The following is a 121722-nucleotide window of genomic DNA, read 5'->3' on the forward strand; positions in this document are numbered from 1 at the left end:
AGCATGGGGCGTGCTGGAAACAGCATCTCAGGCCTCCGCCAGCCCTGCCAGGCCAGAACCTGCACTGTCCCAAGCTCACAGGTGACTCGCAGGCACTTCCAACCTGACAAGCATCGATCTCGCTGCTCAGAGGCGACCTCGCCATTCTTCCCGATATGATCAGGGAGTCGTTGAAACCATCTTAAAAAACGGCCGACTATCTGCAAAGGCTACATACTCTGGGATTCCAACTATCTAACAGTCTGGCTTTAGGGGGAGGGATGAGTAGGAGGAGCCTAGGGAATGATTTTTAGGGCAGTGAAAACATTCTGTATGATACTGTGACAGTCAACATATGTCATTATATGTGTCAAAACTCAGAGAGCGTGCAGCACAGCGACCCCTAATGTAAACTATGGACTTTGATTCATCAAAAGACACAGATGCAAGTGCTCTGTGCTCCAGTAAACTTCTTAGCAAATTACTAAGTGACTAATCCTAGGGGAATGTGGAATTGGGCGCTAATTCTATAGATCGAATTTCTGCGCTCATATATGCATCTCACACTTTTCGTTTAAATATGAATTTAATGAAACAGAACAATATAACTGGATGTGTGAATAATGCTGGGAAATGGCCTCATGTTTCAAAAAGCCACCTCCAGCCAGAACAGCATATGCGACACGAGTGCGACCACTTGGCCTTATAAAGGCATTCACGCTTTCTGTTTAAATAGCAGCTGGGAGTGTCTAGAAATCTCGAGGTCAGGAATGGGAGTGGGGAGGATTTGGGCTGTGGACAGACCCTGCTCAGCACCAAGTCCCAGACAATACAACCACGGGCAAATACACAAATCGACATGAACTCGAGGTTGGTAAAAATGCTACAGGTACATACAAAGGTGGACCGTCCTTAATAGATTCAGTTTCTGTAAGTCTGGTCACAAACCCGGCTCCAAAATCATGTCAGAGAAGACAGCAGGTGCCGGCTTCAGAAGCAGCTGGGAACAAGGGTGGTCACGGCCCCTCTGCAGGCTCCGTGCTCTCTCCTGGGTGCTCCCAGGTCCCCCCGGCGCCCAGGCGCGGCTTCAGTCCCCACGCGATGCTAGGTCTTCTTGTCTGCCGGGGCCCCGGACGCCGTCTTCTTCGCTGTGGTGGAGTTCGACTGACTTTTGCCCTTCGTGGCGCTTGGCTTCTTCTGTTTCTGGTGGTTGTTCTGAAGCGATTTCAGCCCCAGCATTTTACAATACTTGTTACACTGGTGCAGCGCTTTGAACTGATCGATGAAGGCCATGGAACAATTGCCTTTAAATCCTTTGTACCTGTGAGTTTGGGTGGGAGGAAACATAATTTTTGAAAACTGACACTTCACCAGTTTTAAAAGAGTCTTTAAAGGAGAAAACTCAGAGAGCGTGCAGCACAGCGACCCCTAATGTAAACTATGGACTTTGATTCATCAAAAGATGAATCATGGAGATATATTTACTCCTACTTTAGGCACGGATGGCCAAATGGTTGACACAAGTATTGTTGGAGAAAACAAGCCCCGTGGAATTAAGTAAAGGCAACGTGCCGTTGGTTGAGGCCTGTGATAAATGCGAGTTGTCTTCTTAAGCTCACGTGCGTGTCCGTGGGGCCCTCCTGACCCTCTCCACGCCAACGTGGCTCTCCAGCCCCTTCCCTGCGTGCACTTCTCACCTTCCCTGCACACACTGTGCTCTCTCCCCGGCACTACTTCATGCCCCAAATGCCTGTCCAGGGAAGGTTTTCCAATAAAGGCCTAGGGAACAAACGCATGGATACCAGCCCCAGCCTCAGAGCGACCGCCCTTTGGCCCAGGGGGCTCCAGCCACATTTCTCAACTTCTTTTTCTTGGTCTAATTTTGGGCTCTCAACCTGGCATTGCATGCAATATTGGACTCCCCTCCCCTCCCTATCTCAGGTGTGTGTTTGTCAGTGTCTACAGAATTAAGAGTTTTTTCCTTTCTCAGTTGGGTCCCCGTCTCAGCCTGGCTTCTGTTTTGACCTCCGTCCTCTCACACTCACCGCCATTGTCATGGCCTAGGAAGAAAACAGGGCAGCGTCCTTTGTGTTTCTAGATCAAGTAACCTGGAGCTCCCTTACGCCAAGCTCTGGTGTAACACTGAGCAGCGGGATAGACACGTTCCTGCCTGTGGCCCACCTGTCACCCGCAGGATCGGAGGAGACCACAGGTGTGAAGTATCCTGACAGCTCTCCAGCATGATCCCCCCTGAGGACACTCGCCATTTGTTCTTGTTGGATGGACATAACGGCTTGAATAGTGTTCCCTCCAAAAGGCATGTCATTCCCAGAACCTCAGAATGTGGTCTTATTTGGAAATAGAGACATTGCAAGTGTAATTAAGATGAGGTCATACTAGAGAAGAGGGGGTCCTTAATCCCACACTGCTGGTGGCTACGAAAGAGGAGGAGGAGAGAGAGATATGCGGGCAGAAGGCCTCCTGACGAAGGAGGCAGCGATTGGAGCGATGCGTCCACAAGCCAAGGACACCCGGGAGTGGCAGCAACGTCCGGAAACCGGGAAAAGGCTTGGAGCGCAGTCTCCCTCACAACCTCCAGAAGGAACCAGCCCTGCTCACACGTGGCCGACGCCTCGATTCTGGACTTCTGACCCCCAGAGCGGTCAGGTGATACATTTCCGTTGTTGTAAGCCCCCAGCTTGTGGGCATTTGTTAGGGCAACCCTAAGAATCTAATGCAATGGAACAAGCAACCTTGCACTTGAGAACTTTTTCACACATTTCCATTTTTAAGAAACATTCACTCTGTGGGATTTGACTAACTGGATCTCTTTGTCCTTAACCTCAATTCAGCGTAATTTTCTAGCCCCTTACTTGATGTTAATCTACACGTCCTCATTCTGGAGGTGGAACAATAAATCTATTCCACTGAGCATCACCCAGTGGAATCTTTTCTTAAATAGCTGTTCTGTTGGACGGGGGAGGGGCTCTTGTTAAAGGCGGGTTTGCATTGGGCAGGTCTGGGGCGGGGTCTGAGCTTCTGCCTGCTTAAGGGGGTCTGATGCCACTGGGAGCAGAAGGAAGCAGACCACAGTGTGAATGACCTCAGACCATCCCCATCTGAACTGGGAACATCTTTATACTGAAATTGGGGCAGAGGTATGTCTTTTCTTCTTGCAATGTGTGTTACACAACATCGTAAAATCGCACTGTAACGTTCACTTGGGGGGAGCTAGAAAGCAATTTCCACAGTCCCCTCCCCCTTCCCTCACTCGACACAGATTTCTTCAATACAGGCACGCCTCGCTTTACTGCGCTTCACAGGTGCTGCGTTTTTTGCAAATTAAGGCAAGACCTTCCACCAGCAGAAAGGTGGTGACTGGCTGGATGGCGGTGGTCTGGCTCCAGGCCCACAGCATCGCCGAGGTAAGCCTGGACTCCCCACGGGCTGAAACTGTGCGAGGCCGATTTCTTGCTTAAAAACCACCCCCTCTTTCTTTCCTCTCGTCTTGATAATGGATGAGCCTTTCAGACTCGGACAAAAATCGCCAGTTGACAGCGTGGCTGGCTTCTCTCTTGGCTTATCACGTGCAATTCAGTTTCTAAACACACCTGGAGGGGGCGGTGGGCGGGGAGGGACAGAGAAAAGCTGCAGGAACTTCCAGCTCTGGTTGTGCTCCAGAAATCAAAGTTCTTGTCTGGCTTCATAAAGGGCTTGTTTAAAGAAAACTAGGTGATGCCAGGAAAACCCACATTTGCATAACCCTTGGAGATGCAAGCCAGAAGCTATCGATCACCCACGTTTTCATTTGATATCCTTTCTAAAGAAATTTTTAATTTATAGGGAATGGCTACAAGGACATGGAATTGAAATAAACCCCTCGTGCAGTGTGCGTGTGTGTGCATGTGCATGCGTGTGCACGCATGTGAGGTGTGTGTAAGATAAAGCCTGGGCTTGACTGAACGTGGAAGTTTATTTTAATCTTTCCTCCTCTGCATGGCTTGCAGGACTAGAGCTGGCCACATTGATGCCAGTAGAGCCTGCCTTCTCGAGGCCACTGTCCTCAGCATGCGTCTGCCTTGGTATTTGGTCTTTATCACCTCATGTTTGGCCCTCCGTGGGGAACAAGCCATTTGTGGGCCGTCAGGGTTCGCCGAATTTGGTTTCCACGCATCCTTCCGCCTCATCACCTCGTAGTCCTCTCTTCCAAAGGTAGACAGGCGCGATGCTGGCTGGGGCCACACTGCAGGGCGTCCTTTGTGGCTCTTCAGACCCGTCCTGTTTTCGTCCAGTGCCTACTGACTGGGAAGAAGGGCACATCTCTTTGTTTTACTTCCATCAGCAGCATGAAATGGCCGTTTGGAGCCAAAAGAGGGCAAAAGTGTTGGCTCTGCTGCCCTCTGGTGGTTGAATCGCAGTCTCGCACTCTCTCCAGAAACCGCAGCTGGCTGGGGAGGGGCGTGTGCTGGCAGGACCCACTGTGACTGGTGCAGGTCGCTCCCTGCAGGAGTCGGTTTGCGCTGGTTTGGGTTTGGCTCGGTTAAAATTCCAAATCCTCAGTGACAGAATTAGGCATTTTCCCTTCTCCCCTTCAGCGAGCTTTAAATAGCTGCGCAATTTCAAACCAGAAATCTGTTCAATAGTATCTTGTTGGGTCTGCCTAGAAAATGGATTCTTAGATGGCGAAACAATCCTATTTGTCAAACTTTGCAACTTGACGTGTTGTACTCAACATTGCCGTAAGATTATGGGTACTGAGGTACCGGCGATGCGTATGCAGACATATTCATACTGCTGGCTCCCAGGAGAAATATGACATACTTCTGTTTAAGGGTCAAGCTACCAGGTAAAGGTGCATTAAAATGAATGTCATAACAGTTCCCTATTTTATTTTATGAGATGATAAGTAACTGTTTACCTTCAAAATAGTACACACCCTCTAACGTCAGAGAACAAGATGGGTGGCATTGACGGAAGTGTCAGCAGCCATGGGGATTGAGACACAGGGGATCTTTTCTTTAAATGACCCAATGGCTCTACTTCCTGCAAAAAGGTCCTGACTGCTGCTGGCCAAAAGAGGGCAGGCCCTACATTTAAGAGCATATTTTTATTTTTAAATAACTCAGAATATTTATTATTATTATTATTATTATTACTATTATTACTATTATAATTAAAGTAAGTCAGATTTGCCTCCTGATTGCTTCTCCCGCCCATGCCTCGTGATCTTCCTAATGCAGTTAAAAAACCTTATGTCCTGCCGCCTCCAGGGAGCACTGCTTCTCAGGACTGCACCCATGCCCCAGGCAACTCTCCCTTCTGGTGCGGGTGCGCAGAGCATGGGAGGGTGTTTGCTAAGAATTAAGAGAATGTGCTTCATCGATGCCGTGTCATCTGTCTTCTCTCCTGCTCTCTCCCCCCATCTCCATGGCGTCCCCCCAGACCTCTCTCTCTGTCTGCCTGTCTGTAAGCTGCCTTTGAAGCTGAGCCTTCCCCAAGCCTCCGCGTTCGTTGTTTGAGCTCCACTTGGCAGCTGTGGCTTCCCCTGGAGAGTTTCTTCAATTGAATCTTGCCTTGGAACGTGGAGGATCGGCCCTTTTCCTCAGGCACCTGACCTCCTGCAGGGCCTGCCTGTGGGCAGGCTGCCCCCTCCTCCGGCACCCCCTGCTCCTCACGTGGGAAGTAAGAAGGTTGGACGTGGTGGTTGGTTTCATCCCAGAGCAGAGGGCTTCCCAGGGGCTTCCAAGGAGATCTCCCAGCCACCCCTTTTACTACCATTGGAGGTTCCCCTTCTATCCGTGTTTTAAACTGGGCTTCTAAGGTGTGTTTCTTTGGGGGGAAACTGTGACTTAAAAGGAAAAGTTAAAGGAAACAATAAACAATAAAGCTCTCAGACTCTTCAGAATGCCCTTCCCTCCCACTCCTGCCCCTGCCCACGCCTTGGGAGGGAAGGCGGTAACACTTTACAGACAGCATTTTGCACTGGGCTCCAGCCATCAGTTCTTAATCTAATGGGTCTTGGGCAGCTGTCCCAGGCCGGACAAGTCACATTATAGCTGAGAACAAAACCAAGGGATTGGATTTCTTTTTAAATTAGGAGAAAAAGATGACCAGGGTTCCCAGAAGCTATTGAGATGCTTTTAAAAGATGTCTTAATCATGCTCTTCAGCTGTTTTTTTTTGTTGTTGTTGTTGTTTTTTTTTGAAGCTTCTTGGGCAAGTTTCTGCTTTGTTTTGGTAGAGAGTTGTTCTAAATAATAGTATGAAGTTCAACTACTCTGGTGTCATTGGCGGGGAGGCATGGCGGGGAAGGGAAACCGATGCTGATCAAGTACGCACTGAGCGTCGGGGACAAGATGTGGATCACGGTGGGAATCCTCGAGGCAGCCCCCTGGGTCACGGTTCTGTAGATCGGTGACTGCAAGACTGCAAGTCATGTGCCCACATCCATGCTGTTGCAAATGGTAAGAGTTCCTTCTTTTTTACAGTGGCATAGTATTCCTTTGTGTGGATGTACCACAGCTTTTAATCCACTCATCTGCTGATGGGCATTTAGGCTGTTTCCAAATCTTAATTATTATAAATTGTGCTGCTATGAACATAGGGGTGCATATGTCCTTTCTAATTGGCATTTCTGTTTTCTTGGGATGTATTTCGAGAAGTGGGATCACTGGGTCAAATGGCAGTTTCATTTTTAATTTTTTGAGGAAACTCCAAACTGTTTTCTACAGTGGCTGTACCAGTCTGCATTCCCATCAGCAGTGCATGAGGGTTCCTTTTTCTCCTTGCCAGCACTTGTTTGTTGGTTTGTTGATGATAGTCATTCTGACAGGTGTGAGATGGTACCTCATTGTCGTTTTGATTTTATCTTTTGGATGATTAGTGACTTTGAGCATGTTTTCATATGTTTCTTGGCCTTCTGTATGTCCTCTTTTGAAAAGTGTCCATTTAAGTGCTTTGCCCATTTTCTGATTGGGTTGTTTATCTTCCTTTTGTTAAGTTATATGAGTTCACTGTAAATTTTGGAGATTAAACCCTTATCGAAGATAACATTGGCAAATATGTTCTCCCATGCAGTGGGCTTTCTTGTTGTTTTGTTGATGGTTTCTTTTGCTGTGCAGAAGCTTTTTATTTTGATGTAGTCCCATTTGTTTATTTTCTCCTTAATTTCCATTGTCCTAGGAGCTGTATCAGTAAAGATATTGCTACAACATGTCTGATATTTTGCTGCCTATGGATTCTTCTAAGATTTTTATGGTTTCCCATTTTACGTTTAAGTCCCTTATCCATTTTGAGTTTATTTTTGTGTATGGTGTAAGTTAGTGGTCTAGTTTCTTTTTTTGCATGCATTGGCCTAATTTTCCCAACACCATTTACTGAAGAGACTGTCTTGACTCCATTGTATGCTCTTGTCTCCTTTGTCAAATATTAATTGAGCATAATGTCTTGTGTTGATTTCTGGGTTCTCTGTTTTGTTCCATTGGTCTATATGTCTGTTCTTGTGCCAGTACCAAGTAGTTTTGAGAACAGCGGCTTTGTAATACAGCTTGATATCTGGTATTGTGATCCTTCCAACTTTGTTCTTCTTTCTCAGGATTGCTCCAGCTGTTTGGGGTCTTTCTTTTTCCATATGAATTTTTGGAGAGTTTGTTCTAGGTCTTTGAAATATGCCATTGGTATTTTAATGGGGATTGCATTGAATCTATAGATTGCTTTGGGTATATGGACATTTTAATGATGTTGATTCTACCAATCCATGAACACAATATATTCTTCCATTTGTTTATGAATTCCTCTATCTCTTTTTTCAGTGTCCTATAGTTTTCTGAGTACATGTTTTTTACTTCCTTAGTTGTTTATTCCTAGGTATCTAATTTTTTTGTTGTTGCAATGATAAATGGGATTGTTTGTTTTAGTTTCTCTTTCTGTGAGTTCATTATCGGTGTATAAAAAAAGCCATAGATTTCTGGGTGTTAATTTTGTATCCTGCTACATTGCTGAATTCATTTATTAAGTCTAGTAGTTTTTTGATGGAGGCTTTAGGGTTTTCTATGTACAATATCATGTCATCTGCGAATAATGACAGTTTTATGTCTTCTTTTCCAATATGGATGCCTTTTATTTCTTCTTCTTGTCTGATTGCTATGGCTACCACTTCTAGTACTATGTCAAACAGAAGTGGTAAAAGTGGGCATTCCTGTCTTGTTCCTGTTCTTAGGGAAATGGTTTTAGTTTTTGCCCATTGAGTATGATGTTGGCTGTAGATATGTCATATAAGGCTTTTATTATGTTGAGGTATCACCATTGCTGTTTTTATCTCTCTCCCTCTCCCTTCCACTCTGAAATCAATAAAAATATATTTAAAAAAAAATAAATAAAAAATAAAACCAAATCAGACCCTCTGTGTGGTCAGTGAGAACCTATGGCTCAGACTTACTGATCTGGAGGTTAAAAGAAAGAGTGGTCCCCTGTCCACTTTCCCCCCAAACCCCTCTACTTTTCTTCATCCTTCATTAAGGTTGGAAATTAGTTTATCTGCGAAAGCATTGCTGATGCCCAGGAGCTGAAATGCCAGGGAGCTCAAGCGGAGAAGTCGTTACCAGCTTGGGAGAGAAAGCTCTATTCACCATAGGGTGTTATTGTCTATTTCTGATGCTTGGACATCTGGAGCCTCACTGGCCCTGGAGAGACTGCCCCTCCCTGTGGCTGGCCAATTCCTAGAGAGAATAAATGACTGGCCTTCTAGAATGCCTTTCATATGCAAACTAATCAATCCAAGCCCACCTCCTCCTCTATTGGGGTTTCACAGGCAGGGCCACTGTCTCCCCCAGGGCAGGTACCAGACAACTAGGGACAGCCCCACACCCCAGAGCTCACTGAGAATGTTCAAACTAGACAGCTGTAAGCCGCTCCTCGACTCCTTCCCACAGAAACCACAATAAGAGGTCTTGCCCACATTTTCCCCTGACTCCTGCCCCTTGACTGAGGCTGGTGTTTCGCCTCTGTACCTCCTCCCCGCCCCCCCCCGCCCCCCCCCCCCCCCCCCCGCCCGGTGGCATGGCCTGCCCCCTTCTCTGGGGACCTATGAGTAATGGAGCTGTGAGTAATAACTGCCTTTTCAATGGCAATCGTCTCCTGATCATACCTGAACAGTAATAACACTTACATTTTAAAACAGAAGCCATCCCTTCTGAAAGTCGTTTGCCCTCTACTTCCTCCTCCTTACAAATGGTCTTAGTTCCTGGGAACATCAGCAGTGGCCCAGGCAACAGCAGCTCCAACCCAGAACTCTTTTTTCACCAAGAACCACAAAGAGTCTGCCTTCTCGGTCATGGCCAAGGCAGCGAGCAGGCACAGTTTGCCAGAGATACCCCAGAGAACGGTGGCAGTGCCATCTGGGCACACTCCATGCAAGCAAAGGAAACCAAAAACATCGACAGCAAGCCAGGCAACCAGTCACAGCCCTTCCAGAGCCATATTCTCCTGTCACCATCACCAGGGGGCTGCCTGAAGGGCACTTGGGGGGAAATACATAAAAATATGCAAAATAAATACTGCCTGTGGTAGAATGCAGTATGTATATATTTCTACTTATGCTTCGAATAGTGAAGATAGTAAATGTAGAAAATGGAACATCATAGTGAAAAGGAATCCCAGGACTGCTGGCATTGCCCCAGGGCATTCCTTTGCAGAATTCTCATTTCTTTCAAAGATAGGACCCAGCTGTGTTTCCCTGGGAGGACACAGTCCATTCATGTTTTATGTAAGTGAAGAAATGAATTGAATTCGTCCCAAGAACATTTGTCACCACAGTCAGGACAAGAAATCTGCTTTGCCCACCTCGGTGGAACTGTCTGCACAGGAGGTGTTTGGAAGCCCAGAGTTTGGGATGGATAAGATGCACTCGATTTTTTTTTCTACTCACCCTTTAGCCAATGTTGCTATGCCAACGTCGGTTAACTTCATTCCTACACCTACAGGAAGGGCGAGCAAAGACAGAATTGGTATTACCCGGGCTGCTCTGAAAGGACAGGGAGGGAGTGACAGCCCTTTCCTGCATAAACACACACCGCCCCGGTCCCATCAGCAGGGGCCTCTCAGACATGCATCCAGCTGCATGTGACCGAGATCGGAAGGCAGGCCTCTGACGCAGCAGTTTCGGGGAGCCTGGTTCTCTAGGGCGGTGGCTAGGGGCACCTGTTCCAGCTCAGTGGACCTCTGCTTCAATCTCACCACTGCAGCCTAGCGACGAGCCTCTGATGGCAGCGCTACCCCTCCAGTCTGGCCCGACCAGTCTGGCCCGAGCCTGGTCCTGTGTGAGCCAGGCTGGGATGGTGTCTCCTCCACCACCAGCAGGCGACTGCTCACGGAGGAGGCTGGCAGCACAGATGCCGATCTGTGCTGTGGACAAAGGAACCTGCATCCTGCCAAAGCCAACCCTGAGGTTCGAGCTGATGGCAAACTTGTCAGCCCTGCCTTTCTGCAGGGCACCGGTGAGCTGACTTTGACACAGCACTTGGGGTGAGTCAGTGAGTGTTTTAAAAGCCCCTTTCACAGTTGACAATGAATCCATCTTGTTCTTTGAAAGCTGCTAACAACTAGAACGTATGTATAAATACTTCACATAGCTTTTATTACAGGATCTATTCTTTAAAAAAAAAGACACCAAACTGCAAAAGCCCTTTTCAGACACCTTTTTGTGTGGAACGTTGTAGTGAAAAATCACAGCTCTGAGTTGCACAGAGTCCAATTTTAAAAGCCATGTGGCCCTGGCCAGGTAGCTCAGTTGATTGCAGCGTTGTCCTGATAGGCCAGTGATGGCGAACCTATGTCATGCGTGTCAGAGGTGACACGTGAACTCATTTTTTTGGTTGATATTTCTGTGTTAAATGGCATTTAAATATATAAAATAAATATCAATAATATAAATCTTTGTTTTACTATGGTTGCAAATATCAAAAAATTTCTATATGTGACACGGCACCAGAGTTAAGTTAGGGTTTTACAAAATGCTGTCACGCCGAGCTCAAAAGGTTCGCCATTACTGTGATAGGCCAAGGTTGCAGGTTCGATCCCCCATCAGGGCACATACAAGAAACAACCAGTGAGTGCATAAAGAAGTGGAACGACAAATTAACCTTTCTCTCTCTCTCTCTCCCTCTCTCTCTCTAAAATTCAATAAATAAAATTTTTAAAGTCATTTGGCAGAAGGTCCTTGAACTTAAGAATTGCCTTTTCTTGCTTCTCACAGTTACTGTCACTTACAGTTTAGAAAAATATAATATGATTTTGGAAATCTCTCTCTCTCGTTTTAATACTTTGCCAGCAATTCGATCAAGGTTATGAAGGCCTCTGCAGGATAATTAAATTCTAGCATGCAGCTCTTAAACTGTGCTGGGGATAATAGTCATCTGCAGTTTGTCTCTGACGGAAGGAAAGGAGTCAGCAGCAATGCGAGTTCGTCCTCCAGAAGTTGAGTTCTTGGGCCTTGCGGGTGGCAGCTCCGTAGGGGCCCTAGGGGCCTCCCACTGTGCATATCCTGGGGCCAGATCCCAGACTCCACGTTCATGCCTCAATCCCATCAACAAGCAAATGCAAACTGGGCGGGGTTAGCTTTTAAGAGTCTCAGAAGGTAATGGTTGAGTTCGGGTTTGTTTGTTTATTTTGTGCTAATTCCAGTGCCTCAGTACATTTATAAAATATGGATACTGTTTAGAGAATGGGCTATCTTGTGCCATAAAGATGATGGCAATAAAAAAATAAAACTGTTCCTACCAGCAGCAGAGGGTAAATAAACGCCGTAGAAGCACCCCATTAAACCGCACACCTCATTTACCGGGAGAGGTGATAGCCACTAGGGCTGTCTACTGGCGCCTGGAAACGAAACAAGCTGTGCATGAAGCGCCGGGGTGTTGCTCTTCAGTAGAAGAACTGTATCTACTGCGAAATGAACTCTGAAGGAGAAGGGAGGGGGGCATCAATGATGGCACAGCAGCGACTAATGAGGATAGATGCTGTCTGCTGAGGCCGCATCTGTGAGTGTGTGGCTGGGAAGCCTCTGCAAGGCAGCGGGGATGGCTGCCTTCAATCTGCAGGTCAGCCCCATCTGCAAGACTGTAAGGTTGTACTTCCCAGTGTCCCTCAGGGCAGCCTTTGACACTTAGAAATCTCTTGCCAATTTGCAAATTTGTGAGTACTAACCCCAAGTGCAAAGAACTTGGGGTCTGGAGTCAGGAATTATGAGTTCAAGTCTTGGACCTCCCTGGTTATTAGCTGAGGGACAGCAGGCAATGAAATCACTGCCTCTGGGCCTCTTGTTTTCTCATCTGTAAAATGGGGATTACACGATCTTCTTTGCAGAGTTATTTCAAAGATTAAACAAAAATAATAGGAGAGAATGAGTGCATAAAAAACTAGTGGCATCCAAGGAAGGTCTGTAGTCTGTTACTCAGGTTGTGCCAATGTCAATCTCCTGGTTTCGATCCGCACCACAGTCATGTACGATGTTCGCCCTGGGCAAAGCTGGATGAAGGGTACATGGGACCTCTCTGGACATTTTTGCAATTTCTTGTGTCTATGGTTATTCCAAAAAAAATTTTTAAAAAGAAGGAAACACTTGCTTCACTAAGTGTTTTGCTCTCATTTAATCTTCACGGCAGCCCCATGTGAAAAGGACTGAGGCACAGAGGGGTGAGCAGTTTGCCCAAGGCGGACAGCCAGCAAGTGGAGGAGCAGGGGCAGGACCCAGGGGCAGCCTTGCTTTCCACCACCAGGATACAGACCTCAGGATCCTGTACAGAACCATGTCTGACATCGAGTGGGCATGCAATTATAGTTGGGATTTTTCTTAGCACGATTATTGGGAAAGCAAAGAAGAAATAGGAAACCCCTGTGGCAGGGCTCGGTGCCCACCCACTGCCCTCACACTAACCGCTTCCACGCACTGGCCCACCTCCGGTGCCACCACCAGCATTGCTTTGCCTGAGAACTTCCTCTGATCACAGGACCCTGCTTTGCTCATCGTGGCTTGCCCATGTGTGGGTGCAGCCTTCCGCTGGTAACTACAGGGGGTCACTCCCTGGGTGTGATGATTCTGACATGCGTGTTCTGCACAGGCTCCCAGAGTTCCCCCTGGGAGACGTGAATTTCAGGTGATCACCGTGGTAACTGCTTGCGTTCCCTTTCCCTGTCACACTTCACTTTCCTACCCGTGTATACCAGGATCCGCTCCTGGATAATTGCAGTAAAGGTTCAATCCTCATCCAACTCCTATGGGGTAAATTCTAAGCCCTTGGCATGTCCTGCCTGGTACTTTGGGCCGTGTGGTATCACTTGATCTCTGGAGAGGCTAGCGACTAAGGTCAATTTCATAGGCAGTCAGCCATGCCTACTCGATGGACCCCCAATAAAACCTTTGAGCACCAAGGCTCATGTGAACGTCCCTGGTTGGCACCATGGCTGGAGAAGTGAGCTCCGGCACATGGCTCCGCCAGGATAGGACAGCTGGGAGCTGCAGCCTGCCGGCCCATGCACCTCTTCCCTTTGCTGATCCGAGTCTGTGTCCTCTGGCTGTAATATACCGTAACCATGAGTATAACGGCTTTTCTGAGTTCTGTGGGTCCTTCCAGCAAATTAATGAATCTGACAATGGTCTCGGGGATCCCCAAACTGCCACTTGTCTCGGGGCTGCTTCTGTGGGAATCCAAAATATCACATCCCCACTTCATACCACAAATGCATTCCCAAAAATGTGTGTAGAAATGGAAGACATGCTGTAGCTTCATCGGGGGAGCTTGAAACCTAAAGTAACTATGAGAGACCCTTTCACCTAGTAAGAATGAATGATTACATCTGAATTTAACTTTTGGCACATCCGGATTTGCACATATACTTCTCAACCTGTGCCTGTTGAGGATAGAACAATAAAGGCTGGAGAAGCGAGCACCGGCACATGGTTCCACCAGGATAGGACAGCTGGGAGCTGCTGCCAATTGTTGGTTGCCTGTTGTAATGGGGAGGCATTATCGGCATGAATTATTAAAATGTGCTGTCTGACTCCATTTGGCTGGTCACTTCAGGCTCCTTTGTCCCACCTTGTTTCTGAGGAGATGTTAGTAACACCTTCTGCTGCTGAAGGGGCTAAAAGGCACCCAGCACACCTGTCCTTCTCCTTCCCTCCCCATCCCCAGCAGCACCCAGACCCACCACACCCCTGGGCCCGGATCATGCTGCTTCCTCACCCTGCATGTCAGTGACCAGGAGGCAGCCACCTGTTTTCTGGTACACCCAGTGCTGGAAGGTGCAGCACTTCTGACCCGCCTCTGAGTCTCTCCTCAGGAAGTTGATTTCCTTCCCATCCCTGATGGAATACTTCACAAATTCTCCAATCAGCTCCTCCTCCACTGTTGCATATGGGATGTTGTTCTCAGGCCGATGGATGAGAAAAATAGGAATGATCCTGGAAAGGATGAGAACATGGGCACACAGAATAAATGCCTGGGTTCCACTAGATTTAGATTAACTCCTCCCCCACCCCCCGCAATGATTATTCAATGAGTAAAAGGGTGAGTTTCTGTTTGTCATTTGTCCCTAGAGTTGGTCAGAAACTCCTCCTGGGATTGAGTTTAATTGCTCAGGTAGAAATGAATGTCTCACTATAGCCATATCTCAATGGCCCCATTGATCATATGATTAGAATCCATCTATCCATCCATCGTATATCCAGTCTTCCATCCTTCCTCTGACCTTCCTTCCTCCCTCCATCCCTTCTTCCCTCTCTCCCTTCCTTCTTTCCTTCCTTCCTTCCTTCCTTCCTTCCTTCCTTCCTTCCATCCTTCCAGTCCACAAGTCAACAAATACTCATTCAGTGGCTTCTAGGTGTCAGACATTCCCAGACTCTATTCCAGAAAACAGCGGCAAAGAAAACAGGCTCTGCTCTCATGGATCTTACGTTTAAATGGAGGAGACAGTAAGTAAATGCATGTTGCTATGTGCTAGGAGAAAAAACAAAGCAGTGGAGGTGAGCTAGGAGATCCAGGGGTGGGGGAGGAGCTGCTATTTTATTAGGGAGGTCAGAGAAGGCCTTGCTAATAAAGGACATGTGAGCAGAGATCTGCAGGAAGTGGGGGTGGAGGGGCATGAGGATATCCATGGAAAGAACCTTCCAGGTAGAAGGAACAACAAGTGGAAAAGGCTCTGGGGTGGGAGCATTCCTGATGTGTTCAAAGAATAGTGAGGAGCCAGCGTGGCTGCAGTGCAGTGAACAGGGAGGGAGGCTGTGGTAGATGAGGGAGGACCCCTTGGGGCGTCTGGTTGGCCATTTGAAAAACTCTGCTCTTTGTACCATTGAAGAGTTTTGGGCAGAGGAGTGACATGATCCTATGTTACAGGGATCACTGCCACTCTGTGTGAAATGGACTGTGTAAGGACAAGGGCAGAAACAGGGAGACCAGAGAGGAGGCTGTGCAGGAGTGATGACAGCTGGGATTGGAGAGAGATCAGATCCTGAATGCATCTTCCAGCACTAGTCCTTCTACTGTCACTCCATCCTGGATGATTATTTCATACCAGCTCCTCTCACCTCTAACCGCCTACAACTCCCCCCCCTCCCCGCCCCCCGCCCCAATCGCACTCTCAGCTGATGGCCTTACTTCCTGTTCCATTGTGAAACCTCAGTCAATAAGAACAGAACATCTGAAGTTGCCATCCCACGTATTCCCATTTCCCAAGGTCTGCGCCCTAATCCTCTGCTGCCCCGCCCCTTTTAGGCATGAGCCCTCTTGCTCCTGCATGAAGCATCTCCCCCTCTGGTGCCTAGATCCCAACCTCTCTCAAATGCTCAAGGATACTGTTCGACAGCATCACTCTCAATGGCATAGCAACATGCTGCAGAATCTCCACAGAGCATGTAGGCCCCACGGCCTACGACTACTGACTCAGAGCTTACATCAAAGCTCAAATCCATTTTGGATGCACTGTCTCCAGTCCCTCCCCTTCCATGTCTCTTGAACCCACTCTAAGAAGAAGCTTCCGACACGGGCCCCAGGAGCACCATGTTGCAGAGTCTAATGGTCACTTACTTGCCCTCATCTTATTTGCTCTCAGTGGCACTTGACTCACTTCTTTTTGAAACACCTTCCCATGCCTTCCAGAAACTCACTTCCTCTTGGTTTCCTCCTGCTTCCCCAGCTACTTCTTGTCTGTCTCCTTTGCTGGTTCCTCATTTCTTCCTAACCCTGAAATTCCAGCATGCCCCAACATAACCCTCCTCTCTTACCCATTACTTACTGCAGAAGAAACTATGTGGACAGTGGGGTTGACAAGCCGTTGCCTATGGGCCCAATCCAATCCACAAGCTAAGAATGAGTTTTACAGATGAACATTCCCCATCAATTTGGTCATAGGAAACACTAAGCCTGAACCCCAATTAAGCAAAATTTAATTAAAAAAATAATTTCATTCTTCTCACTATTAAACCTAAATATCAAAAATTATATTTAATTATTATTATATTTTAAAATTCATCAACAAGGATTTGTTACATAAGTATCTACATAATAGCCTATCTTCCCCTTTACAGGAAAAGTTTGCCTATCCCTGGTCTCAAGTTTTATCTTCTGTTTGTTAGTTACTATCCTCTTACTCTTGATTTACTCCCTCTGCCCCAAAGCCAAGAACATGTTTTCGTTTCCCCATCCTAAACAACCATCAACACTTTCCTTTGTAGGGACTTTGCCCTCCATATACTATCACCATTCACATGTTCACAAATTCTCCCATGGTAAGGAAGGATAGGGGGGTTGGATATTGAAACATCCCTATCCATCTTCAGAGCAGTGGATACCAAAATTTGCTTGAGTAAATAAATAGTCGGTGAGTGGATAAAAGCAATCAGCTTAATTTATCTCTGTAGAATTCCAGGAAGTGGGTACTATGTTCCTATAATCCTGATCACCCAATTCACTCTTTCTGGACACAGCACCATATTTTATTTTCTTCATAGGACTAGTCATTTTGTAATATTCATATGGTCTCTTATATTTGTTTATTGTTTAGACAATGTAATATTCATGAGAGTACATATCCTTTCTTTTCTACTTAACATGATAGATACATGTATTGCATTCATTCATCTCTCCATCCATCCATCCACACATACATTTATTTAAAGAATATCAAGTATCTTTCTGGAAGCCTCTGGTGACCCAGTGAAGAACAGGATCGCAACCTTAAGTGCCCTCACAGCTTACAGATAGTGACCAATTGAAATGCTTGTCCTCCTGGTCTTTCTCATCCTCTTGTCCCCTCAGGTTCCCCCCAAGTCCTCAATAAGCCAGGGGTGGAAATTCAAGAGAGGAAACACTTACTCTGGCACTTCTCCAAAGCCTTCCAGAGGCTGTGCTTCCGCAGCGTAGATCTTGGCATAGTGTCTGGCAGTATTTTGGACATAGCATTCCTATATCACCCAAACACATGGAAAATCCAAGCGATTAGAGGAAATTCAGACAGTTGCTTGGTAAAGCTAATCAGATTTCCTAATGTAGTCAGGCCAATGGATTCCCAAACCCACCCCCTGGTTGGGGGCACAGAAGCAACAATGATTGCAACTTAGAGCTGGCAGAGGAGCTCTGAGACCTGAAGGAATGATCCAGGTGAAGGTCACGTGGTCTCTGTGGCCAGGTGTCCCTGAGTTATAAAATTTATAAACTGCAAGGCTGAAGTCCATCCTTGAACTAAGAGGACTGGCCCCTTGGAAGGATGTCAGATAAACCTTGGGGCTTGCTGGTTGGTTTCCCATGAGCTCCCCCATCTGAGGTTCTTCTTCAGAGGTATAATTGGAGTTGTAAAAAGTGAACACCTTGACAAGATTATTGGCGTAGGAAAAGCATATTGGGTTGTGCTTTCCACTCCGTATGGCATTTCTGAGTGGGAGTCTGGGTTCTGGGGCATTTTCCATGACGGGGTGAGATGATCGCTAAGTTGGAAGGAATGCTCAGTGAAAGAAAAGAAGAAAGAAGGGTGGGTTTGGAGAATTAAATACTATTAGCAAAGTCCTATCCCCACAGAAGAGGGGCTGCCCTTCGTGAGCACCAAGTCCACATGACAGAGCCACATCTGAGAGAATCATGGATGGTTAGTGCTTGACAGCACCCAAAACATTGATCTAAGTCTAATCTAATCATTTTGAAGGTCAAACTTTTTAAAGGGCACCTAGTTTGTAGAAGTGCTAGACCCAGCACTACCAGAGGCTTGGCCAGTTGATGTCAAGAGTGAAATACATGGACCAAAGTGGGAGGGGGAGGCAAGGAGAGAAACCAACAGGAGCTCTGTGACTCTCAAGCATAGAGAGGAGGAGACTTAATTAGAGACTCGGGTCGCTCTCCCTTCATAGCTTATGGGCTGACATTAAACCAAACTTAGGAAGGCAGGAAACAGGAGAACCGATTCTGCCCTATCCTTCTAAATATATCCCACCTCCATCTAAAACAAAACACTCAGGAGCAACTTCTAATTTTAGCTCTTTTTGGGGATCCTTGTGTCCAGTACAGCATAGGACCCCCATTTCCATATCATCTTGTGTCCAAGTAGATTCAAGTCCTTAGGGAACTCATGGGGCTTCCCAGGAAATGACCTCAGCCCAGGTCAGAACTGGGGAGGTGCCTTCAAACATAGGCTGAGTCCCATCTAGCACGAGGCCAAGAAATACTCCTGGGAACTGAGACATGATTCCCAGCAGGCAGCCTTAATCCAGCAGTTCCCTTACACCACACCCCAAGGGAGCAAAACACCCTCTTGGAGACTCCCATCAATTCTGAGTCTGATTATTAGGGGTCCCTCTCACACCTAAGTGACATCATTAGGGCAGGCGGACCCACCTGGGCAGCGAGGTTGTAGTTCCTCTGGACGAGCTCATCGTTGTTTCTGGTCCCATAGGCAACGGCATTGTGCACCTTGAGCACGCAGGCGTGGCCGGGCTGGAAGACGGGCATGAGGCCCTGCATCACTTTGCTGCGGAAGGCTTTTCGGTGGACACCTTCTCCGAAGTGCAGCTCCTCTGTGGCGATCTGACCTCGCAGGCGGTCTCCAAAGTAGCTGTCCTGGAGGAAGTCTTCTCTGAAGATAAGTTGGCTGAATTCAATCTCTTCGCATCCTAAAACGTAGCTCAAATTTAGTCATCCACAACATCCTCCTCAATGCCCATCTCCCCATCATCTCAGCTTTGAGCTATGCCTCTGTTGGGAGTTAAGTGTGGTTCCCCTTCTAGGTTCTATTGGTCACACTTGTCATTGTCCCTCTGTGGTGTACAAGACGACGCTCCATCCAATTGAGCTACATAGGCCAGGACATCCCAGCTTAGCTTTACTAGTTTATTAATTAGTTTATTACTCTAATTAATAAACTTGTAAAATGTTATTTGTTTCTTTCTCTAGAGAATTAAATTAGTGAAATGTTTATTGAGAGATATCCCTCCAAATAAAAATAATGTGACAGTCATTTGAAGTGTCTTCATCAGAAAGTGCAAGGAGAGGGAGAGGACAAGTATGGCCCACAGCCCGATGAGTCACTGAAACTGGAACCGACAGTCTCAGGGAGAAGCTGGTGAAGGTGATGTCATTGGGGTCTGGACCAAAACCTGTGGTTGGAATCAAAGGGCTACAACAGGTGCGCTATTTCCACCAGGTGGCCAGCAGCTCATCCCCACTGGGGTCCATTCCTGGCTGGTACAGACCTTGAGAAATGAGTTTCTGCAAACCTAAAATATTGAGATCACAGCAATTATCTAGTGTGTAACAGCCAACCAATGTTGAGAAGCTGATGAAACAGCTTTCTTCTAAAGGTCATTCTGTTTTCCGAAAGATCAGAAGGAAGGGCATTCTCTTGTGGATTTTGACTCTTGGAGAGATAGGAGCTGAAGCAGAATTTAAAATTATACCACAAGTACAGCACATAGTAAAGATGGGTAGTTAGCATTAGAGTGGGTTTTCGAAGAGTTTGTATCGAAGTTTGCTATCTTGGATAAATATCACAATATTTTCTAGAGCATTTTGAAGTCGAGATCCCAGCTCCTTGCCTTTTATGTACTGAATATCACTGTATCTTGATTGTCTTTACTGTCTTGTTTTCACAAAGATTTCAGGTATTTGCTTTACAAATCAGCACATGAGGCAAATCTTTAAGATGTAAAATCAATTTAATGATCAGAGTTTCATTCCTATTTCTCCTAAGTGTGACCAAGGGTCCTGCATTGTCCCAAGAGCCGTGTAACATGGGGTGAGGGGGACTGAGAGGTGTGCTCAACCTGCTCCCCGAGAGATGACTACAGGCTCCAGTTCTCGTGATATCACACTGTCAGTTTAAAATTGGCCATGGTGAGAGTATTTACAGCACAGAAATTGGAAAACTATATATCTTAGGTTCCCCTGCCCCCGCTCCCGACAAGGCATGTTATTAACAATTTACCAGCACACTACTGGGTGGGGGTGGGCACGTGTGTGGGAATGGGCAATTTTCCCTAAAAGGAATTAGGGAAAATTACAACAAGCACGGGCTCCACCAAACTGTACTCAGTGGGTAGCCCAGGGGCAGTGTGAGTGTTCAGGAGAGCTGCTGGGCTGTGGCTACACCAGGTGTGCACAGGTGCCAAAGGAGAGCCCGACCACCATCTTTCATTCTCATTATGATGCAAATGAATGGAGTTTTCTCCTAGACACCTGGCTCCCTTTGGGAATCTGCTCAGCTAGTCAAAGTGAAAAGTAAATTAAAGCAACAAAACGTGTCACATAGTGACAGAGGCTGAACAACCCCATGCAGATGGCTGACCGCTAGTCTGATGCTTAAAGGGAAACGTCTAACCCAAACTCCCCCTCCACATGTTCCCAGCAACCACCCCCTACAATCTGATCTCTTGTCATAGATGATACACTTCTGGATATTCGTAACCCAGAGAACTTATCATTGGCCTTACAGCCAGGTTGAAATGGCTCATGAATTTTCATTCATTTTCTCAGTCATTCCTGAGTTCTCTCTTGCGTGGTTAGAAGGGTCCATAGGAATATGCCTCTACCATTGACTCCAGGAGCTACTTCATGCTTTATGGTGGGCCCGCTACCCTGACATCCCACTCAGATCAGCTTACCTGTAATGTCCCGGTGACTGGAAAGTTGTTTGAGAACTGGAAGAAGATACAGAACAGAATGCCTTCAGTACAAATGAACACTCTTAACTGGTAGATGCTAGCGGTTCTCATTTATTTGAACCCGAAAAGCTGGGGTTTACCTTCAGTGGTGAGGTTAAATTCAGCTGTCACTTTTCCATAACTGTTCTTGATGCAGCAGTAATAGAGGCCCTGGTCCTTCTGACTGGCTTGGACGATGGTCAAGGACACAATGGAGTTGTCTCCTGCACTGAAGTGGGGCACATTAACATTGGCACCTGTCATCACTCTGAGGTTGCATTTTCTGATACACTTAATGCAATAGAAACTAATGTTTCTCAGGCCTAATGATTTCAGCCTATGAGCTGGCTGAAGGACAAGATTGTGATATGCCATTTAAATCATTTATTCACCTGTAGGGGATGATCAGTACAACTTTGGTTTAACACTCTCACTCCCATATGCAATATTAATGCACAGAAACATATGGGGGTGGGCTATTATTAATAAAGCAAAGAACTAGAATTCTGAATTCTGGGAGCTCATCAGAACTTCAGATCAGAATTCACCTCAGTTATGTTACTAATCCATATGACTTGTGCTCGAAGGAAACCTGAAAACTTTAAACCCAAATATAAACCCCGATACAATAAGGGAGAAGAAAAACTCGTGAAGATGGTGAGGAGGAAGATAATAGCTAATGTGTATTGAGCACTTGGTATGTACCAGGTATTGTGCTAATCACTTAAAGGTCTATTTCATGTCATCTTCAGAACAGTCTAATGTTGGCTGGTAGATGGGCAGTTGGATGGACGGCTGGATGGCTGGATGGAAGGATGGAAGGAAGGTATTCACTAGGGAAGTACGCTATTTGAAAGAGCTCTCAGCCATGAGTCACTTATAAACAGCAAAGACCCCTCAAACGCAGCTACTTTTCTGCAACTGCATGGATTGTCTTTTCCGTTTGCTTCACCTTCTTCACTTTGTTTGACCTTTGTCAGGTTAATGGGAATTTGTGAAACAGAAAACAGCAAAATTCACAGACAAACAGAAGACAGCTCGTAAATCTTCAGGTCACAGAGCCTTAGACTAGGAGATAATTTGACGTAGTTCCCTAAATGTAATGATTCTAAAAACTAGAATTTAAAATTTTAATTAAAAAATTTTAAATTACACTTTTAAACATAATGAAAGGTTTCATGATTTCCTAAGGCCATGGAACTCCAATGGTAGAAGAGCCAGGGGAAGAACCCACCACCATTTTCCCTGTCCAGACACCTGTCTTCCATTACTTACATTTCTTGGATACTTTGGGTGTGGAATTTTTACTCCAATTTCCCTTTTTACTTCCTATAATGTATTATTTCATCATATTATTATTGTATTTTAGAACTATGCTGTGATATAAGCAGCAACTATGAAAAGTATCCAAGAACAAATACTGCACCTTCTCTGCACTTGGGCAATTGACTTTGAATCTTTTGTCCACCAGATGGTAGAATCTTCATGAATTTCTGCAAACTGGCAGCTTAATCTTACATCTCCAGAGTGGTCAGGAAACATCTCAGCTTGGATCTTTCTCAGTAATACTGGAGCTAGAAGTGAGAGATCGGCAGGTCAGCATTCTTATAACAGTTGCAAAGAGCTCTACAGTGAGCAAAAGACTTTCTCATCTCATCTCACTTAATTCTTACAACAATATCCAGAGACAAGGTTAATAGGTAGGACCCTCAATTTGTGGATGAGAAAACAGTGTCTGGGAGGAGATGTGGCTTGCCTAAACACTAAGAAAATGAATAAGTCAACCTAATTACTTTTCACTACTTAATGGTCCTTGAGTCAGGTCTGTAATGCACAGATGTGAAATATAACTTGAGAGGTATTTTTTTCAAATTCGCTCTAGCTATTAGAGCCTTCCTGGAGACATGCAAATTTAAACAACGGTGTGTTCCAGGGGACCCTTGGTCAAAGTGCCCAGCATAAGCAGAAAGCCTCCTTCCGGGGCGGGGGGAGGAGTAGGGAGAGGAGGATTTCGGATACCTAGTCTATAGGACCTGGTTCAAATAAAGATGCTTACTGGATGGTCCACATTAAAATCAGAGCTGGGGATTAGGGAGTAAAATAAAATCTGGATCATCCTAATAATTGTGGTTAAGCCCTCAGATGGCAACTCATAGCGATTTGCTGGAAAGTAACACATTCATCTTTCCTTTAATTACCGTTGTCTTTGCTGAAGATTTCTGTTATGTCTGATGTGAACGAAATAGGAGCAATAAGGAAATGATTCCCAGAGTTGAGACCTTTGAATATCATCTTTTAACATCAGGAATGAGATCTCAAGTGGGGCAGATGTGTAATTACTCATGGCAGCCACTGGGGGGCAGCATAACCATTAGATTAAAGAAGACAAGTATAGCTGACCCAGCCAGGTGGTGGCAATCCTTTGGTAAGCAGTAGGGTTGCTGGAAATGTGGTGTCTGTTGGTTGGAGACCAAGTTCCACAACTCCGCAGCTTTGTGATGTAAAATACATAATCCACAGCCAAGATGAAAGTCATCAATACTGTTGCTGTTTGCTCTGTTCCCACAAATTCTACTGCTGTGTAATACTCGATGCATTAAGGTTGCCTCCCATCTCTCCTTGATGCCAACAGACACTCGGATAACAGACACAGGGGGCATAGCTGCAGGCTGTTTCATATTTACAGGCTGTGCTGGGTATTCAGGCACACAGTCTCAAACTCTTGGTCCAGAGTCCTGACCAAGCCCACCTCATCTGGGACACATTTCCTCAAGGGCCCTTCCAACATCATGGCAGTTTTCACAGGTGATCTGTGGAGACCGAAAGGTTCCTAAGTTGCCAACCCCTCTGCCACCTGTTGTAAATTCTGAACGCAGAGGAAATTGGGGGACAGAAGAAAGGGCATAAAATGAGCAGTGGGATTACATGAGGGTCTTGGAGAGATGCAAAGCTGGCTTGGACAAGAGGCCTCAGGGCTTGGAAAGGAGCCCTGTCTGTGTGGAAGCAGCTAAGAGGAGCCCTGGGAGAGTAGTCGTCCAAAGTAAAAAGGTTACTCAGTTTGTTTAATTTCTTTCAGAATCATCCAAGTCATCCCCACCCCCAAGTCTACCTCACCAGGTCAGGGAGGGAGAGCACCACCCCTCCCCAAATGCTGTACCTCATCTTTGCCGCCCTTTGAGCTCGGGGAGGCTTGTGGCAGCTGAGAGAGATCAAAGTCCCCAACAGCATGTGGTTACTAGAATGTCCTTTTCCCTGTGGGTGACTTAAATAACCTGGACAAGCATTCCAAATAGATTGTTTCCATCTGGGGTAAACCCACTTTAGAGATCTTTGAAAATATCACTTCATTCTCTCAAAATGTGCTTAATAAAAACACATATACTAGCAACCTGGATGGATCCCTCCAAACTCATCAGAAGGTAGTTTTATATTTAATTCTCTCTGAAACAGGGCCAAGGGCCCATGAATCTGGATGGAGAACGACAAGCACCGCCTAGAAGTCTGAGGACTCAGCAGGGAAAGAGGGGAACCCCTCCCCTGAGCTGAGGGGGCCATAGGGCTCTGCTTCAGTCCACAGAGGACCTTGCCTGCTGCAATATCTCCTCTTCTGACTTCTGCCAGGTTGCAAAGGAAAGAAGAGTTCTGATGTAAAAGAGGCTAAAAGTCGGCTCATAGGATGAAATGTGGGGTTAAAGTGATTCCCCGGGCCAAGCAGAAGTCACAGAAGTTACAGGGGCTCTGAGCCTCCAGGGGTCTGGAACACATACCCTTGGGGCCTTTAGACTCAGAAAGTGAAGAGTGAGTTGGAAAGAAATTTTTAGACTCAAATTAGGAAGGAAACCCAATGTTCAATGAAGCCATTTTAAATGAAAATCAATGATGAAAGAAGACTCCCAAATTGTACCTAAATGTTTATTTCTGGAAATCCTGCTCAGCATGCGGTTTATTTAATTATACTAATTAGCTATACTGATTCATGCGTCAGCTTATCTTTTACACATATGTTTTAACGGGTAATTATACAAAAGGGTATCCTCATCACACTCCCTCCACTAAACATACGTACAGGCACCTATAGGCGAGGCTCTCCCCACAGATCCCCTGGGAACCTGTTAGAAATGCGATTTCTCGAGCCCATGCGTGGAATCAGAAACCCTGGGGTGGAGCCCTGCAGGTCATTCTGCAGCCACTCAAGTTTGAGAACCGGGGTCTATATGCCGAGCCATTTGGTCACAGCCATGGGGTCCCTGCCCCCTGGTCGAAACTCACCTGAACTACCAAGGACTCAGGAGGACCCAGGAATCTGACTTGGGGCCAACAAACCCAAACTTTAACAGGGATAGAGAGCAACGGAGCCTCACCTCTCCCTTCCCTTTTGCAAGGTGGCTTTTGGGGGTCTTTGTTCTCATCCGTGCGTGACACCGATGTTTCGAGTTTAGGAATCTTTTTAGGAAAGCTCCCGTTCTTTCTGGTGTTTTCCCTTTCTTCCAATCTCAGCCTCAGGGCAGCCACCTTGGACAGAATCTTCCTCTTCACTCCCTCAGCTAAATGTGCACTTCCTGTGATTTCTTGCTTCTTCTTGACTTCCTCCCAAGCAGGTACTGGGGACCTTCCCGTCTGGGCTGCCATGCCACGGGGCCTCCCCTCCCCTGACTTTCTCCCATGGCCCGGGGTGGGACCCAGGTGCCATGGGTCCTGCAGCGTGTTAGGAGCTGTCTCTGACGCACGTTCTCCCGAAACCAACGCCAAAGTCACGGCTGGCGAGCTGGATGCCCTTGTGGGTTTGGTTTCCCCGCGTTGGGGCGCCTCTATTTCAGGTTCCTCAATTTTGTGGCTTATTGAAAAGTCTGTTATGTTTCCTTCAGGGAGTGAAGTAAAAGGCAGCTGAGTAAGACCACTGGGAGAGGGCAAATGTTTCCCACACTCACTCTCTCTCGCTCCCTTCTCCTTTGAGTCAGAAAATGCATGTTGATGGTTTCTGGGCTCCACTAAATGGTTCTCAGGGACAGCATGAATTTGAGCTGCGGTGTTGTCTGTGTCAGCTCCAACAGAAGCCTGCGCCAGGACTGCAGGAGCACTGGAAAGAGGTGAAGTGGGGGAAGCAGCACCTGCCGCGTCCTTTTCACTTTGCTCGGCCTCCCCCAGGCTCCTCTCGCGGCCTTCTTGTGCCTGGCTTCCGCTGCATCCCCCTGGAACTGTCACCCCACCTTCACCAAGACATGGGGCTTGCAAAACGGCAGGCTGGACTTCGCCTTTGGCTTTGTCATGCTGACTGTGTTCAGCCTCCCCTCTCTCACCGGCGTCTTGGCTTCTATTGGTGCTATTTTCGCTCGGAATGGTTTCCCCACTTTGCTGGGGGCATGGACCTGGAGAGATGATGGGTTGGACTTCCACTCTCTGGCCCAAGCTTCCAGCATCCAATTGACTCTCCTCTCTGACAACCCCCAGGGTGGAGTCAGATAGCTCCTGGGTTTCCACCCTGGCCCACTCCACCACACTCATCTCATCAATGGGATCTACTGAGGACTCGAGGATTTCAGGGCGGGGCAGAAACTGTTTAAAGAAGGCAGGGGGGTCCACGCCGGGTTGGTTTTCCTCTTGGCTTTGACTCACGTTGCTAACATTTTCCTGCTGTCCCGTTTTGGAAGCCTCTGATGGCCCATCCGTGACACCTTCATCTACAGGGTCCACAGACGACCCCAGGAACCGGGGTTGGCTCAAGTACCGGGAAGAAAGGTAGCTCCATTGTGCACGCCTGGCTGGTTTTCTGCCTTCGTAGATCTCTCCGTGCTTAGCAAGGGCTGAGCCCGCCTCAGCCTGGGGACTGGCAGCCAATGCTACGGGTTCAGAGGGGTCCAGTTCAGGCCCAGCAGCACCTTCCTTTAGCGAGGCAGCCACAGCCCAGACCCCGACAGGTGTCTTGGCACCAGCTTCTGACTCCTCGCACTCAGAAGCTGTCAGTTGACTTGGTGGCCAGACCTCGGAGACAGGGGCCTCTACAGTCATAGTCTTAGGCTTATTGCCTGCTTCCCAATGTGCTGGTCCACTCTCTTTAGACCCCTCCAGGGGGCTCTGAGAGAGAGGCGGAGCACTACTCACAGCCTGACTGTCATCTTCCACGGCTGCTTTGGCCACCACAGACCCACTAGTCCCCAGGCCTGAGCTCTGACTTCTTTTCTCCATGGAGTTTGCTAATGACTGGTCCATGGGCAACAGGTCTGTCTCCCCTTGTGCAGCAGATGTCATAGGCCAACTTTCTTGGAAATTATCTTCAGAAAGGGAACCCTGGTGGGTCAGGCTCTCCAGCTGAGTCCTCTGTGTTTCACTTCCCTTTTCTTGGAAATGCTCTCCAAGGCTCCTATGGTCTGCTCTGTCCACGGTCTTGCTCTTATCTCCAGCCTGGTTCCCAATCTGAAAAGGGGAAGTGCTGCAGGAATCTCCCTCGGGGGGCGGGGGAGCACAGACATGGACCCCTGGTCCACTGGGAGCCATGCCAAGTTCTTTGGGAGATTCGGTGGTGGAGCCATTTAAAATATGACCCTGCTGTACACTGGAAGGAAGTTGAAAAATATTTCCTTCTGGTACCTGAGCTGAGCTCTCCTCAGGGCCATCTACATGGCTGTTCTCAGCAATGGATACAGGGAGGTATTTGGCTGAGTGGACTTTGGTGGCAATGGTACCAGCTGGTATGTTCCCATTCTCCCTGGTCACCTGAAGGCGCTCAGGAGTAGCAGTTAATGTTGTGGGCTTCTCCTGAGGAAAGGTCACAATTGAGCTGGGACTAGCTGGTGTGTCTGCGGTGTCCGAGGCACTGGTGCTGGAGATCTCATCACCTTCTTTGCACCACACCAAAGACTTTTCAGGAGATACAGGCTGTCTCTCCTCAAGCCCTCCCGAGATGCTGGGGCTCGGCCTCTCCTGCCCTGTGGAGGCCGGCGTGGAGGTGGAATGCTCCACCTTGGCCAGATGTTCCCCTGTGGATCCTTCACTGGCTTTCTGTGAAATGTCCCAGGCGAGGGCATCACTAGGTACAAGAAACACGACTGAGTCTTCACCCTTGTTGCTTTTATCTGTGGAGTGTGGAGGCTCAGAACCTTGTGTTTGAAGAACAACATCCAGTGTCTGGTCATCAGGAACACATAAATCAGGTATTTGGCTTTGACCCTCTGCCAGCTCTAAGTCCATGGAGCAAATTTCTTGGGGTGAATATTTATGAACTGGGGCTCTGGCAGGAGCATCCATGGTGTCACCTGTTCCTTGGTCGCCTGCTTCAAGACACTTCATCAAACACTCTGCTTCTCTGCCCCCTGGCCCACGGCACACAGCTTCCAGGGTGGGGGCAGTATCTGCAGGTGCAGGGGAAGCAACAGAGAGAGCCTGGGGCTCACTGCCCTCCCGAGGGAGATGTACTGACAGCTCACAGGGGGACATAGCTGCATGATTGGCTTCTGGGAGATTCAGCTCATGTCCTGGGTCTTCCCAGGAATGTCCAGGTGTGTTGTCTTCTCTGTTTTGGTTTTCTTCACGCTGTGGGCCTTGAGTACAGCTTTCTATCTCCAGGTATTGGGTCAATGATGCATTTTCCTCATCAGCCCCTCCTAAGTTGGGGAAAGCATCTGTTGTGGTCCCAGTAAATGCAGACTCCTCCCCAGCAGGCTCTGAGAAAGCTGGCATCGGGCTGAGAGAGAGTCTCTCCCTGTCTGGTTCCTGAGTTTGCACCTAGGAAGATGAAAAGTGATATTAATGGAATTGCTCCTGGGAGAGCCCACAATAGGGTATAACCACAGTCACAAGAGTGTTAATCCTTGAGGACTGTGATTATGGACACGAGGAGCAGCAGGAGTGACAGAAATCTGAATGTTAATCCCCAAACTCTCTCTAGCTATTAGATCCTTCCTGGAGAAATGCAAATTTAAACAACTGTATGTTCCAGGGGACCCTTGGTCAAATGCCTATCACAGGCAGAAAACTTCCTGACAATCATTAGTTAATGATTTTTTTCTCTCTCAGAAAAAAGAAGATGAAAATAAATTGAATGTTAACTAGTGTGTTCAAGTAAGTCCTAAGAGCTTGTGTGTACCTTTCCAGAAAGATAAATTTCACATGAGCATAACAAATGAAAACTGCAGTGTTTTTAAAGTAGCAATGAGCAATCTTCGTCCCCAGATATGAGGGTTAATGATGTTAATAAAGAACAGAGAGCCCATCCTTTGAGCCCACCTCTAATGAAGTAATAGGATTGTGATTGGCCATCAGCACTGCCAATCATTTCTGCCCAGGCAGGTTGTAAAATCTTGGAAAGTCTCCCTCACTTTATGCCTGCCACAAACCAAATTCACAAGAAATAGGGTGCCCAGGACTGCCTAGGTTTTTGTGAAGAGAAAGAGAGACAGAGAGAGAGAGTCAGAGAGGAAGGGAAAGAGGGAGGGAGGCAGGAGAGAAAAAAGAATGAATCAGTGAACCTATCTCACATTATGAGGAGGGAACCCAGTATGGGAGAGCCCACAATAGGGCTTTAAAAAGTGGCACTATTTTTTAAAAAAAGATTTTTATTGATTTCAGAGAAGAAGGGAGAGGGAGAGAGAGAAACATCAATGATGAAGGAGAATCATTGATCAGCTGCCTCCTGCATGCCCCACACTGGGAATTGAGCCCACAACCCATGCATGTGCCCGAGTCCAACTATAACCTCTTGGTTCATAAGTGACGCTCAACCACTGAGCCACGCCAACCAGGCCCATCATGGTACTATTTGAATGTTCTGTGATATTGGCTATTGTTCAAGGAAGCAGCAAATTCTTTGACTAAACTCTTGACTCTTAAAACGTTTAGCTCATCGAGTATTTCAATGCATATGAAAATTATGCCCAGCTAAGAAGAATGGAATTGCTACTAATTTTCAGCAAGAGTCCCTCCTTTGCCCCAGGACTCCTGCTCTGCAACAGTCCCATTCAAATAAGTAGGAACCAATGGCTGCATTCAAAGAGGGAAGGAGAAGTCTCCCCGGCACTAGACAAAGTGGAGCTGCAATGTTCCCATGCACGTGTGGCTCTAGAGTCCTGAGGTGTATGTCCATCAACACAGGTAAGACTCACAGCCAGTGGGACACAGGCTAGCAGTGTGACACACCTCCTTCCATACTGCCCTCGTGCTGCTGCTGCCAGCAGGGATTCACCTCTCATTTCCTCCTTAAAGCTACCCTGATGTTCATCCAACTCAGATTTTATTGGCATGAAAGTGCTAACTGAAGAAATTTAGTATAATTTCTTGGACTATTAACTCCATGAGTGTGCATCGATTCAGCAAGTGTTTATTTAATGCTCCAGTGTACTAGGGAGCATCCCAGGTGATGAGGGTACAACATGGGCAAAATGCCCATCTGCAGGATGTTCCCATTCTGTGTTGTATTCAAGGCCTGTCTCAGGGTTAGCATGAAGCAGATGTGACATGTTAGCACAGAGCAAGTGTCACATGCTAGCACTGAGCAGAGGTGACACGATTAGCACCGAGCAGGTGCTCTATAAGCGCTTGTTGAAAGAAGGAGGAAGGGAACAAGCCCTGTACCAGGTGAGATAGCTTTGCCCAACTTTACCCATTAAAACTCAACATTTGGAAGGTTTGGACTCATCCATTCCCAATTTGGGACAACTCTATTTTAAAGGAGACTCAACTGTATGCAGGGGCAGGTACTTGTCCACATCCTCATGTTGCTAAAAAGAAAAATGGATTGCTCTTTTTCTAGATCCTTTTTTTTCTTTCTCATTATATTAAAAGGGAAAACAAGAAAGATAATCTCTGGGAAATAAGAAGCAAAGTTTTTAAAGAGTACGAAGGAGTTAAAGGTGTACATGGTCTCATCTCTATATCTGCAACACACGTGTAGGATGTTCTTTTCGTTTGCTATTTTGGTTCAGATTTCTTATATGAACTATGACACAACTATACTGAACTATTAAGCACAGAAAGTGTGGGTGGCTTCCTGGTTGTGATTTGAGACATGCAAGGACACAGTCTAATCTAAACCACCATGGCGCTCTCTCTAGCCTTCCTCTCCTGCCTGAATCTCCACTACCTATGTCAGTCCTTTATTTTAAGATCTTGCCATCATTACTATATCAACAGTGCCAATAGACATTTATGGAGTAGCTGCTATGTATGAATTCTCTGCCAGGCCCTGGACAAATTCTTCCAAAGGGCTCAAGTTAAAAGACAGTATGTCACTTGCTGGGATCTTACCCACTCGTTACTGCCTGTTGCCATATCAACACAGTTACAGCCTGATGTGGGGAAGAGAGGGACACCTGGAAAGGGCAAAACACTGGACAAGTAGGCTTTGATTAGGGTGAGTTTGGTCATTGATATATATCATCTTAGCCATGGTATTGTGCCTGGATTTACAAAATAAGTCACTCAGCGACCTCCTGTTAAGGTTTACTTGCTCCTCCTCTCTTGCTTTTAAAATAAAATCCTATTTCCAAATAGCCTGGTGAAGTCCCACAGGTAAAAAGAAAAAAATATGGGGAATCCTTGACTGTGTAAATTCATTCACGTGGCAAACACTTACTGAGCACCTACTGGATATCAAGCTCTGTTCTTAGTACCGGGGAAGCATCAGTGAAAACATAACAAAGACTTCTAGCCTTTGGAAGATATGTTCAAGCCACAAACCATATCATTGGTTCACTGATAATAGGATATTCCATAAATTTAATTTGAACCAACCCAATGGGGTTTTCTCAAAAGTGGAGCTTTAACAGCCCAGTATATACCTGTCAAGGCTCACAGCTTCAGTTCCAAGCACAAGCTCCTTGGGGCTCATGCAGAGGCTGACTCATAGAGAAAGAGAAACCACTGACCTGCACCTTTCAAGCAATTCAAACCTTTCTTTAGAAGGAGACCTCTTAGTTAAGTCCTTCTGAAAGGACTCCAAGTGCTTCTCCTGCTGCTCAGCTGTTCTCATCAGGAGGTTTTGTTATGCAGGAAAATTGTTCTCATTCTGGTGAAAAGAAGGAGGGTTTGGGGCTCTGGCAGGAAGCCTAGTGTGATGGGTAGAGTGTGGACTTGGAGGACTGGCCACCTGGGTTCAGTTCTGTCCAATACTGTATGCATGACCCCAAGCAATCTCTCTGGCCTCTCTGACCCTCTGTCTCCTCTTCTAGGGCTAACCACATGCACATCAGCACCATCCTGTCAAGGGCCTGGGCATTTACTGACAGTAGTTTCCCTTGTACTCTGTGAAAATTAAGGCAAAAAGAAAACTGTGTGACCCTGACAAGCAGGGGAGTGTGCTTTGGGCTTTGCAAGGGCTTTCTCGTTTAATTGGTAACATAAATCTGAAATACTGCTGCTTTCATCTCTTCTTTAGGTGCATAGCCAGGGTCCAATCAAAAAACAGAAACCACACACTGGTTAAATAAGGGCAGTTGAATATAAAGGGTAGTTAACTTCAATGAAAGAATAACTGTAAGACATAGGGAACCCCTATGGGATTTCCTTGGTGAGGGACAGCACCAAAGAAGAGCAATGTGTAAGGGGCTCAACCCTAGTTGGAGAAGGTCCAAGCAGGCCACCGGATAGCAGAGAAGCTCCAGGCCACAGCGGGTCTGGAATTGCTGGGTGAACACTAGACCACCCTTCCTTGGGCAGGCGGGGAGCAGGCAGTCTCCCGGTCACTGGCAGGGGAGAGGCCAAGGCCTTCAGAGTGAGTGGGCTACATGCGGTGGGGTAGAGAGAGGGAGCGGCAGTCCTGGGTGTTTGGCGCCATGGGGGACTGTGTCTCGGTCCTGCAGGGGCCTCCAGAGAGAATTTGGATGTTGGTATTGGCAGGAGGCCTTCAGAGTGGGCAGGCCATGTCGAGCTCTCGATTCTGAGTAGAGGGCTACAGGAAGGTCACCACAAGGCCAAGGTAACAAGGTCACAGGTGGACCATGTTCTGGGCTCTATGGCTAGGACAGACCTATGGGATGGCCGCAAACCCATACCACTGATTCCCAGCAATGCTGAAAATGACAGGAATGGCCTTCCTCCTGCAGTGTCCGACCAGCACCCTCAGCTGAGCATGCTTCACATGGAGCTTATTTTAAGTGGCTTGGGTAACAGAATTCCATCACTGAGCATTGCTTATGGGTGCATTTGGGGCTGAGAAGCAGTAAATTGGAAACATGAGGTCACTGATGACCAGGGTTGGAAACTGCCCAGGGTCCCACAGTCAATGGCAGAACCAGGATTTACAGCCAAGTCTGTTGGCCATAAAGCCCTTTACAAACCCAGCTTTTCTAACACAAGAAGTTAAGAAAAACTCCACCAATGGTCCAGAAACTCCCCTCATTTAAACTCAGAACTTCTGAGGGTCAGAGACACTGGGTATCTATACTAACAAAAGGGAATATGCTAATTAAACCAGGAGACCTTCCGGGAGACCTTCCGGACATCCTTCCAGACAAAGCCAGGGTGGCGGGGCCGAGGCAGGAGACGGTTAGGGGCAATCAGGCCAGGAGGGGAGGGCAGTTGGGGATGATCAGGCTGGCAAGGGGGGTCAGCTGGGGGCAAGAAGGCTGGCAGGGGGGCAGTTAGGGGCGAGCAGTCCAGCAGGCAGAGTGATTAGGGGCGATCAGGCAGGCAGGCAGGTGAGTGGTTAGGAGCCAGTGGGCCTGGATTGTGAGAGGGATTCCCAGATTGGAGAGGGTGCAGGCCGGCCTGAGGAATGCCCCCCCCCCATCATGCATGAATTTTGTGCACCGGGCCACTAGTAAGAGTATAATCCTTATTACATGCAACGTGACAACATGTTTATTTGTTGGCTTCTAAGGGCAGGAACACTATGCTACTCATTTCTGAATTTCCAAAACCATGAGCATAGTAGGAGCTGGGTTATTTTTGCTGAATGAATAAGCATATGAATGAACACAAGCAGGGGGAAGCAAATTTAGTAACACTTCCCAACCTAGTTTTGAAAGCAGCATTAAGCTTGAAAACTTACACTCTGCTCACACAGCATTTTGCAACACCACCTCTATTCAACATGCCTCCCATTCTACAAACACATTGTGTTCATTTGTTGGCCTTTCCAAAAATTCTGCCTCCTAAGTGTGTCTGCCATGGATCCCATGGACAGGTGTGTTGCCCTGTTGTCCACTCTGTGATAGTCAGGGTTACACGCCTCTTCATTAATGAGAGTGTTCTGGATGCCAACAAAAGTGCATGCCACTAATTTGAGTCACTAACAATAGAAGGTGGTATGAGATGAGATCTGCCTTCTCAAATAGCTTATAATCCAGCTGAAGAGAGAAGGTGCACATGGAAAAGATAAATCAATCACAATTCTTGACAAGTGCAGTCTCAGGGAACTTCTCAACTGAGTAGAATGGACAGTAGATGTGGTAGGTGCTGTTGGTTGACTAACTCAACAACATCTCCAAGCCCCCTGCCCTTGCTGGCTCCAACTAAAGTAACTGGAAAACCGTACTCTCACAGCCCCCTACATAGCAAGATGGAGCCAAGGGGTCAGTTCTGGCCAGTGAATGTATGGGGAATTCCAAGGAGGGGCTTCTGGGGAAACTTTGCTTTGCTTCTGTAAGGCACAGATATGGGGAACACCTTGTCTACCTCCTGTCTTCTTCCTGCAATGAGGATACAATGCCTGATGCTGCAGCTGTCAGCTCCCACTCAGAAGGCAACTAGCAGGAGACTGAAGAGCTAACACACCATGGCTGTGGGGCAGAAAGAGAGAAAGAACGTGGGAGCCTGCAGGCGTCTTTGAGCCACTGGAATAATACTGAGACCCTCCAGACTTCTTGTGACGTGAACACCAAAGGTGCTTATATTTGAGGCCACAATCAGTTGGTTATTTTGTTGACTGCAGCTAACAGCAGTCCTAATTAACACCAGAGGACAGTATATTGCTGAAGGTGAGGGAAAAGGCATGTGAGGTTCACCCGGGAGCCCTTCTGGAGGTGCTGGGTGAATGGGGGTAGGGATTAATTTGAAGGACAGTATCACTAAGGGCAAAGGGCTGGTCAGTATGCCAAGGGATCAAAAGGGCCTGAGGCAAGATGAACTTGGAGTCCAGTGGGGGAGGGAGAATGGGGAAATGTGAGAAATTGGATCATCAAAGCCGAGGCCATGGTTCTAAAGGCAAGCACAGCCCCCCAGGGCCAGGAGGGTCAAGCGCTTAGCTCCTCACTCACTTCTGCTGGCCAGCAGCACCTCCACATGTCCTCCTATGGGACAACTTTTCTAAATCCTGGTACTTTTTAAAACTTCTTTCCTCCTTATCTGGACTAGATACAAATTGCATCATGTCCTTCAACAGTTGTCTACACATCATTAATTTCCCTCTGTGGTTCCAGGAATCTTGATCTGGGAACTTCCCCACTCCCTTACCTCCTGGGCTGCTGTAGCTTTGAGCACGGCTAACCTTTCCTAAATTTCTGCTGAGCTTTCACTATGGGCCCATGTCATTCGTCATTTGATAGATTGAATCCATACCACCTGGGCCTGCAGAAATGAAAACAGCTCGGTCCCCAGCCAAAGAAAGCTTCAAGGCAACCCAAAATATTTCAGGAACTTGAGTTTATTTTTAGGAGTTGCCAGGTTGCCCAGCAAGGACCTTTGCTTTAAAGACTTTGAATGTTGAAAGAACACATAATAAAGTGAAGGACACTCATCTAAGGTCCCCAATCCTGAAACCGGATCCTGAACCCCTGTCAGCTCATTTGACCAGCTCATCTTCATTCCATTCCCTCCTGGGAGACAAGAAATCTCTAGCCAGTTGCTGTTACAATCCTTTCCTGATTTCTTGAGAAAGACATGGAGTTTGTAAAAAGACCAGTTTGATCTCTTACTGGTAGTGGACAGGGTTTCCTTTCCCAGAGCTCAGGGCTCAGGGCATTCAGTGGAACCTGCCTGGTGACAGGCTGTGAGAGAAAGAGCACTGGACCATGAGCTTTATGTGGCCATTGCCTATCTCAGGTGATGTGGGCAAGTAGCAGAACTGTCCCCAACAGTAACAATCATTAAGCCCCACAGAAGTCTTAACACATGGCAGGCGCTGTTCTGTGCCGCACATACATCAATGCAGTTAATCTCTGTAAAATGGCATAGAATGGATGCCTTTGGGACTTTGTGTCATGTTAGGAAGCAATATACCAGCTCCTACCACACACAAGAGGGCCATGAGGTGATAAGCCCCCAAGTACATGGTCAGGAAAGCAGCTGTCTTCCTTTCCCGCAGGTGTCTATTTTCCTGCATTTGGGAGAGGAGAGGAGCCTTGATTTTCATATCTGCACTGGGAGATATGCAAATGTAAGAAAAATGGAGTTGGGAAGGCCAGGGACGTTTATTGAATCCCACCAGGCTTTTCTGGTCAGTCTTTGGTTTTTTGCTGTGTCTCAAAGAGTCTGGACTTGGATGAGGAGTGAAAAGAAAGGGGAGTGGGAGTGGAGAGGGTTGGGCCTCGGAAAATCCGGGTTTGGTCCTGGATGCGCTGTGACGTGGAAAGTGGCTTTGGATAAGTCATTGGATCTCTCTGGGGTTGCTTCTTGCACAGTAACGTGAGAGGGTGGAGAGTATCTCTTGGCTCCCATAGCTTTGGTGCTCTATGACCTGCTGCCATGTAAACAGCACAAACACTGAACTGGGCTTAAACCTCACCTTCCATTTGGAACTAGGTTTTCCTTTGACTCCTAAGGCTTCTAGGTCTAACTCTATAACTAGGGGAGTTGTTAGGGGAAGGGATACAGCACGTCACCATAGGTAGACCGATCCAGAATGAGGCAGTGGGGCCCCAGAGAGGGCTGGGGAAGAGACTGAGTTCTGGAGAGCAGGTTACCATGGGGCACGGCACTCCCTGGAGTTGGCTCTTGTCCTGCCTCTCTCACCTCTGCTTCTCTCTCCTCTCTGCAGTAAGTAGACTGCACTGTGTGCCCTCAAGCTGATCCCATGGAGTTCTGGAGCCTCACAGACCTAGTCCAAATCAATAAAATCATCACAGCCACAGAACAGATGACCAGTGGCCATTGGCCCCCAACTTTGCTAATCATTTGGGGGTTGACGAATGTTACGACTTCTTTTTCCCAGGAAATCTTGTTTTACCCACACAATTTTGTGCATAATTTCAGGGGTCTCCAGACCCCCTTGAGCCCACCAATCCCCATTTCAGAGCCCCAGGCCCACAGAATGAATCCCTGCTGTCGGTCGTGAGCAGGGGTGGGGGGAGTGGCATGGTATTCTTTAGTTCCCACAGCTCAAAACTCCTCTGCAGATTTCAGACTGGACAACAGGAGGGAAACTGAAATCTTAGTCAGGTTCTCGGACAGTGTTTTCAAATCAATATATCTCTTCACCTGTTTTTAGAATTTGTGAGCAAAATCAAAACCAAAGTAGTAGCAATTACCGTACTGCATTGACAATAATACCTTGTACGAAGCAAGTTCTTGTAAACTTTAGAAACAGGAAGTACTTGTCACAGTTACTACACTACAGCTTCGCCTATTCAGCGTGACTTCAAAGTGTACAGTAATGATGGCAATCAGCCCTTGGAAAACCTGAGTGTCAATATAGGCAGGTCACCTGTCTCAGATGGTCATTACCAAAAATGAGAAAGTGCAGACTTGGGGCTTGAAGAGCCCCTGACATGCCGTATGTCTCTTCTAGCACAGAGAAGGGCAGCTATATGTCCTGGGGTTTGGCTTCTGCTTAAGCAGAACTCTCCCCTCAACGCGTACAGGTCTACGCGGGTACAGTTACCAGCCGGCAGTAACAGTGACTCGATGAGATTCAGAGAAGGCTCATTCAGCAGAAGAAACAAAAGTTCCTGGAATAGTGAGATCCATGCAGGAAGGACTGGGCTAGTCTTGTTTAACCTGGAGCAAGGCACACAGTAGCTGCTCAGAAAATAGGTCAAATGAGTGAATATTCATCCAGTCTGTTCTTGGTCCAGTGTCAGCATCGACAAGAAGGCTTTGCCCCTTCCAAGTCTGGTTCTCATCTGATTCTCTGTCAGTTTGTCTGCTGAGACATTGACCTCCTACCTGAAACAATTGCCCGACTGTCCTGTGCTTTGGTTAATAAGAATTTTCTAGTAAACTTTAACTCTTCTAACTCACTAATAATTTGATGCTTGGTTGGCCTTGGTCTTCTTTAGATCTAAACGGAAGCCGCCTGTTTTCTTTTGAGCAGAGAGAGAAGCAGCTCTTGTTTCCATCATGAACAATTGAGGTTTTCAATATATACTACCCTTTAATACATGCTAAGACATCAGCATAGCTGTACCCGTGGGCACCAGGCACTGACAGTGGCGATGTCCCATTGACCATGGGCCCAGAGTTGTGCAATCACAAAGTGCAGCTGAAGGGTTAAGTTTCAGACACCTATACTTGAAAGATGCGGGATCAAAGGCAGGAAGTGGGGAGGAGCATGTGCAGAGGAGACTGGCAATTCAGGGACCTCTTTTGCTGGAGCCCTCAAAATCAACTTTCCCCTTATAGACGGAAGGAAAAAGAATGATTCACAAAGAAGCTTCTGGGAAGCTGAAGTTGTTGGGGAAATGCTTTGAGAACCGAGGAAAAAAAGAAAGTATCTGAGAGTCAATGCAGTGATTTGAGGTAGGAAAGCAAAAAACAAATAGAAACGCTGAGCTGACATACGCACTTATGATTTGGAAATTCACATACAGTACTGCTGGTACGCGTGAGTTAACACAATCTCTCTGTTCTTTCTCTGGAACTGAGCTTGTCTTTCTCATGAGCTCCCAGTCACAGGTAGGGGCTTGGAGAATAAGTTTTCTCTCGGACTGAGCCTCGGGTCCAATAACTCAAACAGTCCTTCAGGGAGTGTTCAGGCCCTTAGTTCTGCGCACCCTGACCCTGCTCCTCAGAAACTGGTGTCTGAGCTGCCTACCCTGGGAGATGGGTGGGGACTTGTCCCCGTGTCCCAAGAGGGAGGCAGAGAGAGATCTCCCGTCCTCACGGTTTCTTTGGCTTCTTCTAACACAATCCTAAAGTCAGGATGAGGTCAGGATGGTTGCCCCCCCCCCCCCCCCCCCCGGCCCTGACTCTATCTCTGTGAGCATTTTTGTCCCAGTGTCTTCAAGGGTTGGGTACCCTGTCTACACCCTCGCACGCTCCCGCTTTCTGACTGCGCAGATAAAATTCTAATAAGAGAGGAACTTAGAAACCTCCTCTCTCAATAAAGCCAGACTTTAAAACGCATTGTCCTGCTTAAAAAAAAAAAAAAAAAAAATACAAAAAAACATGCCTGTTTCTTTTCATCTGTTTGACTCCCTCAGCACAACCTACCAACCATCTGCACCTCACCCCAGGCCACCCCACTCCCCAGCGGCTTTGGAAGAAAACCCTGGAGGCAGAAACGGAAAAACAAACATTTTTTTCTGATCCCTCCCTGCACACACTACTGGCAACTGCGTTTGTTTCCTAGGGTCAAGGAAACAAATTACCACAAACTCTAACAGCACACATTTACTCTCTCAGCTCTAAAGGCCGAGAGTCTGAGATCAAGGTCCCAGGGCGGGCTCCCTCTGAGAGCCCCAGGGAAGAAGCAATCCTTCTTTGTCTTGTTCACCTCATCTTAACTAATGACCTCATCTTAACCAATTACAGCTGCAAGGACCCTAGATCCACATGAGGTTCCAGATGGACATAAATTGTTGGGGGGCGGGGGGAGGGGGGACATGATTCAACCCTCTATAGCAGCCCATTCTTCCCCAGCTGGCCCCGCTCCGCGTCGCTGGGTGGCGTGGGCTTCAGAAGAAGAGAGGGGCTTAGAATGGGATTCCAGCTGCAGTTCTAGGGATGCTGGTGCTCTTCTGGGACTGATGTTTGCTTCTGTGCTAAGCAGTCTGTCGGGAGAGTGGAATTCGGTACCCCCTGGGGCCTGTTCCGTGTCACCACCCTGCTCTTATGAAGCAGCATCCTGGAGCCCAGCCTCCAGACCTGAAGCAGCGTGGACCACTTCAGAATGTTCTTAAGGGACCTGCCCAGGCCGGAGCTGATGCCCCCCCCCCCACCCCCCACCCCCCCACCCCCCGCCTGCTGAAGGAAAGGCAGTGACTGGGGAGTTCCTTGTGTTTGTTGCCAGATTTCGAACCCGAACTAGAAATTTTAACGACAAAGGGGTAGACGGTTCTCGTAATGGTTAATTTCCACCCAACACCATCAGTTTGATAGTAAATGTGAAAGCACTTGTTTTTAAAACATCACTTGAAAAAAAAATGCCCAAAAATCTCAAGGCAGTATCAAAATACCTGTGCTGACTCAGAAAGATAATTTTTTGAGCATCAGCAGAAAGGGGAACTTGCAGAATTTGCCATCTTACCTCCTGCCCCAGCCCCACCCCCACCTCAGCTCTGCAAATTCGTGGCGGCCATGAATTGGAGGGGGTGGGAGAACACGGTTGTTCCTGTTTCTGTCTTGCCTATTTAGCTGTATTTAATTCAGTTTAACAAATAATAATGACAGGCAGTGGATCTGGGTGTTCACACATGAATCAAAGCCAGCTCTATCTCCACAAAGTTCCTGGAGTAACAGCCCAGCTGGGCAGACCAACAGCTATCACAGACAGTGAATGCCAGCAGAGAGGAATGAAACGCTAGAGGAGAAATTCATTCTCTTTCAGGGAGAGGAAGACCCTCCCAGTGAAAGATTCTGTCTTCTTGAAACATATTCTGTGTGTAAGGAGGTAGACAAGGTCAAAGAGGTCAGCAGATGCTCAAGAGAAGGTAGAGGAAACAGCACGCACAAAGGCACTGGGGCAGGCAAGTGCTCAGTTATCCAGAATGACTAGGATGTGGGGAGCCTGGAAGGGGAAGGGTGGGAGCAGGGAGATGGTGTGGAAAGGGGCTACGCCTAATGCCTGGCACAGAGCATTCAGATTGATTCCTGCAGTGAGAAGGTCCACCACAGTTTGACAGGGGCTGGGAAGGTGTTGTTTTAAACAAGGGAATGACATTCCCAGATGTAGGCTTCAGGAAGACTGTCTCAGTAGCCTTTGGACAGCGTCTTAGAAGAAGCCAGTGGGAAGCAATGTATTGCCATGGTCCAGATAAAATGATGACGCCTGGATGATAGTGGTGGCTGAAGGGATGTAGAGTGTTGACAGATGACTCATGTCCCTCAAAAAGATATGTTCAAATCCTAACCTGTGGCACCTGTGTGTGTGACCTAATCAAGTCCACCCTGGATTAGGTGGCTGGTGTCTTTATAAGAAGAGGGAAATCTGAATGCAGGGACACTCAGGGAAAACACCATGTGACCAGAGAGGCAGAAGTTGGAGAGATGAGGCTACCAGGATGGCCGGCAACCACAGAAGCTATGGGAGAGAGGCATGGAAAGGCTTTTTCCTCTGTGCCTCCAGACAACCAGCCCTGCCGACACCTTGATTTCAGATTTCTGCCCTTCAGAGCTGTGGGAGAATCCATCGCTGTTGTTTTAAGCTACCCAATGAGACAATTTGTTATGCCAGCCTTCAGAACCAATAGAGCAGTGATGGTGAACCTTTTGAGCTTGGCGTGTCAGCATTTTGAAAAATCCTAACTTAACTCTGGTGCCGTGTCACATATAGAAATTTTTTGATATTGGCAACCATATTAAAACAAAGACTTATATTTTTGATATTTATTTTATATATTTAAATGCCATTTAACAAAGAAAAATCAACCAAAAAAATGAGTTTGTGAGTCACCTCTGACACGCGTGTCATAGATTCGCCATCACTGCAATAGAGAGAGGACGCTCCTGACTCAGGAGACACCGTGGAGGAAGAATTGACAGGGTTTGGGGACTGGGGACAAGAGGACATAAGGACCATTCTCAGGTTTCCAGCTCGGGGAATTCCACTACAAGCTCCTTGAGGGGTTGAGACACCTGCTTGCTGTAATACTTGGTACACTCAGTAGATGCTTAATAAACACATGCTGGCTCAGCTGTCGTCTTTGGGCTGTAACAGAGCCACTGTAAACTTAGCTATTTGTGTCAAAGTTCTGGGGGGACCTGGGAGAAAGGTGAAGGCTGTGTGCCAGGGCTGCCAGGAGGGCCAGAGTGGGTTCAGAATCGTGGCAGTACACGTCTGCCGTTCCTGTGTCTGATTGCAGGCACCTGGGAGGAACGCTAGACATCATGATGGAGTGCAGTGTGGTGGGTGCCGAGGTTCATCTCTCTCTGTCACCACAGGCCACATCCTGAACTCTGTCCTCAGCCCCAATTATAAGACAAACAGCAACATCACTGAGTGCACCAGCTTGGAGGACGTGATGTGGGACCCTCTTCCTCCCCAGCAGCCTGCCAAGTGCCCCCACCTCCACTTCTCTTGAGGATCCTCAGAGGATCCTTCAAATCAATCACAGGCTAAGAGGCTTCTCCGCCCTCCCTTTCCTGGCAGTGTGGAGACTCCAGGGGTCTGGCCAGGGGTTAACTGGCCTGGACCACCCCCATTGGTGGACGGAACATCACCAGGTCAACATGCACAGTGCAGGCCTGCAGGGTGTGGCCTGAGCATGGGCCTTACCAAGGGGACAGGGACTTTGGAGCACACAGGGAGCTGGAGACCTGAACTGATCTGGGCCTTTTGCAGAGAAGATAGTCAAAATCTAGGAAGGAAGGTGACGCCAGAGGAGTCCAGGAGAAGCTGGCTGTTGCCTTCCCTCTGCTTCTTCCTATCCTTGTCCCTCTCCATGAAGGTAACTCAGAAGAGAAACTGGGGTGAAAGGGAGCAGCTGATGGGGCCACTCCTCTGTTTTGTATGGTTGGCTTTCTCCAAGTTCATATCCATCAGTGTCTTTTCAGGCCAATCCTCGGAGTTTCCGGGTCCTCTGAAAAGTGTAGCATGGTCACAGGGGTCGTGAGGCCAGGTCTGGACATGAATTAGCATGTCCAGTGGCTCCAACTTCCCACCTCCTTCCATCTTAGTTCTGCCCACTCCAACCCCAGGGGTGCTCTGGGGGGTAGAACTGCCATTCAGAAACTAGAGATGGGGACGTGGAGGGATCCTAAATGAGACACTCCTATTCCCTCACCTTGTTGTTGAAGGACTGTTACCAGCCCCCCACCCCAGTGCCTCTCCTGGGATTTCCTTCCTGTTCGCTCTGTAGTCAAGGAGATGGGGAGGTGGTTCTTCACTGCCTCAAGGGGCTGCATTCGACTCTCAGCTCACTGGCATCAAAGGCCTAAAATTCTGGGAGTTTAGAGGATTTTCAGAAGTTAGAAGGTTCCGAGGCCTGGCACCCTTCCTGGAGCAGCACCCCCTTTTATAGCACTTACCACTACAGATGTCCCAGGTAGGTCTGTTCACTGCCTGTCCCCCACGGCAAGGTGAGTGACCTGAGGGCAGGACTGTGCTTTGCTCGCTGTGATGTCCCTGGCACACAGAAATGGGTCTGACACATGGCGGGTGTTCAGTGAATATTTGTTGGATGAATGAAGAACATGGACATGGAAAGAGTATTTTGATCAGAGACTGACCTGCCCTGGGGAGAGGGATTTGCTGGCCTAAGAATGAAGGCAGGACAGAGGACCCGGAGTGTCTCTGCTCCCAGCTTCCAGGACAATGCTGATGCCAGGAAGTCAGCAAGAGCCTGGGGGACATGGCTGTGTGGCACCTGCAAGATGGGTCATCAGGCTCCTGGGGGACACAGAGCAGGAACCACTGGACCTGAGGCCATCTGGGCCAGGGTAACGGCCACCTCTCAGTGGTGACCTCTGTGACCTACAGCACCAGGACTGCACGTGAGGACCTACGAAGACTCAGGTGAATGTTTCCTGCAGTCTGCAAATGTTGCTCAAAACGGTGAGTTCTCGCCATGTTTCCTGCGCCCAAGTGTTGGACTGGCTTTGTCCCAGCTGCCTCTGTCTGTGAAGAGCCGGGATTTGTTGTGCATGAGCCTATGTCCCTTCTGTTAGTGATAGGAAGAGCAGTCAGAGGGGCAGTGTGAGGGCCATGTCATTACTGTACATGTGTGTGAAGCTAATGAATTTAGGAGGGACGGGTTTATTTTGGAGGGACAGGTGGAGATGTCCAAAGGTATTTTGAGCATAGCAGGAACATTCTGTTGCTTGCCTGGCCCTTGGCTGAGTTTCTTCCCTCAACTTCGAGTCATAATGCCCCGCAGGCTCTGGCCCAAACCTTCCTAATATCATCATCTATACTCACCTGGTTCCACCCAAACTGGACTTTGGTTTCTCTTAATATGTCCCCTGAGCCAATTAATTCTCCAATGTGGCCACTTAATGATGGCTAATTACATCGGAAGTTTATATGTTCAGTAAAAATGGGTTAGGTCAGAGCCTCTTCTGGTAAACTCTTCTTAGCAGTTAGATTGACTCACAGTGTGTATTTGGAAGTGATTAACCTACATTCCTTTAAAATGCATGTTAAAGTTCATATTTTCATGATCACGGCAATTAGTTTAAGTTAGCAAGATAGCACTAAAATGCGAATCACATCTGGGATCCACATGCTGAGTCCACCCAGTTTTTGGTTACCGTCATCGTTTCCTCCTCTCTGTTCGTGTGTCATGTCACAAAAGAGCAAAGATAAGCACCCATGGAATTCAGACCATGTCAAGTTGTCCAAAGGGAAGGAATTCTCACATAGGACTTTGAAAAGCCCCATTTTTACCAAGATTGTGTACTCATCAAATTATTACTACAGAAGCCACCAGTTCTGGAAAAGCCCTCACCAACCAGGGGGTAAGAATATCTTTTATCCTCTGGTGGGAAGCTGTAGACCAGCCTTGTTAGGTAGAGTCCCAGAGCATGGGAAGGAGATGGCTGGAGCCTTAGGGACCTTCGCAGTCTCAGCAGCGATGCTGAATGCCCATTTTGGAGGAAGTTATCTGATCCCCTTGCCCTGAGAACTGGTCTGATACTGGTCCAGCTGTTGGTTTATGGTTCTAACTAGCAAGGTCATGGACATATTTTTTAACTACTTATTTTTTTTAAAAAAACACAAAACCTTCATTTATTTGAGTAGATAATACACACACAAATAACACACACACACACACACAGTACAAAATTCACAAGGTACACAGTGAAAGGCAATAGAATGACAATTAAGTGTCCCTCCAACCCCAGCCACCCTCTCTGTCCCTTTCACCAGAGGCAGCCACAGTTATCAGAGTTTATTTTCGTTCTAAAGAGGGTCAAGGAACTCAGACCTAAAATGGAATTAGAAGTTAGGTAATGTCATGGTTGGGGCTCTAGGGCCTGAAGTCAGGCAGGCTGTTCAAAGCCAGGCCGCACCACCCCCTGACCGGAGCCCGGGCAGCAGCAGGACTTATCTCGCTGGGTTGTTGAGATAATTAAGCTCACGCACTGAAGTCATAGCACAGTCCCTGGCACACATCTCTACTCAATAACCAGAAGCTATTATTAGCTATTGGGCAATTGGGAGTGGTGCAGGAGAGTAGGAGGGTGGGGTGGGGCGAGTTGAATACTCCCGGGGAAAAAACCTATGCCTTTGTTACAGTGTGGTCCCTGGAAATCCCTGGGAGTTTGTTAGAAATACAGGTTCCTAGGCCCCACCCCAGACACGCTGAACCAGATGATCTGCTGAGCTCCCCAGTGATCTGCAGGCAAGGAGGAGTCTGAGGAGCACAATCCTGTAGGAGCCCAGGCTTTGACTCCTGGCTTCTGGGAAGATGGCCATGCTGTTCTTGAGCCCTTAGACATCTCAGATGAAAACCCATGACAAAAACCCTTTGAAGGGAAAAGCCATCCCCCACTCACTCCCCAGATGTCAATTTACATCTGATTTCCCCAGCCCAGTAACCTATGACCTCCAAGACCACTGGAATGTGTCCTGTTTTGTCCTGTAGCTTGACAGTAACCCGATAGATGGCTTGGGGGCAGGGTGGCATGTTGTTTTTAAAGTGATACAAGAGACACAGTGGAGCCTGCCCAACAAGCAGCAGGGCTGCCGGGATGCCAACTGGGACACTCAGGCCCTGGAAGTGGGGGGCTTAGTTAGAGCTTGTCTTTAGAAATAAGCGTTGCATGGGTGAGGGCTTGGAGGCTGAGGGGGCCCTACGGTGACCATTACTGCTGTTTGCCACTTGTTCCAAACCAGTAGACCTGGGTAAGGAATGTATGGCATACAGGAAGGAGCCCTTTCTTCTAAAATAGAATTACATACTCTAATGGTGAATGCATATCATTATATATTTGTCAAGACCCATAGAACGTACACCACCAAAAGTGAAACACGACTGTAGATTATGGACTCTGAGTAATGATGATGTGTCAGTGTAGGTTCATTGATTGTAAGAAATGGACCACTCTGGTAGGAGATGTGCTTTGTAAGTGGGGGTAGTTGTCATATAAAAAATCTGTCTATGTTCCACTCAATTTTTCTGTGAACCTAAAACTGCACTAGAACAGAAAGTCTATTTAAAAAAAAATAAAAGAGAGAGAGAATGAGAGAGAGAGAAAATGACATTTTTTTCACTGGATCAGCTGTAGAAGAGGGGAAAAACAAGGTTGAGGCCTTACAGCAGTATGTTTTTTAAAAATCACAATTGCAACAGAAATTACTAAGCTGGGCTGTCCAACCCAATAGCCATTAACCATATGAGGCTAGTGACTATCTGGTGCAACTAAGGAATTGAAATTGAAATTTTATTGAATTTTAATTAATTTACATGTAAATGAAAAATGGACATGTGTGATTCAGTGAGAGACTATTTTAAGTAGATTTGGAACAATTTGGGCATGTGAATCTACTCTTTCGACTGTTAATTTCATAAAATCGCAATACAGATCAAGCATTTCCAATGCAAAGTTAGCACCCAAACTGAGATATGCTGGCAGCCAAAAAAAAAGTAAAATATCTCATTAATATAGATTACACATTGAAATAATATTTTGGTTATGTTGAATATATTAATAAGATGTTTAAGTTTACTTTGCTTGTATTTTTAAACTTTTTTTAATGTGGCTTCTAAAACATTAAAATTACATATCTAGCTTACTCTTATATACTGCTGGTTAGAATGTAAAATGGTGCAGACTGGTACTTCCTCAAAAGGTTACATATAGAGTACCCAGCAATTCCACTCCTGGGTATCTACCCAAGAGAACTGAAAACATGTGTCCACACAAAAACTTGTACATGAATGTTTATACAGGCATTATCCATAGTAGCTACCAAATGGAAAGAGCCCAAATGCCCATCAACTGATGAATGGATAAAAATAGATGTGGTATCTCCATACAGTGTAATATTACCCAGCCATAAAAGGAATGAAGAACTGATAGATGCTCCAACATGGATGACCCTTGAAAATATTATGTTAAGCGAACAAAAGCAGAAAGACAAAAGCCACTTATTGTATGATTCCTTTTATATGAAACTAGAGGCCCAGTGCACGGATTTGTGCACTGGTGGGGTCCCTCAGCCTGGACTGTACCCTCTCGCAACCTGGGACCCCTCAGGGGGATGTCAGACTGCCGGTTTCTGCCCAATCCCCAATTAACCGGCAGTCCGACATCCCTCGAGGGATGTAGTAGTGCGCGAAGCGGCAGGAGGCCAAGGAGGAGCCCAAGCCCTAGCCGGGCGCCGTACCACTCCACTCATCCTGGCCCCACTGTGCCTGCTGCCACTGCTGCTAGGTAGCGCTGCTGTGGAGGCGGGAGAGGCTCACACCACCGCAGCTGCGCTTGCCAGCTCTGAGCCCAGCATCAGCACCAGCTGAGCAGCACTCCTGCTGTGGGATTGCACTGACCACCAGGGGGAAGCTCCTGCATTGAGCATCGGCCCCCTGGTGGTCAGTGAGCGACATAGTGACTGGTCAACCGGTCATTCAGTTGCTTAGGCTTTTATATATATAGATATCCAGAACAGGCATATCTACAGAGACAAAAATTAGGGTTTGCCAAAAGACAGGAAAAGAGCAAAATAGAAAGTCACTATTAATGAGTTTCTCTGGGGGATGATAAAAATATTCTGGATTTAAATAGTGGTGATGGTTGCATAACTTGTGAATATATACAAAATTACATATGTGGTTTGCATAAAATTCCTATTGGACAGAGCTGATTTGGTATAGAATTTAGCCACAGCTAATCAATATAGGGTGATTTTTGCTGCCCCCTCCCCTCAGGGGACATTTGGCAATGTCTGGAGATATTTTTGGTTGCCAGGATATTCTCTGAAAATTGAAAAGGAAGGAAGGAAGGAAGGAAGGAAGGAAGGAAGGAAGGAAGGAAGGAAGGAAGGAAGGAGAAAGGGAGGAAGTGAGTTGCTAAGTTTATGGTGTAATTATACATTTTTAATTAATTGCCTATTTGATTCCTTTGCCTATTTTTGATTAAGCTGTTCATCTTTTTGTACACTTTTTTCTTTACCTACTCATTACAAGTGTCTTTCTAAGTTTTTATTTGTCTTTAAATTCTATTGTGATGTCTTTTATGTGCAATATTCTTACATTATCTGATTTATCCATTTTCCCCCTTTATGTTTAAAAAGGCTTTCCTCCCCTTAAGATCCACATTTTCTTCCACTTTATTTGATATATATTTTGTTAGCTGATGTGAAATTAGGGGTTCAAGGGACTTTAGTGCCTAGGAAACAGAGATCTTCATGTTTCACCCCTTCAGCTTGCACTAAGCAAAGAAGCCCAAAGAGGAGGAGAAATTACTTAAGACATACCACTGTTTAATGGCAGAACTGGGACTAAATCAAGGATTCTTGGTCCCAGTTTGTTTTTCCTTTTTTTAAAAAATTAGTTTTTAATAATACTGGTAATAATCCAATAGTTTGCATTAAAAACATGATATCACTAAACACCCCTCTGAGTGCAAGATTCTTATTTCCCTCCCCAAAGTTAGTCACCATTATCATTTTGGTGTGGATTCTTCCAGACTTAAAAAAAGCAACTATATGTGTGTGTGTGTGTGGGGTGGGGGGGATGTATACACAAATAACATAAACTATTATGGGATGGATTTGGGGCATGAATGATATCATAGGGTACCATAGAGTATCATTCTGTAATATACCTTATTCACACTATACATAATGTTTCTCAATGGCTATCATTTAAACAGGCTACATTTTATTTAGCCATTTCCACATAAATGTTTCCTTAGACAAATAATTCTGCAGCACATATTATGGTACAAGTCTCCTTAGGCCCATAAACAAGATTCCTCAAGAGTAGATACTGAAAAATAAAACTACTACATAATGGGTAATGCTGTTTTTAATTTTAAGAGATAGCATCGTACTCTTGCTGGCAATCAATGTACCCATTTCTTCGTAATCTCAACAGCTTGATATTAGTCATCCTTGTTATGCATCTTCCTATATGTTTTTTAACCATTTGTATTCCCTCTTCTATGAACTTCACATTTATTTAATTTTACCTTTTTAAAATATATTTTTTTGACTTCAGAGAGGAAGGAAGAGGGAGAGATAGAAACATCAATGATGAGAGAGAATCATTGATTGGCTGCCTCCTGCACGCCCCCCACCTGGGCAGGTGCCCTTGACCGGAATCGAACCTGGGACCCTTCAGTCCGCAGGCAGACACTCCATCCACTGAGCCAAACTGGCCAGGCTAATTTTACCTTTTTTAAAATTCAGTTGTTAGGAGTGTTTTTCTTATCTATTTGTTTTTTTATATACTTTGGAAATTAATCTTTCTCTATTATATATTCTACCAATTTCTCCTGGTGTGTCAATTTCATTTACATTTTAATAATGTATATTTTTTGTTATATAGAAACTTTTAATTTTATGTAATCAAAATTATCCATTTTATTCTTTGCTTTATTTTGTTGTTGTTATTGTTGTTCTTTGGGTCCTAAGAAGAACTTATGGCTTTCAAGGTCATAAAAATAGTTTCCAATACTTTCTCCAGTAGCCTATAATTTTGTTTTGTTTTTTAATATTTAACTCAGAGACCCCTCTGGAGTTTATTTGGGATCCATTGTCAGGTACTGGTCTTGTTGTTTTTTCTCATATGGCTGACTGTGTCACCATTGAAAATTTTGTTTCTTCTCTAAAACTTGAGAGGCTATTTCTATCATAAGCCAATTTCCAATATATTCTTGGGTCTGATTCTGTACTCTCTACTCAGTTTGGTTTATCTACTTATCTATTTGGGGCTACTACCATACTGTTTTCATGACCATAGCTTTGTCATTTGTACTGATAGATGGTTAGTTAGCCAGTCCCACGTTTATTCTATCCCATTTCAGCAAAGAAAGTTCATTTTTAATCATAGCAAAAGGACCACTAAGGTATGTCTATGGCACTCAGCTCCCACCCGAGGTAGGGATGAGACATTTGCTACAGGGACTACCACCCACCCTAGCAGCCAAGTGACCCTCCTCTCCAGCCTCGACTGCTGCCACCCAAATTCCTGTCACTGAACTGCTCCTCAAAATAAAACTCAGCTGGACATGACACACCTGTTTTGGATTAGTTACAATAAATCAGGATCTGTATTTATTTCAGTTGCCGGGCAGGTGAAGAACAAGCCGCTAGGAAGCAGAGAAAAATCCAAATCATGAGGTTTTTTCCCTCTTTGGGCGAAGTGGTTATACTAGCCAAGCCCTAAACTTCCTGTTGTTTCCTAAACCCTGTGATCCTTTACAGGAATGCCTCAAATTGTAGTTTTCTCTCTAGGTCTCAGTCTTATTAAGCTAATGGTTTAAATTCTACTGCCCATGAGAATCACCTAGAGACCTTATTAAAAGTGCAGATTCAACACGTCTGAGGGAAATTTTAGAGATCTGTATTTTTAAACATGCACCTTAGTAGGTGATACAATGCAAATAAATCCAGGCCCTCACTTTTGATGCGTTGCCCTGAGGACTCAGAGCACCTGAGCAGAAGGAGACCTTTGTGCTCCGTGAGATCTCTGTGCTACAACACATGTGCTGTAATGACTTAGCCCTATGAGATGGGTGAATAGGGGGGTGGCCCTATGAGATGGGTGAATAGGGGGGTGGCCCTATGAGATGGGTGAATAGGGGGGTGGCCCCATGAGATGGATGAATAGGGGAATGGCCCTATGAGATGGGTCAATAGGGGAATGGCCCTATGACAGTGGTTCTCAACCTGTGGGTCGCAACCCCTTTGGGGGGTCAAATGACCCTTTCACAGGGGTCGCCTAAGACCATCGGAAAACACATATATAATTACATATTGTTTACAGTAGCGAAATTACAGTTACGAAGTAGCAACAAAAATAATTTTATGGTTGGGGGTCACCACAACATGAGGAACTGTATTAAAGGGTCGAGGCATTAGGAAGGTTGAGAACCACTGCCCTATGAGATGGATGAATAGGGGAATGGCCTTATGAGATGAGTTAATAGGGGAAAGATGTCAATATAATGCAGATGCTGCACTGGTTTATATGAGATTTTCCTAGGCCAGCCGTGGGCAAACTACGGCCCGCGGGCCGGATCCGGCCCGTTTGAAATGAATAAAACTAAAAAAAAAAAAAAGACTGTACCCTTTTATGTAATGATGTTTACTTTGAATTTATATTAGTTCACACAAACACTCCATCCATGCTTTTGTTCCGGCCCTCCGGTCCAGTTTAAGAACCCATTGTGGCCCTCGAGTCAAAAAGTTTGCCCACCCCTGTCCTAGGCTAAGGGGCTCTGAATCCCTGGAGTAAATGATAGAATCTTGAGCAGGAAATGAAATAGCCTATAACTCAGCTTTTGCACTAGCAGCACGGACCCTTTCAAGTCAATTTTAATACAATTGAAACCACATCCTGGCCCAGCGGTCCTCTCTCCTAAGAAGCACACTCCAGGCCTGTGTGATTGAGGGCAGGTGACATCTCCCAGGCCCACCTTCACAGCAGCCCCGCTGGCTGCTGGAGATCCACTCTGCCTCAGCACCTGCCAGCTTGCTCTGTCTAAAGGTATTTAGCATTTCCACTCAATTATCTTGTGTATTTTTAACCACTGGCCAACCCGAGCCACCGCCCTCGCTGGTCCAAGAGAGCTTCCTGGGTACCTTTTTGCTTTGGTCTCTGGTATTAAAAGTGCCTGTTCATGAAGTGACCTGTGAGAATGCTGTTTCCCAGGAGTCCTGATATTTTAAGTGTGTGATTTTGCAGAATGTGAGGTGTTTCAGAAATGCATATACTGCACTGAAGCAGGAACCCGTGTGTGTGGAGGATACCCATTGCTGTGCTTTGTTCCTTGGCTAAGACTGCGGGGAAACCAGGGGGAAGGGGTCCCAAAATGCCTGAGAATGCTTTCACATGGTAACAACTTTAAGCTCTCTGCAGCCCTTGCGGCGGGGGGGAGGGGGGACCTGGAGCCCCCCAGGGCGACCCCTGCATTCCCGGCCCACCCTAGAACCACCTAAATCAAGACTTCTGGCTTCTGGAGGTAGAAAGACCACAGGTGATTTTAAAGCACAACGAGGATTCTCCACCTTGGAGGTACAGAGAATCACCTGGAAGCATTTAAAACCCCCAATGCCCAAGCTGCACCACGGACAGAATGTGAGCAGAATGTCTGGGAGCAGAACTTGGGCATCAGAATGTTTTAAGGGCCGAAACCGGTTTGGCTCAGTGGATAGAGCGTTGGCCTGCAGACTGAAAGGTCCCAGGTTCGATTCCGGTCAAGGGCGTGTACCTGAGTTGCGGGCACATCCCCAGTGGGAGATGTGCAGGAGGCAGCTGATCGATGTTTCTCTCTCATCGATGTTTCTAACTCTCTATCTCTCTCCCTTCCTCTCTGTAAAAAAATCAATAAAATGTATTTTAAAAAAAACAGAATGTTTTAAGGTCCCAGGTGGTCCCACATGTAGCCTGGGTTGAGGCCACTGTTTGGGACTTTTCTAATCTGGGAAAGATCTTACCTCTAGACCAGGGCAACTGGAACATCAGTGTGCATACGTGTCTCCTAGGAATCCGGTTAAAATGCAGATTCTGGGTCAGTGGGACTGAGGCAGGGCCTGAGATTCTGCATTTTGACAAACTGTCTGCAGACCACACTGAATAGCAAGGCTGTGAACTAATGATGTTCCCTTGATTATTTAACATGAACTGAGTACTGTTACTGCAGTGAACCAGGACATCCAATCATCTCGCAGGTCCAGGGCAATGACGGTATTGGCAGGAGTGGTGCATCAGGCTTTGTGATTAAAAACAAACAAATGGTTGGCCTACTCCCTGGGTCAGCCATGAGCGGTGCTGACAGGAGACGCGACTGCCAGGTGCTGAGAGATAAGCACTTATTGCCCTTCCCATCATCAGTAGAGAGCTGGCTTATCGGCCTCCTGGAGACAGTTTTAACAGTTGTTATTTTGGTGGGGACACATTTTATTATGCAAATGAATCAAAAATTTCAGGTTGTGCTGGCCCAGATATAAAAACTATATTGTAAGAAGGTTGGATTGTCTGCTTATATTTTCTAGGCTTAAAAGATTTTTTGCTGGAGACCTATGCACCCTGCCTGTCACTAGCTACCTGTCCATGCAAATTTTCAAGTTGCTGGATGCCCTGGTCTTGCTCTGTCTGCCTAGCTACTAGGCTGAACTTTGATTAAACTGAAATTTCCTACCACAGTTATCACATGAACCTACACAGGTGATATGTTTGCATAGATTTAATACACATGTGCATCAATACAAGTAAAACTGGGGAAATCTGAATAAGATCAATAGAAACTGTAATTGTCAGAGCATCTACTGATCTTATTGGTTGTGATATTATACTAGAGCTTTGCACAATGCTACTAATCGGGGGAACCTGGGCAAAGTATACAGCGAGTGCTCTGTATTATTTCTTACAGCTGCATGAGCATGGACAATTATTTCATAACAATTTCAACCAAAAAGAGGTATAAAGCTACTGGTAGCCAGCCATCAATATGTCTTCAATATGTGGAGAAAGAACATATGTATTAAGAAGGTAAATAGCCCTAGCCGGTTTGGCTGAGTGGATAGAGGGTCAGCCCGAAGACTGAAGGGTCCCAGGTTCAATTCCAGTCAAGGGCACGTACTGCGGTTGCAGGCTCAATCCCCGGCCCTGGTCCGGGCATATTCGGGAAGCATTCAATTGATGTGTCTCTCTCACATTGATTTTTCTCTCTGTCTCTCCCCCTCCCTTCCACTTTCTCTAAACATCAATGGAAAAACATCCTCAGATGAGGATTAACAACAACAATAACAAAAAAGAAGGTAAATAAACAAAATAATGAGAATAATACTTACTAATAGGGGCTGTGCTGAGCATTTTCTATACAAGGCTTCAATCCTCACAACACTATGAGGCATTATTAGTAGTATTAGAATTAGTATTGGTATTGATATTAGCATTAGTGTTATTTCTGGTTTTGATGAGGAAACTGGGACTGAGAGAGCTTAAGTATTTTTTCCCAGGGTCACAGAGTCAAAAAGCAGCTGGGTAGGAACCAAACTCAGGTCTGAAGCCTGCTACACTATACAAAACATGGGGCCAGGAATCTTTGTTTCTCTGGAGGGAGAAATCATAGGTAGGAATGAGGAAAGCATTTCAGGGGAGGTGCAACTTGAAGGACCCTGCAGGATCTTGGCCTTGAAGGACCAGAAGAGCCGAGCTAGCAACAAGCCACGCTAGGGCATTTCAGACAAGAAGATGGAAAACACACCATTTGAGAAAATGCTTCATTTTAATGATGAGGAAACCAATGGGTATGCCTGTTTTGCCTCTCAGAAGTAAATGGAAGCAGTATTCTGGTCTTGAATGCTAAGGCAATATGGTAAGATCTTCCTGATAAGGCCATGGTTGTATGTGAATCACCAAAATTCACAAGGGAACCCAAGTGCAATATATAGAAGCTCTAGCACAAACCAATCCATTCCCAGGACCAAACAATGGGAAGCAATTTCCTCTTGGAAAGTTGGTATGTGAAGGGAGCCACAGACTATACTTATGACAGTGAAAGCCATGCAGTGGTTGAGACTGATCATCGTAGAATCATACTTGACTATACCTGGAATTTAATCTAGTATCATGTAGCTCCTTACTAATTTCTGAGTGCCTCTTATGCGGTTAGCACTATTCCAAGGGCTTCGGGTATGTCAGTGAACAAAAGGTAGAGACCAAACTCCCTGCCACCAGAGAGCTCGCCTTCTAGGGTTAGTGCTTATTTCTGATCGGAAAGACTCTTATCAGAACCTAAGACGACATTTCCATACTGTACACTTGAGGCCCCATGACCCCAGAGAGAAATGCAAGACCCTCTGGGGTGAGGCTGGGCAGCTCCGCCAAAGGACAGGCACAGCACTTCGGATTTAGGAGTGAGGATGATCTTACCCCCAGTGTGGCTACAGGGAAACTTAAGATGGGCAGCTTGTCAGGTCTTGCCTCTGAGTTGGATCAGAAAAGTGAGATCAAACCCAAGGTGAAGGATTGGCGGTGTACCCTTGAAGATGATTCAAGTTAACCTGGGGTACCCTCTCTGTTTTCCACTCCCAAACTGGGATTAACTTTGGCATCTTCCATAAAAGTAGAGAAACTGGGGGCTTTCCAATCCTAGCCTGGGGAAGTATTATTTCAAGACAAAGCAGAACAAGATGGCCTTGCATTGTAAAAGCAGGAAAGAAGACAGGAAGTAAGTATACCTGGAGACCTAGGTGTGGGCAGGAGATAGTATTTTAGTCTACAAAATAGGCTTGTGTTTATAACGTAGAATTAGAGATATGGATTTTTTCCCAGAATGCTAAGAGCAACATTCAGATGAAGAGAAAATACTGAAAGATAAGCTGCTGGTCACTGTCTCTACAAAAGACACCTAAGGTAAGTGAATAAGGCAAGAGCCAAGAGTGGGCAAATTTCCTAAATGTTACTCCCAACCAGGGATCTTTGATCATTGCAAATTTTTAGTTTCCCACAAGCCTCAAAGGTCTGAGAATACATATTTAAAATGTCCTTTGACTTCATTATGAAAAGATTCATTAATCTTTTGGGGGGACAGTATTTTAAAGTTTGATTTCATTCCCATTGACCCCCTCCCATGCTTTTGTGTCACATTTAAAAGAATATTTAGTCATTTGCTATAAACCTGGCTCTACTGCATATGTGTGTTAGGAACACAGACATTTCCTGTAATTCTTCAGTAACTTTTTGCACGGGTAAAAGAATCTGTACTCACTATGCCACTTTTCCTGTGGCAAAATGTTCTTGCTTTTGTCAAGGCAAAATACTTGCCAGAGATAAAGAAATCCTATTTCAAATTCCAAGTTGCACAGAACTGCTCTTGAATATACAGCTTTCATTCACATTTCTGGTTGTCCCTTGAGTGAGAGCCCAGCTCTGCTACTGGGCACAGCATAGTGAGAAAGAGCAAGCTTTCTCAGAAGTCACGTTCCTGGTTCTGAGATAATAGTCATGCCACAAAACACAGGGGGACCTTGGGCATATAGCTGGTGAGCTGGGTGTGCATCATGAATGTGTGAGTATGTACGTGTGAATGTGTAAGCAAAAGGCCCATAAGAACTTCAATAGACTCTGGCCGGGTAGCTCAATTGGTTAGAGCATCATCTTGACATGCCAAGGTTGCAGGTTCGACCCCTGGTCCAGGTACATACAAGAGTCAACCAATGAAGCATAAATGGGTGGAGTAACAAATTGATGTTTCTCTCTCTCTCTCTCAAAGTCAAAAAATAATAAAATAATTTTGTTTTTTAAAAAAGAACTTTGATAGAGACAAGAATGTGCACAAGACAGACAACCCTGGCCCCAAAGATGGCCCATTGTGTTAGCTGCACTGCCAGTAAACAAGTGAGCAGGCTGGTCAACACGAGTCTAGATCTCAGAATTCAGTTCAGGCACAAGCTGAGGATGACCAGGGGGGCTCCTTCCCTTAGCTCCTCTCAATTTTGGGCAATTGAAGAGCTAGAAATTGCCCCCCACAGTGAGGGTCTAAAACTAACAGTGTCAATAGCTCCCTCCTGTCCACTTCCTGGCTATTTCACATCTCCCCCCGAAAACTGTAATAATTAATTTGTCCAAAGAAAGGCTCAATGTGGGTAAACAACTGTATAAAAGCACTTCGCTGAGCCACGAAGAGCATTTTACGAATAGAAAAGGAAATGCTATATTTATTGACATGCAAAAATTAATATAACTGAATTTTGCATTGATATTTGGCCCAACCACTTCCATAAACTTATCTTGGGCATGAATCTGTGGTCATGGGCACGTGTCCAGCAAAGTGGTGGGTATTAAACAACCAGATAGGATAAATCAGCTCTCGTGCAAAAAGTAAAGTAGAAATGGGGCTTTTGTATGTCAGTTTGCCCAGTGGAACAGAACAATTTGCTCAGTAAAAAAGCTGCCTCAGAGCTGGAGGTTTTTAGATTGCCTATCTTACGGCTGGACTGTTAGAAATCAATGTATTAAACTTTTACTTTTTCACAGTCAGTTTAATAATTTGGAATGCATTTGAGAATATTTTATTTTATTTTTTGGAGTATGTCAAGTCTTCTATAAAAACAAGACTAGGCTCCTATATAAAGTCGGGGGAAGGGAGAATGCAAGATATAGTAAAAACAATTGATAACTCTTCTTAGGTACTTATTTACTAAATGAAATCTTGGTCACAGTATAGCATTGACTCAAAGCCCATTGGAAGCCTTTAAAATTAAAGATATAATAAATTCATATATCAAGTACAACATCATCTGAGCATTAATTATCCCCATGAATTTAATTCCATCTCTTTAAAATATACCCCCAAATCAGTAGCAGGGGGAAATAAATATACTTCCTGGCAGTATTTTCTTAGACTCTTTTATACTTAGTGGTCTAAGCAAAACAAAACAAAACACACATCCGATCCAAACATCCCACCAGCACAGCAAAAATCTGCATTGTCTACTCTTGCCAGCATCCCCGAGTGAATTCTTCAAGTCCTTCAGACACACCGAAATCTTTCATTTATACTATGAATTCTGATGAAAGCCAGCATTTACCATTTTCAAAGTGCCCCCTCCCAAATGACTAAAAAGAATGTTTTGTTTTTGTTTTTCTTTAAAGGCTACACCCAAAACATGTGTTTGAAAAACTTTCTGAATAGTGATATTGCTGATAAAACACATGCAGCTAGACGAACTATCGGGTTTCTTTGTCCAGCTGTCCAGAATCCCATTAGTGCCTCTGACTTCTCTCTTCTTTTGCTATAATTAGGATGGCTTAGGGTTTATCTGGGCCTTTTTTCAAAACCAGATTTCCTTCCTAGCAGCAGCAGCAGCAGCTGTCATTCACAAGTGCCCTGCCGGTACTTGCACAGCAATCGGGAATGGAAGTGAAGGGACACACACATACACACACACATCTTTATCTTGTGATTTTTTAAAAAGAGGAACTTTACCTGAGGGTGATCGCTCTGGTCTGGAGCCCAGCTTGTTTCACAGAAGTCATTAACCTGCACCCCTTCGCCCTCCGAGTTCGGGCTCCCTTCCTGGGGGGGAGCGCCTGGTGGGGTTTGCAGCCTTTTTGCATCTTGCTCTGCTTGGGGTAGAAGAGGCCCTTCTGCATGGACCTGAGAATTCAGATCGGGAGCTTCCCCTGTGGCATGCGAACTCTCCTTTTTATCGCTCTGGGTTCGGGGGTGCTTAGCAGACTCCTGGGGAGGGAGGTGATTGAGGGCACCTTCTGCTGCGCTGTCTTTCAGGCTGGGACTCCGCTTCTTGGGTTTTCCCTTCAGGCCTGGTCGCCGCGCCCGGGCAGGTTTCTCTGAGCTCCTCTTGCTCTGTAAATCCTTTTCCCCTGCTTTGTCCTCGGGCACAGTCTCCAAACTCTGGTTCATCCCTGGCTTTTCTAACTCACCAGACAAGCGCTGCACCTCTCCCGGTGTCACTGCTTTATCCATGGTTAGCAGATTGTCGCCGGCGGGTTCCGCTCCTGCTTGGTGGCTGTCTCTGGTTTCGCCTTGAATTCCTGGATAATCATTTTCGGCAGAAGTGGTGGGTCGCTTATATCTCCCCTGCTCTGTCACCGTAGACGTCTCATCCTCGTGAGATCCCAGAGTCAGAGTCATCCCTGTGTGTGGGGCTGGGGGGCTGGGGGTGGAGGCTCGGAGACGCCTTACCCTCACTCCTTGGGATCTGGAGTGATCACCACAGAAGCCTGCGGAGGCCAACATCTGCCCAGTGTTATCTGACACCGGCGGCCCACAACCCATTTCACTGAAGAAAGGCTCACACTCCCCCAGGCAATACTTGCTGAATTCCACCTCTTCGTCATCGCTTTCTAATAAAAAAATGCACTCAGTCCCCTCCAGGTGCCTTTGCCAAACTGCATTAGAGTAATCCGTCATAACGTCGGAACATTCCAGATACTCCAGGTCATCATCTGAAAACTCCTCGGTGTAGGTTAGGGTTATCTCTGGGCAAAGTTCATAGTCGCTGTCAGAGTCTGTGCTGGAAACCTGTGGGCTGACCTGCTCATCAACAGTGGCCCTGTCACCTGAGTAGATGGATGTGGCTGCCTCTGACAGCGATAGGCTGGCGCTAATGTACTTCTGTGCCTTGGGATTTTGATGGCTAGAGTGTAGGTCTTCATCATGGTTTAAGGCGCCATCCGTTAACTTTGATAATTTGGACTGCACTGTCCCACGACGGTAGACATCCTCATCAATTCGACTTGGGCTTTTCTGCTCATGTGTTTGTGTCTCACGTTTCCAAGCGGTATCCCCATCATCTTGTGGGTTAGGGGTGAGTTGTGTGTTCTTTGATGCACACTCAACTTCAATGGAAGCAGAACAGCAGATCATTCCATAACTGTTTTTAGCAGAAATCTGGTAAGTAGCAGCGTCATTTTGGGTGCAGCTAGGATGAAGAGGACAGGTCAGTTACCACGGGTGCACGTGCATGCCAGCATTTCTCCCGTTGTGGCACACAGGATATAGACATGATTTTTACTGCACACTCAGGGACATCTGTGGTCTCCCTGGGAAAGGGTTTGTGGTCAGAGGCAGCTGGCTTCTGAGCTCCATCTGCCCCAGTTCTGCTAAGAACCCTGCAAAGCTCAGCGTTTTGCCTGAAGACTTCCCACAGCCTTACCCCAAATTGAAAAGGCTGAGAATTACTTAGATGAATGGGGAGATGCTGTATATTCTAGTCTCTTCTCCTTTTATTTTAAGCCATGCTTATGCTATGGGACTTTGTAAAAGCAATACGTTCTGGAGTGAGACATTATATATAAGTAACTGAAGTCTTCTACCTCATACAGTAGATCCATGTAAGCAATGACTCTTTAAGACCATGCTAAGAAGGCCTGCTTCTTACCAGGAGACTATAAAGATAGCACCATAGTAGGATCGTGTGCATGAGGAATAGTGCTATTTCTCTTTAATTAACCTGATTATTAGATCCAAACCACAGCCAGGGAGACTCTCTGGGTGGAAACCCCCGTCCATATGCCACTTAACTTACATAATCCAAGCCCAGTGTTCCGCTTTGGCCCAGCAGGGAAGGGACTGAGTCCTGGATCGTGCCAAGCTTGCTCCCCTTTATTGACTGGAGTCAAGTGGAGCCTAGAGTCTGACATGCTTTGCTGACCTTTTCCGCTAGAATCCTCCTCCAGGCTCTGCAGTCCCAATAAAAACTCGTTTCACTTGCTCTATAATTTGCATTCTCATTGATCTTGTTTGACATTAGGATAATTGTAACATTGCTGATCTCACTCTGTGTATTATCCAGCTAAGAAGTCAACCACATTCAGAAGGCAGGAGCTGGGAGCCTGGATGGGCCTTAGAGGTGGTGCTTAGACCTTTACTGACTGATCTGTGTAAAATGTGCACAAACGTCTAACCCGGAAGGTCAGTGTTAGACACGCACAGCTATGGCCTGTCATCTTTCTTATCCTTCTTCCTCGTTGGAGGGGCCCCTTTGTCTCCCTGAGCTCACATGTGCTCATAAGCCCTCAAACGTTGGGTGCCAGCTCACAAAGTCCTCATTTTTGGAAATCACAGACTAATTCCACTCTTGTTCACAGGTTGTTTTGTTGATAACCTGGTTCCCAAGTAGAAGCCACTCAGGGGTGGCTGGAATTGGCCACCCCTGACCCATAGCTAATATCTAACTTTGCTCGGGGAGACTGAAATTTAGGGCAACTTTCTGGAGAAAACAGTACCGGCTTCTGTCTATTTTATAAGATTATTCTGAGGTTCAAAAGAGAAAATTAGCCCTGGCCCATGTTGTTCAGTGGTGAGAGCTCCACCCATGCACCAAAAGGTCACAGGTTCGATTCCGGTCAAGGGCACATACTTGGGTTTCAGGTTCTATCCCCCAGCCCTGGTCAGAGCACATGCAGGAACCAATCAATATGTCTCTCTCACATTGGTGTTTCCCTCTCTCTCTCTCCCCCGACCTTCCACTCTCTAAAAATTGATGGGAAAAAAAATATATATCCTCAGGTAACAATTAACCAAAAAGAGAGAGAAAATCAATGTGAAGGGGCTTTGCATAGCAGAAACTTTATGCAAAATGTATTCTATAAGGATGTGGATAGAGTTATTAGCTAACCCAACTATGGTAATCATATTGCAATATATATATATATATGCCTAATATGCTAAGTGTCCACCCAATCAGTGGACCATTCAGTTGACTGCTCCACCAGTCTCTATGACACACACTGACCACCAGGGGGAAGACGCTCTGACCAATAGGTTAGCTTGCTGCTGGGGTCTGGCCAATCGGGACTGGATGAGAGGAGCTGGACATGCCCTGGAGCCCTCCCGAGGTCTCTCCCTGGCCAACCAACCTGCCATGGTCCCTCCCCAGCCTCTAAAATATCTCTTCTAATTAATTTCCCTTCAATGTGCATGAATTCGTGCACTGGGCCTCTAGTATAAATATATCAAATCAATATGTTGTAAACCTTAAACTTACACAATGTTGTATGTCAAATATAACTCAATAAAAAAAAGAAAAGGATGGGTAAGTGCTAAGACCAGGCTACTTCTGATTCTCAAGAAGTTTACGAAATAATCATCAGGGACTTTATTTAAAATTCTTGAATCAGAATCTGTGGTTAAAAGACCTGAGAATCTGCTTTTAAAGAACTTTACACAGCCTAGCTGGTGTAGCTCAGTGGCTGAGCGTTGATCCAGAAACCAAGAGGTCACCGATTCAATTCCTGGTCAGGGCACATGCCTGTGTTATGGGCTCAATCCCCAGGAGGGGACCTTCAGGAGATGATGTTTCTCTCTCATGGATGTTTCCATCTCTATCCTTCTACCTTCCTCTCTCTCTCAAAATCAGTAAAAATACAGTTTGAAAAAAAATATCTCTAAAAAAATTTTTTAAAAAAGATCTCAACACATTCTTCTACAAATCTCCTTGGCCCACCCTCAGAGATAGCCTTATCCTCATCATCATTAATTAGGTGTAGGTCTCCTCAATTAAAGCTGAAGGAGGAATGAAGAGAAAGTGACTTCTACTTGTTTCACATTGCCCACACCATTCCCTTCATGTCTCTTTTCAGTGAGTTCTTGGAGATTTGGCCTCAGTTAAGAGCTCATAAGGAGCACAAAACAGCACCATGGGCTTCTGGAAAATCCCAAGTAATTCTGATTTCCTGATTTATCCAGGCCATGATCCCTCTGCCAGAAAAACCATCTTCCCTGAAGGTACTACCATGACTTGCGTGGAAAAAAAGAGACAGAAGAGAAGAAAATAAGGCCAAGAGGCACAACGGGCCAGGTAAGAAATCAGTAAAGGATGGGAACAGAGATGGCTCTCAAGAATTAAGAAGGGAAAATAAAAGGAATCTTAGAGAAATAATTTGGTTAACTATATTTAACTTCTGCATGACTAAATGGATGGAAGAATGTTATGATTTAGTAATGAATGATTTTATGGAACATGTGTCTAGCTGATATAAGACTTACAAGTCATCCTAAGTACGGTAAAGAGGAAAGGGAACTGGATTAAGTGTAATTAACTTCTCACTGGTTAATGAATGCCTTCCTAAGAGTTATGGTTTGTGGTTGACGTGTCCTGGATAATGATCTCTAAGCACCTTAAAGAGGAGGGGGAGGAAATCGGGCGGGGAACCAGCATTCCTTGGAAGCCTCCTCTCTGTTCTGCAGTGTGCTGGCTGCTCCCTGGCTGCAAAATGCAGGCTTGGGGAGCTGAGTAATTCCCCCAAATGGACAAAGCTAGTAAGCGGTGGCGCCAGCAGAGGAAACCGGAGCCTTCTGAGCCTGGAGCGTGGCGCTGTGTGTCCTGTTAGAAAACTAACATCAGAGAGGGGAAATGACAGTGTAGAGAGATTGTTTTTGCAAATATAGTGTTCCTGTCCTGAGTTTTTATCTTGATTGGTCAACTGACAAACTTGTGTCAAACTGTGTCCTGGTGCCTGATATGTTAAGAGCCGGGGAAGAGTCAAGGAGATGCGTGAGGCATCATGTCCAGCCCTAAAACATTACGACTCCGCTGGGGGAGATGATATGGATTGTGGAGAGCAGCTACAGTGTTTGGACAGGTTCAAGCCTTGGACTAATGAGAGGGCACAGTCCTCTCATTGCCACGTGCAAGTCCCAGCTTGGAGGGCAGGGCCTTCCCGGCACAATTATAACAAACAGCTATAGTTGTAAGCGTGAACCTATGGTCCGAACATGTGGCCCCACGTGTCTGAGTGATGTGGGCTTGATAGAGTTCAAGTGCATGTAATTGAGTAGGATTGAAACTCATGAGAATGTTGTAAACATCTTGACCAAGCCCTTTCTTTGCCTCATGGAATCTGGCTATAAATTAAAATCACAGATTGTAGTCCGTGGCACTGTCTCTCCATCAGAGAGGGCAGTGTCCCACCCAGCCTCAGCTCATTCTCTTGTCTGTCTTTTCTCAATCCTTCAACACCCCCTCTCAGGGTCACTGAACCAGGCTGAGCTGGCATGGCACATAAGGTGCCCTGGGGCTGAGTATGCCATGGCCATGCCGGCTCGCCACAATGGATTTCTTAGAGAACCTTGCAGGTCGGTCCTGTGCTAAGTTGAGTGATATAAACTGGAAGAGCCAGGGAGTCCAAAGAAGAGGCTTCAGAGGTAGCAGCTGAAATGGTGTGAATAGGGCTGGGGTTTAGAATCTTTGCACGAAGCTGGCAAAGTGACCTGCGTGACCCACAGTGATTTGACAGGAATGCAGAACCATCCAGGAAGAAATTCCCTGAACAATTAAACGAGCTCCCTCCTTAGTGCCTTTCCTTTTGGCTGAAGGAAGCAGCAGCATTCCTCCAGCTTGCAGTGAAAGTCTGGCTTGAATTCTCTAGGTCAGTGGTTCTCAACCTGTGGGTCACGACCCCTTTGGTGGTTGAACGACCCTTTCACAGGGGTCGCCTAAGACCATCCTGCATATCAGCTATTTACATTACGATTCATAACAGTAGCAAAATTACAGTTATGAAGTAGTAACGAAAATAATTTTATGGTTGGGTCACAACATGAGGAAGTGTATTTAAAGGGCCAGAAGGTTGAGAACCACTGCTCTAGGTTCTTTCCAAAGTAGTCACTTCCATATTAAAGGAAAAGAGCCCCCTGCGACCTTAAGTGGGTGGGGCTTCTGAACTTGAACCTCCTGGATTGGTCTAAACCACAGGTTCTCAAACATTTTGGCAGAAGGACCCATTATACTTTCAAAAATCATTGAGGACTCCATAGAATATTTGTTTATAGGAGTTATATCTATCAATATTTCCCATATTAAAACTGAGAAAAATTGAAAACATTTATTTATTCACTTAAAAATAACAAAATTAGGCCTTGGCCGGTTTGGATAGAGCATCAGCCTGCAGACTGAAGGGTCTCAGGTTTGATTCTGATCAAGGGCACGTACTTCTGATGAAGGATGCAAATATTCCAAATGTCTCGTTAGGTGAATAATGCAAATATTAATTTATCACAATGATGCAGTCAATTCTGTGTTAAGTTGCATGGTAGAAGCAGAAGGATGAGGACATCAGCAAAATGGCAGAGTAAGGACTTCTGGAATTATTATCCTCCATAAAGGCAACAAGAACACTGTCTGAGTCAACTTTTTCAAAACTCTGAAAATTGCCCTGCTGGCATGGCTCAGTGTTTGAGCATTGACCTGTGAACCAGGAGGTTGCAGTTCAATTCCTGGTCAGGGTACATGCCCAGGTTGCAGGCTCAATCCCCAGTGTGGGGCATGCAAGAGGCAGCCAATCAATGATTCTCTCTCATCACTGATGTTTCTATCTCTCCCTCTTCCTCTCCCTTCCTCTCTGGAATCAATAAAAACATATATTTTCAAAAAGCTCTGAAAATTAACCACAGGTAATCCGAAGAGCATTTATTCAAGAAGGGGCAGAATAGGGTTGGAGCAATTCCAAAGCCCCATCACCCTCTTAGCAACTTTTAGATATTCAATAGAGTATTGTAAAAACAGTCACCATGCTGTACATTACATCCCCAAACTGGACTGTGGAAGATGGGCACTAGCAGGGAGGGCTAAGTATTTTGCTCAGACATTTATGTGCTCTCTTAGGCAGATGACTTAATCTCTCTGGGCTTTAATTTCAGGATTTAGAAATAAAAAGACCTATATCTGGGTTCCACCCTCCAGAGATTCTGATTTGATGCTCAATATATGAGCTTATGTGACTTAACTGTGGGCAGGAGGAGGCTGGTTTCATCAATGCTGAGGGTGAAGACGGGGAGGGGACCACTGATCCTAGAAGTCCCTCAGGATCCTGCCAACTTAGGATGCTTTTGTGCCGTGGGAACAAGGGTTACAAATGTGGGTTAGAATGAAGAACACAGGGGAAATATCCACAGGACTAATAACCCTATAGAATAGGAATAGGAAGACAAGGGGTTGGGGAACAGAATGTAACAAGTACAAAAAGAAGGTAAGGAATCATTTATTGCCTCTAGCTACCAGAGCAATAGACCTATGAAAATGGATAGACTTCTAAATCTCTACAATTCAGTCATCATCATCATCGTCATCATCATCGTCATTATAGTACCCTACAGTATTGTGTTTTCACATGCGTTATTTCATCAATTTATTTATTTCAATTACTAGAGGCCTGGTACACAAAATTCATGCAAGGGGCTCAGCCCTCACAGCCCCGGTTTCGTCCGGAAGGTCGTCCAGATGGTCGTTCTGCTGTTCAGTCTAATTAGTATATTAGCTCTTTATTATATAGGATCATTATCATCATCATTATAGTACCCTAACAGTGTTGTGTTTTCAGATGTATTATTTCATCTGTCTACTTATTCACAATTCCACTGGCATGAGTAAAATAAAATCAGTTACTCCTACGTGAATTGAAAGGTGGATTCCCCAGCTCATGTTTCTGTTCTTCCTTTTGTCTCCTGAAGGCCATTTCTCTACCCTCAGAAAACTCTTCCAACAATATTAAAATTGCTGAAACTCAACCTGCAATGTGACCAGGCTCCCTGAAAATGGAGTTCATAGGAGAGGAAGTTGAAACTATTGGCTAGAGGTAAGACTTGGAATCATCTCTGGATTTCAGATAGTATTCGATTTTATTATGTATTCCACTTCCCAGTGGGGACAGCAATATCTGGGGAGGGAATGTCTGCAGTCTTCATCCATGCAGCCAGGAATGCAGGGATGAGGAGGACTCTGGAGTCCCCCCAGTCCTCCCCACCCCCATGTGGCTGTGAATTTTCTGAGCCTGGCAGCAGGGAGAGGGGAGAGGGCTTGGCTCAATAAATGCTTATGTGATGACATCCATGTCCTTGCCGCAGCCATAGCACCAAGTGAAGGTCAATCTCTTCTTACACTAAGTGTCTGTATTTTATTATTTGCCCAACTGCTATCAACTTTATTAATTGAATTGTTGAGAATAACTAAAAGAATAAGAAAGACTTAGGTTTTTCAGGCCCCAACACTTTGTTGGGTACAAAGATGGAAGATTTCTAATACTAGAAACATAGAATTTCTTGATCACATTGTCTATAAACAGCTAGATACATTTCAAAACTGGTAAGAAGATTCCTCGTACATTTATCAATGTATTCAATTGGTTAATCAATAAAACAGATTTATTGACCCGCACATCTGAAGAGCTGAGAAGGTCCCTGAGCTGTGCCACTCCTGGGCCTGTCTGCCTCTCACCCTCTCTGTGCCCTTCCCTGGACCCTTCCCTGTTCTGCTCTGTATCAGGGGGCTGGCTCCTTCATGCCACGTCTCCGTGGCTCCCAGGACCACTGTCTTCCTGCTGCATTTGACCAAAGAGATGCAGGCATGGGAGGGTGGAAGAAGGGGAAAACAGCCTCGGGTGGCATTTCTAATAGGCCCCGCCTCTACAGTAGCTTGAGGTCCCACAGGACAGGCCCTCCAGGGTTCTAGCTTCTGCCCCATGACCTGTGACCCAGAACTAGTAGTCTTGCTGTGCCCTTGATCCCTGCAGCCCAGGAGGTGGTATCCCTACTGATGCTAATCTCGGGGAGATCTCACTGTCCCCCACCTGTTTGGTTCAGTCACCTGTCTAACCCTGCGTTCAATGCTTGAAAGGGGCTTTTGTCTTCCTGGTGAGACCCTGACTGATAGGGAGAGGATTTATTTTACAGAGGTTGGAACTGAGGCCCCAAGAAGATATGACCGTCTTAAGCTATATGGCAAAAAAATATTACAAGAAAGGTCTACCACATGGAAGGCGCTGTGTTAGCCACTGCGTAGAGGAGAAAGATGTGAAATTTCAGGGCCCTTCCTCAGAAAGTCCCCACCCAATAAGGGAAACGTGTCAGTGTACAAACAGCTTCAATACAGGGCTGTATGTGCTCAGTGCTGGTAAAGTCAGACCTGTATCGGAGATTCAGAGGAGGGAATGCCAGGTGTGAGGGAAGGTTTCCTGGGACCGGAGAAGCTGAAGCCGGCCTAGGAAATCCGCAGTGGGATTTGGGCAGGAAAGATGGCATGTGCCTGGGTTGGAGATGGGGCTGCTCATTCCCAGCAGAAGCAATAGCTAGGCCCTCACAGGAAATGATAGACCACTATTTTTTGGGACCTGGGGGAGTGGTGAGCTGAAAGATAGACCAACTTCATGATTTACTGTCTACACCAGACACTAGAGAGTGAGAAGAGATGCAATTAATTCTTATACCAAGACCACCGGCCAAAACTGTGGCCACGCCAGAAAAACTGAGGCTGGTCACCCACCAGGAGGTGGGCAGGGCTCAGATGGTGGAAAAGTTTCCACCCGAGTTGGGGGGTTGGACCTCAGGCTCCAGCCACTGGGAAGCAGGTCAGAGCAGCCATGGAGGGGGGAATAGAAATCCTTCTGTGAGATGCCGGGCACATGTGCACAGTGTACGGGGCAGCTGACATGGCCTGTAGCCACTGGTGGAGCAGGAATACCCCATTCTCCCACACATCCTGTGGGACCTACAGCACACTGTGTGGGGCTTGGGAAGGGAGACAAGAAATTGGTGGTGTAAGATCTGGTTCTTTCCCTAGGGGGACTGCTGATTTGGCCATTGGATTCCAAAAGGCACATTTGAGGCAGTGAGCGCTTCTCTGGCAAGCAGGGGAGGTTAAGGTGGCCTGGACCTTCCGGGAATGAAGCCAGGCGCTTGGAACTTGAGCCCAGCAGGGAAGGATTAAACTCTGGCCGGGTGGGGAGAAGGGGAGGCCATCCAGGGCTGATGTACCAGAGCTGGAACCAGCAGGGCATGTGTGAGGAACAGTCAAGAAATGAACTGGCATCTGGAATCACAGAAGGTAGAGCTGGTAGGTGAGGGCCCTGGAGAACAGGCGCTCTTGGGCTGCAAGGCACAGAGTTCTGCTCAGGAGCTTGGCAAGTGAGCCAACGACAGGAGACAGTCTACTTTTCTTCTTGACCCAAGTGCAATTCTGAGAAGCTCGGAGAGGCAGATTTCAAAGCCAGTGTTGTCTAATGGTTAAGGAACAGAGGTAGCAGCAAGCTAACCTGGGTTCACTTGCTGCCTATCCACTATGTGACACGGGGCAACCTACTAAACGGCTCGGGACAAGGACTGTACCTACACCAGAGGTGGCATGGGCATTAGGGGAGTCAATTCCTATAAAGTGCTTAAAGCAGGGTCTGGCACAAAATCAGTAGTTCTCAGCCCTGTCTGAGCATTAGACTCACTGGTGTGCTTTTAAAAATTGCCGGAGGGTTTTCAGGGCAGTGGAACTGCTTTGTGTGGGACTACATGGTGGATCCAGGTCATGATACATTGGTCCAAACCCATAGATGGACAACACCAAGAGTGAACTTGGTGTAAACCATGCACTTTGGGTGATCCTGATGTGTCAATGGAGGTTCACCCGTGTAACCATGTCCCAGTCCGGTGGGGGATGTTGATAGTGGGAGAGTCTGTGGGTGTTGGGGGGAAGTTGGGGGTTGTACGGAAACTCTGTACTTTCTGCTCAATTTTGTTGAGAACGTAAAACTGTTCTAAAAAATAAGGTCTATTTTAAAAAGGGAAAAATACCAGTGCTAGGGCCCAACCCCCCAAAAAAGCAATTAAGCAGCATGTTGGGGTGAAGGGCTTGGCCAGGGGTATTTTCTAATGGCCAGCCAGAGCTTGAAGCTCTGAGCTAAATGAATGTCAGCTCCTGTGTGCAGCGAAGGAGGTAGGCACTGGGTACATGATGCTAGAGGAGAGATCTTTGCCTGGGCATATATGGGAAGTGGTTTCCTGATTCTATTTTGGTACAAAAGCCCGGAGCTTTTGACAGCTTTTTGAGCCTCTGGGCGCAATGCAGGCTGACCAGACATTTTTTTAAACAAGAAATGAGCAAATTGACTTCAGAAAGGAAAAAAATTCTTTGGCATTACTACCATCAGGCTTAGTTCGACAGACAGACAACTGACCCCTCTTATCAAAAGAAAACTCAAGGGTAGCTGGAAACAGTCGTCACCTGCACCCTCCTCCCAATAGGCCACCAAGCTAGCAGAGTGTCCCAGAACGTCCAGGGACATTGTAACAGTGGAAAAGCTCCTGGATTAAATTGTAAAGTATCTGTGACAGACATGGCATCTGGAAAGTGGGACAGAGAACAATGTACCAATAGACACTGTCCCAGAGGATCCAGTGCTCTCTTGTGAAAGCAAGTTTGCTTAGAATTCTGAAGGACTGATATTGCTAATTCATCAAACACCCAGCATGCCCCAAACCAAATCAAACCAAACCAAATTTTCCTATTTAAACCTGCTTCTTCTCTCAAAAAATCCTAGGAGCAGACTTCTCATGCATTAATGTGCTCAAGAATCACTTGGGAGCTCCTTAAAACTGAGAATCTGATTGGCTAGGTCAGACCGGGGGTGGGGAGTCTGGCATTCTAATAAATGCCCTGCGGGGAAGGGCTGCTGCTGGTCTACATCAACTTCCAATGGTGAGACAGCGTTGCTTCCAGATCTTCGACTCCAAGGGTCTCTGAAGAGGGAAAGACCCGTTGTTAAATTCTCAGAAAAACATCAGCTGTCACTTGACTTGCTGCTCATTCTGAGCTGAGTTCCCAGTCCATGCCTGACACACTCACCCCGCATGCAGCTCTGCAGGTACTTGAGTTGGCTTTGCTTTTTAAAAAAAAAACAAACTAATGCCTGAACCAGGCAGGGGGAATGCACAAAACCAGACCCAAGGTCTTCTCTCTCCAAAGTCATCTGGGAGATGGGTCCAGGAAGAGCCTGTCACAATTGAATGCTTCTCTCTGCCTGCTGCTCTGTCCTCAGAGCCTTGTGCTGGCTGTGTCCCTCTGTGTCATCGTCACCAGGCCACCTCATTCTGCCTCTGCCCAGCTCCTACCCCTGATGCCCCCTGGGTGAGCGGGCACAGTCACTAGCAATGTGACTGGAAAGCAGGGAGCCAGCCCAGTGACTGGGAGGAGCAGCCCCATGTTGAGGGGAAGCTGCTCAGGGCTGGCAAGGAGGAAGAGTCCCCTGTGCTGGAGCAGCCGCCCAGGGAGTAGGAATGACAAGGACAGAAAGGGGGGGGGGAGGGCATAGTGACTAGAAGCTCACACTCCCTGGAGCTCAGTGGGTGACCCTGTGGCCTTCTCCCATAGCTCCTGTGAGGGGCTATTTAACATTTCCTGACTTCACAAGCCCATCCAGTGGGGTAGCCTCTGAAGTGCCACTAGCTGACCACTGTCATTCAGATCATGTCCCCAGGCTCAGAGGGCTGCCCATGGAACGACTCTGCAGGAGAAAGTTGTCTGTGGCCCTCTTAGGGTCCCTGCTGGGTCTGAAAAGTAAACTGACAAGGACAGATTAGCAGGAGAAAAGCTGACACACTTTATTGACTTTGACCATGTGCATGGGAGCCTTCACAAGAGAACGAAGACACAAAGAAGTGGCAAGAGCAGGTAGCTTTTATTTTTATACCTTTTAGACAAAGAAACAATCAATGTGTAGAGAACTGACAATAGGGTTTGGGTTGGAGGAAGTAAATGGTGAAGACGTAACTAGGAAGATAAGGATTGGTTTAACAAAGTTTGTGTGTATGGATTTATTGTCCCAAATTCCTCATCTCTGGTGAAAATAATGTCTTCCCTCCCTGGGAGATTCATGGCCTGTTTCAGGGAAGAAAGGCCACGGTGGGGAGAGCAGAGTGAGCTGCCTGCTTCGGCTATTTTTAAAGAATCTTCAACCAATGGTATTTAATATGCCAAGGTGCCATATTTTGGGGTAGCATGGCCTGAACCCTATCAGCCTTTCCCCTCCCCGCAGGGCAAGACTCAGTGAAGAATGTAATGAAAGCACTGAACGCTGTATAATTAATTCTTCCCACAAATCTCTAGTGAATGCCTGCTGAGAGACAGGCCCTGAGCTCGCTGCTGGACGCACAACAGGGAACAGATCAGACAAGTCTCTGCTTCAATGGAATTTACATTCCAGTTGGGGGAGACTCACAATAAACAATAATAAATACACATCATGACTGGGAACAATCCAAAATGTCCATCAACGGGTGAATGGGGTAACAAATTCTTGGCAGGTCCAAACGATGAAACACTGCTCAACAACACTACTACAACAAACAACACGCATGATTCTTGAGATAATTAAGTGGTGTGAAAGAAGCCAGCTACAAAGCAGCACATTCTCTTTGGTTGCATTTATATAAAAGTCTAGAAAAGACTAGAAAAATCTAGAAACTAGTCTCCAGGGACCAAAAGCAAAGTGGCTATTGTGTGAGGATGGTGGGCAGACAGGGGTAGGAAAGCAGATTGCAAAGGGGCATTGAGGGTAATATTTATGTTCTCTATCTTGACGGTGGTGATGGCTTCATGGGCGTGCCCATGTGTCAAAGCTTAACCAAACTGAGCACTTTAAATGTGTACAGTTCGTTGTATGTCAATTATTCCTACATGAAGCTGTTAAATATGTGCATATACACACACATACACACTATGTCATGTGCTATGTAAAAAAATATAGCAAGATAAAGAGGGAAGGACATGCTGGGGGCAGGTGGGGCTATTTTAGATGGCTGGTCAAAAAGGGTTCAGTTATCAGGTGATTTTGAGCAGAAACCTGAAGAAAGTAAGAGAACGAGCTATGGACTATCTGGAGCAGTGATTGCCAACCTTTCGGACCTCACGGACCATCAGTGGTCCGCGGACCACCAGTTGACAACTGCTGATCTAGAGAAAGAACATTCCAGGTAGCAGGAAGGGCATGGGCAAAGGCCCTGTGGCAGCACACTACTAGGCCTGATTAATAGTAAGACCTTTGAGCTCTGTAATGGCTCAGAGCTGAGCTAATGATTCAAGATCTGTTCTAAATAATTGCCCCAAGCTTCAGGTACAGTCTTGCATCTGTCCTGACTACCAGGTAGAGTCCAGGTCTTTGGCCTGAGCCTGGCTTCTCAGCACCTATAAAAGGAGCAGTCACACTAACTCAGCTCTGGAATCCACACGAAGATTCTCATTCAAGAATTTGAAGATCTATTTGTCCCTATCTTCTCTGAAATGGGCAGGCAGCCTGATTCCACTTTCAAACTCTTATGACCAAGAGTGACTGTATCTAACAAAACACAGAAGACCTCTGTAAAAAGAGTTGACATTTACTTAGCATTTGCTAGGCTCTGTTCAAAAACCTTCTGTGTATTTAATCTTCGCCCAAACCTGCCAAGTAGACACTATTATTATTCCAAGTTTATAGATATAGAACAGAGGCTGATAGAGGATAAAAAACATGCCTGAATAAGAAGTAGGGCCAAGACCTGAACCCAGGCAGTATAACTCTAAAGCCAGCCCTCTTAACTATCCACATATAACCCCACAGAGAGCTGCAACATCTCTGATTCTTAACCAATGGGGCTCTCTGAACACCTTCCATATTTGAGGCAATCCTATGGACTGAATTGTGTTCACCTAAAATTTGTATGTTAAAGCCATAACCCCCAATGTGATGGTATCTGGAAATGGGGACTTTGGGAAGAATTGGGTTTAGGTCAGTGGTCGGCAAACTGCAGCCCCTTGAGTGTGGCTCTTCCACAAAATACCACGTGCGGGCGTGCACGTACAGTGCAATTGAAACTTCGTGGCCACACTCAAGGGGCCAAAGAGCCACATGTGGCTCGAGAGCGGCAGTTTGCCAACCACTGGTTTAGGTGAAGTCATGAGGGTGGAGTCCTCATAATGGGATTAGTGGCCTTTTATAAAAAGAGATAGCAGAACTGGCTGGCTGGGTCTCACCCTGTCTCCCTCCCTCCTTCCCTTCCTCCCTCTCTCTCTGCCATGTGAGGATACAGCAAGAAGACAGTTGTCTGCAAGCCTGAAAGAGGGCTCTTACCAGAACCCCACCATGCTGGTACCCTGATCTCAGACTTCCAGCCTCGAGAACTATGAAAAATAGAGGTCTGTTCTTTAAGCCCTCAAGTCTGTGGTATTTGTGATCTGATAATACAGGCAGGGTCTAGGTCAGGGGTTGAGCCCATTCTTGGGTTCATCTGGGGCTCAGGTGTGGTCCGCAGGAGGTCTGGGCTGGATCCATAGCATTGGCCTTCCCCACCCATGTATGGGATTGATGTCTCAGGAGCTGGGGGGCTGAAGGTGCTAAGACTGGCTCAACCTTGTAGTTTTCTGAAAAAGGCATTTTGGAGAGGGTAAGCCAGGCAATCAGAAGGGATAGAGTCTGGAGGCAGGTGGAGAGGAGGCACGGGGTCCAAGACAAACAGCAATTCGCAGAGAACTCTGCTATAGAGCAATGGGAGGATGGAGAGGAGAGGCAGGGGCAGGAGGGCCTGCGGGCGATGGGGCAAAGGTGGAAGGAAATTTCATGCGAGGCCCTCAGCTAAGTACACGACATGCAGAAAATAGCGCTGGCTGGCCAGGACAAAGACACATGTTCCCAAACCAAACCTTGTTCTTGGTCCTGCGTCCCCTGCCCGCTCTCCTCCGAGTTAGAGCAAAGCCCTTCCCGGACTCACAGGCCTGATCTGGTTCCAGCTCTGCCCCTTACCTGGTATCTGCCTTTGTCAAGTAACCTCTTTATGATATTCACCTTTACGAGGGAGGAGGCCAAATGATGACTGCGTCAGCGAGACCCCCATCTGTCAGTCCTCAGAAATGTCGGCCCATGGTGCCGTGATTCCAAAGACTGAACCCCAGTTGTCCCCAAAACTGGTCTGCCCTGAGACCTCAGAGGGTGTAGATGGAGTGGCATTTTCAGTGACATTCAGTGCATGTCCAATTTTCAATGGTCCATTCACCTTTCCCACAACCTTGGGAGGGGCTCCCAGATCAACCTGTCACCTGTCCCCAAACTCACATTGATTTGCCCTGAGTGTTAGCAACCAGTGGGAGTAAACCTCTCAGTCCCATCGCTAGAAAAGGCTGAGGGAGGAAAAGCTGAGCATCCCATGGCGTCTCGGGAACCAGTCACTCCTCTGGGATACTTACTACCAAAGTCAGAACAGGAATGTGATGACAGATGGTGGATTCTGGCAGGGACTTGTCGCCCTGGGAAAGAAATGGCAATCTCTCGTCAGACCCTCCAGAACCATTCAAGAAATGCTCTGAGCTGGTCTGAGGAGCGGCCAGGAGCAGCCTGTGGAGTCCATTCAGGAAAAATGATGCCTCCTAGGCTCTGTGCTGGGAAGCTCTACCACTCATCCTTAAGGCTCATTGCACCTACTTAAGCTCACAGGAACACCGAGTTCACAAAATGCTTTCCAGCCTTGGATGAAATGCCAACACACAGCAAGATTCAGTCATCTTTATTTCTACCCAATGATTCCTTGATCCAACACGTTAATTGTATTTTATCTTCCAAGAGGGAAATAGTGAAGAAGAAGAATGTTGCCAAACTAAGCTACCTTTCTTACCTCCAAATAGTCCTATTTCTAATCAATTAAGTACAAAACAATATTATTTATAGAGTATTCTAAATCCTTTGCCTGTGTTAGCTTAATCCCCACACCATCCCTATAAAGTGGATCCTATCATTATCCCCATTTTGCAGATGAGGAAACTGAGACACAGAGAGATTAAGTGACTTGTTATTGGTTAGTAGTTAATATCATTTTAAAAAATATATTTTTTATTGATTTCAGAGAGGAAGGGAGAGGGAAAAGGAGAGATAGAAACATTAATGATGAGAGAGAATGATCTATCACCAAGATGATACAGCACATAAGAGGTAAATTAGGGATTTAAATCCAGACAACTTGGCTTCAGATCCTTTCTCTCACTGACAAAAATAATCTCCTGTCCTTTATAAGTGAACTTGATGGTGACAGTTCTACCTTTAGCAAGAATTAGAGGTATTTTTAACTGATTCATCTACACTCATTTGCCCAGCCTCACTCACCACCAACTACTCATGTTTTTTAGATGCCTGGGTGATCGGGTATAGAAAGAGGATGATGGCCCCACTAGGGGCCAAGGTCTTTGGCTCAGACAATAGGCACTTAGGAGCTCTTTGCCCACTACAAACCAGAGTGGCCTCGGGTATGTAAGACAGACTCCTGGGGTCTATCCACCCAGATGTGAGGAATAACTGAGAAGGCCAAGACTTCACTAAAGTCACGGGTTCCACCTTCCAAAAGCCATCCAAACAGGGTTTCAGATACAAAGGCATGTGACTAAACAGCTTCCATACTTGTGTCTGGGTTACAGCTGTCCTATTGAATATCCATTTCCTTCTTGCCTTTGAAAGTTCTCCACTGATACTGACACTTTTCAACACTAGCCACATAAAAACATTCCGGCTCTAAATACAGCTGGTATTATACGCTGGGACACAGTAATTCTTTCAGAGTAATTCTGGGAACAAAGTGCTTTCAGGGAGTGGGCAGTAAAATGATATTAACTACCGCCGGCTGGTGTGGCTCAGTGCTTGAGCATCAACCTATGAACCAGGAGGTCACAGTTTGATTCCGGGTCAGGGCACATGCCCCGGTTGCAGCTCGATCCCCAGTGGGGTGCATGCAGGAGGTATCTGATTGATGATTCTCTCTCATCATTGATGTTTCTATCTCTCCTTTTCCCTCTCCCTTCCTCTCTGAAATCAATAAAAATATATTTTTAATGATATTAACTACTAACCAATAACAATATTTGTCACAGGCTAACGTGCACACTTTGCCAACCATTATGCATGAATAATCTCATTTAAATCACAAAAACTTATTTTACTGAGGAAGAAACTGAAGCATAGAGAAGTTAATTGACTTGCTTACAACCACTCAGCTAATAAGTGGAAGATATGAAGAGTGTGGCCTTTGAGGAATTTTATTATTTCCAAACACATGAGGCTGTGGGGATACAAAATAATAGAAATCCCAGTCCCTGCCCCCACAAGTTGACATTCTAACAAAGAGAGGACATAAACGAAACAGAAGTCACTAACTTAATGCAACCAATGTTTATTGAACACATGCTATGTGCCAGTCACTCTTGGTACTGGGGAGACAGTGGCCTCAGGGAGCTTTCAGTTTATTGGGAACACAGACAGGAACAAACAAACAAAAAAGAATTATAAAGAAAAATTATATGAGATAAATGCTGAAGTATTTCATAGAAGATGCTTTGGGATGATTCCTCTGAGGCGGTAATAGCAGGGAGACAGTAAGTATCAGGAAAAAGTAACATTTTCAGGGGCCAGGGATTGGTCCACGAAGCCCTGGGATCTGTGTGCCTGTGCTCAGGAGGGTTGGAGAATGGAGTGGGAGAGGGGGCATGTTTCAGGCGAAGGAATCAGAATGGGCACGCAGGACTGGGCCTGATGCTGGTGAGAGTGGTCAGCTGCTCCATCTGACCACCACACAGCACGTGAGCAGGAGGGAAGGGAGAGGAATTTGGAATTGTGGGAAATGCTGGAGAAGGGAAGGTCTTCTACCGCCTAACGTCTCTTGTGCTTGACCTCGATCCCTCCTCCTGCTGTCTTTGTTCAGGCTCACCCTTCAATCTGATCTCACACTACCATCAGAGGAATGGTCTAAAAAGGCAAACCTTCCCATCCATGACTCACTGCTGCTCCCAAACCCCTCCACAGGCTGGGCATGTTTTCAGGAGAAAGGAACAGGGTCCTTAACTGTGGCACATGGGGCCCTCGGGGCCCAGCCCCACCTGCCCTCCATCTCCTCTCTCTCCTTCAGGCTGCTCAGCCTCCAGGAGCCCTCCCTGTACCCAGCCAGGGACTGACTGCCCTGCAGGACCGGGCATTGCTCCTGGCCTTCGTTCCCACCAGGGCCGAGCTGAAGGAGAGCCAGGGGCTGCTTCACCCTCCCTGCAGCACCACTGGTAATCTATGCTCCTCTCAGCACAGCGGGACTCGATTGTGACTGTCAGAAGAGGCTGCGGAGAGGAGTCTCTCTCTCTAGGTGTGGGTTCCTGGACAGATTTTATCTGTCACTCTGCTGCCTTTCTTTAAATTGTGTTCATCAAGAACACAGTTCCCCATTTGTATGTGCGTCTCGCAGCCTGCTTTCACTATGAGGTAGAAAACATCTATTTGCATTTTCCTCCCTTCCTCCCAACACCCACAACTTTCGGAAAAAAATTTTTCACTCTACAGGGCAAAACACACTGCTATTGATGTTTCCCTCCCTTGGAATGTTTTCTTGGCTCTCCATTCCTCTTGCCTGCGCAGCACACCTGACCTGTGGAAACGCAGAGGTCCCAACAGCACTGATCCATCTCCAAGCCGCTCATTGGCTCAAGTACACAGTTTCACAAGATGGGAGTGGTATGAGGAGTGAGGATCAGCAGGTCCAAAAATAAGGCAACGGGTTCTTGGCCTCTGAGCAGGACTGCAGATTAATTGTTAAACCAGAAAAAAGCCCTTGAGGAATACAGACACAGCTTTGAAGTATCTAGGAACACATTTAATGACCCAAAGACTAACTTTAAGAGATGAAAAAGCTAGTGTTTATTGAACTACTTCTACACAACAAGCCTTTTACGAGCACTGTGCATTAGTGTGAAACAGAGAGGATTCCTTCCCCTAAGAGGCCCACAGTCTACTGAACTGTCCATCATTCCTGACAACAAATAAGCACCCAAAAGGAGGCCTGTGGAAAGGAGAGCAGATGTTTGAGGCTGGACAGATCCATGGGTGACTAAAATTGCCTGTGAACCATGGAGGTGGACTCCAAGTTGAGGGGGGTGAAGAGGGAGGGGAAGGCCTTGGCAAAATTGGAAAGAAGAAGCAGGAAAATCCAATCTATGGATGAAAGGGCAGCTCATGGCAGTTGGCTGCCTCCTGGTATATTGAAGTGAGGGAGAAGGTGGCGTGATTTGTTCACCACTTGTCTTCCATGCTGAACTTGAAGTTGTATGAGAGTGTGGACAATGTTGTTGTTGTTCATCTCTACCCCTAAAATTAAGCAACATGCCTGCCATAGAGTAACTGCTTTATGAATATTATTAAAATTAAACATTAGATGAATAAATGGATGTATTGGATATAAGGTCAGATACACTGTAAGCCAGTTGAGTCAAGCATTTCAACCATGACCTCTGATCTTACTTTGAAACAAAAGAGTGGATAGGGAGATAAGAAAGCTAGTGTTGATTGAACTACTACTATGTAACAAGCCTTTTATGAGCATTAAATCATTTCATTTTCTTAGCCACCCTTTTATTTGGAGAAATTGAGACTTGGAGAGGGTAAATAACTGGCCAACTGTAGGGCGTGATTATAGGGTTAAGCCTCGGACTGACCTGTTGGCAAAGCCACAAACAAGTCCCAGCTTAGAGGGCACAGTCCTCTTAGCATAATTAGGCTTGACCTTATGACGCTCCTTAGATCCTTCCTAGGTAGCTAAGGGGCTGTGGGAGGTGTAGCAAGGGCTGCCAAAACAAGTGAAACTCACAAGAACATTGTAACTATGGTGACCACTACCTTGTTTACCTCTGGCTATAAAATAAAGGCTCAGCTTGCCTCTGGATCTCTCTCTGTGGCTGCAGCCAGGCACAGGAAGATCCACCTAGACCCAGCTTATTCTCTTTGTCTGTCATTTCTTCATCCTTCACCGCCTTCACTCAGGCTTGTGAACCAGCTCAGCCAACATCACACAGCCAGAAAATGGTGGAGCCAGAATTCAGACCCAAGCCTTACTTTGTTATTCTCAGATCCGAGGCTACTGGCACGTCACCGTGCCTGCCATCATTGTCGTAGCATGTTCTGCAGAACCTCAGGCTCCTCAGCCCCCATAGGGGACATCAAGACCAATTCGGTAGTAATGGGGACCGAGAACACAGACACCCACCCAGCTTCAAGCAGAGAAGTTCTCATTTTCTCTACTTCACATGTGGGCCTTCCTGATTTCATCCAACTTTTACTAGGGGGAACAAAAAGGAATTAGGAACCACTGTGCTGGACCATGCTACTTCCTAGAATAATTCTGTGGGATCCTGGTCCGTCACTTCTTCCTTCCGTTCTTACACAAGAAAGACTGGATGACAATGCTGAAATCCTATTGTGCTTCTTAACTGTCCAGAGAGAAGATTAAATGAAAAGCTCGTTTAATGAATGAAAATGGCTGGACCACCTTGAATAAAATTCTAGATGAAGTTGTGATTCCATCAATGGCAGCAAATAGGGGGATATGATCAATTACCAGGTGGATCCTCATTGACTCGTTGCCGGATGCCTAGGCTGATGCCTGCCAATAGCATCTAACTGAGACTCAAAGAGCAAACAGGAGCCAGTCTTTTCGTAACCAGCACATGACAGGATACCGGGATCTTAGTAGACAGTCCACAGAGGCTCATCCACTTACCCATAGAGATGTAACACATGGATATACTGATTCTCGAAGAATTCATAACTGGAAATAATGTCGCCCTCTTCTATGGTTTGACCATTTTTATACCAAGTTACCTCTGGCTTGGGCTGACCTGATGATACAGAAAAAGAACATTCTTATTAAATTAAGTAATTTTACAAAAAAAAAAAATCCTCATAAAGCTATGAACAAGAATGGGTAATAAGCATGTTATCTGCCTACCCTGGGGCTGTGCTGAGGTGGGGATGGGGCATACAGAATGGAAAATGCTGTCTCTAATCTCAAGAAACTATTATGAAAAATTATCTAAAACTTAGAAATAAGGCAAACCATGGATAATATCTTCTTTCAATGTCATATGGGAGCAGAGGTCCATCAAAGAATTATCTAGGGAAATGTACTTAGTTCCACTCAATAATCACTATTGATTAAAATTCCCCCTTTAGTGAATTTACATGTAAACTTGTGGATTTTTGTCCAATAGACCTGCAAATAGTCTCTGTGTCTGGCAGAAAAGTTAACTCCCTAAGTTATGGCTTATTGCCCCGATAGGACATTAGCCACTGTTTTACCTAACCCAGCAATCCTAGCCTAATGTTCCTTTATTAAATTGTCTACTAATACCTAATTCTTCAAATGTTCTCTGATCAGGCCCCAATACTTTCTGGTTCCCTTTTTATTTAAAGAGTTGAAAAAAATCTTTGAAATGTTAATTTCATATTTGCTTAGGAGTTACTTTATCTTTCTCAGAGTTATACATTAACAGTACTTAGAGCTGATTGTAAGTTATGGTACAAAAGAGAGAAGAATGAAGTGGATTAGCAAGTGCCGTGTCTTTCTGAGGGTGAAGGAGTCTGGAATGTAGGTTTCCCAGGCCGGTACTGTGCATATGTGACTGACGTCACCACCGAAAGTGACCTACGCTTTCTCCCTCAGAAGGCTTTCATCTTCCGGGTGATCATTAACTGGAGGTCATGTGAGTAGGTTAATCTGGTAAAGCCCCAGGTATTCCATTCACACCTTGGGATTCCCCCCCCCCCCCCCCCCGTGATGGGGCAGGAAGTTCTAGTGTGTCCCAAAGAGCCTTCTCAGTAGCCTCCATGTCATTGAAAAGGAATTGGAAATGGTAAGAATTCCTTCTTTTTTACAGCAGCGTAGTATTCCATTGTGTAACTGTACCACGTTCTTAATCCACTCATCTGCTGATGGGCACTTAGGCTGTTTCCAAATCCTAGCTATTGTAAATTGTGCTGCTATGAACATAGGTGTAAGAGATCAACTGAAGGACTTGAATGCATGCATATGAGCATAAGCAATGGACACAGACAGTAGGGGGGAGGCATGTGCTGGGGGCTGGGAGCAGAGAAGAAGAGGTCAATGGGGGAAAAGGAGACTCATGTAATACTTTAAACAATAAAGACTTTAAATTAAAAAAAGAAGAAAATGAATTGGAATGTGCTATAGGCACAGGAGGAAAGTCTGGTATTCGGAAAAATACACCTTTCTCAGTCCATCCTAGGAACAGTCTTACATTTTCTGTCTTATTTATCTCATGATTTTTGGCAAGCAACCCCAGACACCACTAAGAGAAGGACTCTATGTTCTTCTGAGACCCGAACCTTGGAGATACCTGGGACTGCTCAGAGCCCACCCTCTCTCCCTGTCCATGTCTCATCTAACTTGGGGTCTCCCGGCAGGACTACCTCCGTGCCAACACCATGAATGTGCTGAGTGGCAACTGCGGGTGTTCCTCTTTGCCTCCCCCTCCAGGCAGGCGCCTGAATAATCAGTCTCTGGAGCCAGGAGAAGACAGACCTGCATGCAAGGACTCGTCCTTCATCCGCAGTGTGTGGCTGAATCTCTTTCAGACAAATGACTAAACCACCAAAAATGAGCTTCCCTGAGAAGCCATCAAAGAGGTTGCTGGCCATAATTCATGTCCACCTGTTCCCATCAGCCTGTGTCTCCCTTTGAGTCTGTTTTATTCTATTCCTTTTTAGGGAGCATTGAATTGCTCTTTTTGTGTGTGTGCGTGACTTTTTCGAAGAAAGTAAGCAAAGTATGCATGAGCTGGTTCCGGGGCACTCGTTGTGCTCTCTGGGGCTCCGGTGTTCCATTCAGACTGATCAGAGCTCAATGATCCTCCAGCTGCTCCGTGGCTGACGGTTTGTTTCCCTTTGTGCGATACAGATCTGAGCAATCAGCCAGAAATGAGACTTGCACAGTGAATTGTACCTTGTGGGTGGTTCTCTTTTCTCCCTCTGTTTGTTGGAAACCTCCCCAAAATCCTACCTTTGTTTTTAAAACCAACCTGCAGGCCACAGATTGAGACCCACCTCCAACTTTTCACAAGAACTTAGCTAATGTGTGTGTGTGGCGGCGAGGGGTGGAGGGGGGTGGTGGTTAGGGGGCGGGGGCGGGAGTATTGGGTATGTCCAAACACTGGGGCTTTCTGGGGAGACAAGAGGGCCCTGTTCTGAAGCTCAGGAGTGGAGCTGTGCCTGTCCCTCTATCTGAATGGCTATGGACACACCCCAAGAAAGAGAGGGGCCTAGCTCTGGACTTGGAGAGGCTGAGGGCACATCCTACACTCCAGCATCCAGACAGACCAGACTCTGCTAGGACTCTGGCTAAGGAAGTGCCACCATTTCAGAGGCTGGCCCCACTCTCCGGACTTAGAAGAAGGGATCAGGGAGAGAAGAGTTTTCTGTCTGTCCTCACAAAACACCACTGGGGCCTCCGTGTTTTTGAGGGTAGAGGCATAATCCAAGAAAGAAAGAAAACAGTGCACCAGGTACAAGATTCCACTTTCCTACCCAATTATTCTTCTACTTTCTTTTCATCAATCCTTTCCACATGTGTGTGTGTGTGGGGGGGGGGGGGGGGCGCGGTTTGTACAAATTCTGAGTCAGCTCTGGGCTATTTATTCTCTGGCCCAGGAGGAATTCCAGGCCCCTCCTTTTCCTCCACTGGGCACCTCTGCCTGGTGTTAACCTTTTCACTGCTGACTAGCACACCCGAAGAAGGTAAGCAGTGGGGACACGAATTTAGCCAGTTTGGGGATAGCAATAAAAGGACAATGGAAGAAGGGGTCAATAAATGGTCTGAGGTGAGGTTATTCACATGCTCCCATGGGCCACAGGAAATTAAGGGAGGATTATCTGGAAAAACAACCAGTGTGGAAGTTGCCTAACCAAGAACCACAACATGAAGTGATGATCAGTAAATGTGTCCAGGAAGTGAAATCTTTTAGGGGGGGGGGGGAAATCATAGGTTTAATTGCTCAACTGGCTACTTGGAATAAAATTCCCAGGTAATTTTCCCAGGTGATGTTTTAGTCATGCCTTTGTGGGCCAAAGAACCTGATCGGCAGGGAGATAGATGTCAGAGGGTGATCGGCTAGTGATGGTTACCAGATATTATGCAGCGAAGCACGGTGTCTGACTTCTCAGGGACCTTCTGGGAGAGCAGCATGGATAAGAAACACAGTGTGTGCCTCTGAGGCCCTCCTGAGTCCGTCATCCTCTCATGCCACGTGGATCTGAAAAATAAAGGTGCCCAGCATCACCATTTGTTTGGGGACTCGTCTGACTTTCCCAGGAGTTAGAGAGAAGGAGGAGGAGTGTGGCGCTGCTCCCAGGCTTATCCAAGGCTGGGATTGGCGCTCACACCAGTGGAACCTGGAAAGCAAAGAGCGCCCTCTGCGCCTGCGTGAACCCAGCCCTATATAAGCCAGTGCAGGTGCAGTTCTGGAAGCCAGGCTTTCCTTAGAGTGCACTCTCTTGATTCATCAAGCTCCTCCCTTCCTCCTGTCTCTCCACCTTGTTTTCAGTAAACCTCTTATTTTTAAAATATATTTTTATTGATTTCAGAGAGGAAGAGAGAGAGAAACATCAACAATGAGAATTATTGATCGGCTGCCTCCTGCATGCCCTATACTGGGGATCAAGCCCACAACCCAGGCATGTGCCCTGACCAGGAATCCAACCGTGACCTCCTGGTTCATAGGTCAACCACTGAGCCACGCCGGCTGGGCAGTAAACCTCTATTTTTAAATCTGTTTCGCCTCCTCTCTTGATTGCTATCTTGCGGGGAGGGGGCAAGAGCCCCCTTCACTGGTGACACTCAGACAGGCTTTCTCACCACAGCACTGCTGGCATGTGGGCCCGGCATTTTGTTGTGGGGTCTGTCCTGTGCGTTGTAGGATATTTAGCCAAATCCCTGGCTTCAACCCACTGGATGCCAGTTGCAACCCTCCCCGAAGTGGTGACAATCAAAAATGTCTGCAGACATTGTCGATGTCCCTGGGGAAGGGCAGCCCTGGTTGAGAACCCCCAGTCCTAGAGGATGGCAGGACAGCCAGAGCCCAGATGGACAGGAAAGACACTCATGAGCCACAGCTGGGGCCACCTCCTCTCATTTCTCTTTCTTTCTCTCCTCCAAGTCTCTCCATATTAGACTCAAAAAGTGCATATTTGCCTCCAAAAAGAAGAGCTGATTAAATGCAAAGGAATCTCCAGGTGGGAGGTGTTCTGAAATTGGGAAAGTACTGCCCGCAAGAGCACTAGACAGGTACCCCCGGAGGGTGATGACAGTGTTTTCCCACAAACATGCTTTCATTGCTACAAGTCGACCTTAACATCTGATTGGTCGCCAGGTGTGTTATTCATTCCATCTCTTTAAACTACCTAGTGGTTTCAGCCCCTTCTGCATCTTACAGATGAGGACAGTGAGGCTTCGAGAGGTTCAACCCTTGTTCACCATCATGAAGCTCAAGTGACTGCTGCCCTAGGCCGCCCTTCATGGCTGTGCTGTGCACAACTCACACAGATCTGGGGCAGCCCTGAGAACCAGTTCTGTCTGAACCCAGGGGACCCTTGGCACCCCATCATCCGGGCACAGTGCTAGCACCACTCTGCCCAATCTAGCCTTTGTGGTGCCCTGAGCTTGGAGAAATTTTGCTCTGTCCAGAGTCGGGTCCTCACACACCATGGAGCTCAGGAAAAGGAACGCCCACTGCACAGTAGATGCATTTAGCGTGAGCAGGAGAGGGGCACTCAAACGCTGCAAATGGTGACTCCAGGGATGCTGAGGGTCCTAAAACAAGCCTGAGCTAAGTTCTGGGTGGGAGAGGCTGGATCTAAACACCACAGCTGTATCGTGGAGGAGAAACTCCTCTCCATATGGGTGTAACTGCCCCTTTAACTTTCAGAACCAATCCTCCCTCTTTCCTGTCACTTTTCCAGGTTGTTCCAGATACCCCGAGAGACGGCTTGCCAAAGACACATCCCCTGACAACAGGTCAAGGTTTCACAGCACCTGAACACCGCCGGATGAGCGGGAAGTGAGTAGTCAGAGAGGGACTTGGGGTGGGAGGTAAACATGTCCGAGGGCCTTGGCCTCTGCTCAGGACTGGCTGTGTCATTTGCAGGCCTGGTGCAAGATGCAAATGAGGGATTTGTTGTTCAAACATGATTAAGATATTTAAGAGGGCAATAGCAGCCAATTAAACCAAGCACTGGGAACCTTCTGGGCACAGGGCCCTGTGTGAAGGCATGGACTGTGGGCCCAGGAGGCCGGCCCTGCCTGGTAGAGCCTCCCGTGGAACATTCTGCTCACAAACGCCTGCTAGTCCTGCCCCCTGAGGCCACACCTGCTGCTTCTGGTGTCCCCACAGCATTTCCTTAACCTCAAGACGTCTGTTTAGATGTTCTGTTTTCAGACTTTGAAAACAAAAAAAGCGTTCCCTATGTGAAACCCGAAAGGTCTCTGAACATCAGGGTTAAAATTTTTAATTTAGGAGAATACACTTCCCTTTCTCAGGAAGAGGGTGTGCAGGAGCTGAGGTTTAACCAACCCATGAAAAGGGTAGAAAACGCTGTAAGTTGAAGAAGTTGTATATTAGCATCAAAAAGGAAAAAACCACTTGGGTGTGAAACAGAGCCCGTGGGCTGCAAGGGAAGTTTGAGGGCTGCAGGGATATGTGGGGAAGATGGAACCAGTGAGATTAAAGGGAGAATTTTAAGACATTTTGGTCTGTGGTGATGAATTGGATCCTTTTGACATTCTTTAATAAAGACGTGAATTGCATTTCCAGTTATTTGTTGTTATAGGACATTTTAAATGCAACCACGCTGAGATTGGACCACAGGGGGGGGGGGTCCCTGGCTAACATGTGTTATATTTAAAAGCATCATAGGCCCCTCTCGATGTAGACGGTAAATTGGTTGCACAGAAAAGGAAGAAAATCCATCTGCAGGGTGGCAAGTAGACCCCTCCATCCCAGATTAAGTGACAGGTATGCTTGATGGTTGAGGATTGGAAGGTTCTACTGAGTATGAACAGGTCACAGTTGACATGTATTTGTATTTAGTTAAAAGTCATAGGGATATCTAATGGGAAGGTTGTTCTTAACAAGGTTGAAAGAAGTATCTAAAAACAATTCAAAAGGGCAATGTTCATGCTAGCCATCTTGCACAAGAATGAAAATGTTTAAACTTGGTGAGTGTTATTGAGTTATTGTTGAATCGAGGAATAAGCCAGAGCAAGTGTGGGTCTAAGTGCAGAGAGGACCAGGAAAATGGGTGGTGACACGCTGCCCTCCCGCTGCTGGGGAAACTGGGTCCATCCCTGCACAGCACGTGCAGAGAGAAGCCGCCTGTTACCACCATGCGTTTACTCAGCCCATTCTGAGGTCTGAGCTGGAGCTCTGGGTGTGATTTGAGACAAAAGTTGATATTTCTCCGGATTATTGAATAAATAACTTCCAGGGCTCAATATAAGCATAAGAGAGGAAGAAGGGAATCTAAATCCAATTTCAAATTTTTTATGGTATTTCACAACTAGAAGGCAATTTGTATTCACAATCTCATCTACGAGAGAGAGAGAGAGAGAGAGAGAGAGAGAGAGAGAGAGAGAGAGAGAAATGATATAAAGAGACAGAGAGGGTTAGATTTAGAATCATCCCCTAAATAAAGATACTTTGTGCATTTATTGCTGGTCTAGTAAATTTCCCAAAGATGAGGGATATGCAATTTATATATGTTGAATCCACAAGTTAGTATATTGATTTGGACAAGGCACATAGTCAGGCTTCATTATCCAAGAAGGGCAGTGGACCAGGAGTCAGGAGTTGTCGCCCTCAAACACTTCCATTTATCAGTTTGAATGGTGACCTAGCACAATTGGTGAACGGTCCGGAGCCAGCCTCCCTCGGTTCAGATTCTTCTCCTGACTTAGCTCAATAGACATGTCACAACCTCTCTGTGCCTCAGACTCCTCCACTGTAAAACGGAGGCGTGCTAGCTGTAGATGCTTCATAGGTTGCTGTGAAAATTAAATGAATTGTTGCCTATAAAACACTTTGTACAGTGCCTGGCACAAAAGCACAGGCTTAATAAATGTTAGCACTCATTTTTTTTAAGTGCAGCTTCAAGTTGGGCACCAGTTCATCTGACTTGTTGACGGGCAGTGATGCTGATATCTCTGTAAAACGTCTTTTTTAACAACTTTAAAGAGATGTAATTCACATACAGTTCACCCACTTGGGAGTGTACAATTCAATGGCTTTCAGTGTATTCAGAGTTGTGCAACCACCACCACAATCAATTTTAGAACATTCTTAGCACTTCAAAAGGAACCCTACACCCCTTGGCTTTCCCCTCTCCATCTTCTCGTCCTCCCCTGGAACACACATCCAGCCCTGGGCAACCACTGATCTACTTTATGTCTCTATGGACCCACCTATCCTGGACATTTTATACTAACAGAATCATATAAAATGTGATCCTGTGTGGCTGGCTTCTGTCCTTGAGCATCTTGTCAAGGTTCATCCGTGATGTAGCAGGTACCAGCACTTCAGTCCTTCTGTGGCTGATCTGCAGCTTCCTTAGAAATAGCCATTGTGGCAAAGGGATGATCCCCTGCTCTCCACACTCCTAGGAGTCTTACCCAGACAAGGTGGGTGGTGAGGCAGAGAGGGGGCTCTCCTGGTGGAAAACTCTCCTGACCGGCAAGCAGCATAGGACCACACCCAGGCTTTGTCACTTGCTGTGGCCAAATCTACCTGCAGCTCTGCCACTTACCTAGCCCAGGTACCAAGCCTGTGTCCTCATCTGTAGAAAAAGATAATGATACTGTTCTAAGACTTAGAATAATGTACGTCAGTGGCCTAGGAAAAACCTGTCATATAATAGGTTTTCAAGATGGCAATCGTTAGGCTGCAAGGAAAGACTTCATTTGTTTCAGCCTTTTCGGCTGTGGGTTACCACAGTGATTTTTTTTTTAAGTGATATACCAATTAATGTCTAAAAATATCTCCTGGTATACCAGCCATCTGTCATCATAATTTACAAGACATGACTCCTCATATCCCCATTCTCAGGGTCCACCGCTAAGGATGGAGGGAAGGAAGGGCAAATCAGGCAGCCCAGAGTTGAGGTGACACCGAGGACCTCCTGCGGCATCTATGACTCCTCCCCAGGTGACTGCTTCCTGACAGCGATGTCCCACAGGTGACTACACTGACGAACACACCGGTTGACTCACATAGTTGGTTCAGTCACCGCAGGCGCGGGCGCTGACTATGAAGGAAAGAACAGTTAAGTCAGGCGTGTTTCATGTTTCGTGGCTCCTCTGAAGGCGAGAACCCTTGAAGACAGATTTATCATTCTGTGCTAGAGCTGGATACCAGTATAGGATTACTGACATTCAGAGAAGGGGCCGTGGTGGGGTTCACAGACAACCTTGGCGAAAGAACCCGTTAACCGCAAAGAAGACAAGATTTGCGTTTTTGAGCTGTTTGCTTTCTTTTAAAAATGTTTTATCTTGAATCTTACAAAGCCTAAATGCGTACATTCCTATTCTTTAAAATACGTAAAAGGTAAAGCCTCCCATAAGCATTAACCCTCATCGCAGGACTTTCCCAAGAGGAGGTGCTGGCTGTCCTTTTGGGCATCTTTCTCTCCATGGACATATCTAGTCCTTTAAATACACTGAGTGGCCAGATTCTTATGACCACCCCACACCCCATCAGTACTTCATTGACACTTCCAAAAATACTGAACACTGAAAACTTCCTAAGCAAATACTCTCAAGGTTTTATTATCATTTGCATAACTAATTCACTTCATTGTACTGAAGGGGTGGTCATAATAATCTGGCCGGTCATAAGAATCTGGCCACTCAGTGTATATATTTATAATGTTGTTGTATGTATGGCATTAACCTGCATATTCTTGCCATGCAGTCGGCTTATCTTACTTAATAGTATGTTCTGGAAGTCTTACAAGGTCAAGCCAACCCAGGAAGGTTGCATCATTTTGTAAAAACTGCTCGATGATCTCAGTGCTGCGTGGCACGGCAATACCACGCTCAACCTGTCTGTTCTTGTGTTGATGACGTGTATCTTGGCTGGAGTTTTGTAGACTGACAACCGTGTCTCAGAGAACACTGTGGTCCGTGCCATCTTGGGCACATAAGTGGTTCTCTGGTCTAAATGCCAGGAGATGGGATTGCTGGATAGCAAGTACTCAGGGGCAGCATTCACATATTACATTTGGATAGCTACTCCAACATGGGCGGGGCCCTTCACAGAATAGCAGAAGGCTCAGGTGACCAAGCACCCAAATTCCCAGGTTCAGCTCTGCCCCTTACTAGCTTATCTCCTCTCTGCCTCAGTTTCTTCATCTACAAAACTAAGACAGTGGCAGTAATGACTTCATTTGGCTTTTAGGAAAATCAGGTGAGTATAAAGCTCTTCCAAATAGCATAGCAAGCACTACATGCATTAGCTATCAGGGGATTAGGGTTTAACATGAGCAAAATTACAAAAATATCCTCGCCTCAAACTGGGGGAGAACAGGTCAGAGGTTATGGGAGAAGTCTTTGAATATTTAAAACGCTCCACTGAAGCCAGGTTTTATTTTGGCTAATCTGCCCCACGCAGATAGCGTGGCTGCTGTCTACTGAAGGAGCCAGGGAAGAGCCCTCGGCCACACAGATAACCTAACCAGCCCTCCTGGAGGGACAGGAAAGCCAGCTGTCAAGTGATCTCACTGGGGACAGGAGGGATTAGGTCTGATTACCCAGCCTAATCCAATGGCATCTGGGTTTCTGATTTTGCCATCTGAGTTACCATAGATTGGGGTGCCACACCCACAGCCACTTAATACCAGTCCCATATTAGTTAGGGGAAAGTACCCTCTCGAGATGGGTTCTGGAAATGTTAGGGGGTGAGGTGGAGGGAGGCAGACCAGGTGGGGAGAGACAACTAAGGTTTTTGGGGTGTCTTCTATGTGTCAGCCCCCAGGCTGGGCACTTGGGAAACATGGCATTTAGTCCTCACAGCTACTAGTAAATGAACAGCTGGGTGTTCTTTCCCGTTTCACAGTCAGTGACTTGGAAGCGTAAGGGAACTTCAGTAGGTTGATGTAACAAATCTAATTCCTCACTGCCTGCAAGTGCCAGGGCTGGGCGAAGAGTCAGGTATTGCAGCTCAAGCATTGTGCTCATCTTGGGTATGATTTTAGGGTTGCATATGAGAAACAGAGGCAAGAAAACAATGCTCACCATCACTAGTCATTATGGAAAAGCAAATTAAACCACAAGGAGAGAGCATTCAGCATGACTATAATAACATAGACAGCCAAACAGCCAAACGGGTGCGGACATGGATAAAACGACCCTCAAACGTGGCTGGTGGGAATGTAAAATGGCACAGACGCTTTGGAAAACAGTTTGGCAGATTCTTAAAATGTTAAATATAAATTTACCAAAAGACCCAGAAATTCCATTCCTAGGCATCCACCCAAGAGAAATGAAACCATTTAACCACACAAAGACTTTCATGCAAATGTTCTTAGCAGGATTATTCATAATTACCAAAAATTGGAAATAACCTAAAGGTCCATTGGAAACCATCTGAATGCCTAACTAGTGAATAGACAAAATATGGTATAGCCCTACAATGGAATGCCATGGAATAATAACAGAAAACAAACTCGAACGCATGGTCCAACATGGACAAACCTCAAAAACATTGTCATTACTGTGGTCAGTGAAAGAAGTCAGACACAAGATGCCACATGTTATATGACTCCATTTATATAAAACTAGAGGCCCCGGTGGGGTCCCTTGGCCTGGCCTTTGGGGATCAGGCCAAAACTGGCTCTCTGACATCCCCCGAGGGGTCCCGGATTGCGAGAGGGCACAGGCCAGGCTGAGGGACCACACCCCACCGGTGCACGATGGGGGCCAGGAGGGATCACAGGAGGGTTCCAGGGTGTGTCCAGCCCATCTTGCCCAGTCCCAATCGGCCAAACCCCAGCAGAAAGCTAACCTACTGGTCAGAGCGTCTGCCCCCTGGTGGTTAGTGCATGTCATAGCGACTGGTCGAACAGTTGAATGGACACTTAGCATATTAGGCTTTTATTATATAGGATTTCCAAAAAAGCTATAGAGCCACAAAGTAGATTAGTGGTTGCTAAAGGTGGCAGCAGTGGACAGAACATTAATTAGCAATCAATAGACATGAGGGACATTTTTGGGGTGATGAAAATGTTCTAAAACTGATCTATGGTGATGATTGTGCACCTTGATAAAATTACTAAAAACATCATTGAACACTTACACACTGTGTAAAATATACCTCAATAAAGTTACTTTTTAAAATAGAGAATGAAGAAGACAGACATTTAGTAAGCACCTATTATATTCCTTGCAACATTGCTTGTGATAGCAAAAGACTGGAAGTCACATAAATACCCATCAATCAGAATCTAAATAAAATAAAATAAAATAATAAAAATCTAGTTATAGTGTATCTATACAATGAAATTTTTAATAGCAATAGGCACTAAAAAATAGAGCGGTTCTCTCTGGCCAGTGTGGCTCAGTTGGTTGAGCATCATGCCATGCACCAAGAGGTCACTGTTTCGATTCTCAGTCAGGGCACATGCCTGGGTTGTGGGCTCAATCGCCAGTAAGGGGCCTGCAGGAGGCAGCCAACTGATCTCTCTCTCTCTCTCTCTTTCTCTTTTTCCACTCTCTCTCTAAAATCAATAAAAACACATTATTACAAAATAAGGCAGTTCTGTATGCACTGATATGGAATAATCTCCAAGATATATTATTAAATGAAATAAACAAAGTAAAAAAGAAAGTGTAGAGTATGCTAACACTTGTATAAGAAAAAAAAAAGAATATTCCAATATGCTTGTGTATACACATAATGATTCTAGAAATACACAGGGAACTGGGAAGCTGGTTGCCCCAGGCCAACTAACTGAGAAGGGAGGGATGCTAGTTGAGGACAGCGATTTTCTCTGCATATCCTTTTGGATGCTTTTTAATGTATAAATGTTACCCAATACACAGGTACAATCTGACTTTTAAATATGAATAGTGAGCAACTCCATGTGCCCACAGTGTGCCTGGCACACAGATACAGGGGACTGTGAACACACATGTAGCTGCTGCTCTGCGCCCAGGATTCGTTTTGAACTTTTTGTTTAAAGATGAAAAAGAAAGTCTTCCCATTGATACTCCTGTGCTCTGCTACTTAAAATCTGTGGCAGTTTCCAGTTCTTTACAGAGAGGTTTTTAAAAAATCGCTCAGGGTTAAATGAAACCTGTGAGAGGGTTTAGTACAGCGGTTCTCAACCTCTGGGTCGCGACCCCTTTGGGGGTCGAATGACCCTTTCACAGGGGTCGCCTAAGACCATCCTGCATATCAGATATTTACATTATGATTCATAACAGTAGCAACATTACAGATATGAAGTAGCAGCGAAAATAATTTTATGGTTGGGTCACAACATGAGGAACTGTATTTAAAGGGCCAGAAGGCTGAGAACCACTGGTTTAGTGTCTCCCCTGATTTTACAATTGGGAAACACCGGTTAAGCGATGCTTCCCAAGGACACACAGCTTGTTGGCAGCAAAGTCCATGATTCTTGACTCTGATTTTCAATTTATTATGTTGATGGGATGTATTCCTCTGTCTATTTTAACCTTGTCCTCTCTCAGGGTAAAGACAGGCAACAGAGACAAGACCAAGATACTATACAAACACAGCGCATGACGATGTTGTTAATGAGACCAACTTCTGTGAATTAACTGGTGAAAATCACTGTGGTGGGGGCTGAATGTAGTGGGCTAAGAGTTGCGGCCCATGTAGGCCTGTGCCATCAGGGTCATCACCCACCCTCTCCCTGGTTCCTCCTCCTCTTCTCTGTCCCCCCAGCCCCACCGCCGTCCTCCCAGGCTCCCTGAATCCGCAGGCTCCCTCCTCACCATCCACAACAAAACCAGGAGCAACTCCTTTGGAGAATGGTAACTTTAAATGGGACCAAGAAGTAGAGAATCTCCCTGTGGAATTTCAGGCTTGGCCAGTATAGGGAGCCTGGGAAAGGTCCTGTTCTCCTGTCCGACTCCCTGCCCTGTAGTGGGCAGTAATACTAAGCCTGCCCCTGGTGTGAGAACTGAGTCTGGATTTATTATGCTGAACATGCCACCTCTCAGTGAGTCTGCTTAGAGCATCGGTTCTCAACCTGTGGGTCGCGACCCCTTTGGGGGTCGAACGACCCTTTCACAGGGGTCGCCTAAGACCATCGGAAAACACATATATAATTACATATTGTTTTTGTGATTAGTCACTATGCTTTAATTATGTTCAATTTGTAACAATGAAAATACATCCTGCATATCAGATATTTACATTACGATTCATAACAGTAGCAAAATTACAGTTATGAAGTAGCAACGAAGATAATTTTATGGTTGGGGGGCACCACAACATGAGGAACTGTATTAAAGGGTCACGGCAATAGGAAGGTTGAGAACCACTGGCTTAGAGGAAGTCAGCTTTGGGGACTTTGCGGAGAATATCATTCTCACCTTCTACCATCATCTTCAACCCAGTCAGCGGGTCTTAGGAGAAAACTTTTTATTTTTGCCTCCACTTTCCCTGTTTTCTGAACTTTTTTTTTTTTTTTACCTTTCTTTATCTAATTTTCTTTAGTAAAGTGTGTCTTTGAGATTAGCACACCACACCCAATGGTAAGCACCTGGAGAGGAGGGGGATACTGCATTCAAGGCTCCCTTCCTTCCAAAGGCAGGCCTGTCTTAACATGCCTGGGCTGGAGTTTAAAGCTGCCCCCACCCCCTAAATCTTCACAGTAGGAAGCTGCCCAGGGCTAACCTGATGATTAAAGAAAGAGATGGTTTGGCCTTTCTCTAAAATGCCCCAAAGCGCCTACAGGGGCCATTTTGCTTGTCCAGCTAACTCCATCCCCTGCCTCTCCCATCGGTCAAGCCTGGTGATGGGTGGGCTGGTCCTTGCCCTTCCTGCTTTGTGCGTGCTGATTGGTCTAAACTGATCAAGTGCTCTTGCTCTGTGATTGGTTTATTAATAAGTCTGAACCAATCAGCACATGGATCTCTCCAGAAAGTAATTTAGAGGTGATCCAATCAGTGCAAAGCTTAGGTCTTTCACTGGGTCGGTTAGGCAGAAAAAGAAAGCATGCAGAACCCAGGGGAGGGGATAACCATTTGAGCCTGAGAAAGCCGGCCTGAGGGTGAAACCAAAGCACAGAGAAGAGCAGTCTCCAGAACCACAGGGAGCCAGAGCTGGGGTCCTCACCAAACTCCTGGACTGTTCAGTTTAGTGTGAGCAATAAATCCCCACTTCCCTTTAGGCTGGTTTGAGCTGACTTTTGATTGTTACTTCTAGGAAGCATACTAATGCATCCATACCTTCTCCTGTCCCGTGTTGCCTGAAATCCCTATGCCCTCACCAAGTTATAGAATATAGATGGAAGTAAAGAAGTTAAGGTTAGATGGCTTAATCAAAGAATTCCCCAAGGAAGTTCTGGGGACAACTGTAGAAAGCCTAGCCTAACCAAACGAATTTCTGAGTTCTATTCACACCTTATCTCTTTCTGCCTTTTGTGTTTTCCTTTGTTTTTCCTTTTTACAGAAAGACCACTTTCCATCTCGATATGTTCAAATCCCACAAGTTTTCAAACCTCAGCTCACATGCTACCTTGCCCTTGAAACCTACCCTGATGGCTTCAGCTGGAAAAAAAACCAGCCCCCTCCCAAATGACTGACCGCTCACCTCTGTGTGTCCTCCCCTCGCTCTATTCCCCACAGACACACTCCTCTGTCAGCTGCTTGCCCACAGGACACTGATGGGTTCACCTTCTCCACAGCTCTAGCATATAGTGGCTGCATCTCTGAGAAGTAGGCAAGTTTAGTCATTGAAAAGGACAAGGGTGAATACGTTTTCTTCAGGAATTATAGGCCTAAGAAATGGTTCAAGCCGTGGTTCTCAAGAGAGTGGTCCCTGGATCACACCATCAGCATTAACCAGGAAATTGTCAGATATGCAAATTCTTGGGACCTTCAGAACCAGAAACTCTGTGGGTGGGACCCAGTCACCTGTGTTTCACAAGCTCTCTAGATTCTGTTGCACTTTAAAGTTTGAGAACCACTGGGCTAGAGGATGCTGTTAAACGACTGACTGGGGAGCGAATGAGCCTGGCTATGTCAGAGCAGGACTGAAGACCAAGTGAAGATCAGGTGAGTTCTGTGACCCTGGACATGCGGCAGCAGCCACAGAAGGGCTTGCCCTGGGAGGCGTAGAGTGCCATGTACACAGAAGAGAGCGATTCAGAACTGTTGTCTCTTTAACCTGTGTCCATCCTTTTGACCTGCTGTCCAAAGTCTCCCGGTCCTTTGGGGCTGTCCCAGGCAGGTGTGCATTGGCAAAAATCTCAATTTAAAATGTTCTTTTCAGTCATGTCAGTCGGGCATTTACTTTTATTTTTGCCATCCCTGAGACGACATGATCACTTTCTCCCAAGTTCATAATAGATATATTCACCTCGCAAGCTTTTTTACATTTGTGAATTTTCAGACTTCCTCTCTTGGCAAAATGAACCCCGGAATAACAGGGTCCTTGTGAACCTGTGGGTAACTCAAGCAAAGAATTTATCAAGATACCCTGATGTGCCTGGGCAAAAGCTATGGGGCATCTTGATAAAGACCGTAAGGGAGATAACGAAGATGTTGGTAAATTCTTCAGAACTATCCTGTGAGCCCTGCTTGTGATTCTCTTGTCTGCTACATCCCTCTGTGCCTGACTCGCCCTCACCCAGAACAAAGGTGTATCCTATTCATTATGAACCTTCATCACTGACCTCCAAATTCCGCCATGACTCCTGAGATGGCTCACTCAGCTACTGTCTCTGCTCAGCCACCCAACGGCTGGTCCATTTCAGAGCGTTCTCACCCCACTCACCCTGCAGTGCCTGTGTCTCAGCAGAAAGGCAATCAATGCGGGGCTCCACTCTAGCCTTTGGGCAAGGCCAGGCTTGTGCCTTAGTTTTCATAATAATCACAGAGATTTGCTTTTGCCTTCTATTCCTGTGGATTCATGAAAACTCGTATTTAAATACGGTACTGATATGTACTAAAAAGCGTTTCCAGGTGGTGTTGATAAGTCTCTACCTCTCTTTTTAGATAATGAATACATCATCAACCATTTTCAGACAAAAATAGTTTTTCTTACTTATTGTAGATGCATCCTAAAATATAATCTTTTTAAAATTTTGGCTCTCAAACACTGTTTTCAAGTACAGGATTTCCTTCAAAACAATTTAATCTTCTATATTATTTTTGTTTAATCATTGCACTAATGTCAAAAATGTGTAGTTTCTATTACTTTATAGTTTGTATTATGAAAGCATTCTGAAATTTTAGGGGGTGGGGAGAAGAGAGAGAGAGAGAGAGAGAGAGAGAGAGAGAGAGAAGAGTTTTAATTAGCTGAGAGGAAGAACTAGCCTTTGGAAGACAAACAACCCAATTAAAAAATGGGCAGAAGATCTGAATAGACATTTCTCCAAAGAGGACATATAAGTGGCCAAGAGACATATGAAAAAATGCTCAGTGTCACTAGTCATCAGAGAGATGCAATTTAAAATGATAATGAGGTACCTACCACCTCACACCTACCAGAATGGCTATCATCAATAAATAAACAAACAACAGATGCTGGTGAGGATGTGGAGAAAAAGGAACCCTAGTACACTGCTGGTGGGACTGCAGACTGGTGCAGCCACTGTGGAAGACAGTGTGGAGTTTCCTCAAAAAATAAAAAAGGGAACTGTCATTTGATCCAATGGTCCCACTTCTAGGAATATATCCTAAGAAGCCAGAAACACCAATCAGAAAGAATATATGCACCCTTATGTTCAGAGCAGCATTATTTACAATAGCTAAATTCTGGAAACAGCCCAAGTACCCATCAGTAGATGGATTATAAATGGATTTAAAAGGCTATGGTACATTTACACAGTGGAATACCATGCAGCTATAAAAAAGAAAGATCTCTTACCCTTTGAGACAGCATGGGGAGGACCTGGAGAGTATTATGCTAAGCGAAATGAGCCAGTCAGAGACAGACAAGTATCACATGATCTCATTTATCACATGTGGAATCTAGTGAACAAAACTGATGAACCAAAAGATCCAGAGACATAGAAGCATGCAACAGACTGCTGAATCTCAGAGGAAAGGGGGTAAGGGAGCAGGGAGGGATTAACCAATGAACTTATTTGCACATATGCATAGCCCATGGACAGATAATAGTATGGGAAAGGCCTGGGGAGGGGAAGGGATCAGGGTGGAGGGGATCAAAGGGAGAAAAAGGAGACATTTGTAATACTTTCAACAATAAAGATAAATTTTTAAAAAAAAGAACTAGCCTTTGGAAAAACTACAATGTGACAGATACTGTAGAGGTGTTTACTCAGCTAATCCCCCATCACCCCCTGTGAACGCAGATATTGTTATCTTCCTTTTACAGAGGAGAACACTGGAGTTCAGACAGGCTGAAAAATTGGTCTAGAGTCAGAGTTTGCTTCCAACTGTGACCCCAGAGCCTGGGATTTATTCCTCCACACCACCAGCTTCTCTCCCTCTCCACCCAGATTAGGATACTCATGACATCCTCCTTGCATAAATGATACCTACAGGTAAGTTTGCATGAAGCAGTTAAAAAGGAATTAAAAGTGGAGGAGGGGTGATCTTTACAGATGATGAAAATAGGAATGCCACTGTACCTAAAAATCTTCCCCAAACTGTGATCGGATGTTTTGCAAAAACTTCAAAAGGGCAATGTAATTTGGAAGCTAAAACGCATTTAGTTTGGTCCTGGGCAGGTAGCTCAGTTGGTTGGAGCGTCATCCTGCACACCAAAAAGTGGTGGGTTTGATTCCCAGTCAGGGCACATATCTAAGTGTCCGGTTAAATCCCTGGTCAGGGCTTGCACGGAGGCAACCAATGGATGTTTCTCTCTCACATCAATGTTTCTCTTTCTCTCTCCCTTCCTCTCTCTAAACATATCCTCATATAAGGATTTAAAAATTAAAAACCTTTCAAATACATTTATTTGTTTTAAATCCGGATTTCCAAGATCTGAATGTGTTTACTGACCACGGGTGGCTTTTAATGCAGGACCTGTCAATCTGTCGCTTCAGACGGTGGCCTACAAGGCCCTGGGTTTCAGCCCAGAAGCCTCACAGCAAAGACATGCATTCAGGTTTCCCTTTGCTGGGGGGCTGTTATAGAACATCTCTTCCCATTCCTGGCTAATTCATCTTAAAAACTGAAGCCAACCTTTACTCAAGGAAAAGGTGTGGAAAGAAAATAATTAGAGCAGAAACAGCTCTACATGCTGGTCTTGCTTTTATCTATTTTTAAATGATTGCTCGACATCTGTAACTGACACCCTTAATCAGTGGTTTTAAAGCTTGGATGTGTTCATCAACGTGTAACGTGACCGTGGTGCTATTTTACCAGTGGCTTTTTTTGGTTGACTTTTTGTCTTACTTTTTTTTTTAAAGATCAATGTAACAACTCGAGTCCCCTGTCATGCCTCTAGTTAACAATACTGCACTGTACACTTAACACTGTATTCAGAGCAAAGACCTCATGTTAAGTGCTCTTACTATAATTTAAAAAGAAAAAGAAAAGAAAAAGAGCTATTTTAACGCCTGGATGGATGTTGACAGCAGCCATTTTGAAATGCCCGATAGCTTCTCAGTAACGTGACTCCTCCGTGTCCACTCAGAATGCGGCGTTTCCAATCATCATGATCACCCAGGAAAAAGGAATAACCTTTGACTAAAACACCCAAATTTTCCAGGCAGAGGTATCTGGGGCCTGAGTTCATATGCCTGTGCAAAGCCTTTACAAATTGCTCCTTTGAGTCTTCCTCTGTTTTGCTAAGTTTTGGTGGACTTTTTCCTAAATGTCTTGATAGCCATGATGTGAAAGAATCTTTTAAAACTATTGTCAAGCCAAAATAAGCAGACATTAAAAAGTCATAATTTCCCAAGAGGAACCTAAACCGAAAGTGAACCTTTGGCTACTTAAAAACCCTAGAGACCCACACATGCCACCCGGCCCTTACTTCACTTTGCTCTATTTCACAAGGACAGTCTGCTCTGTTCCCTGTTGTAGAAAATGTAAACGACTGCATATTGAAAGCACTGCTGTTCCTTATATAAAAGCCAAAGTCTAGATACTTACTTTTCAATACTTTTTGTCCCAGAGACGTGATAGGAGAGCTGGCTCGGCAGTGGGCTCCCCGGGCTGCGTGGGAGGCATTGATTGGGCGTCCCTGTTCCTGGGCCTGGGGATTCAGAGGAGCTACAGGGCTCAGGGTCTTGTCCACGATCGGGTCAAAGCACAGTTGGGTCTGTTTCCAGAAAAGCTCCTCTCTTCCTAAGAGGGAGAATTCTGTGCCCAGGGAAGTTCTGGAAGGAGAGCATTTTTCCCTGCCCTCGAATGAACTAGGTCATTGCTGAAGCTGGAGAATGTTTTTTAGCATCACTGTGATGAAACTTGAGGGCTGTTCCTGCAGTAGGTGCGACACTTGTTGTTGACGCCGGGGAGGCCCTGGCACCGGGGCCCAGCGAGCTGATGAAACGCAGATGAGCTGTCACTGATGTCTCGGGAGACCAAGCAGTGCTCTGCAGAGGCCATGAGGGACCTCAGGGTTAGTGGCTGGCCTCTCAGAAAAGCAGAATCTCGCTGCCTGATAAAGTGATTAAGGCCGGAGTAACACCAGCAGTCCTATCAAGGGTATCAGGCATCTGAAGTGCGCATAGGAAATCCGAGGGGGGGGGGGTGGGGAGGGAGGCACAAACAAGAGTCATATGTTGTTCATTTAGAACTAGTATTACTGTCGTTCTCTGAAGTTCTCTGAAAAAAGCAGAAGCCACAGCAAGGCAGGATCCACCCTCCTCTCCCCTCCTCCCCCAGCAGTCCTCCCCCCCCCCCCCCCCCCCGCCCTTCACACACATTCTCTCTCTTCCTATTATAACTACAGTAGTAAGAAGAGAATAGAGCAAGAGCAGAAATCCATAGAAGAAATACCATGAGCCCTGTTCCTTGAAATTGTCAGGAAGTGTTCCTGTTGGCAAAGTAGATTTTGTAACGTGGGCATTTCTGTTACTCAATTTTGTCCAAATCCAAGAAAGAACACAGAAAATCCAGAAGTAGTATTCTGTCACTACTTTGCCTCTCTACAAATGTGTTTCAGCCTACCGCACCTGGAAACTGACAGCTTAGAAAGAAACCTCTTATGGAACTCGGGGCGAGGGCTAAAATTAGCAGCTCTGAGTGGGTGACCTTGAAAGGGACACAGCTGTAACTGTGCACTACAATCCTCAAAAGCACATTATTTTTCCACAGCACAGTGCATGCATCACTGACACTTGATGGAATAAAATGTTTCACGAAACAAAAAAGCATCAAAAACTGAAGAGCAACAAGGGTATGGTTAGTATGATCTGTTTTTCAATTTTATCTTCACATGAGAAGAAAGGTATGGAAAGCTGAGAAGACTAAAATAACGACTGCCTCTTTGGGGACACATCTCTGAGATGCAACAGAATGCAGAAATGACTGGACCCTGGGGACTACGGCGAACAGTTGGTTTTATTTAAAGTTGGAGCCTCTTAAAAAAAAAAAAAACATAAAGTTGGAGCCTCTTCAGAGATCTTTTTTTTTTTTTTTTTTTTTACATGTAGTTTTATTGATTTCAGAGAGGAAGGGATAGGGAGAGAGAGAAATAGAAACATCAATGATGAGAGAGAAACACTGATTGGCTGCCTCCTGCACGCCCCCTCACTGGGGATCGAACCTGCAACCTGGGCATGTGCCCTTGGAATCGAACCCGGGATCCTTCAGTCCACAGGCTGACGCTCTATCCACTGAGCCAAACCAGCTAGGGCCAGAGATCTTTCCAGATAAGAGGAGATAACTTTACGTTGAGAGTGAAGAGGGAAGGAAGGTGAGATGACAAAACATAAAAATATATGGCACAGCAGCAGGATAGGGTACAGACACAAGGGAACCGACATCCACCGCAGTGACGAACGTGAGGTGCTCTGGAGTGAGGCGCTCCCTGGTGTGCCTACATAGAAAAGTGGACACTCAATATGAAACTTCATTTTGTTCTGCTCAAACAATTTGAAAAACAAACTCCCTCCACTCCTAGCATACATCTCCTTGTAAAATAAAGCTAAGGAGAGGAGAATTTTTATATACATAAAATGGATTTGCCTGTATTTGTTTTATTATTCATGTCACTAGTCTGCAGTCATAGAATTTTTGTTTTAATTTTAGGTTTAGGGGAGCAGGAATGGAAGAGGAGCAGAAACAGAGACCTTAGGATTAAACTCAGTTAGGCCACGATGCTGTTCTGAATTTTCTGTGATGATTGGAAGGAGAGGAGAGAAGGAGATCGAAGGGGAGACAATGAAGAGAGAAAGGACACATATATTTGTGTCCCTCTAGTAGCACTAAAAAACCAAAAAACCACGAGTTTGTGATTAAAAGTAATGACCTAAAAATGTTTAGCATCATTCCCAGTAAGTAGTATGAAATACATGGTTTAAGCAATCTCCTTTTCTGAAGCTATAGAAGAAAGAAAAAAACCTTCATTTGTGCAGAGTTGGAAATGTATGTATCAGATGTTTTTTAATTGCTTCTCTAGAGAGGCATTTGGGCTTTATTTTCTTGGCCTCTCGAATGAATGGGTGCCGCTCCATCCACAGGCCACTCTAGCTTGCAAAGGACTGGCATCTTCATCACTTCCCAGTTAATCTGAATATTCAAAGCAGATTCATTAGGTTCTTCAGCTGCTCTTTGCTTCCAAAACTTGGGTTTGGTTCGGTACATGAGGAGTTTATCTGCTCATTTTATTCCTCTTGGCGGAGAAGGTCCTCGAACATTCGTGATTAATGGTACGAGTGATAAATGCCCTTCCCAGTAGAGCACATTCTTGGCTGAGATTGGGTACCAATCACATGTCAGGTCAGATCAGATTTTCTGCCAGGATCCCCAGGCCAAGCTGGAACTGGGCAAGTCTCTCCTGCTTCAGGGAGCAGTCAACGTTTCGGGAGGGTCTCCCAGCATCGACTCCCTCTCCCTCTCTCAACAATTCATCCCCACCCAGGGTCCTGGGGTTCTCGTATTTTTTGCACTATGTGTGGTACCTGGCTCACTGGACATGATCTGACTTAGGCATCTGCAACCTTTATTCAGTTCCCTGTACTATAAAGGGCTCCCAGTCACTCAGGTAGGTCGACTCAACAGGCACATTTTGGCCTCAAGTACAGTGGCAAAAAATATATATTAATGTAAATAAGATTATTACTTATAAATAAGATTATTAAATAAGAACATTACATACTCATTACTGAAAGTGTTTAATATTTTGGTTTAAAATTTTTTTAAATCTCCCACCATGCATAGCTAAATTAGTGTAAATTAATGTTCTTTCACGGTGCTTTTCATCCCAGGTAACAGATTTCTATAAAGTTTTTCATGAGATCATGAAGTTTTTAAATATTTTCAAAATAACAATTAAAATTTTAATTTTGCCAGAGGAATTTTTCCAAACATAGGAATGTTGTTTGGAATTTGGATTTCCCTCCATGGTATCACAACTGTAAATGGTATTTAGGTTCAGAGCACACTGTATAGAAGTATTTAATCCCACATGTTCCTGAGGTGCCGTATTTCAGCTCCCTACAACTACAAGTGTCAAAACCAGCTTAAAATCCAACTTAACTACATAGGACAGGCTAAATACCTGGGGAGAAAAATCCAAACATCCATGATAAAATTCTGCCAGTTTATTCAGTTTCATTAACACACACACACACACACACACACACACACACACCATTACAACTTTCAGAAAAGAAGCAAAATTCCTATTTTCACAAGTATATATGTTGAACCCTAAGTAGATACTAAGGGTTCACAGATACTAAGTCAAATTAACTAGTTGAACAGTGTATGGATATTTAAATTTTTTAAAGATCTGTATATATTCTATATGTTAAGTCTTTTTATAAAAGTCTCCTTTTTAAGGCTTTTCTTCTGATTGAAGTATGGGGAAGGCCTGGGGTGGGGTGGAGGGAGGCAAAAAGGGAGAAAATGGGAGACATATGCAATACTTTCAACAATACAAATTTTTAAAAAAAGAATGATCAAGGATCACAGTAGGAAACTGAATGCAAAAAAAGCAATGCACACTTATTACTGAATATTACATACTTGTTACTGAAAATGTTTAATATTTTGATTTAAAAGTTTTTAAATCTCCCACCATGCATAGCTAGCCACCATTTGGGTATATTTTTTTCTATTTTCCCTTTGTGCATGCTGATACATACACTTTTCTTAGAAAGTCTCCATACTGGCCTGCCATTTGACTGTTATACTTTATGTGACCAGTGTTCTGTCAGATATTTGGGTTGCTTATATATTTTGTTTTTATAAATAATGATGTGCAAAACAGTCTTGTAAATAAGTATTTGGGCACGTTGCTCTCGTCTAAGGACAGGATGTTAAAGTGGCATTAGTGGGTAAAAGGTTATGAATATTTTAAGGTTTTGAAGTAATTACCAAACAAAACTCTAGCGGCTGTACTGCGTTGTGTGTCCACCAGCAGGTGTGAGCCCGCCCACCTCACTGGGAGTAACTTGGCACTGAGCGCTATCACCTAAAATGCTTTTGCCACCTTGAGAAGCAAAATTGGCATTTTAATGCACATTTCTTTGATTACTAATGAGGCTAAATATTTTATAAGTTGATTGGCCCTTTTGCTTTTATGAATCATCTTTTCAATTTTGGGGGTCCATTTTGCTATTTGAGTGACTTCCTTTTGCACATGTGAAAGCATTTCATATATAATTGGCTGCAAATAGGCTCTATCTTTCAGTTTGTGGTTTGCCCTTTTATTTGTGAAGTTTTGAAATATAGTAATTTATGAATTTTTATTTAATAAAAACTCTCTCGAGGGGTGAAGGGGAAGTTGTTGTTTCTTGGGTACAGAGTTTCAGTTCTACAAGATGAGAAAGTTTTGGAGATCTGTTCACAACGATGTGTATATACTTAACATTACTGGACTGTACACTTAAGAATAGTTAACATGGTAATTTTGTGTTAATTTTACTACAGTTTAAAAATTAAAGAAGTTTAAATAAATAGAGAGACATTCATGTTTTGGGGTTGGAAGACTCAGTATTGTCAAGTGGCAATTATCCCCAAATTGATCTATATATGCAACAGAATCCCTATCAAAATCCCAACGGAGTTTTTGTAAAAATGAACAAGCTGATCCTATAACTCATATGAAAATGCAACGGATTTAGAATAGTCAAAACAATTTTGAAAAAGGACAAAATTGTTGTAAGACTTATACTACCTGATTTTTAAACTTAATAAAAAGCCGCAATAATAAAACAGTGAGATATTGGCACACTGTCATACGCTGGCACAGTCTATCTAAATGTATCAGAATTGAGAATCCAGAACTACACCCTTACATTTATGTCATTTTGTATTGAGATATGTCAATTAATTTTTAGCAAAGGTACCAAGATAATTCAACAAAGGAAAGGATTGTCTTTTCAATAAGTTGACATTTTATTTGGGGGGCAATTGGATATCCATTTGCAAAAAACACCCTGACCTATGCCTCATACTCAAAATCAACTCAAAATTGATGAGAGACCTAACTGTAAATACTATAATGAATCACTTCTAGAAGAAAACACAGGAAAAATATGATTTTTAAAGTTATTTTGGATATATATCCAGATATGGGAGTGCTTAGATCATATGGTAGTTCTATTTTTAACTTATTGGAGAACCTTCATACTGTTTTCCATAGTGGCTGCACCATTTTACATTTCCAACAGTGTGCAAGGATTCCAATTTCTTTACAAGTTTTCCAACACTTGTTATCTTTTGTTTTACTGATGAGAGCAAGCCTAAGAGGTGTGAAATGATATCTTACTGTGGCTTTTATTTGCCTTCCCCTGATGATTAGCAATGTTGAGCATCTGTTCATGTACCTGTTGGCCACTTGTTTATCTTCTTTGGAGCAATGTCTATTCAAGCCCTTTGCCTATATTTTATCACTTTTTTTTGCTATTGAGTTTTAGAGGTTCTTGGCAGATATGTGGTTTGCAAATATTCCCTCCTATTCCACAGGCTGCCTTTTCACTCTGTTGTTTCCTTTGCTGTGCAGAAGCTTTTTAGTTTCATGTTGTCTCACTTGTGAATTTTTGTTTTTGTTGCCTGTGCTTTTGGTGTCAGATCTAAGAAATCATTGCCAAGATCATTGTCAAGAAGGTTTTCCCCCATTTTTTCTTCTAAGAGCTTTATGTTTGTTCTCAGACCTTATGTTAGAATTTAATCCATTTTTAGTTACTTTTTGTATGTGGTGAAAGATAAGGGTTTGTTAGGCAAGTGGATTTCATTCTTTTGCATGTGGATATCCAGTTTTTTCCAAAAAATTTATTGAAGAGACTATCCTGTCTCCATTGCATGTTCTTGGCAAACTTGTCAAAGATTAATTGACCAAATATGCATGGGTTTCTTTCCAGACTCTTTAGTCTGTTCCATTGGACTCTCTAATCTCTTCCATGTGTTGGTTTTTATGCCAATACCATCTTGTTTTTATTACTGTAGCTTTGTAATATAGTTTAAAATTAGGAAGTGTTATGCCTCCAGCCTTGTTCTTCTTTCCGAAGATTACTTTGGCTATTTGGAGTCTTTTGTGGTTCCATATGAATTTTAGGATTGCTTTTCTGTTTCTGAAAAAAAAAAAGAGTCTTTGTCATTTAGGTGGGGAATACATTGAACTTTTAGATTGCTTTGGGTGGGATGGACATTTTAAAAGTATTAATTCTAACCCATGAGCACAGGATGACTTTCCAATATTTGTGTCTGCTTTCATTTTCTTCACCAGTGTTTCATAGTTTTCAGTGTACAAGTCTTCACCTCCTTGGTTAAGTTTATTCCTAAGTATTTTATTCTCTTTGGTGCTAGTGTAAATAGTATTGTTTTCTGAAATTCCTTTTTGGGTAGTTCATTTTTGGTCTATGGAAACTCAACTTTGCATGTTGATTTCATATCCTGCAACTTTACTAAATTTATTTATTAGTTCTAAGTGTGTGTGTGTGTGTGTGTGTGTGTGTGTGCGTGCGTGTGTAGTGTTTAGGGTTTTCTACATATAAGATCATGTCATCTTCAAACAGAGGCAATTTTACTTCTTCCTTTGATATTTGGGTGCCTTTTATCTGACCTTTATCTTGAGTCACGTTAAAAAGAATAAGACCTACTTGGTAAACCTGTGACTTTGAATGATTACTTCGAATTTCAATTCCCTTGTGGCCTAGTAAATAAATCCTCCTGAACATGATATTCCTCGTGACAGATGCCCAGAGAGTCAAAAGTCTAAGACAGAATTATCACTAGCCACCTCGTGTGACACTTGCTCCTTTGACAGTGTTATTATGCTGCTCCCTTATATAACAGACAGCATATGAGCCCATCCTCCGGCAAATGTAAAGGCGGCCCGGGAGCTCGGCAAAGGTCAGGAGACGGAGCTCCTGAACTCCTTTACCATGTGTTGCCTGCTGGTCAGGCAGCCTTGAAGACTTCAATGCCCAAGATTCTACATTAATAGCATTCATTTTAAAAGCATAGTTAAGATTACCTGATATTAAATCAGGATTTTTGGCAAATTACATGTTTCTTGTTCTTACCATTTACTTTTATAGTTCCTTGGTCAATTAAGAGACCAATCAATTCGGCCTACTTGGTAAATTATCAGGAAAAGTGTAAGCTCCTTGCTGGAGCAAAACTAACTCACAGCTTTCTGGAGCACAGTCGACTCCAGCTACCCTCTTTCCTTCTCTCGAATTCTGAAGTCCTGTCCAAGCTTCATGCCCTCCCTCAAATGCCTTGTACTACCTTGTAACTTAGGAGTAGGAACTCTGTAATTACTTGATTGATTGCTAAATACACCTGGTAAGTTACATCAGTTATTTAATTTAATCTTCACAAAAACCCACTAACGTAGGCACTGCTATTATCACTGTTTTATAGGTGAGGAAACCAAGGTTAAGAAGTTTAAGGAATGTGTGTAAGATCACCTGTCATCTGGGCTTGTCTGACTCCAGAGCTCATCCTCTTAACCATGATTCTACTTTTATCTTAAAACTTGTTTTTGTTTATTTATATAAGTAGTTCAGGTTTTTATAATAAAACCATGACCTTTCAGGCTATATGTGTTCCTTTCTAAGTTGGCTATTCTTGAACTTTACCATTTTTCTATTGATTTCTAATTCTCATTGATTTGAAAGAGCTTTACGTACTGGTACATAGTAGACATTTACCCTGTTACTGTACCACACATTGCAAATTAAACACATATTCCTTATTAAAACATATTTCCCTATGTTCTTTATTGATTTTTCTTCTTTGAAGATTGGACAAGCCACAGGCAAATTATAAAATCAATTAAATGTGTCTCCGGCACTTAACACTCTCCTTCCCCTCTTGTCTTTGCACAATTTCTAAAGAATGCCTACCTTTACCAATAATATCTCTTATAGGTTGTTGTAACTATTGAAGGTCATTTTATGAATTGGCCTTTTTTTTAATTAAGCTCCTTCACTTACTAACTACCTCATAAGATTGTTGAAATAGAATTTTTTTATTTGCCAATTAAATAGGTGAAATCACTATTACTTAACTGCATTCCTGTTATTTAAAAATAGGTCAAGTACCTTTTCATATATTCAAAGCATTTGAATGATTTTTGTCTGTGAACTGCCTGTTCATGTTTTTTACTCATCTTTTTATTAGTAGTTTTTTATTGACTTGTAAGAGTACTTTATATTTAAGAATAAGACCCTTTGCCTTTACTACAGTTACCAGTTTGTCACTTGCATTTTTATTTTACATGTGATATTTTTTCCATGAGGAAAATCTTAATTTGTATGTAGATAAATTTACCAACATTTTCTTTTAAGTCTTCTGAAATTTTTTCATTTTCAGGAAGCCCTTACTACTCTGAATATAAAGACATTCACCTAATTCTCTTCTTGTATTTTTACAGTTTCATTTTTAAAAATATTATCTAAACCTTTGATACACTTGGAAATTGTTTTGATGTGATGCACAAGTTAAGGAAACAAATTTTCCCCATTTGTCTCAATAACCAATTATTCAAAATAAATATTTCCTCATTTATTCAAAATGCCACCTTCGTTATAAGTCTAAATTCTCTTCTATTTTGGGTTCTTTTATAGTTCTGTATTCTTTTCCACTGATATGCCTATCCATGTGTTGATGTAAAACCATTTTAGTAGTAATGGCTTTTAAATGTTATTTTTATAGGGCTGGTCTCTTCTCATCACTCTTGTTTTTCATACCGTCTTGGTTGTTTTCTGGTTTCTTTCCCAGCTGAACTTTATAATCATCTTTTCTGGTTCCTCTCCAGCAAATTCCAATTGGTGACATGATCAGATCTGGATTTGAGAAAGATCATTTGAACTACTATGTGAAGAATAAGCGTGCATGAGGGAAGACCAATGGGAAATGCTATTCCAGGAGTTCATAAAAGAGATGCGGGTAACTTGGACTAGGATGGTGGCAGTAGAAATGGAAAGGAAATAGGATCAAGTGGTATGGAGAAATAAAAATTGCAGGACTTGGTGATAAACGTGATTTGTCAGTTTCAAAAGAGATGGTGGTTTTCTAGTCTTGCCTGGAGCAACCCTTGGATTTGGTTCAGTTCTGTAAAGGCTCCAATCTGGATCAATCCAAGGATGCAGAGTTACTTTGGGAGTTGCCCTAAAAAATCAGGTTCCTCTTGGGAAGAGATTAGAGCTCTTCTGTAAAGAGAAACCATGGGTTCAGACAAGATCCCCCAAAGTGAATTACCACCACCCCTATGCCCTATACCAGGAAGACAAAACCAACTTCTAAAGCACTTCATAGGCTGTGGGGATGCACCCATGACTTCAAACATCATGGTTCTAAATTCTATCACATCACATTTGGGGCTTGTAGAGCCAACTTGTGGTTAATGAAGAAAAACTATGACACTCCAGTTTTTCTTTCTTCAGTTCCTCAAAAAAGCTCCTCAAACAGAAATACCATAAGATTTACCATAAGAAGTACCAAAAGAATTGAAAGTGGGAATTCAAAGAGATTCTTGCATACCAATGTTCATAGCAGCATTGTTCACAATAGCCTAAAGGTGGAAGCAATCCAAATGTTCATCATCAGGTGAATGGGTAAACAAAATATGCTTTGTGCATACAGTGGAATATTACTCAGCCTTTAAAAAAGGAAATCTTACCCTTTGCAACAGCCTGGATGGACCTGGAAAACATTATACTAAATGAAATAAACCAGTCAGAGAAAGAAAGACAAGTACCATATGATTTCACTCAAATGTGGAATCTAATGAACAAAATAAATTAACAAACAAAATAGAAACAGATTCATAGATAGAGAACAGATTGACAGTTGTCATGGGGTAAGGGGTTGTGGGGCTGGGTGAAATGGGTAAAGGGATTAAGAAAAAATAAAACAAAACAAAAAACAGAAGGAAATTCTGGCACGCGCTACAACATGGTTGAACCTAGAAAGCATTATACTAAGTGATATAAGCCAGTCACAAAAGGACAAATACTCTATGACTCCACTTATATAAGGTAGAATAGGCAAATTCATAGAAACAAAGTAGAATAGCAATAACCAGTAGCTGGGGTAGAGAGAAATGGGGAATTATTATTTATTAATTATACTAGAGGCCCGGTGCACAAAAATTTGTGCACTCGGGGGGGAGGGGTGGGGTCCCTCAGCCCGGCCTGTGCCCTCTCGCAGTCTGGGACCCCTCGGGAGATAACGACCTGCTGGCTTAGGCCTGCTCCCGGGTGGCAGAGGGCAGGCCAAATCCCTAGGTGCAGCCCCATCAGGGGGGTTGGGGCGCCGCCACTCTCACACTCAGGGCAGGGCTGATGGGGGGGTTATGGCTCTACCCCGTCACACACAGAGCAGGGCCCGTGGGGTGGGGGGATTGGAGCGCCGCACCCTGTCACACACAGAGCAGGGCCGATCAGGGGGTTGGGCGACGCACCCTGTCACACACAGAGCCGCAGGGCGATCAGGGGGTTTGGGCACTGCCCCCTGTCACGCTGATCCCGGTGCCGGAAGGCCTCGTGGCTCCGCTGATCCTGGTGCTGGGAGGCATATTACCCTTTTACTATATAGAATAGAGGCCTGGTGCACGGGTGGGGGCTGGCTGGTTTGCCCTGAATGGTGTCCTGGATCAGGGTGGGGGTCCCCACTGGGGTGCCTGGCCAGCCTGGATGAGGGGATGATGGCTGTTTGCAGCTGGTCACACACCCTTCAGGGTGGGGGTCCCCACTGGGGTGCCTGGCCAGTCTGGGTGAGGGGCTGAGGGCTGAAGCTCCCAACTGCTCCTTTTTTTCTTTTTTTTTATTCTGGGCCAGCTTTAGCTCTGAGGCTCCAGCTCTGAGGCCTCAGCTGCTGAAAGCTGGTATCTGGTTTGTTTAGGTTCTATAATCGAAACTCTGTATCAACTCCAGCTCTGAGATCCCAGCCAGCTGAAAGCAGGTTTCTGGGGTTTTGTTTAGCTTCTATATTTGTTACAATGTTTCTTAAACTGCAAGCTCAGAGGCCGGCAAGGCAGGCAGGGAACGTTGGAGTCCTCCGTCACTGAAGCAAGCAAGCCTCATGTTCAGTTTAAGCTGCCTGGCTGCCGGCCGCCATCTTGGCTGGCAGTTAATTTGCATATCGCCCTGATTAGCCAATGGGAAGGGTAGCGGTCGTACGCTAATTACCATGTTTCTCTTTTATTAGATAGGATAGTTTCTGTTTGGGGTGATGAAAAAGTTCTGGGAATAGATAGTGGTGGTGATTGCACACAACAATGAGAACTTAAAGTCACTGGACTGTACACATAAAATAGTTTAAAAAGGCAAATGTTATGTTATGTCTATTTTACCAAATTTAAAAAGTATATTTTTAAAAGTTTTCTTACAAAAGAATGTGTCATGACAGAAGCACCTGCCTCACCACTAAGACCAATTATGATCATGTGATTATGGTTATAAGTGTATTAGCTCTCTGAGACCTAGGTATTACAGAGTAGACAATACACTCTTACCCAAAACAATGCAAAATATTTTGGGAAACAAACTATATGACCTGCATCTCCGGAAATCCCCTCCCAAGTAGCTAACCACAAAGGGAGGAAACATAACAGGGTGAAACCAAAAGTTTATAGTCAAAATTAGAATCCATGTTATTTCATTCCATACCAGATAAACACAGTGTAAGTGTGTAGTCATATTCCACACACTTACAACAATTGGGACATTTAAGCTTTCTTTGCTTTAGTCAGTGTAATTGGAAGGCCCCAGGTGCTGAACCTAGAAGGGTAGAGGAAAAGTTTCTACAGCAAAAAGGAGAGCCCTAACTGGTTTGGCTCAGCCGATAGAGCGTCGGCCTGTGAACTGAAGGGACCCAGGTTCGATTCAAGTCAGGGGCATGTACCTTGGTTGTGGGCACATTCCCAGTAGGGGGTGTGCAGGAGGCAGCTGATCAATATTTCTAACTTTCTATCCCTCCCCCACTTCTCGGTAAAAAATCAATAAAATATACTTTTTAAAAAAAAGAGGAGAATTTGTTGTCTCAGCCAACTGAACTACAAGAAAGATGGATGTGATCCTCATGGATGACCACAGCTGGGGACTGGAATACCCCAACCCTTTCTTTCTCCATCTCTCATTTTTGCTTCTCTCAGTGCACCAATCACTTTCCCCCACCACAGACTGCTTCTTCCACACAGCCGGTAGAGATCTGGCCACCAAACAGCTCAGACTCAGACCTCATAGATTTGCCACCTGAGATCGCCTGAGACCCTCTTCATCTGGTTGAAGGTCAGAAACCCCCAGGACTAGCCAAGCTTGGGGAACATGCCTACCTCCAGCCAATCACTAGGTTGCAGTTGAAGCAGTATTTCTAAAAAGAGGGCTAGGCACTCTAGGCAGACAGAATGGCACCCATGCACTGCACAGTCCTCCTAAACAGCCTAGTGAAGGCCTCAGAAACACAGTCAGGTCCCCTACATGGCTCCCTTGGCATCATGCATCCTCATCTCTCAGATGTCCTGCATCCCCGGATTTCTCTGCTAACACTGGGTTGACAGGAGTGGGTGAGCAGCAGTAGAATCCTGCCCTGAAGCATAGCCAGTTTTCTGGAGCCTTGTTTTAGCTTGTCGGTGCTCACCTCCCAGAGGGCTAGACCCTTCTGTATTCAATGTTGCTGTATTCAGACAATTTCTGGAACAACATTGGCCAGTATTCGAGATTCCTGTAGTCTTACTACATAGTGGCTAAGGTTCTCTCCCCACTCTGTGCTTCAATGTGATGTGTCTTAAAAAAACTGTACCTCAACCCTGACTGGTGTTTTCAGTGGTAGAGTGTCAGTCTACGCACCAAAGGGTCACAGGTTCGATTTCCGGTCAAGGGCGGGTACTTGGGTTGCTTGTTCGGATGCATGCAGGAGGCAACCAATCAATGTGTCTCTCTTACATCAATGTTTCTCTCTCTCTCTCTCTCTCTCTCTCTCTCTCTCTCTCTCTCTCTCTCTCCTGCCTCCCTCCCTCCCTCTCACTCTCTCTAAAAATCATGAGGATAAAACAAAAAATAAAAAACACACAGACCTCAAACTAAATTGTGCCCTAGTCCTCTTTAAAGTGGACCTTGGATTATCAAATTATAGTAGTGAGGAGCCGGCAAAGATCAGCCCTTGCCAGCTCTGTCTTCACCTCCCCCCTCGGGCTGGTTTCCCTTCTGCTGAGACCCAACCTGCACTGTTACCCATAAAGGAGGTGAGAGAAGTGTCTCTACACTTGAAGTCTGTGTGCCACGCCCTTCAAAGCTTTAGGGAGATAAATTTAGACATAAAACAGGAAGTAATTCTCTATGTGGCTGTGAGTGATCTAAGAGAAGTTAGTGCCCCAAGATATTTGAAAGCTGAAGTTTGGGGGAGCAGGTCTCACACATTAGCATGGATCAGAATCACCTGGAGGGCTTGTTCTGCCCATATTGTTGGGCCCATCTCCAGAGCTTCTGACTCAGAAGGTTGTGGTGGGGCCTGTGAATCTGAATTTCAATAAAAAACTGATGCTGTTGGTCCAGGGTCCACACTTTCAGAGCTACTATGGTAGAGGTTCAAGAAGAGACAGAAGTCCAGCGAGTATGGCTCAGTGGTTGAGCATCGACCTATGAACCAGGAGGTCACGGTTCAATTCCCAGTCAGGGCACATGCCTAGGTTATGGGCTCAATCCCCAGTGTGGGGCATGCAGGAGGCAGCCGATCAATTATTCTCTCTCATCATTGATGTTTCTATCTCTCTCTCTCCCTTCCTCTCTGAAATCAGTAAAAATATATTTAAAAGATTTTTTAAAAGAAGAGACAGAAAACCTCTCTAGGCCACAGGGCTCTCATCTGAAGTTGTAGGTGTTGGGCTAAGTCAGCTAAGGAGCTCTTTGGGCTGACATACCATGATGATAGTGTTAAACAGGTGACTAATTATGTACTTGTGTTGAGCTAGTCTTGTTATTATTAAAAACTTATCAATTGCTTACTTTAGTAAGACACCATAAAAAACTCCCAATAGCATCAGAATTCTGATTTATATACTTTAAATAAGACTCATTAAGGTCACTTAGTGAAAAACTTAAATTATAGAATATTTTAAATAAATGTCCTTTTGCTCATAATCTCAACAAGCCTTCTACAAAAATGTTTCAAAAGGAAGTTTTCATTGAGGTTGCTTTACAAACAAATTTAATTAATAATTAGCACATAAGGATTAGCAATAACTAATGTATACTTCTTTTTCTTTTATTGATTTCAAAGAGGGAGGGAGAAGGGGAGAGAGATGGAAACTTCAACGATGAGAGAGAATCATTGATTGGCTGCCTCCTGCAGGGCCCACACCTGGGCATATGCAATGACTAGGAATTGAACCGTGACCTCATAGGTCGACGTTCAACCACTGAGCCACGCCAGCTGGGCTTAAGTATACTTTAAACTGTCGGGTCAACTACACATGCACCTTCCTCTTTCCTTTCCCCCAACAAATACATGTTACTTGCATTTTGACAGAATAATGTGCCCATCCTCCTGAAATAACTATGCTTGTTCTTGACATCTAATTTTAGCATATAACTACTATGTTACCATTTGAACTGTTGGTCGTTTAAATATTGCCCTTCTGCCCACACAAATAAACCTTATTGACATGTCAATGTGCTTAATTTGAAGCCCTCCACAATCCTGGAGCAGCAACCATCCTTCCTGGCTGTCCTTGATCATGTGTTCTCCTCTGGGACCTAATGCCCTTCCACTCAGAACCTCAGGATTGAAGAAGACTTAGAAACCACCTAGTCCACATCCCCAATTTGACCTACCAAATGTGACCTCAGGGGACTATGCCAAGGAATTCCCAGACTCTGGATGGACAGCCAGGGATCATGACTTTTGGATCAATTCTTGGCACATAACACTTTGTGAAGAGTCTGCTAAGATCCCTCCATCAGAAACCCCAGGCAACCGAGAATAGGTCATCCTTGCAGGCATGAAGTAGAAGTCTGAAGGGATGGCCAGGACCTGGAATCCTGAGTCTCCTGCCAGTGTCTGCTTGGTTCCTAGGGATGTATCTATGGAAGAGGGGCGTGTTATATAGTGAACAATATAGACGCACACACTCTCTTTACCATGGAGGAAGTCATCAGTCAAAATCCTTATGGGAGAATTCTGCCTTGATGAAATGGCATAGACTAGTAGGAACCACCACTGTACCGCAAGGCCTAGAGCAGAGGTGGCCTCATCTGCTCTCCCATACTTCCTGTCTTTCAGGTGCCGCCTGACCCACATTGGCTGTCAGCTGCATGTCTAAATCCCCCACCCCAGCCCTGGTCTAGTTGGCCTTGGTCCCAAGTACCTAGGACAGCAGGATGCAGCAGGACCTAATAAGCAGACTGAGCCAGTGCTTTTACAGAAGAATAGACATATGAATACCAAGGAAGATAAAAGTGCCAAAATACTGGCTGAAGTTAAGTCGGGAGCAATCGGAGGATGGCGTATGGCCACCTTTTCGATGATTTTGTAAAGGTAAATTGGCTAGTTTTTCATGCACCAGTTCTATGGTCCCTCTTAACAGCCCTGGCTCTTTGGAATCCTGGCTAACCAAGTCATTTCTGAGCGCTTCCTGGGGAGGGAGAGGAATTCAAGTGGGGATTAGGAATGGAGTGGAGAGCAGTGCCCATGTTAGAAAGCTGGTAGGAGCTAAATGCCTAGAAGAATTAAGAGCCTTTCTCCCTTAAGAGTGAGCCTAAGAAATGGACCTTCACCCCTTTCTCCTGGGCCCTCTACTGGTCTTATTTATGTCTCCCACTGTTAACATTCTGACTCTGTGAAGGGAATAAAAATTTGGCCTTTGACTATCATCAGACTGTCCTTTTCCTCTACGCTCTGGTTTCATCATGGACATACAGAAGTTCTTGTTCTCCAAAGGTGGAATGAAAGGCAGGGATCTGCCCTAGCTGGTTTGGCTCAGTGGATAGAGTGTCGGCCTGTGGACTGAAGGCTCCCAGGTTTGAATCTGGTCAAAGGCACATGGCTGGGTTGCGGGCTCTATCCCCAGTAGGGGGCATGCAGGAAGCAGCCAATCAATGATTCTTTCTCATCATTGATGTTTCTATCTCTCTCTCCCTCTCCTTTTCTCTTTGAAATCAATAAAAGTATTTTTTAAAGCACTTGCTGTTAAAAAAGGGGCGGGGGGAGGCAGAGATCCTAGGCTCTCCCTAGAGCAGTGACTTTCAACCCTTTTTCCTCAAGGCACACATAAACTAATTACTAAGGGAAAAGAGGTCATTTCCAGACCTTTTCTATCGCTCCAAACAGAAACTTTATATGCATTAAGCACTAACTGCCATTCCTCTCTTCTACCAGCCCCTGGTAATTTCTGTTCCACTTTCTGTCTCTATAAATCTGCTTCTTTTAAGTAATACTCATAAGTGGAATCATATAGTATTTGTCCTTTTGTGACTGGCTTATTTCATTACCATAATGATTTCTAGGTTTATCCATATTTTAGCACGTGTCAGAATTTCCTTCCTTTTTAAGGCTGAATAATATGCCATTGTATGTATACACCACCTTTTGCTTATCCATTTATCTGTTAATGGACATTTGGACTATTTCCACTTTTAGCTCTTAGGAATAATGCTGCTTCGGTATACAAGGATCTGTTTGAGTCTCTGCTTTTAATTCTTTTGGGTACATACCCCTAAATGGGATTGCTGGATCACATGGTCATTCTATGTTTAACTTTTTGAGGAACTGTCATACACTCATGTGATTTTTATGTGTCACCAAAGATGAGGAACACTGGTGTAGCCAGCATCCCTCTCACATCCAAAGAGAGTACTGTCTGGTAGTTGTTAGGTATGATTATTATTATTTTTAGTTGTTAGTTATTATTGAACGACTTTCTTCATCATTTGCATTATAGCCCAATGCAGTTGTTATTGTCACAAAGTCAAAAGACCATTGGGTGGATTAATGTGGTTTCTTTGAAAACCCCCACAAAGTGTCTCATGGCCATGAGCAATATCTCCCCAACTGAGCTCCTCCCTTCTGTTGAAATGTGTCCCTAGTGATTTATTAGTACTGATCACTTAAGTATCAGAGTTACCGAATGATTTGCTTTGTTGTTAATAAATTAGACCTGGTTCAGGACTATTCCCACATCTGTCATTATACCTCATATTATTTTATCATAACACTAGTGCTCAGCTATGCCTTCTTGAATAGGAGAGTGTGGTGCACATATGAATGTCTTCCCTCTTAGAAAGCATTGCTAAACTGTCCACTGATGGCCCGCAGGAGTTCCTTTGTATGTGAGGAATTATTTTTCTCTTGCTGCTCCACAGAAATACTTTCTCCTCAGTATTTTCACCCTTCCTTTCTGCTGTCAACAGATTACTTGCCATTCTTTTTCCTTGCCAGAGGCAGAGAGTTGATTTAGTCCACCTTGTATTTGTAAGCATTGTAAGGAAAACTGACCAAGACTAAAATGTAGTTGGGTATCTTAACTAGCTCATCTATCTGGGTTAACTTATGCCTTACATTGCCTTTGACCTGGCTACTATGAAACTCTGAGAAATAGAAAGTGTAGAAAACTGATAGTAATGCAAATAATACTTAATTATAAGTAGGAAATTCTTTCAGTAGAGGTTCAATTAATATCCCTCTCCCAGTGTGGAAGAAGCCGGTTTTGCATCTATTAAGCTAATTCATTTCAGCATCCTCCTGGGCTTACATATTTACTTTGCCTTTAGGTTCTCCTTTGAAGTGGTTGTAACACCCTTCTGGGTCTCTTGTTCACTACTGTGTTAAATAAAATCTTTGACACATTTGTTGAGAGTCATGATTTTTAACTTTCCTTTAAAACAAAACAAAACAAAACAAAACACTATCCTATCCAAAATCTGAAACACTGACAATACTAAATGCTGGCCTAGTTGTAGAGCAACAGGACTCTCATTCATTGCTGGTGGGATGCAAAATGGTACAGCCCCTTTGAAAAACAGCTTGTCAGTTTCTTACTAAACTAAAGATACTCTTACCATACAATCTAGCCATTGCACTCCTTAGTATTTATCCAAAGGAGTTGAAAACTTATGCCCACACACAAACATGCACACCGATATTTATAGCAGCTTTATTCACAATTGCCAAATCTTGGAAGTAATCAAGATGTCCTTCAGTGGGTGAATGGATAAATTGTGGTACGTCCAGACAATGGAATATTCTTCAGTGCTAAAAAAATGAGCTGTCAAATCATAAAAAGACCTGGAAGAAACTTAAATGCATGTTACTAAGCGAGAGAAGCCAATCAGCAAAGGCTGTATGATTCCAAAGATATGACATCCTGAAAAATGCAAAAACATGGAGACAGTAAAAAGATCAGTAGTTGCGAAGAATTGGGGGGAAGGAGGTATGAATTAGACAGGGCACTGAGAATTTTTAGGGCAGTGAAGATACTCAGCATAATATTGTAATGTTGGGTACATGTCATTATACATTTGTCTCAATCAACAATTTTCAACTGGTGTGCTGCAGAAATTTTTTAAAAATGTGCTACTTGAGTATTTAGTCAAGGTTACTAACCTCTTTTCCCTTAGACTGTCAAATGAAAAAATGACAGCAGCCAACACAACAACAGCTGTCCAGTGTGATTGCATCAAAATTATACCTATTTTTTTTCTGTCAGATGGGCAAAAAAATATAATGTATATTTTGGTGTGACACAGAAGTTTAGTAATTAGTTTATGTGTGCCATGAGATGAGAATGTACAGTGCCATAAGTGAACCCTAATGTAAATATGGACTTAGGGTATAATGAAGTATCCGTGTAGGTTCATTAGTTGTAACAAATGTACCATACCACTCTAATGGGGGATGTTGATAATGGAGGAGGCTGTGTACATGTGAGGGTAGAGGGTATAATGGAAATCTCTATACCTTCCCCTCAATTTTGCTGTGAACCTAAAACTTCTCTGAAAAAGAAAAGCCTTAATAAAAGCAAAACAAAATTAAAACCGTAGTTTAACATTTTGGCACAGAGCCTGGCACAATGAAGGAATGAATGTAGATAAGTAAATGTAGTCCTTGCCATGCATGATTTATTGTGAAGAAGAGTGTGAAATACTAGTGCAAAGCTTAGGTACTCTTCCAAAGTTGAAATCAAAATGGGAAAATGCCCCTAATCCTTTAGATTCCAGCAAGAGGGGCAGTAAGGGATGTGGAGACCCTTATACTGAGAGGTGACTCAGTGGCCTCCACACAGAGGCTGAGTCAGAGGTCACGAAGGGTGCAGAGCATGGAATAAGGGTGAGAGGTAAAGAATGCCATTCAAGTCACAAGACTCCCGTTTCCTTCCCCTCTGTTGTAGATGGAGCCCAAGACCTGCAGGTTTTCTCCCAAGCTGGGCTGTTGAACACCTATCCAGATATGAGTTGATATGTTGTTTTGGCATTTTTAATTAGAGTGCTACCTACAGGCAAATTGTATAAAGGAAAAACACCTATGAGTCAGCTTCCAGTTTTGTGAGTGTTTTGAAGGTTACATCAATGGATTTCCATAGAATGAAACCACAAGGTTCCTGCCAATGGTCTGGATTCCCAAAGATTTGTCACTTTCAACTAATGAGGGAGGACTTCCAAGTATATTATCTAGAGACATGCATGGACTTTTAAGGGGCATTTAAAAGCCAGATAGTCAGTCTGTTTTTCTCCTATCTTTATATAAATACTAGAGGCCCGGCCTGCACCCTCTCCAATCCAGGATCCCTCTCACAATCTGGAACTACTGGCTCCTAACTGCTCACCTGCCTGCCTGCCTGATGCCCTCCCCTCCTGGCCTGAATGCCCTAACTGCCTATCTGCACTCCCCTCCTGGCCTGATCTCTCTAACTGCCTATTTGCACTCCCCTCCTGGCCTGATTCCCCTAACTGCCTATCTGCTCTCCCTTCCTCTCCAGCCCTTCCACCCGGTGCAGGCATGTTGAGAGCTCTCCGCCATGGCCCTGCCCCCACCCCCCATCCTGATTGGTCTTTATGTGATGGCGTCCTGGACAATTTGCATATTCCTCTATTATTCCTATAGATAATGATTGGTACATAGAAGAGGAAGCTGAATTGTTCTTTATTATGTTGTTCCCAAAATTAACATAGCATTTTCAGAGTATTAATACACGCTGAATTACTTTTCCCAGACCAAGGCAAAATGAGTATGAAACAAGCTTTTGCATTTGCAAGGATAATAGCTATCGTTTATTATCTACTCTGTTCCAAGCAGAGGTTAGTGTTTTACATACAGCAACTTCTTTAATTATGGTTACAACTCTATATATACCATATGTCCAGTCTCATTTTAACAGATGAGGCAAAGGATTAAGTAACTTATTCCGGGTCTTAAAACTAGAATCAAGCAGATGTTTCTGGATCCAAAGGTCGTGCACTTGGCCATTATACTGCATCTGAACTTTGAACTTACAGTGATGAAAAAGTATAGACTGCTTGTGCTAAAATGTGGTGGAGACTGTACATGAAGCAACTACCTCACCAACAGGTACTGAGAATTTGGGTGTACAAATTATTGCTACAGAAAACCCTGCTGTCCTGTGATGAAAAAGTAAATCGGGCCAGGAAGCCTTGTGCTGCTTTTGTCCCAAGCGACCCTATGTTTTCAATGGGACACCGACCTTGAATATTGCTAAGATTGGGAGAGAGAGCTTAGGTGTAGTCAGCGTTTATGTAATCTGTGCTGGACCCCTCCAGGAGAGGGCAATCTCTGTAAGGTTGCCTGCTTTGATTTATGAAAATTGTGAGTGGCAGTCTGACTTGGGAGGAAACCGGGCTATCCCTGCTAAAAGCAATCATTTCCAAGAGCTTTTAAATGCGATACAGCCGTGTGTGTGTGGGGGGGGGGGGGGGGGGCGGGGGTCTAGGCACAGATTTAGGGCTATTTCCATTATCTGGCTATCTAGCACCACTTCCTTTAACAATGCCACACACATCAGTCCCTAAAACCAGGAAGCCTCCGCGGAGGTTGCCCAATGCGGGTGCTGGTGGCGTCACTGGACACACGCAAGTCACTGCGTGCAAGCGGCCGGGGCCGGCGACCCAGAGCCCTGCGCTCCCTTCCGTGGCAATCCTCCTCCCACGGTCTCGGGAAGCCCCGACGCCGCAGGCTTCCTCGCCGAGTGGAGCCGCCCGGGCGTAGTTCCTCCACCGCTTCCTCCTCCAGCGGCAACCGCCCGAGCCTTCCTGCTCCGCCAGGACTCCACCTCCCGGGGTTTGAAGCGCGCGCCTCAGC

General features: G+C 45.2%; 1 protein-coding gene across 1 annotated transcript; it reads right to left on the reverse strand.

The window, feature by feature from the left end:
• Nucleotides 1–550: 550 nt before the first annotated feature.
• Nucleotides 551–83874, reverse strand: ALPK2 (alpha kinase 2). Its single transcript, XM_081098004.1, has 12 exons — nt 83760–83874; nt 80341–80458; nt 58501–59959; nt 25515–28872; nt 22580–22727; nt 21255–21382; nt 21115–21150; nt 18854–19128; nt 17345–17433; nt 14219–14436; nt 9904–9952; nt 551–1300 (listed from the first exon to the last, which is right to left on the reverse strand). The coding sequence occupies exons 1-12, from the start codon at nt 83866–83868 to the stop codon at nt 1084–1086; spliced, it is 6204 nt and encodes a 2067-aa protein (XP_080954130.1). The 5' UTR covers nt 83869–83874; the 3' UTR covers nt 551–1083.
• Between the last annotated feature and the right edge of the window lie 37848 nt (nt 83875–121722).

The sequence above is a fragment of the Myotis nattereri genome (genome assembly GCF_964212035.1).
Source record: "Myotis nattereri genome assembly, chromosome: 8".
Lineage (NCBI taxonomy): Eukaryota > Metazoa > Chordata > Mammalia > Chiroptera > Vespertilionidae > Myotis > Myotis nattereri.

Coding starts and splice junctions, on each gene's coding strand:
- ALPK2 (XM_081098004.1), bottom strand. CDS start 83,868: ATGACGGACTCAGGAGGGCCTCAGAGGCACACACTGTGTTTCTTATCC. Junction 28,873..58,500: donor ACCAGAGCGATCACCCTCAG/GTAAAGTTCCTC, acceptor TCATCTTCCTAG/GTGCAAACTCAGGAACCAGA. Junction 1,301..9,903: donor ATAGCAACATTGGCTAAAGG/GTGAGTAGAAAA, acceptor CCAAACTCACAG/GTACAAAGGATTTAAAGGCA.